The sequence below is a fragment of the Gymnoscopelus braueri genome (assembly GCF_963280865.1).
Source record: "Gymnoscopelus braueri genome assembly, chromosome: 18".
Classification (NCBI taxonomy): domain Eukaryota; kingdom Metazoa; phylum Chordata; class Actinopteri; order Myctophiformes; family Myctophidae; genus Gymnoscopelus; species Gymnoscopelus braueri.
Genome location: NC_137618.1, coordinates 31607028 through 31751206, shown reverse-complemented (window position 1 = coordinate 31751206; position 144179 = coordinate 31607028). Strand labels below are relative to the sequence as shown.

General features: G+C 40.9%; 5 protein-coding genes across 10 annotated transcripts in view; 1 reads left to right on the top strand and 4 right to left on the bottom strand.

The window, feature by feature from the left end:
* Window positions 1–4404: 4404 nt before the first annotated feature.
* LOC308073322 (endothelin receptor type B-like) lies at window positions 4405–8724 on the bottom strand (the record flags this gene model as incomplete). The annotated part of the gene is made up of 8 exons (XM_080412197.1): window positions 4405–4563; window positions 5745–5853; window positions 5954–6087; window positions 6279–6419; window positions 6719–6923; window positions 7168–7280; window positions 7485–7871; window positions 8707–8724. The coding sequence occupies 8 exons, from the start codon at window positions 8722–8724 to the stop codon at window positions 4405–4407; spliced, it is 1266 nt and encodes a 421-aa protein (XP_080268323.1).
* A 20596-nt stretch (window positions 8725–29320) lies between these two features.
* On the bottom strand, window positions 29321–43172 carry cog3 (component of oligomeric golgi complex 3). The gene is made up of 23 exons (XM_080457051.1): window positions 42992–43172; window positions 41660–41806; window positions 41374–41435; window positions 41088–41253; window positions 39937–40011; window positions 39477–39569; window positions 37929–38054; window positions 37679–37759; window positions 37500–37543; window positions 37289–37415; window positions 36477–36568; window positions 35983–36122; window positions 34545–34705; window positions 33858–33966; window positions 33613–33731; window positions 33362–33451; window positions 32553–32673; window positions 32132–32220; window positions 31864–31998; window positions 31394–31469; window positions 31151–31278; window positions 30730–30828; window positions 29321–30562 (listed from the first exon to the last, which is right to left on the bottom strand). The coding sequence occupies exons 1-23, from the start codon at window positions 43148–43150 to the stop codon at window positions 30533–30535; spliced, it is 2469 nt and encodes an 822-aa protein (XP_080313177.1). The 5' UTR covers window positions 43151–43172; the 3' UTR covers window positions 29321–30532.
* A 12003-nt stretch (window positions 43173–55175) lies between these two features.
* Window positions 55176–96438, bottom strand: mid1 (midline 1). Of its 4 annotated transcripts, XM_080412523.1 has the most exons (12): window positions 96416–96438; window positions 90316–90409; window positions 69471–70195; window positions 66919–66978; window positions 63718–63813; window positions 62777–62884; window positions 60833–60981; window positions 60614–60741; window positions 59584–59727; window positions 57749–57910; window positions 57437–57647; window positions 55176–56999 (listed from the first exon to the last, which is right to left on the bottom strand). In XM_080412523.1, exons 3-12 carry the CDS (start codon window positions 70137–70139, stop codon window positions 56651–56653), a joined length of 2076 nt encoding a protein of 691 aa, XP_080268649.1. In that variant the 5' UTR covers window positions 70140–70195; window positions 90316–90409; window positions 96416–96438; the 3' UTR covers window positions 55176–56650. The 4 variants fall into 4 exon arrangements, with proteins under 4 accessions (XP_080268649.1, XP_080268650.1, XP_080268648.1 ...); XM_080412524.1 differs by lacking the exons at window positions 90316–90409; window positions 96416–96438 and adding an exon at window positions 78042–78302; XM_080412522.1 differs by lacking the exons at window positions 90316–90409; window positions 96416–96438 and adding an exon at window positions 72409–73078.
* A 1403-nt stretch (window positions 96439–97841) lies between these two features.
* On the bottom strand, window positions 97842–132520 carry LOC308105630 (rho GTPase-activating protein 6). 3 transcript variants are annotated; one of them, XM_080456478.1, is made up of 13 exons: window positions 132203–132520; window positions 109466–109625; window positions 107391–107462; window positions 106213–106475; window positions 105718–105913; window positions 105264–105319; window positions 104575–104725; window positions 104155–104303; window positions 102826–103005; window positions 101994–102091; window positions 100517–100785; window positions 100332–100403; window positions 97842–100252 (listed from the first exon to the last, which is right to left on the bottom strand). In XM_080456478.1, exons 1-13 carry the CDS (start codon window positions 132359–132361, stop codon window positions 99672–99674), a joined length of 2406 nt encoding a protein of 801 aa, XP_080312604.1. In that variant the 5' UTR covers window positions 132362–132520; the 3' UTR covers window positions 97842–99671. The 3 variants fall into 3 exon arrangements, with proteins under 3 accessions (XP_080312604.1, XP_080312605.1, XP_080312606.1); XM_080456479.1 differs by having other exon boundaries at window positions 97843–100252; window positions 100523–100785; window positions 132203–132518; XM_080456480.1 differs by lacking the exon at window positions 132203–132520 and adding an exon at window positions 118915–119108 and having other exon boundaries at window positions 97844–100252.
* Window positions 132521–140377: 7857 nt separating this feature from the next.
* The window catches only part of LOC308105714 (FERM and PDZ domain-containing protein 4-like), a 41510-nt gene continuing 37708 nt past the window's right edge, over window positions 140378–144179 (top strand). Inside the window, exon 1 of the mRNA XM_080456636.1 lies at window positions 140378–140459. Coding sequence (XP_080312762.1) covers window positions 140386–140459 — 74 coding nt within the window. The 5' untranslated portion in view covers window positions 140378–140385. The remainder of the gene's footprint in view (window positions 140460–144179) is intronic.

Genomic DNA, 144179 nt, shown 5'->3' with positions numbered 1-144179 from the left:
ATTTGCAACACATTATTATACAGAACTGAAGTTTTTAATTAATTGATAGAACACATCAAACACAGGTCCATACTTTGATTTTCAGGGAGCTGTTATTTTGATAATTTAGCGGACTTCTTTTTTTCCCACGCCGAGCCTTTTAATCACATAGAATCTCTGCATCTCTATATTTTTTATTATAATCACAGGATATAATAAAACATACCGAAAATTAATAACTGTCGGCACACATGAAATGCTTGTCTTGGTTGTGTGAGCAGTTCCAGTGAGGAGTCCCTTTACCTGCCACCCAACTGATTAATTAATTTCACACTGTTTAATTAAATCCACAGTCTGGGGAGTCTAGGCAGCACCGTGGGGAGTCCTAGCCTCGTGTGTACTGAGATTACTAGAGGAAGGTCTCAGACACCCACTCTGTCACTTATGTTGACACTGACGTCATTCTGTCTGGGGACCAAAGAGCAGGATTGTCTCAATGTCATCTGCCAGTTATGAACACACTGCAGGGGACATGATAACTCCATGCCTTTTGCTGGCTATGTGATGGCATTTACAGGGACGAAACAGAGTCTAGCACTTGACAACATTCAGCACAAAACAGTTTGCTGTCTGACAGTAACACATGACAGCAGGAGAAAGGCACTATTGTATAAGACAGGGTCTAATAATGGTGTGGATTCCCTGTGCAGTAAGTACTTGGAGGCCAGTCTGGAGCCTTGTGGAACTCCATTTTGGGCAAAAAACTCATATTTCATATTTCTGCTAAATGTAGGGGAACATACAGTATGGGAGATACAGACAAATGGTGTTTTATATGGCTGGCCCTTCAGTGCCACACTATAAAACAAAGAAATTGTGAGGAGATATTCTGCACGATGTAAACACCACATGTAAAGCACCACATTAAAGTCAGTTGAAATATGAATGGCCTAAAAGATGGAGATACCGATTTTTTCCCATTCAACAACATTAAAGGTAGGGTAGGTAGTGATTTTATTTGGTTAAAATAGCTCTATATTCTGGTAGTACTCATTGCTATAGTGTTTGTTCAGTAACAGGAGCTCCAGCTCTTTATTAAACAGAAAATGCATTTTCAGCTCAGGATACCAGTTTTATCCAATCAGGATAGAAAACTCAGACAGGATACAGATTAAACAAGTGAAATTGGAAGTGATGGCACAAAGAAATGAGCAGACAGAATTGGAACTGGAACACTATAAAAATGAAGCTGATAAATTGAGTACTCTCTCCTGATTAGCTGAAATTTTGTCACCTACTTGAAAATGCATTTTCTGTTTATCAAAGAGCTGGAGAGACAGGTAGATTCCTGTTAAATATTAGGCAATACATCCACACACAAACAGACTCAAATCAAAATGCATCCGAGGAGAAAATCCAATAAGATCCGTTCCAAAATATGATGCAATGTTTGACTGGAGGAGGTCATATTATGTATGATAGGCTACAAATAAGCATTTTGCATTTTAAGCAGGGCTACGTTTACCACAGCCCTGTTTGCATAAGATGTGCTTATCCACGGACCATGTTATGCTAGATCAAAAGAGGCACAAATTGGCTGTGTTGCAAATGAGTATTAGCCGACCCCAGTATCTGGTCCAACCTTGTTGTATCCAACTGTCAGAGTCTTGGAGACACAGCAAAGTGGGAACAGAGAGGTGCAGGAGTCTGCAAGCACAGCAGGCAGTAAAGCTGTGTGGGCTGGAATTGATTCAGTTCACTAGTTCTGTTCCCTTTATACATATTTTAGGTGACTGACTGTAATCACAAACACATCTTTTAAGTTAGATGTTCAAATGTGCTTGGGCGAGTTATAATTAAAAGGATTGCAAATTTGGGTGGTACATTTAAATGAGATTCACAAGATTTAGATGACTAATTACACAATTTGGAGGATTACAATGTGTGTACGGATGTCTTAAAAAGCATTAAATCAATTCATGGTCCATACTCTGTCATAACGAGATTGCTTAACAAGAACTGTTTAACTTGGCATTTAATTGGTACTATTTTTAAATAGGCTAAAAGATAATTGATTAGAAGCATAACATGACAGCCTGCTGAACTGATGAGCGGCATATAGTGATCCAATCCCATGGTGAAAAGTGTGCACTCTGAATGACCAGGAAACATTTTTTTTGGCAGCTGCTTCATGGTATCAGTATGAAAAATAATAGTATAAACAATGATATCAACAAACTATGTGTATCCTCATGTGAGTGTGGAGCAAATCAAAGTTATGTGAAAGGGACATACTAATGATAATAATAGGGATGATTAGGAAGAAAGACAGACAGGCAGACCCCATTGCACCCCAAAAACATAAAGTATGATACAACTGACTATAGCAACAAACAACTGAGTCTTCATAAAGGGTTGAGAGAACTGTTCTTCCTTTAGACCAGGGGTCTTCAACAGGGGGTCCGGGACCCCTAGGGGGTCCTGAGAGTTACAACAGGGGGTCCTCCAAATCTTTGTGTGATAGGATTCTGAGGGGAGCTCACAACGCTAGATATGCTATTTTTTAAGAGGTTTAGTGTAGAGGGAAAAAAGTAACAACAGCAAAAAAGCAAACCAAGTACAGAGCCAATGGTCAAGTTTAGTATTGAGGCTTTAAGTGGTTACATATCTGAAAATACACATTAACATGAACAAATAGAGAAGCTAAAATAAACAAAAACATGACTTTATACAACAGAGTGCTGTCAAACAAGTCTATGAAGCCATCTATGAAATCCATGAAAGATTTTAATCTGCAACACAATATTATACAATATGTAGTGGGGGGTCCCTGCTTCATCTCTCTCTCAGCTAAGGGGTCCTTGGGCTGAAAAACATTGAAGACCCCCGTGCTTTAGACAAAAGGTTTTGGTTTTAGCAACCAGTCCAACATGGAGCGCTAACACAGTTTTGCCGACTGATACAGCATGGGAGAACAGCTCCCCATTTGTGCTTGAATTGTCCTGTGACAGGAAGACCTATCAGGTACTCATCTCCCTCCCTCCCCTCCCTCTCCTCCCCCTGACCCCATTCTGTCATTTTCGTTTTCCTTCTCTTCCACTCTCAGGTCTTTTATAAAGTGTCTCCATGCATTACACATTTAACAATGCATTAAAAATAGGCCAACATCAATCAGTCATTCAGCGGTGAAGTCAGAATCTACCAGTGGCACCAATCTAATGCTTTTCTCAAAGTCTGAATACTAAACAGAACGCTATAAACACTCACCACGTTATGTGGGAAACATCAAATATGGAGAAACGTAGGCGCTAATAATACGCTATGACCTATGCAAATGCCATAAAAGTGTCAAATTCTGATTTGCTCGATTTTCCTGGGGCACCGGGGCTTTTTAGACTAACCAGAAACGTAACAGAAGTGTTGTCTTTGCAGGCAGACAGCGGAAACATGACTGGATTTGTGCTGATGTGAGACAGTTTTAACCTTATGCCCAAACGGTGATTTAAGAACTGTGCTACATGATACACAGCAGTAGGTATAAACCTGACATAATGGCTGGGGAGTGAGTCAAACCCTTGGGGCTACGAGTCAGAGGAGGCTCACTCCCTTGGTGTCTCATGCCAAAGCAGATGTTCAACTGACTGACTGCGATCCTACGACAGACAGCACAGCGTGTGTTTCTATAGTATTACGGAAGCCTGGTGACGTCAATCAAATCTAGTTGTGTGTCTGGGGATCACGTTTTCCACAATGTTTAAGGATGCTTGTCTGATACCATGGGCAACAGTGTGAGAGAGATATCTTGGTTATTTTATGACAACACAAATTCACCAACTTGTATCCTGTTCAATGAAACATTGTTTTGGAAAAGTGGTATCCATTGATTGAATGACTGAATGCAAACAGCACGAGTACAGTCATACACTTGGTCTAGATTCAAGATTGCTTTATTTGTCATTTGTCTTCCATCAGCAAGCAGTGTTAGAAAAACAAAACTAAATTATGTTTCTCCCAGTAAAAGACAGCAGACTTCATAAAAGAATAAAAACAAACAGTGCAGAAACATACCCTATCGACCTGAATAAAAAGTCCTAAAAAATAAGAATTCATATTATAAAAATAAGCATACCCAGATAAAAACAATGTATTAAAACTGAATGAATTTCATCCATAGTTCATCTCATCTATTTTGATGCATAAGAATGCATACACCTCCCAACGCTCATCTACTAGGGAGATTTGAGTTCAAGAATCTGATTGAACTCAATTATAAAAGTCTAAAAGGATAACCCCAAAAAGTCCTGAGGACTTGTTTCCATTGAGGTCCTACGTATTCAATTAATCAACATAGCATTAAAAACAACACCAAATAAAGATATTATTATTATTATTATTCAGTCTACATGATCTTTTATGCCAACACAATCAGGTGTTCTCGTGCGCGGGTAGGGGTGTGGAAGAGAGCTTAGGGGGTTTGACGTGGCTGTTTTCCGAGGCTTGTTCCTGTACTTTGGACTTCAACACCGGCTGTTTGTCCTCGTGAATCAGCGCCTGGTGAGGTAGGCACCAACCGCAGAAACATGCCTGAAGGGCACACAAAGGCAATTGGTCATAGGACAGAAACACTAATCATCGTCCTCAAAAAAAAAAAAAAAACTGGAAAAAAAAAAAAAACTGTGAGAAGGAAGACTTAATTAGCTTACCACAGTCTAATAATCCCAGCAGATACTCTGTCCTGCCTGCAGAGATTTATGAGTATATTCCTTTAATACTGACCTACAGTGTAAGCCTTTATACTGAATCATTGCCTGTGGGCTCTCTCTCAGTCTAACCTCTTGGTTAGACTGTCTGGTGTCTAGTGTTTCACTTTTACTAATCACCTAAGGTCACCGCCTGCTGTAGTCTGGCCATCTTAACGCTGATTACTCTGGTTTGACCTTGAAGACACACAGGACACTACACCCAGAGAGGATTACTTGGTTTCCCCGTCGCCTGTATCCACCCGCCCCTTAGCCACTTTCAACCTGCTGTCCCTATTTTGGGCATATCATTACAGGAGAGCATTTTCAAAGAATTTCAAAAAACCTTTCAAAAATAGCATATCTACAAGATCACAACGCAACACGTCAGATCGCAACGTATTTTCACTATTCGCCGTACGACAAGTGGTTAAAAAATAGGTATCACAATGTACAGTAATATCAGGCACGCAGTGAAGGTGTACAGTAGCTTTACTTAAGTACAATTTGAGGTACTTTTATTCTACTTGATTATTTCCATTTTCTTTCCATTCCTAACCCTAACCCTTTATACTTGTACTCCAATATATCTCAGATCAAATATGGTACTTTTTACTTCACTAAAATTATTTGACAACTTTAGATACTTTGCCGATTTAGATTATTAATACAAAACATCCATTAGCTGATAGATTATAATCATTATACATCTTTATATGTTAAACTACCCCAAATCGCATAAAATAATTATAATCAGCCCAACCTTTACCGGCTGCATTATTATTTACAATCCAATAATATTTATGGTGAAATGGGCCATTCTGCATAATGAGTACTTTTATGTTTGGTATCGTAAGTATATTCTAATGCTAGTACTCTTTTCTTTTACTCAAGCACAATTTTGAATGCAGGACTTTAACTTGTATTTCCAAATTATGGTATTGCTAAAAAAAAATCGGAGTACTTCTTCCACCATTGCAGGCAAGTAAATGGACAACAGGATTACAGAACAGGATGAAATCTTACCTTGAAACATCTTTTGAATTTTTTGCTGACGAGGTACAAAGCGATGGGGTTGATGCAGGAGTTGAGAGAGGCCATATTAATGCCAACATAGTCCAAAACAAGAAAGATGCTATGAGAGAAATGAGGTAAAGGGATGGATGATTGAGTTCTACATAACGACACTGGAACAGATACCGATCAAACACAGGTAACGTTTTTCTCAAGCTTACCTGAGTAGCCGACACCTTTTTGGATCTTTCTCATCATATATGGTCGACTTCAACATTCTGCTCAGGTAAAGAGGCAGCCAGCAGACAGCAAACACAAGCACTAAGCTGAAGACGGTTCTTGCAACCTCTCGTCTCTAGGTAAAAAAGAAAAGGATGTGATGAATATCTAAGTCATAATATAATGAGAAATACACACAGTGAAAGCCTGTGTAAATTTGTTTCTGTTTGCAACTCTGAGTGTATACAAATGAATCCAAATGGACCCTTGCCTATTTGGTTACATTTGTATACTCTCAGAGTTAAATGAACACTCATCACTCCTAACCTGTTTGGTGTGGTCGCTTAATGTATTCTCAGTATTCCTCAGCATCTTCCTGGTCATCAGCGTATAGAAGACGGCTGTGATAGCCAGCGGCATACAAAAGTAGAAGCCAAAAAGCCACCAGTCTTTCGCCGCCTTATAAAACTGTCAATTAAACATTATAATCATCACTCTGTGACATTATGTCTGACACTTGCATTTAGTATTCTGTACATAAACTGTGTTGATAGCAGTAAAAATGCATATTGAAGTGTTCAATGACATAATTGACAAGCTCAAGCAGCATGACTGATGATGTAGGAGCTGACAGAGTGGACAATCAATTGGATTTATATGTCGTATTCTTTTTTTAAGCTTTTAAATGTCACATCAAAAGAGAACCAATTCAAACACTTGTGGATCTGTTTGTTCTATCCCGTTGTGTGAGGGCTGCATTACATTACCTGCATGAACTGGGTTGTTTGCATCGGGTGAAGCAGGCAAATTCTCAGATGTTTGCCTTTATAGTCCATTGTTATCATATCAAAGCCTACCACTTCAGGCACGGCAAGCATGGTGGAAATAACCCATATCAAAGTTATTTCTATTGTGGTCCACGTGGAAACTCCAAAGCCTTTGATTCGGTTCCAGGATACAACAGCTCGATATCTGGAAAATCAATGGGGAAATTATATAGCTAAGGGGACTTTTGTCCATAACAATGAAACATTTCTCGATTAAAGAACATTTCAAGGACTGATACTAAATAAATCTTTCCATCTGATGAAATACAGATAGCACTGTTACTTTTGGAGCACAGGATGGTATTGCTTATCAGTCCAAGAAAGAAAGAAAGAAAGGAGATATGCTCAGTGTTCAGGGAAATAAGATGTTCCCTTGACATTCCCCTTACCTGTCAACGCTCAGGGCACATAAACTCAGCACTGTAATTCCCACTGAGGCTTTCTGTATGAAGGGGACCAGCTTGCACAATGCCAACCCGAAGGGCCAGTCCTCTGCCATGAGCTGCATAGAAGGCAGGGAGGGGTACATTTGTAACTAACAACATTTTAAAACACAAACTCACACAATTGATTCAATAATTGCAAGATTGTTCTAAAATGAACAGAAAGAGGCAGCAGAAACAGGCAACGGAGAAAATGGATAAGGTGACGTGACACATCATTTTCTCATTGTAATTAATTGCACACCTTGCAGCAAATCACTCACCCTGTATGTGTTGATTGGAATGTCTATCACGATGTGTATCAGATCCCCCAAAGCAAGGCTTGCAATGAGTATGTTTGGGCCACTTCTCATGCATTTGTTTACATATATGATTTTCAGCAGGGCTGAATTCCCCGCTATTCCTATGATTAACACTAACACGGATACAGTGGTGTTGATGTATTTGAACGTGTCTCTGATTTTAGTTGGCTCAAAGCACATAGGAGGGAGCTGTGTTTTTGGCCTTGGCACTTGGGATGGATGATTGGAGCCATTGGATTTGTCCTCCACCAGTATAGAAGGGCCCGAAGACGCTGTTCCAAAGAGCTCAATTACAGGGGATGGTTCTGAATGCTGATCTGTGCTGTCTGCACTGGCTGGAATATTTCCCTGCAATTGCAGACAAAGGGCGAGAGCTACAATCCACATTGTTGATGGTTTCCCTCAAAAGGCCCCGAAACGTTTCTGCCGGCAGCTGGCTGAAAATGAGAATGAAAAATCATTACCACACAAAACCCAGCATCGGGATTTACTACAAACTAATCAGGGTAGCGCTTAAGTTATTGATCACAACAAGAGGCAACAATGTCTATCTGTAACAATGTTGATATAAAACACTGAATTATGCCCAACTTACCTTCAGATGTATGCAGTAAAAGAGTCTCTGTAATCTCTACAGAGGATGTTTAACACACAGAGCAAGTATGCGGCTGCTGTTATAACACAGCCGAGGGAAATGAGGATTTTATAGACTAAGGTGTCATTGTCAAGGTTAGTCATCAATCTGTCACTGCAATTACTCTCAATGATGCATCACCTTGAATGAGTGGATGTTGTTGAAGCTTTAGGGGGATTTATACATAGTTGCAAATCAGTGTCGCACACCGAAATGAGCTGATCTACAAGCTCAAAACATGCTGCACTGTGATGCGTTTTGACTTGTACATTGACTATTTTCACTGTGCAACACGGTGCGCAACCAAGTATAACTCAGGCTTATGTCTGTTAGCTGAGGATTAGATCATTGTATAGACTACTGTACGTTGCAGCAATACTCTTGCAATAAAAAAGTAAGCCATTTGCCCACTCCATATAAAAGTGAAATTAGTATTAGTTTTTTTGTAACCCAATACAATAAAACCAACCTTTCTACACCGTGATACAAACCAATATCACCAATCTTAGTTTTACATCTTGTTTGTATGTGGCATTGTGTGAGGATTACCTTACACAGTTCATTCATCTATTGACTACAAGATCACAGTAATGAGAATTTCCCTCCCTCTTGTCTGACAATAACAATGGACATTGGGCATTGTGGTTTTCAAGGGCATATGTCTTTCCTGTCCTGATGCAAAACTGCTGCCTTGTAATTTGCTAGTGACATAGATGGAGAGCCCTGCAGAAACAATAAAACAAACATAAATGTGCACTGTTCATTGTTCTCCTGTGTAAGCTAGCCTAGCACACAGTCAGCATGTTCTCCCAGAGGGCTATGCTTTAGTTGTCATATCAAATTTCCAAAATGAGCCAGTTTCAGTCAAACACAAAGGAATCTGCCTCTGCATTTTCAGAGAGCCCTCAAGAAGGTGACGTGTCCACTCATCGAATACCTAAGAACCCGCAGAGCCTGGAGGAACAGAAGACGTGTATGTGACAACCAAAAAGATCCGACTGCAAATATTCAGCCTGACATGGATTCCAGACAGTTTGTCTTTAGTTTGAATACTGACGTTTACATACCGCTGGCAAAAAAATCACCGTGGTAAAGAATGAGCTGGCAGCCATTCAACAGAACCGATTAAGAAAAGTGAGTTAGCTGTGCTGGATCATAAAAATAATTGACAGATGTATTTTTTTTCTCTGGCCAAAAAGGATAAGCGAGGCCTTTCAGGACTTCATATACATGAATGAATTTAAGTTGACGATCTGAGATTACATCAGGTGGCATATGTAATGTAGAACCATTTTTGGGCACAATACTGTATATTGGCACGATAGCGTCTGTCCTCTTTAGTGCGTTTGCAGGGGGCAGTGTGGTCTTACCTGTGCTCAGAAGTTCCTGCTTTGGACAGATGAGTCATTACTTCAGTGAGTGCTCTATCCAAACAGACTGGGAGTGGGTGGAGCACAACGTCTCGTCGGCTGTCAAGGTACCGTATGTCAGACGGTGTGGGCATAAAGAGGTCACTTTTTCTTGCCGTCTCTCTCCTCTTGTGACTCAAACATCTGTCAAACTCGTAATTATTTTCCTCGCACACAGTTCAAAAGGAAATTGAAGGCTCTGAGCCTGTGCAGACAGACGTGATGGCATGGTCACTGTGTGTGATTCTGCAGAGGTAACCTATGGGAAAATTGTGTGGTATCAGTAGCTATACAAGGATGGGGACACAGATGGTGAGAGGACACAAAAAAGGAATGAGGCTTATCTTGCGTGGGTCCAGCTCCCCTCTTCTTGGTGTACGAGCCAGAGTCAAAACGACGTTCCACTCTTGTTGAAAGGGACCTTTGACACGAACCAATTTCTCTATACTACCCATGGTGGCTGAAAATGACATTGATGGCCTTTTTCATCTTCTCACAATAATAGCAGCATGTGGCAGCTATAATAGCAGAGATGGGGAGGTGATTGTGAATCTGTTTTTGTTGAATTGCATGTTCCAGAGGTTGAGTCCAAATGGGATACACATCTTGTTTGTGCGATTACTGCTAGCAGCTTAGTAAGCCATTCATACGGCATGAAGTATTGGAAAATAAATCCAACCTTCAGTCGGTGAGAATGGATTGTTTGTTTTCTGGCAACAATAGACTAAGAAACAACATTTATTATGGAACAATGGGCTGCTCAGAGACCTAGTCAAAAGGGGTCATCTTCATTCACGCAAAGATGCTGAAGCATAAAGAGTACATTGGGGGAGGTTCTCTCTAGAAAGGTTTTAAAAGACTGTTGAGATTTCCTCTTTAACTGAGCTCTTCTGCTGTCAGCGAGCTCAAATTGATATAGAGTTTGTGCTGGGAGAGGAACAAAAATTGGCACAGAATGAGCTGAACAGAGGAAACGATGGGAATCCTCACCCGAACCTGAAGTACAAAGAGACGGCAGTTGTAAAAGAGCAAGCCGAGCAGAGGAGAGTGGGTCTAGGCCTAATTGATGTGCCCTGTTTTAGCTCCAACTTTTGCAAACTTCTCCTGAAAGTCAGTCCTATACTTTGAAAGGGTAGTGTGTCTCAGTATGCCTCAGACTTGGCTATATGGAACTACTTGTGCATTTTGCGTGTCACATAGGACCCGTCTTCAGTCAGAATTTAATATAGCGATATGGAATGTTGGCACATGGACTTGATTTTCCATCGATTTACATTTCACCAATTTACAAATTAGCTTGGGAGAATTAAAGCTGTAGAGAGTGCAGAAAATTCCAACTTCAGGCTTTCTCTGAAGCCTTCAATAGCATATACAAAACACCATAAAAGATGAACGAGATATCGAAAAACCTAGCCTTTCATGCGTTCCTCTGTCAAAATATCAATAAAAGGATATTTTCCTCCATCTGTACAGGCAGATCAAGGCAGTCTCCTACAGCCGGACAAGGGAGAGTTACTTTATCAAAGATGAGCCTCACTTCCCACACATGGATATCAAAATATCACTGTCATGTTTCTATTTGAACAGACAAATGGACAATATAAGGTGTTATAACATTCATGTTTAAATCTCCAATGTCCTTCTCACCTTTCTCAAACCGCTCCTTAAAAATAGGGCTGTGTAGCAGAAGGTGGTAGAAATGGATGGATGCTGAGTCACCCTTTCCCTGGGCCAACACATCAGTGTGTATCCCAAGTTCAGAAACACATGTACCTTGTGTGTCCACACACCATCAAAACAGCATGTGCTTTGATGTTGGGGTCAAAGCTCAAGACGAGTAGAAGAGGAACCTCTGTAATTTGTGTATCCAGTGATAATAGGTTTTTATTCGAAGCATGTGTAGAAAATTTGAGAGCCTTTGTTACACTGCCAATGCTGTCTATTAATGTTTTTGTGATACTGTACAGTAGTGATTTGCGGGTCAGGTTTTTTCATGACCCGCCCCGCCCCGCGACGGAACCCAACCAGCCTCAACCCACCCCGCGAACCCATATATAAAGCTATGGCTCAACCCGCCCCGCGACCCGCAAATCATGAAGGTTAGAAAATAATCTTCAAGTATACACCCCAAGTGTATTCAAACTGTTTTATTGTTATTATTCTTATTCTTATTAGGAATAAAGACAAAACAAGAGCATGTGATTATTTTTATTTTTTTGCGTGTGAGAGCGGCTGACCCGCCCGCATAATTGCCTCTGAAATCCTGACTCCTCCACCCGTGCCGCGGGTTGACCCACGGGTTACGGGTCGGCCCGCTCATCACTGTACAGCTTTTTCACACAAGATTGGGACGGATGCCTACAGTAACATTACCTTGTCAATTGCAAGGAATGTGTGCCACAAACGGATTTAGTGCCATTTCTGGATCTCTAATTGTGACCTTGTGAAGTTTACTCAAACGAATAATACATTTAGCAAACAGAAAACAAGTTGACATACTCAGATTATCAAACTCTTTATTGAAAATGTTTGCACTATGGAAATCAAACTTCCTCACAACTTGCTGTTAACCACTTAAACCCTATGAACTTAGTTGACCCGGGATCCATCAGGTCTCTATACTACAAGTAAGACGCGCGAACGCTTTCAACTTGCCATCCGGCCTGCAATATGCACAAATGACATGGAATTCTTAGATATCCCAATAGCTGAACTCGTCTAGATGCTTTTAGATGTGTTCTTTTTTACTGTAGCTGCTATATTTCTCTCAGAGGAGTGTAATTAGTCACCCAGGGGCAGGCGGATTTCAGCCACACTGTAGTGCACTCTGGCGCACTCTGGCGGCTGCACACAGGCAGTGCAGGGAGTGCACACAATACTGCACACAGACAGACGGACAGACACACAGACACACACACAAGCCGAGCACGGTTTCATAGTAAGCTCCACTTGCGCGGAGGCGCGCCTCCTTCCGCTGCGTTCGCAATTAATCTTTTTTTGCCGATGGGCTCCTAGATTGCTATACTATAGGTCCCCTTCTATTTCCCTCTATACCAAATGTATTCACCTAAAATAGCCAATCTACATTGGCTATTGTTATTTTCACCAAATGTTTGAAAGCTGAAGGTCCCAGGTTCGATTACAGGCCTCAGCAATGTGCCGAAGTGTCCCTGAGCAAGACACCCCCTAGCTCCCCGAGCCAAGCGACATACTAATTGGCTGCTCACTGCTCCTTGTTGTTATAGGATGGGTAAATGCAGAGGACAAATTTCATGTATGTGCAAATATACAGTGACAAAAAACACCCCATGGAGTTGGGACCAAATTATCAGTATTCTTATTATGCTAGAGTTTATTCATATAGTTAAACCTTGTCTGACTTCTGTGCCGATGAAGAAATGAATGAATGAAACGAGGGCACTTTTATTTTGTTGTAGTTTATTTGAACCCCAAATTTATGATGAGATAATAATATACTGTATCAAGTCACACAACCATTTGGTATTTGGCCTACTCGGGAACAATGCAAGTTGAGAACAATGCAAGTTGGAAATGCATGCCCCACTCGGTTGCGTAATGCCCAGTATCCGTTCTCAGAGCACCCATTGAACCTGTCTGTCTGTCTGTCTGCTGTCTGTCTCCCTTTTATATGTAGATTTCTGTATCTGTCTGTCTGTGTCCCTTTTATGCCCATATATGGAGTTCCGTCTCAGGCATGTCCAAATATAGAGTCTAGGCCAGTCTATGACGTCATATTGATAACATCAGCATACTCCTCCATATATGGAGATTTGCAGTTCTACAGTATCTATATTTTTTGAGATCCGCTGAGCCAACCGACATCCCACTTGGGTCATCACGCCCTCGCCGATACGCCCACCGAGTTTGAAGTCGGTCTGTCCCATATATGGGCATGCCCATATGGGCATAGCGGTCGGATCGGCAGTTCTGGACAACTGGATCTCATTATGCCTATATATGGGCGTATCGGTCAGATTGGCGGTTCTGGACAACCGCCTACCCGACCGACTCAACGCCGGGCACAACACTCCCTCGGGTCAGTTGTAACACGCACACCGATTTTGAAATCGGTCAGACGGACAGTTCTCGAGATACATGAACTACAGACACACACACACACAGACAGAAATGTTGCTCATTTATACTAGGATAATGCAGACAGACGTTCATTAAAAATGAGAGGGCCAGGGCCAGACAGACATACAGTAACTGCCATCCTATGGGTCTGGTTTGTGATTTAGACAGAATTTTGCCAAACCAAATTGTGCATGAGTTACGATGTCTGTACATTTTATCTTCTGGAGGATGGTGTGGCATGGTATCCAGAGATATAAAGTTTCATGGTTTTGACTTATTCATGAAGCACATTCAGAGAATTTAATAAATTATGAACTTTCTTTGTTTTCTCTCCTCAGAGCTCTCCTAAAAACATGAAATCTGAGATGGAGAGATCCCTAGATAATGATGTGTTGGATTCACTCAGTAAGAATCCCCACGCCCCCACAGTTTGCCAAGGAGTAACTAAATCTGGACGTGGTAAAGAGGAAACGGCCACTGTGAAACAAAATTCTCTCCTCTTAAAGTATACAATAGTTAAGCATTAAATTAGGAGTCACCAAAAGAGTCTACCTTTCAAACTTGATTCCATGACTTGATTCTTCTTTGATCTGCAGTCACACATACTGTCTTGATGATTGAAGACATTACTTTCACTTTTAAAGGCATGCATGCAAATGCATTGTAGAAGTATGCCTAAATAAATAAATGAGGTTATCACATCACGCAATGACAATGCTTTTAGACCACAAAGTCATCAGGCTTGGTCTCTAATATAATAGGTGTTAATGCAGAGTATAGTTGTGATTTGCTGTGACCACTGCCAGCTGTCAAAAAAAGGTGACAAGAGAGGAGTTAAGTCAGAGTGTGTTAACACATAGGAGGTGCGAGCCACTTACCACTTAGCACAATGAGAAGCTTGTGTTAAAGTAAACACAAGCGGGGGGGGGGGGGGGTTGAGGGTGGCAATAATTATATGTCCATCCACCTGTTTGTCCACCGCTTTGGTTTCAAACAAGTTTGAGGTCAGACGACAGTCACGACACCCAAGTTGCTTTTACTTGTAACAGTATTTCTACACTGTGGTAGTACAACTTTTACTTGGGTAAAAGATCTGAGTACTTCTTCCACCGCTGCCTGCTGAACATGCTAGAGAACAAAACAAAATACTAGAGCTGTATCCACTAAGCCCAAGGCACGCTAAGAACAGAGGAGGGAAGGAACTTATAATTAATAATAGGAACTTAAAAAGCCTTAATTGGCATTGTCATTATAGGCCAGCATAGTTAGAACCATCTAATTGGTGGAACCAAAAGGTTCCCTTTGAAGTAATCCCTGGAGTCCATTGCTATCGCATACCAATGGTTTAACCACTTAATATACACTTCATTGAATGGAGTCCCCCACGGGGTCTATACAAGGCCCCCTCTTTTTTCTCTCTACACTAAATAGCTTCACTGAAAATAACACGTTACAACCAACCAACGTGTCACATTGCGAAGCGAAGTGAGCTTTTAGATCTGCTATTTTCACCGAATGTTCACCCCCAGAACAGCGTCGACACTAAGGGTTCATGTGGTTAATATATTCAATGTCCTAAATAGAAGGGAAGGATTGCTCTGCTGTGACAATCAGTAAAATGGTGATCGATGGCATATTACATTTGTTTGTTTATACGAAATACGAATCATACTGATTTAATATCAATCACATTTCTATGTTCATCTAACCAGTCACGTAGATATCTCTGAGTACGACCAACATCAACATTGTTACACAGGCAATTAAGAGGACAATAATATAATGCCTCTGCCTGGTATAGTATACCAGAAAGGAAGTGTTACAATTAATGATACATCTTTGTTCTTATCTGGTGCTAGTTTTAAGATCATGAATGTTTTACTTTGTACAGTACAGTCACAATTCAATCATTTAAAAGAGCAGGTGGGATTTGTGAGCCAAACGTCTTACTTATCACCTGGTAGAGGAGCTAATGTAGAGGAGTCCGTTCCTCAGTGGAGGGGGCCATCTTGCCACCTTGTGTGTCACAGCAGCAATCCTTCCCTGCCATTCATAGAGGGCATTGAACACATTAAATCTGTGGTACTGTACATGATAGCAATAGACTCCAGAGGTTACTTCAAAGGGAAACCTTTTGGATCCATTAATATGGTGCCTTTAACTACCCTGGCCTTAATGAGGAAATAGATTTTAAAAAGGTAGGGTAAGTGATATGTTTTTGTTAAAATAAGTGTTAAATTGCTTTATATTCTACTACTCATTGGTATAGTGTTTGTTCAGTAACAGGGGTCTCTCCGTCCCTCCAGCTCTTGATTAAACAGAAAATGCATTTTCAGGTCGGGATACCAATTTTATCCAATCAGGAGAGAGAACTCACACAGGATAAACAAGTGAATGGAAGTGATGACACAAAGAAATGAGCAGGAACTGGAACACTAAACAATTGAAGCTGATAAATGGGTACTTTCTCCTGATTGGCTGAAGATTGGCCATTTGACCACCCACCTGAAAATGTATTTTCTGTTTATTAAAGATCTGGAGAGAAGCAGAGACCCCTGCTACTGAACAAACACTCTATAGCAATGATTACTATCACAATATAGTGCTTTAACCTTTTAACAAAAAAACTTTTGTTTTAACCAAAAAATATCACTTATCCTACCTTTAACAGGGATTTCATCCCAGTCTTGTTTTCTTGTCTTTTATTTTACTATGGCTATGCCCTACTTTCACAGTTGACCTGATTACTAGCCTTTGATTGGCTGTAGCACTTTATGTGGACAATTCAATGTCTGTTCTCTGTGATTTGCTGTTGATTTCTTTATAAAATTGTATGTATTCTTTGTTCTTTTGCCCTGAGGAAGACCACTGCCTGGTCAAAACGTGACAAGCCATGACAACAAAGTCTGGATACAGATTCAGTCATTTTTGGTTCTCTCCAGTGTTCAGCAGGTATGCTACGGTTATTCATAGCTTTCTTTACTGTTTTCTAGTGAACACCTAGAACACTGTGGGCCCTACTGTTCCCCCCCTTTTTTTTTTTCTACCATGAAAACTCCCATTGCCACATCTGCCAGACAGCTTGTTAGACTTCACTATAAAGCAACACTGAACATGGTTTCATCCTTCTGCTCCACAGACAAGCAAAATATCACAACATTTTTCAGCCCCTGTCATGTTGCTCAATGTTTCGTCCGTCAGCTGTCTTGCTGTCACAGTCATCCTCATATTTGTTAGCGAAGGGCGGGTTAGTTAACGGTGCAAAAACCTTGACTGAGAAAGACCCAGCAGCCAGCAACCCAGACAGATCAAAGTTGTGGATCAGTCTGTGTATCAGGCCTGTCCGCCATTAGTCTAAATCAGTGGTACTCATTAATTTTCTTAGAGGGGCCACTTATGAGAAAAAACACTCAACCAGCCACAGAGACTGCAGATATTGGATTCCATTTTTAATGGTCACTGTCAAGATATTTACAGACAGTGGTTGTGTTGCTAATAAAACATAGCAGTAGCACAGTTTTTATCGTTAGGCCTACATCTCTTTTTATTATGAACTTCATACTAGTGCTAATAAAGTCATCAATTTTACACTCGCTTCGCTGTCATTTTTAATGTCTCCCAATTTCTTATTTTCCACATTACCATCATTTCCATTCCTATACTCCTATACTTAATGGTTATGCTCATAGAATTCTCCATACAAACCTGAACTCAATTAAGGTTGAACATAGTATTAACATTTTATCTTTCACAACTGCATTACATTTATTAAATTCATATTTGATACTCAAATTCTACACTTCTTCTATCAGTCCCATTATTTTCACACTGCCATCTATTTCTACCTATACTGTGCCAAATCAAATCAAATGTGATTGCCAAATCCAAAATGCGGACCATAAAACAGATTTCAAATCCGACCCCTGGCGTCTTGCCTCGCATGTCTCTCCTCTCTCTGGCGTTGGTTTCCTCTCACTCTACGCCCTCTAATGTAAAAACAATAAAGCACAATATGTGTGTGTGTGTGTGTGTGTGTGTGTGTGTGTGTGTGTGTGTGTGTGTGTGTGTGTGTGTGTGTGTGTGTGTGTGTGTGTGTGTTATTATATATTTATTATATATATTTATTCAAGCAATCTACATGCTCGTCTTCTTTTGAGAATGTTCATTGTGGAAAATGTCTATTTTGGGCATGTCATTCTAGGTGAAAATCGTAAAACATAAAACAAATAGCCAATCTACAAGCTCACGTGATGCTTTACATTGTAAAGCATCACAGTGAGCTTGTAGATTGGCTATTCTTGCACTACACTGTCATACAATGAAGTATAAAATAGTGCTTAAAGGACGACTTCACCCATTTTCAACCTGTCTTCATATAAATGGCCCTCACTAATGCTTATGATAAAATGGTGTAAAAATAAAATGGCTGTGTCTCCTCCTCTGAGACTCAGCGAGTAGATAAAAATGGTGCCATATTATAATGAGCATTAGTGAGGACCAATTATATGAAGACGGGTCGTCCTTTAAGTGGTTACTGGCCATACATTTGTTTTGCAGCATTTTTTATTATAAGAGTCGTTTGGTTTATCAACTCAAATCGCTGTAGGAACTGTAATTATAATTGTCTTCCCTTTCACAAAAAAACCTAACAAAAAAAACACCAGTTCACATGACAAAAGTAATTTCTTTCTGTCTTTCTTATGCTCAAGGGGGGTGTCAAGGTCCTGACAGCCAGCCTGGATACCAGCATGACCCAAGACCTTGGCGAAGGTGAGGAACCTCCATGGACTGTCCGACCCAAGAATAGACAAGCTGGTTGAGCTCTTATGACAAGCAGCATGTTCCATCCCGAGCAACACTAGTAGCAGATAACCACATGGGATGACGGTTCAAGTCCTCCAAGAGGACGCACGCAGTCGTGCCTGGAAAGGAAAGTGTTGCCAGGTGTGTAAAGTTCCTTGTATTGTCTCGTCTTATATTGTATTGTACTTTGTATTTCTTTTCTGCCATGCCATGTTCTATTGTATGTCACTTAGGAACATGGCCGCTATACGGTCTAGTCCTTCCAGCTAGTCTGTGCCAGCTGGTGGAGGTCATCCGAGGCCAGCTCTGCAAGATCCCACCCGTCCCACACAGAAGGCTGGCGTGAAGAGGAGTTGCTGGTCACTCATCTTTTAACTCATCTAGTTATACTTCTCTAAACCCTATCTACAAGCTCACAATGCATTACAACACTGTTTTTGAAGCACAACACTCACACGCAACCACAATTAACTAAAACTTTAGTCAACTACGCGCTAGAAGCCTGAGTCATGGCTGAGATCAACCTCCAGCTATTCAGCTAAACATGAGCATCCTGTAATAGTGAGACATTACCTTACCACAATATTTTCTGTTATATACTCGTATTGATGGTGGTATTTGACGTGAACATGATGTGACACTAGTCTTCTCCTGACACAGCTGCTCCATGTCAGGAGAAGAGAGAGGTAGCTGTTCTGGAACAGGATGTTGTGTCTGAACCTACACTCTGAGGGATTACAGCACTCACTGAAATGTCATTCAGGCATTCTTGTTTCGGCACAAAGCCCTCTTCAGCGTTATTCAGTATAACCCTCCCGACCCCCCCCAGGTCTAGACCATCCTCTTTAATTAAAGACACATAGGGCCCTATCTTGCACGGCGCCTTATACCTTTTTTTATTATTTTGAAAAACATTTTAACCAATTTAGATCTGAGGCCGATTCTAAAAATGCCTTCTAAATCCTGACGTTTTCTGAAAAATGTCAAATATTTATTCCAAAAATTACAACAAATGTATGTTGTAGTGATGCGCGGGTTGACCCGTAACCCGCGGGTCAACCCGCGGCGCGGGTGGGTCGAGTCAGAATTTCAGAGGCAATTATGCAGGCTGCGGGTGAGCGGGTCAGCCGCTCTCACACGCAAAAAATAAATAAATAAATCACATGCTCTTGTTTTGTCTTTATTCCTAATAAGAATAAGAATAATAACAATAAAACAGTTTGAATACACTTGGGGATTATTTTCTAACCATGATTTGACAGAATTATAGGTACGACCCGCGGCCATAGATTTATATATAGATTTATATATGGGTTCGCGGGGCGGGTTGAGGCGGGTTGGGTTCCGTGGCGGGGCGGGGCGGGTCATGAAAAAACCCGACCCGTGCATCACTAGTATGTTGCTATATACTGTACATAGCAACAAGAACCCCAAAAGGGGTTCCCGTCCTGAAAGGTATAGTTACAAATAGGGGCTCCCACCCAAAAAAAATGCCGATCTACAAGCTCAAGATCGGCTTTTTTCACTATTTTAAAATATTTTTCTAAATAAAATAAAAAATGCCTGATTAGATGAGGCATAAGGGATAAGGCAAGATAGGGCCGATAATGTTTAGATTATTTATCTATTTATGTGTCATTTCAGTCTCTGCTGCGTTGCTGTCATTTACAGACGTGTCTCCTGAGAGGAGATGACAACTAAGAATTGTCACATTAAATGCATGTGGAGGAGCGCATCGCTGACATCTCACAGTGGATGTCTTCTCACCACCTCAAGCTGAACCCGGACAAGACCGAGTTTCTCTTCTTCCCAGGTAAGTCCTGCCCCATGCAGGATCTAACTATTTCCATAGTAATCTCGTGAGTCGTGATTTTGATTCCAACGGCCAAGAACCTTGGTGTTGTCCTGGACAGTCAACTCTCCTTCAAGGCACACATTGCAGCGGTCACTCGATCCTGTAGGTTTACACTCTATAACATTCGAAGGATCAGACCCTTGCTCACCCAGAGTCAGCCCAGCTCCTTATCCGGACCTCAGTCATATCAAAACTTGACTACTGTCACTCGCTCCTTACTGGCCTCCCAGCATGTGCACTTAAGCCCCTCCAAATGATCCAGAATGCAATTTTCACATGTTTCCACCCTTCTCGGCTCCCTCCATTGGCTCCCAGTTACTGCCCACACAGAGTACAAAACACTGACGTTGGCCTACAAAGCAACCAAAGGCACCCCCATATCTCCAAAGCGTGATCCAACCCTACAACCCCTTCCACTCACTCAGATCATATAACACAGGGAAGCTGTCAGAACCTTCCCTAAAACATCCGGGATTACGCTCCACGCATTCCAGACTCTTCTCCCTTCTGGCTCCCAAACTGTGGAACAAACTCCCCATTGCAGTCAGAACTGCAGACCCAATTTTCCGTCGTAATCTGAAGGCTCACCTCTTCAGACTCCACCTTAGCCCGTAGCACTTGACCTAGCCTTGACGACCATGCAGTCTTCTGCAAAGGTTTAAATGTAATTTAGATAGCATGTTATTTAGACAGATGGCAGGTTCCTTTATTGACCTGGTATCCTATAGAGTTTATTCTTTTCATTTTTTATATTATACTGTTTAAACTTTAGACTGTTGCTAGGTTAGTGGTTTACCTACACTGCCTCTATGCATTTGATGCAATGCGTTTACATTGCTTACTGTTAAATTGTAAATTGCAATACAAGTCCAATAAAAGCCAATGGTACAGCAGACATTGATCCCAAACATCTCAAAATCAGGAAAAAATATCCGGTTTTTTTTATTGGTTTTTTTTATGCATTCAACCTGAATCTGGTGCCTGTGGCAAAGATGCAAACGTTACTAGTACTAACATACCTGTACTTGTCCTGATCTCAGAGCACTAGCAACTCTCCTGTTGATATTGCACCCCCCAAAGCACAGGACTCACCACAGCTTTGATCCAGCTTAGCTGTCAGAGAGGAATTCCTGACTCTATAAGACCGATATTGGTAACCAGTGGAAATAAAAAATAAATAAAAATAAGAGCCAAACAAAACATTTTATAGATGAATATTAATTACAGGGACAGTGTTGCCTGAAATGAAACACGTCATTAGCATCAAGGGGCCACGTTATTGATCAAATTATAATTTAAATAAAATGTAGCATTTGTACCCACTGTCAAACTTGACTGACGCTGACAGGTTTAGCAAGTTTGTCCTTTCTGTAGGACTGGCAGGATGAGGTGAGGAGGTCTGACGAGGTCTGTGTTGCTTACAATCAGGCAGAACATTTCTAAAACCAAAAAATATTTGCCTTTCATTATATGCCATCAATCGATTAACTCATCTTACTATGATTTAGCAGACGGTAATAAAATAAACAATGCTGTTTAAACAGATTCCCCCCGAGAACAAACTAATTTGATCCTCAATACAGTACACCATCAGTAACTGTAAAAGAACACTGTCTAGTATGTGATATTAAGAAAATTACTGCATGCAAATAAATACTTTCATCAACAGAGAATGATGATGATGACGAAAGATACGGAAGCAAGAAGTGGGAGGGGGATTTGGGGGTGTATGTGTGTTGGGGGGAAGGGTATATATCAGCCATTCTGATTGATCTCGACAGACAGACAGAAAACAGAAAGGGGATTTTGAAAGGAAGCCAGAACTGCTAGAGTCACCCTGCCAGTCCTACAGAAAGGACAAACTTGATATACATATGGCGTCTGAGCATCACAAAACAGCCTGTCAGTGTCAGTCAAGTTTGACAGTGGGTAAAAATTATACATTTGACTTAAATTACAATTTGATCAATAACGTGTTATGGCCCCTTAATACTGATCATGACTTTCATTTCAGGCAACACTGTCCCTGTAATTAATTGGATTATACTAATTAGACAGCAGAGTTGCACAGCACCTAATAAAGCAGAGTGATGGGGTCTGAGTGCGGTTATCGGGAGATATTGGCCCTCATTAGCCTCCCAGCCTCTCAGCCAATCAAAATGTGAGGTCAGAGCTGACTGTGGTATAATATAAGTTATACAAAAACAACAAGCAGCTGGCATTGATATTTATCTCTGCCAGGCCGAAGGCTATGATATCATCCCTATTCGTGGGCCTGTCTGTCCGCAGCTAATCTCGCGAACTACTACACCGATCAGCGTCATATTTCTTGTGCACACACTAGCAGGCCAAGGAACACAAATCGGTCAACGACAAACATGTACTTTTTGTGAATTCATAATCTCAGATCCACCGTCCCAGGCTGTGGGATAAACTAGCCAGTTGGGAACAAGCTGTCCATCCAGCATAATGAGATCTACTACTAGGCAATTACAATGCTCCTGTCCTTCCGGCAAGCCACACTGAAATGCCAACATATTATACATAAACTTGCATAATATGATCCATGCATGTAAAAATATATATTTACTTACTGTCCACCAACATTGTTATTATGGTAGAGTAGTGTTGGTCTCATGTGTGAAGTTTATAAAGATCATTATGTCTGTCTCTTCCACATAGCGCCTATAAATACCAACTACAAGAAAGTCTATCATATCACTCCAGTTCTCAGAACGTTACACTGGCTCTCAAATGTCTGTCAAAATACCATAATTCATTTCAAAATACTAATTATTACTATTAATACAACATGTTTAGTTTTTATAAAGCACTCATGGTCAATCACTATATCACATGCATGCAATATAGGGAAGAAACTCTGATTGGGAGAGACGCAGTTTGACTTTACTTCAGTATTAAGTATTATTATTGGGACATGCCTCCTGGTGGAGATTTGTGCTCCACTGATCGCACCTTTCTAGTTTCAGTAATGTATTTTTTTTTCCATTGCCACTTTCAATTTGTATGATAATTCACTTTTGATGTTGTTTTTGTAGTGCCTGCAGGCTGAGATCAATCAAGCTCAGAAGGCCAAGGCCCAAGATAAGGATTGTGCAGTCCTAAAGTTCTCTTGCCTCCCGTGTGACACCTTGACCCACCCTATCACTCAGACTGCAGAAGTTGTCAACGATGGCTTAGGCTCAAAAAACTGTCTGTCCTCCACCCAATCACACAAAAATGTAAGGGAGACTGTACATTCTAAGTTGTATTTGGTATTAGGTGTGTGCGCGCGTGCGTGTGTGCGCGCGTGCGTTTTCCATTTGTGTTGTTCACTGACACTGTATATAATTGAGTCACAAACAGCCTATACAATTTCCTTTTCTTTACTCCAATCAGCCATAGCCCTAGGCCTAAGCTGCAGTCAGTGCAGGAAACAGACTATGAAGGGATCCACCGGAAGCCCGCTAATGCTGATCAGCTCGACAGGGCCAAGAAAAACAGCTTATTGCCTCTCTGTGGCAGCACATCACTGGCCAACTTGGGGATGTATACAGTGGTTTCCTGGAAGGCCATGCGACTGACTAGTTTCCAGTGCTGGCCAGATACAAACATGAGTCCAGCTTAGCAATGCCTTTTGAAATGCAATCAACCCTTCCTTAGCCCATTCCACATTTTAGACACTTTAGATTGAAATGTATTGCTTTTAGATTATGACAATGCTGAAGTGGAGGAGCTCGTCTGTAACTTCCAAGTGCCAACATCTTCTGCTATCCCTGATAAGTGGACAATTCTCAAGTCTTGACTATAAATGGGGACCAGCATGAGTGTCCTCCATCTTTTTTCTTTTCTTACATCATCCTCCTCTACAGCAGACTGCGGTGAGGGTTCCGTGTAATGTAGTAAACTCTACAAGCCTGAAGAGTCAGAGACTGTGAGCTGTGAATGCTATTGAGATTTGGCATGCTGTTCATGTGCAAAGACCAAGCAGCAGGTAGTGAGCATATCCAAAGTGACACAGAATTCTGAAGATTAAAGCTCTGAAGACATGGTGTCTGATGTCAATTCAATGAATGAACAGTCAACAATTCTTGTGGGTGTTCAATGTTATTTTTCTTTTGTTCACCCATAATAAGGTAAAATGTTTTTATGTATTTTATTTTTTATATCAAATATGCTGACTCTCATAATCTGGTTTATTTCAAAACACTTTTGGCTAGTGGAAATTGAGGCTGGTACATTTTAAATCTACTAGCCATATTGGCTGGTGATACAAAAAGTTAATTTCAAGCCCTGTCAGGTTTGTGTTGTGCTATTATAACTCTTTGGAATGAGTCGGAAAACAAAGCTTGGAGAGTATATGAGGATCTATGGGAACATTTGAAAAGGGATAACATATTGTAATGTCACAGGAATTCAAACTTAAGGCAAGGTCACCCAGCCCATCACATAACAGCCACCCTTTCACAGCTCAAACTTCAACATCACCCACACAATGCATACAATTACATCATTCTTCAATCCCTTTGCCAAAAACAGAGGCATACAACCTACTGTATATTAATCATTACTACCCAGCCTTTGGGCCCCAGTACAACAGCAATATCTCAATTTCCTTAATCAAATTAGCAGGATATACGCATGACAAAGACAAAGCTCACAGAAATAAACAGTGGTGGAAAAAGTACTCAAATGTTTTATCTAAGTAAAAGTATTAATACTGCAATGCAGAAATACTCTATTACAAGTAAAAGTCCGGTATTCAAACTTTACTTGAGTAAAAGTACAAAAGCATTGGCATCAAAATGTACTTAAAGTAACAAAAGTAGCCTATTATGCAGAATGTCCCATTTCACAAGTGTTCAAAATGTATAAAAATCTTGTGAAAATAGCAGATCTACCAGCTCACAAGTTGTGAGCTTGTAGATCGGCTATTTTCAAATAGGCCTAGCCTATATAGTAGGGATAAAGTGGTTAATGAATGTTTTGTAATAATACAAATCTACAAAGTAAGTTGCCTCTGAGATGTAGTGGAGTAGAACTATAAGTACTGAAATTCTTAAATACTTGAGTACATGTACTTAGTTACTTTCCACCACTGGAAATAAATGGGTGCCTACCTTTTTGTAGACATGCGATATCTCGACTTCTGGGCATTTCTCAGGTGGACATCAAGGTGAAATGATATGACAATATCCACATTTGGGGTAATGAATGTGGATGATTGGAAGCCGTCATGCTAGCTGGGTGTGCGTGCGTGCATGTGTGTGTGTGTGTTTGTTTGTTTGTTTCACCAGTGATTGTAGTAACAGCCTCAGGACTGACTTAATAGTAGGCCTAGATGTAATCTGCACTGCGAAATCTTGGAAATGAACTAGCCCTGAAACATGACTGTCATACAAGCGTCATGTGAACCATGGCTAGAAATGAACCATCATCTCCTCCCCAATAATCAACCTCGAGTTTCGCGTGGGCTTCTTCTTGTGCATAATACGCAATATGCCACATTATTCAGGAAACAAAATTCGTGGTTTAGTCTATGCCATATGAGTTAGAGGTAGCGTATTTCAATGTCAGTATTCAATCACAAATAGCAACCATGAAACGCCAGTCGAGAATTTTTCGCAGTCGGACATTTGACACATATCATCGCCAGGCTGGATTGCAACGCCACTGATGCCAGTTCTGACTCAAGTCACTCAGACTCTGTAAATTGTGGGTTGCAGTTGCAGCCCAGGCCGTCAGGTGTGGACACGAGAAAGCTGAGATACAGGATAGGTGGGCCACTTAGGGACATCTGGGCACCTCAATGTAAAATTGGCTATTTTGTCCAAAATGTAAAAAAAATTAAAATAAAATGGGCTTAAGTAATGTAAAGAATACATGATGTGAACATGCACGGTACATCATTATCAGACTTAATTTTATCCTTCAACTTCTTCCCAAAATGACTGGATGGTTTTGTAGCAATTATAGACATATTAGACCAATTTCGAATGTTTAAGCATCTTCTAATCATGTATACTTACCTAACCCTTTAAAAACATTTTCCAAATAATTACTTTTTTTTAACATTTTGGAAATAATAGCCAATTTAACACCGAGGTGCCCACTCCTCCTTGGTGCCCACCTATCCTGTTACCGAAAGCTGGGATGAAATAGAATTTATACCAGGCAGCAAGCAAGCTCAGCTGGTTTTGAGGCTAAGTAGGAAGTCATATCAGCATGCAGTTCCCATTAATGGCCAGTACTCTCAATACAAGTCAACGAGGTTTTGGCCGGACTTTACACTTGATTTTATTACCTTAGTAGACATTTGCATAAACACTTTATATTTTCAATCGCTAATTTAAATTATTTTTTGGGCGGTGAAACCGCCCCTATAAGTGAGGTTTGGAAATTTGTACAATTATCCTGCGCTGTGATTGGCCAAAAAGTACCCCGCCTAACCCTGCACCGTGATTGGCCAATCACAGTCTATTCAGGACTGTGATTGGCCAGTGTCACATGACACATGTGCATAGCCCTATATAAGAAACCATAACTTGAAAAAAAACATAAATTTGTTTTTTTCAAGTTATGGTTTCGTCCATCATAAAGAGTGTTTCAATAAATGTATTTATTTTTGGGCGGTGAAACCGCCCCTATAAGTGAGGTTTGGAAATATGTACAATTATCCTGCACCGTGATTGGCCAATCACAATCTATTCAGGACTGTGATTGGCCAGTGTCACATGACACATGTGCATAGCCCTATATAAGAAACCATAACTTGAAAAAAAACATAAATTGGTTTTTTTCAAGTTATGGTTTCGTCCATCATAAAGAGTGTTTCAATAAATGTATTTATCTTTTGTACATGATTGGTTGACTCCATTCAGTATTGTGATTAGCTAGCAAGACACCGCCCACTTCACACAGGGTGTGATTTTTTGTACATGATTGGTTGACTCCATTCAGTATTGTGATTAGCTAGCAAGACACCGCCCACTTCACACAGGGTGTGATTTTTTGTATTTTATCATGATATGCGATTAGTAAATTATTGTCCCATACATTTTTTAATTAATGTTAAAGTAGTGTATGTTTCTACGGCTTCCATCTGTTCTACCGAGTGAAGACCTGCCCTCGCTGGATTGACAAAAGCAGTTGTTCAAAGATAGATGGCGGATTTGAATTCGCCGAAAAAGTGGCTTCAAAACGGGTCTGTCGTTTCCACAGACCAATGGGTCATGTGACGGTTCCCTTTGTCCATATTCTTTTACAGTCTATGATGTCTACACATACAGTGAAACTTTTCACATTTGTGGCACCCCCTAAGTGCTTTTGGAGGTGCGCTAGAGGTCCCTCAATATGCGATTCCAATTTGGGGTTGATTGTATTGGATGTTGCATTCATAAAGAACAATAGCAACAGGGTGCAAAACATAGTCTCGGCTATGCCTTTCGGCCTGGCGGAGACAATAAAACACATATAGAAACAGTCCCTCATGTGACGTTCAGGTGAGCCATCAAACAGTTTAATGCACACCCCATGATTGACTCGTATAGGGGCCCCACCTGGGTTTATTTGGAAAAAAAACTCTATATATTTTATGCCCCTATATTTTATGCCCCATCCCTGAAGTGGTTGAGAGGCCCATGGTTATAGTCCAAGAAAACTGCTTCAGGGTTTGTTGCTGCCAAGGCCGGCCACGGTCCAGAGGTATCTCCATCTGAAGTGCAAAGATCAATGCCCTATCCAAGAACATCCGGTCCCTCATCACATATCAAAAGACTGAGTCCATGGAAGGGCAAGCCCCAGCACAGCCTCCTCACAGATGGGCAGACAGAGAACGCCAATGAAAAAGCTACAGCCTGCCAAGTAGACCCCCCAAAGAGTCTGTGTCCATTTAACTCAACACATTATGCTCTTGAATTCCAGTTTTACTACATAAAATGCCTAGTATATTCACTCGTTGAATTTGTTTAATGATGAATCAAAATGTTATTATATTATGCTTTTTTTAGCCCTTGTTAGTGGTGGGGCTCTACGGATGACAATGCCGGTTGGTCGGTCAGTCATTCATTCGGTCTGTCCAACTCTTTGGTAGCCTACATATCTTGAAACCGATGTGGCTTGATTGCCATAGAATTAGCTAAAGGCTAGATCTTCATATGAGGATGAATCCTATCGATTATGATGACCCAATGAATTTCCGTCTAGCACCAACCTTAGGCCAAAATTTCTATTTGCCCACAAGATATCGTAGATTTGCATTTAGCTTTGGAGCATATTCATGCTCCCCAGAATGAACCCCTAACCATGTCAGCGATCCAATGACCTACTCCTGCCGTATGAACCCTGCCCGTTTTGGTGACCCACGACTTTTCCTCAAGCACCAACTTTACACGAAAATTATATATATATATATAGAGAGAGAGAGATCACCTGTGGAAGCATAAGCGAAACATGTTGTGCAATAAAGTAAGTCATCCTGCATTTGGGTGTGCGGCCCCTTCTTTGTATCATTTTGTCATTCTTTCTTGCTTTGACCCGCACCTCCGCTGGGATCTAAAGACGTGCACAAGCGTTCTTTTTTTTTGTATACATACAGCACAGTATGTGTGTGTACACTATTGGATGGATGATTCACTCTTAGATAGAAAAGCATGTTACATGTTAATAATCCAGTGAGTGTAGACCTGATCAGGATGTTTGTAAACAAACAGGTATTTCCAGGTAGAATGATTGTCTATGGACGTTTTCACAATAGAAAATAAAGTTTGCAGGACATTAACTATGTCTAGTTTGTCAACCTGTGGATATTGATAACAAAATAATATTTCTAGATATTATATAGCCCATTCTGGCACTATAATGATTTAAACATTTTCTGCAGGGCTCTACCGATGGCAATAATTGGCTGGTTCATGTCACTTGTCTAGTTGGGTTTAAGGAGCATGATCGCTAAACACTTTAGTCTTGTTGGAAAAAGTCAGACCATGATAACTGGCACTAGAATTTTCAAACCACTTTTTTTTAATCAGAATGTTCATAAATAGTTTAATTGTACACATCATTTTATACAATGCCAAAGCAAGTGTTGTACTTGACAATTTCAGCTACTTTGTTGCTCTCTAGACATGGCAAACACCCATGGCTCATGTCTCTGTTTAGATACAGTGCAAAACTGCTGAAGTGTATCCGTTTGCCAGGTTAAAAGTATATTAGTTTTAAGCATCCAAGATACAAAAGAAAGGGTATAAAACACAAGATTTTACATATATGCAACAAATTGCAAAAAAAAACATTCATGAGGACCATGTGGAAGAATTTTTATGTGAACATTTGACAGGTGAAGAGCAACAATTTGGACTGCCATAAAAAGGGAAAATCTGTTAAACCTGAGAGCCCTGTACAGGCCATTAAAGATATCTACTGTACATTACAGAGAAAAGGCTTTAAACAGAGGAATTACATATTGTGCAGCATGTTGTCTTTTTTATCCTTCCATTTCCATTAAGGGAATCTAAACATCCGAGTGTTAGCCCCCTATTGCCCATTAGCTACCTGGCTGATGAACAACCCTCAGTGCCTCTATTAGCCTGGCTCGAGTGTCCTTGTCTGAGCACTCCACATGATTCACCCTGGTAGCTCTCCCGCCCTCGCTTAGTGTAAAAACTCTTTATACTCAGAACATTGCTATGTTACGAGAAAGGCATTTGTAATCTAAAACCATCCCTCATCCCAAGTGGATGTCTCCTACATAAAAGCAATCCCCTGCTAATACGCATTAAAATTTAACTCAAACAAGCTGATCAAAATCAGAAACAAAAGAAGAAACCTAGATTTCCGGGTTTGTTAAGGACTACAAGATGTATAACTGAACCTCAACGTGCTTGTAGCTATTCACCATATTCACACAACCGCCATTTTGCTGTAACGTCAGACCCGTGGAGGTGCGCCGCCCGCCACCCCAACCCCCAAGTATAATGTACAAGCAAAATGGCTGCAGTGTGAATATGGCATTTCTGCCGGGGAGTCTTTGGCCTTATGTTGGACTTTGCTGCATCATAGAGCCCAGTCCAGATAGTGGGACAAGCACAGTCCTCTGGTCATCCCCCCACACGCACTCGGCTCTTGGCGTCATGGGCAAGGCTGGAGTCACAGCACCACTACTCTGTGATCCAGGGGGAGTCCTCCACAGTCACAACACCACTCCTGGAGGCTACTTATTCACAGATAGCAGCAGGTTAATCTGAAAAGGAGCAGGAAAGCATAATGATGCTCACTATGTTTAGCAACCATGTCTGATGTTCCTGTGCGGAAACCAGTCACAGGACTTTGCAATCCGACAACCAATTTTTGTGTATTTTTAAACCTGCTACAGACACCTATTGGGTATGTGCTGACAGTACAGCTCACCTGTTCCATAGAGGGACATGCAATGATTTGAAGGTCTTCTCCGCTGTATTCCTCCTGAAGCAAGGCATGCAGTCTCTGGAATACCTGCTGGATGTTATTCTGTGGAAAAAAGGCATCTTATTACTGAATGCTGGAAGGAAAAGAATACCATATTTCTGGCCTAGGTCCCTTCACTATCTTGTTTCCATGTCAACCGCTGTATTTTATTTTCCCTCGCTTTCAGCTTCACTTAGCCAGGCACATGATGAACGGTGCACAGAGAGCACAAAGATTCCACTATTAGTGAAGAATCAACTGAAAATGTGTAGTTAATTACAAACAAGTGGTGTTCTCGCCGTGGAGGTATGCAAAGATATTCTTAGCCTTAACAATGCCTTGTGAGACACCGACACAGGCAGCTCCTTGTCTTTCTGCCACCCACCCGGACAGGCTTGAAAAGGATGAACTCTGTGTCTCTGTTCGCCAGGTACAAGGACATGCTCTGTAAAGTGGCTGGCAGCTTGCTCTTCATCACCCGGTAGGTAGCCATCACTATATCGTTGATCTTTGCTAAAAGGAGAATAGAAAACACAGGGGGGAGAACTATTAGTGGCATGCCTTATAGCACACGCTATAGAGTTTGATAAATGATGATGCCATTGGCATTTCCTCAGACAAATCTCACCTGGCTGTGCCCAAGGTTGCTGGGAGAGATTGTATGAGGGACCTCCTTGGATCGCCATGGTTTTGAGAGCTGCCACCTGACAGCAGACATAAAGCCATAGTAAAACTGACAGATCCGAAGTGGACTAATTAAGTGGAAGTGACTAATTATGCTAGTTGGCTTAAAAAAAGCCACTTATGCCACTTACAGTAAAGAAGTACATTTAAATAAAAAGCACAGTAGTAGTTAGTTACACTGTTAGACAGAGATGAAGACTCATCATGAGTCGCTGAATTGCATAATCACTGAATAGTAAAACAAAACAGATTGGTTTAATTATTTTAGCTTTTTCTTTTGACACAAAAAACTAAAGAAGGTGACCTTCTGTGAGGTGTGAAGTTTTTTCTTCTTTCTTTTTTTTTAAGAAATGAAGGTCAGGATGTGCAGTCTATGCCTGTGGCAAAGTCTGCCTTTCTCCATCTAACAGCTACCTTGGTAAGAAACTCCTCAAGGTTCCCCACGAAGATCTGAGTCTGCTGCTGGATGAACTGCTCACAGCTGAACTTGAGGTGGCGGTCCACATCCTTCTTAGAGTCAATGTAGTGCTCCTTTATCTCCGGTGTTCCCTGGAGGCCACAGAGAATAAATGCTTTAGTACTATCACTTGCCATTTCCCAAGGCAGAGTTCTATTAAAGTATATGAAGTGTATGATATGCTTCACACACACACACAAACAAAAAAAAAAAAAGACATTCTACCTCTAACAGGAATTCAAGTATGGCATTGTGACTGTTAAGTCGGAAGAATTTGGGAACAGCCTTCGGGTTCAGGATTTTGAAGGCGGCATCTGAACAGAGAGCACAAAGATTAGATCTGACTGGATGCAGAATACCACTGCCCTCTAGTGTTGGAAAGTAAACATGACCTTGACTGAGATGAGATCACATTGGATGGTGAGGTGTGGGGTGGGGGGGAGGCAACAGGAGGAGCATGTCTGCCCTCCAAGCCACACGTTAATGTACATTACGGCGTTAGATTACACTGTAATTTCCACTTTGGTTGTTGCCATTGGTGCATGTGATGGGCACAAGTACCTTAATGAGCACTGAGGACATAATGTAATGACTGGCTTTATGGAGCTGAGCAACAAGCCCCCCCCTCCCCTTTTAATTATCTCACCTCGTGTTTTCTTCAGGTCCAGTGAGATTTCTTTGATGGCAAAATCGGTGTGGAAGGGGGCAATCTGTTCGCGCATTATCAGCAGGTGTTTGATCAGGAACAGTTGCCCGTCTATTTGTGTCTACAGAAGATGAAACCACACCGTTAGATCCACCGCAGGCAGCAGCTACCCCAGAAGGGAATGTGCTGGCTGACTGAGGCACAGCGAGTAGATAAAGAGCACAAGCCTTGAGAGAACGACGATAGGCCTAATAATTGTTGATTAACAAAAGGGGAATGTTACAATGAGAACAGGCATTTGGCAACATTTATTGCTCAGATAGAGACACAAATGTTAGAAAAACAACTGCATTAGCATGGGGCGGAGTCCCCCTCCAATCAGATTGATGCTACTGAGCTGGAATGAACGGTGAGGCTGAAATGGGCCAGTTACCACTCATAATGACAGCAAATGTGAAGGTGAGAAGCAAATACAAATAAAGTATGGTCTGCTCTGCTGATCAGCTTGACAGAGCACCATTAAGCCTGATTTATACTTAGTTAGATGCTGGTATCACGCAATGCAATCTACAATGTTGTCACATCTGCTATTAGCGTGCGACAAAGTATAAATTGAGCATCAAGAATTTCATCATTGACACCTCAGCTGTTTTAATTATGGACCACTAGTCTTAAAGATTGTAAGCAAAATGAAAGTATGCTTTCTGAAACAGAATGGATATTGTTTAATACATCAACAGAATGGGGCACTTGAAATGTTTTTCAAAAGAAATAATATTTTTAATATTAAAAAGTTCAGAGATAAAAACCTTGTTTTTAAGGATGATATCAGAGGCTTTAAGCAGGGACTGGATGCAGGCAGATAAGGCTTCTTGAGATAAACCCTGAAAGACTGCCCTCTGGAAGGAAAAAAAATAAACACAGCTCACACTAAACAGCAAAGACCATAAGAAATTCAGAGACGAGAATGACATTATACTGCACCCTACCACATAATGCAATTGTGAATAATGTATTCCATACCAACAGACATTATGCAAAGTGGCAAGCAATGACTCACATCTATACACCTGTAGAGCTTGGACAGACAAACCAGTGTTCTTCTGACTGTAGGGTACCACATGCCATGCAGGTCAGCAGGAGAAACAGATGTCTGCAGGCGTGATGCCTCTACTATTCCTGTGTTCACAGTACAGAAAGGGAGAGCCACGAAGCACATGTCAAGAATGCATCCGACAATTTAGGGAGAAACACGACCATACCATGGCAGCAATAATACAATTCCAGCTAGTGGAGAACACTGACCGGCATTACTGTTTCTCCTGGTGACTGAATCTTCAAGCTGTACGTCAGAAAAGAAAGACTCTTGTGACACTAGCTTCATCTGCTCTTCCTTCAAGCTCTGAGCGATTCTCTGTTCCAACATGGGGAGGAGAAAAAAAGTGTGTGGGGGGGGGGGGGGGCAGGGGAGGTGTTAAAAGTGTGCTACCTCCATTTTGTTTTAAGCAATTAACCAATTTTACACCGTTTTTAGCTGCTTGATTAAATCGATGCGCTTTTTTAGTTTATTTATTTATTTTTATAATTACCAAATTAATTAGTTGCAAGGAAATTTTCTCACTCAATTTGAAAACTACATTTTCGTAACAGGTAGTGCCTCCGTGTGAGAACAGCTTTGGCAAATAACCAGCCCTCCTGCTCAAGCTCAATTAATTAAATTACGTTACGCAATGCTGGTTTATTAGAAGCCAGATGTGCTTACATCACCACGACTTAATTTAATTAATTCCCCCCCATACAAAGCCTGGTGACTTGGCTTTTAGTCTTACAGTCTTTCCAACAAAATAAACGCAAAAGATTTAAAGTTATCCATTTCACAACTTGTCCAACAGTGAACAAACAAACTGTATTTAGCATAATATAAACATTCCGTCTCCGGTGACTTTAGGTCCAGGTAAACATATACACCATTATAGAGAATATGTGACTCACCTCCATCATTTCCAGTTTCTCTGGGTAGGCCAGGTCCCCTAGAGCAGGGTTGTAGCCAGTGATATCGGTCTGAATGTAAATGTGAGTCCTGTAGACGAGTCTCTCCTGGACATCCTCCAGCATCTGCTTCACCATTGCCTCAAAGGCCCCCAACTGACCCGCTACAAACACACACACACACACACACACACACACACACACTTAAGTGGATAGATCAACCACTTGCCCAAGCGGGTGCCATTACAAAGGCTGCAGATTGTCTGATTTCTAACTCCATTACATTTTCGAATGACTGCTGGAATTCTGGTGCCGGTTCACCCAAAATGTACAAATAGACTGTCTGTACTTTTAGTTTTCATACAACAGATATTTTTTCCAGTTTAAGCTCTTGTTTAAACTCTACATAGAGGTCACTTTGCCACTTTTGCATGATTTACACTGCGCATGGATGCACCAGAACTTGTAAATCTGCTAGTCTGCTATAAATCAGGCATTAATTGCTGATGTTGTTACACATTTTGTGCGAGCCAGAGATAAAACAAACCACAGTAATTGAGAACTATCTGCTTAACCTGCAAGACCCATGGCAGAGGTTGATGCCTGTGGATCAATATCTGTTGTTTAGAAGCATTTTGGATTCAGGTCAAAGGGATGTGAATCAGGTATACGTACTATGCAAATTGTGCTTAAGCATCGTGTCAGTGCCACAAAGCAACACAATAAAAGCAGTAGCAATACATTTCTGTCATAACCCCACAAAATATCTGTTCTTCCCCAACACAGACATCCATAACTGGGACATTATATGCTATGACACTTCTCTGTGTCCGTCCAGTAATCAAAGACATGTTCCATTTGCCGAAAGAAGTGTCTAGCAAACATTGTAAGTAGTGAGGGTTGTCAGAAGATGATAAACACTGTAGACAAAAGATATAAGATCCCTTCATGCAACGGTTTCTCTCTCTGGTATTGCCTGCTGTGTTGTATGCACAATGGAGAGGGGAATACAGAGGGATCTCTCAGCTTTCGAGACCACAACTGACCCGTGTCAAGAAAAATGCCAGCCTATATCAACTTGAAAAAGACACATTGATTTAATGTGAAGAAAGTCTTCATTCTGATTCAAAGGTTTTGTACAAGTACAATGTGGAAGTGAAGGCAGCTCTCCGTCTGTAATATGCAAGAGCAATAAGATGGTTTTGTTCCCCAAAATGGCCCAAAGATCATGATAAATATTCATGAACTCAATGTTGAGTGATATAATCTTGACTATCATGGGGGGCAGGCATAATTATGAGCATAAGTATCCATTAAGCCCCAACAACTCGCTTCCTCCATCCATAAATATGGATGTGTTCTTGGCGAGTGCGACAGGTTCAACTAGCTTTAAGAATGACAAAAATAATGGAAATGAGGAAAAAATAAGCAAACACCCCACCATTGTTGTGTACGTGGTCTTCCAGCATCTCGTTCTTGAGGATGCCACAGAGCTCAGAGAGCGTCTCCAGGTGGATGACATGGATGATTAGTGGCCGGAGGACATCATACAGGGACAAACACAACTTTTCTAGCAGCTCACTGTCAGGGACAAAGACATTACTTTGATGAAACGCCTTTCCTTTACAAGGCAAAGAAGCCTGTATTCAACGCTTGCGATCATATAAAAAACTATGCATAAATGTGTAGCTTTAAATAATGGTGTATATGGGGGTACGCTTGTCATCTTTAACAAATTATTAAAAACTGATGAGACTCTTATTTGTACATTGTCATATAAAATAATCAGTAATACATTCATAGTTCAAAGTGCACACGGAAATGCAAGTGAGCCCAGCCTCCTAAATAAACATGTAGTTCTAGTGTACGACGTATGCATGCAGCCAGACAGACAATGATTCACTGTGCATTTCGATCAAGCACGGTTTTACTCACTCTAGCTTGGTTGTAGGTTTAGAGAAGAACTCATTGTACAGCTGGTGCTCATCCTGGCAGACGTGAACCATGAAGGCACAGCCACTGCGCACCTGTTGGAACACACAGAATCACAGCCTGCAGCACTGCAAACTATACTATGGATGGGTCCATGAAAAGTAAAACTGAACAGACGGATAGAGGGACTGGGGCTACCATGTAAGCCTTTCTCTTGACTGTTTATGGTGACTAAAATGGGAATGAAGGAGAATTTTGGACTAAGTTTTTCTTACGTTTTCTATGACGTTATGATATCTTAGGATGAATGGTACAGTAGAAACATTTCATAACTCGATCCCGGGTCCGCCACAGCTTAAAACGTGCGCGGATAGGCCTTGCGTTAGATCGCATATTTTAATAGCTTTTTTTTTGTGAGATCTGACGTTCATAGTGACAGAACACTATTTCAATCTCGTCTAGCGAGACTTCTGTTTTTTTTGACAGTGTTCTGTCACTATGAACGTCAGATCTAAAAAATAAAAATAAAAATAAAAGCTATATCAGGTTACACTCGTCAGTGATCTACAGAATAATTACATTTTAAAAATCCATAATTGGTTAAATAAGTGGTTAAGACAAATCAATGTAGTCGATTATAAAAATTGATTTGAATTATTTTGTGTCGATTCGGTGACATACCGGTATGAGAAAAAAAGGGGGAAGAATATACAAAAACGTGCTTCTCCATAATTCAGTTTTAAGTCGGTAATCGTTTCTAAATATCGGTTTCAATATATTTTCGGTGAATTGCCCAGCCCTAGCTAGTTTCTCACCAGTGCACAGTGGTCTTTGCTGTTTTGGCCAGTCAGTTCAGTAATGGTGGACGTGATGCTGGGGCTGAGGAGCTGTTCTCTCTGGTCCAGGTAGCACTGATGTATCTCATCTAGAAGCTGACAGTACCTGGTCATACGAGAGTATGGAGGGATTCATTCAGTCAATCAATCCAGCAAAGGCATTTTAGAAATCACAGCTCGCAATACTTACTCTGGGATCTTCTCAGCCCGCTGCTCTATCTGTTCAATGAGTGACTGCAAGAAATTATAAATTTGTTGTTACATTATAAATGCATGTTGTTTTAATTCATAATTTTATGATTGAAAGGCATTTACAGTATGCCATATATGTTATGACAATAATGTTATATTATAACATTATATACTCACTCTAACTTTGGGTGCAGCAGCTCTAAACTTGACATAGTATAACGTGAAGGCATTGTCTGCATTGGCCAAGCCCAATGGATCCTGAAAAATATCAAGAGACGTGTAAGTGATAATGCATGATGAGGTGTCCCAATATGAGGATTTTTCCTATATCGGAACAACTTGTCATGCGTTTTGGATTAAACATATGACAGGGTTTTTATGGTGTATGATCATGTTGATTTAAAAAGGCTAAACCACATTTTCTTACCCTTTTAGTTAACTGGCTGGTGAGATTCTGCATAGTGTTCACAATGTGGCTCTTTATGAAATGCATAGCTTTGGAAAGACATTGTTTAAACTTGACCATATAAACTGGGTAGTCCTTGAAGTTTGGCTGCAATTAATAGTAATAAACAACAAAATATTAGTTATTACAATACATAACACAATTATAGTCCATGTTACAGTATAATCCTAGTAATTATAGGACATTTTTGTTTTAAATGTATAATTGAAAACCTAACTAGTAAGAGCATGTGTAACAGTTTAATTAAAGAGTAATGAAACACTAAATCATGTATTTGAGCTGTAACCATGGCTATGCCTTATTTGATCAAATGTGTCAATCCTATTAATTTCCAATAATATTCACATAAAAACTAAAATACACGTAATGTATTGTCGGTGCTGCCATCTACAGGTTGAAAGTCACCCTGCTGCATAACCCTTGACCCGCCTAAAAATAAATTAGGTCAGAGTTTACTTTTGGAGAAAGTGTCATTGACAGTGATAGTGACAGTGGGTGCGTTCATTTAAGGACTGCCAGTAACCTCCTGGTCACAATTCAGACAGAGAACAGCAACAACGGAATGTGTTGCAATAATCAAGTGCATGTAATTAACAGGGTAGGTCACCATGTATACAGTTAGCACAAGTGTAGGAGTCAGGATTAAACTTTCTCGCCTTCAAACAGTCAGGGCAATAGCAGTTGTAATCTGATAATAGATGAAGAAGCGCTGCGTGGGTCCTTAATTATGGCAAACTGCAAACAGGTGCTCTTTGGAAAGGGTTATAGTTTCAGGACAAACGTTCTAAGTCAATTTCCTTTGTAGGCATCACAGTGGAAAACATAAGGCAGTGAACTTAAAAGGTCCAAGGCAGCTCTGATCAGATCAAGTAGAACATCTTTTATTCCATAAAGCAAGGAAGTTTAAAAAACGCAGGTGACCAACGCGTTTCGGCCGGAGGCCTTCATCGGGGTCCACTGATGATCCACTACAAAGACGCCTACAAAGGAAATGAACTTAGAACTCTTGTCCTGAAGCAGTTGTAATCTGTTTAAGTTTCCTAGTGTTTGATGCGCTGCGATTTATAACAGATTTAGTTCAACTAGGTGCAATGTCGGCCAGCTGGTACATGTACATCCACCCTGGAGCAAGTGTGCCTGTGTCACGAAAGCACTACAGTGTCAGTCACTACATACTGTATGCCCCGATACCTCCCACTCCATCCACCCAACTTTGGTTGATTTTCACATATGTGTAGTAGGCGAGAGCATTCATTACTCTTTAAAAGGAGAAACCTTTCTAAACAGTGTCATCAACATGCTTTACAATTAGCTATTCAAATATGCAAGGATATACAGTGATCATATTTATTCATTTAAAATGTGGGATTAGATTTACATTTCAATAAAGCAGTATATTCTCCTGTTTTACTGCAGCTACTGGTTCTTAGAATCTTGATAAAATAAATAAATGATTTTGCAGACTATAAAACATATTTTTTTTCTGATTTCTATCTTACAAATACTTACATTGGAAGAAACATATTCAATGCAGTCATCCAACTTCGACAGCATTGGTATAAAACCTTCACTATTTACAGATAAGGTGGGTGAATTCAATTTCTGCAAAGAGAAAAAGCAGGGCTTGAAAATAAATTATTCTTGATTTCTGTTCTGATCTGAAACAGAATTATTATTATTAAAAATGTAATGGCCACTACACCCCTATTATATTTGTATAGATTATCAATTATGTTTTGTGACCATTTATTTATCTACAATTGATTCTCAAGCACCCAAGCATCAAATCAATACACAATCACATGCTTACAATTGTGTTTTCATTGTACAGTATTTATACATTTTAAGACTGGGGAAGAAGCGCCATTTGAGGAACCCAAAATTAACTCAATTAAAGTACTGTGTGTGGTTATCTGCTAAGATACAGACACAAAAGGGAATTAATGGGAGAAAAAAAAAATCAGCATACCGTGTTTATGGTTTCCAACTCATTAAAGTATGAAAGTTTCTGCTGTATACTCTCTGCCAGATCGACAAGCTCGGACTGTAAAAAGAGAAAATAGAAAGCCATGCTTAAAGCTACAATCCTGGACTGATTTGAACAAATAATGTTATTTTACATTGTTATTGTTAATATAATATAACTAGCACATCTGCAGGGTTGGAGGTGGTCTTGAGACAATGTCAATAAAGTTATTTGAAGCAGAGGGCGCCACAGATTGGACACCAGATGCGCCACCATCTTTACTGTAGTTCGGACATTGTTGCCTCTCTCCGTCAGAAGAGAAAGAGAACGGACCTAACTTAAAGGACGACTTCGCCCATTTTCAATATAATTGGTCCTCACCAATGGTCATGATAATATGGTAAAACATTTTTCTAGTTGGTCTGTGTCTCAGTGGAGGGCTTTGGGGGTTCAGAAACCTGCCTACCAGTGACATCATTGTTAGGCAGGGTTTTTTTTTTCAAACAAGATTTCCCATTTAGATCTTTATTAACGCAAGAACAATGGCTTCCATTATAGCATGCTAACTGGTAGGTGGGATTCTGAACTGTCCACAGCCCTCCTCTGAGACACAGACCAAGTAGACAAAAATATTAATGCTCATATAATAATGAGCATTAGTGAGGACCAATTATATGAAGATAGGTTAAAAATGGGAGAAGTCATCCTTTAAGGACTGTATAGCTTAACTTTTGCCTTGATTACGATTAATGAACGTTAAAAAAAAAGAGAAAATTGTGAAAATAGCCGATCTACAAGCTCACAATGCGCTGCGACATGTTGTGACTGTGAGCTCGTAGATCGGCTATTTTCACTATTTTGTATGCCACCATTATGCAATGAAGTATAATAGAGGGTTAAGTGGTAAATCAGACTAATTGATTCAGTCGATTATAAACAATCTATACAAATGTTTTCTTGTTGATAAAAAAAAAAAAAAAAAACCTGCTTCTTGATTAATCGATTAACGTACACGAGCAACATTAAGTCGGTTATTAGTTCTAAATATCGGTTTCGATAGATATTTTTCGATGAATTTCCCAGCCCTAATTATATCTATAGAGTATTTATATTGACAAAATATGTATTTGCCGACAGGGCAAAATGCTACTTACCTGCTCTTTAAGCAGTTGCTCACAGGCCTCATGTAGGGTGCCTGTCTTATTAGATACAAACAGGTACTGCTTCTGAAGGGAGTCCAGATGCTCCAGGGCTGCAGTGACATCTTTCAAAATGGCATCACATTGTACCTGGTAGCAATTTAGGCTCTCTCTGGTTTCCCTGAAGGAGATGCACACATTTAAGCTCATTAGCTTACCAATTGGTGCGGGTTATTCGTTGGTTTTAGCCTGATTTACAATGTTTAAATTAGACCTAGAAAGGCCATGTAACAAAGGGCACCTGTATTTCGCTCCTTCATCCTGGTCCATTTTGGACTGTAGCTTGGCAAACCAAGAGAAAAACTGCAAAACAAATAGGTTTTAAATGATGCGCATATGGCTATAATGTATCTATATGTTGCCGTAGCCTTGGATCAAGACTATCATAGATGTATTTTATCGATTTTGCATATCTATGATACGAAAGTAAAAGTCAGACTCGATAAAATACATCTATGATAGTCTCGATCCAGGGCTAATGTTGCTGGCAACGTCCCTATAAAAAGTAGGTAATATAATATAATCACCTGTTGTGCAGTTTCTATCCTGTCATTCTCCATATCGAGTATTTGGAAGCCCTTGAGCAGGACATCTTCTGTTGAGGCTGGCACAGTTGTTGTGAATGGGGAGTGTAAAGAACGTGACGAAAGGCTACACAAGTCCTCGATGGGCAACTGAAAAACAAAGCGATGTGGAGTATGATATTATTATTACTTTCCTAGCTTCCATTTACAGCTGTGTGTGGATGGCTTGAAGTGGCTGGGTGTTGAGCTGTCTGTCTCAAAAGCTAAGGTAGGTTAAGACTTAGACAGGGGCCATTTTCGAATTGCAGGTGTATCTTTAGGGCAGTTTTGAAAGTGAGTAGGGTTTTACACTCCTTTTGGTAGGGCATTCCACATTTTTGATGAATAGCATGAGAACGAGTTAATTCCCTTTGTTGAGCCAAATCTGGGTTGAACATGATTAGTGGAGCTGCCTCTGGTGTTCATTAACTTCATTAACATTTAGGAAGTATTTAGACAAATACAGGGGGATCCCAATGTTGTGGTGTATCTTGAAGACCAGGCCCATAGCAAGTTGCTGTACTCTGTCCTCAACCCTAAGCCATCCAATCCTAGCAAAATGAGCAGGGGTTAGATGGGTTTTGTGATTGAGGCCAAGAAGTAGCCTTACTAGTTTGTTTTGGGATGTTTGGAGCCTTGTTTTTAAGGCCTTGGAGGTGTTGTGATACCATGAAGTGCATGCATAATCATAATAACCTTGTATAAAGGGCCCCTGCGAGAATCTTCAGAGTATTCTTACTGACTAGACCTCCAATAAATATAAACAATATTTTGAAAATAGCAGATCTACAAGCTCTGTAGATCTGCGATTTTCAAATGGCCGAAATGTATGTAGGGCTGAAGTGGGTAATGTATGTGTTGTAATAATAATCAAAATCTACAAAGTAACTAGTAAGTTTTCTAATACTTTGATTAAAAAGTACAATATTTGACTCTGAGATGTAGTGGAGTAAAAGTAAAACTATAAACAATTGGAAATACTCCATTAAAGTAAAAGTACTTCAAAATTGTACTTAAGTACAGTACTTGAGTAAATGTACTTTACTCAACTACTGTCCACCACTGGATTTAGACAGATCACAATATATGTCAGTATCAAGGCTAAGACAGTACTTACTTTACGAGAGTATTACAGTGTTGGGTTGAAATGTCAAATTAAGAGCAGGGTACAGTCAGTGCATAACTATAAATGATAGCCATGCACCATACAGTTAATAATAATGTAATAATTCCTTAGCAGGTAACATTGGAAACCTTGTTAGCTTTGCTAGCTGGTTTCGATGGCATCTCACTCACCTCTGAAGGAATGGACAGTGTCTCGGCGGCAGATCGAATCTCCAGGATGGAGTCCGCCTGTCTCTCTGTGAGGGGGGCCGTGCCGTCAACACGTCGGTCCCATAAGGAAACTTTTTCACGCGTTTCATCCGAAATGGACTGATCTACAGACGCCATCATCACTTTGAACCAACACCATCCAACGTCAAGCAGTGTTCAGTCAGCAAATATAACGGAGCAAATATAAGACTTCCGGTGGACGATCTCTTCAGAATAAGAGTACCCTCTAGAGTAAAAAGAAACCATTGAAAACCATTGAAAAACGGTTCATTTGCACATTAAAACTATAAATTAAGCATTTAAACGAAGCTATATATCACATATTATGTTTCTGTGTAACAAAAACGGCTTTAAAACATTAATTATTTATCTAAATTGATAGATGCTGTTCAAAGGAGTGCATAGCCTATACAAATTGGACACTGGACAGGAGACGGTGCTTAGTGCCGGAACTTCTGAGGTACGCACGCGTTCGGGGAGACCCCCTCTACACAGCCACACTCTCCGCTAAGCGGCACTAAGGTGTAAAAAAAAGTGGCGGGCCGTCCAGTGAGGTCAAGGGTCAGAAAAGGGCCCTTTTCAGTGCATAGCCTATACAAATTGGACACTGGACAGGAGACGGTGCTTAGTGCCGGAACTTCTGAGGTACGCACGCGTTCGGGGAGACCCCCTCTACACAGCCACACTCTCCGCTAAGCGGCACTAAGGTGTAAAAAAAAGTGGCGGGCCGTCCAGTGAGGTCAAGGGTCAGAAAAGGGCCCTTTTCAGTGCATAGCCTATACAAATTGGACACTGGACAGGAGACGGTGCTTAGTGCCGGAACTTCTGAGGTACGCACGCGTTCGGGGAGACCCCCTCTACACAGCCACACTCTCCGCTAAGCGGCACTAAGGTGTAGAAAAAAGTGGCGGGCCGTCCAGTGAGGTCAAGGGTCAGAAAAGGGCCCTTTTCAGTGCATAGCCTATACAAATTGGACACTGGACAGGAGACGGTGCTTAGTGCCGGAACTTCTGAGGTACGCACGCGTTCGGGGAGACCCCCTCTACACAGCCACACTCTCCGCTAAGCGGGAGAGGTGTATTTGGAAAAGTGGCGGGCCGTCCAGTGAGGTCAGGGGTCAGAAAAGGGCCCTTTTCAGTGCATAGCCTATACAAATTGGACACTGGACAGGAGACGGTGCTTAGTGCCGGAACTTCTGAGGTACGCACGCGTTCGGGGAGACCCCCTCTACACAGCCACACTCTCCGCTAAGCGGGAGAGGTGTATTTGGAAAAGTGGCGGGCCGTCCAGTGAGGTCAGGGGTCAGAAAAGGGCCCTTTTCAGTGCATAGCCTATACAAATTGGACACTGGACAGGAGACGGTGCTTAGTGCCGGAACTTCTGAGGTACGCACGCGTTCGGGGAGACCCCCTCTACACAGCCACACTCTCCGCTAAGCGGCACTAAGGTGTAGAAAAAAGTGGCGGGCCGTCCAGTGAGGTCAAGGGTCAGAAAAGGGCCCTTTTCAGTGCATAGCCTATACAAATTGGACACTGGACAGGAGACGGTGCTTAGTGCCGGAACTTCTGAGGTACGCACGCGTTCGGGGAGACCCCCTCTACACAGCCACACTCTCCGCTAAGCGGCACTAAGGTGTAAAAAAAAGTGGCGGGCCGTCCAGTGAGGTCAAGGGTCAGAAAAGGGCCCTTTTCAGTGCATAGCCTATACAAATTGGACACTGGACAGGAGACGGTGCTTAGTGCCGGAACTTCTGAGGTACGCACGCGTTCGGGGAGACCCCCTCTACACAGCCACACTCTCCGCTAAGCGGCACTAAGGTGTAAAAAAAAGTGGCGGGCCGTCCAGTGAGGTCAAGGGTCAGAAAAGGGCCCTTTTCAGTGCATAGCCTATACAAATTGGACACTGGACAGGAGACGGTGCTTAGTGCCGGAACTTCTGAGGTACGCACGCGTTCGGGGAGACCCCCTCTACACAGCCACACTCTCCGCTAAGCGGCACTAAGGTGTAAAAAAAAGTGGCGGGCCGTCCAGTGAGGTCAAGGGTCAGAAAAGGGCCCTTTTCAGTGCATAGCCTATACAAATTGGACACTGGACAGGAGACGGTGCTTAGTGCCGGAACTTCTGAGGTACGCACGCGTTCGGGGAGACCCCCTCTACACAGCCACACTCTCCGCTAAGCGGCACTAAGGTGTAGAAAAAAGTGGCGGGCCGTCCAGTGAGGTCAAGGGTCAGAAAAGGGCCCTTTTCAGTGCATAGCCTATACAAATTGGACACTGGACAGGAGACGGTGCTTAGTGCCGGAACTTCTGAGGTACGCACGCGTTCGGGGAGACCCCCTCTACACAGCCACACTCTCCGCTAAGCGGCACTAAGGTGTAAAAAAAAGTGGCGGGCCGTCCAGTGAGGTCAAGGGTCAGAAAAGGGCCCTTTTCAGTGCATAGCCTATACAAATTGGACACTGGACAGGAGACGGTGCTTAGTGCCGGAACTTCTGAGGTACGCACGCGTTCGGGGAGACCCCCTCTACACAGCCACACTCTCCGCTAAGCGGCACTAAGGTGTAAAAACAAGTGGCGGGCCGTCCAGTGAGGTCAGGGGTCAGAAAAGGGCCCTTTTCAGACAATAGTGTATACAAGTGGCCATACCCTAACCCAATAGTGTATACAAGTGGCCACACAACCCCACACCATAAAAGAATACAGACAGGCTTTGAAAGTTTAAAAAAATACCTTTTAATTACTCTTTACTAATAAAACAGTGTACAATTTATCAAAAACAGAATATATATAAATACATTTTCCAATATTTGTTTTTAAACATTGCCAATTGTCTTAAGGTGGACTGAGAGGCTACTTTAGTAGTTTAGTAGTCACAGATTTGATCAATTTACTATATGTGTGTGTGTTAATAACAGCAAACATTATTCAAACACAATCATCATGCAAAACTGTAAAAATGTGGAAGTTCTAGGAAGTGCAAATCACACTCAAAAGTATAAAATGGTACTGCGTGCAACGTACCTAAGTGCAAAGATCACTCAAATGTATAATAAACGGGTACAACATGCAATGTACCAACGTGCAAACATCACTCAAATGTATAAAAAAGTATAACATGCAATATACTGAAGTGCAAACATCACTCAAAAGTGCAACACAGCAAACTTAAAGTGCAAACATTGTACACACACACACACACACACACACAAATTGATCAATAGATAGATGTACGTATATAAAGCAGAACCAGCTCAGTCCAAACATTGCATAGTCCTGTGCTCTAATGTTTGTTTTTAGATGATCACAGTAAGCACAAAGACAAAAGAAAAAAAGAAGAAAACATTTGATTAAATCAAAACCTAAAGGAAAAAAAGGAAGACCAAAATGAAGACCAAAATGACGTTCCCTCCTGGTGTCTTAGGAACATGTCAGTTCTGGTCCCTCGCATCCTCCATTTGTGACGTTCTCCTACAACAGACACAACAGAGCCTTTTAGGTAGTTTGTCCAAGATACAGTAAATCACAGTACATGCTTTAACTTTGTACTCAGATAAATATCTTTTTGCCTGACAACTCATGCATAACACAATCTCGCTTTTCACGGTGGCTTTTGAAAGTGTTGAGGCTCACATCAAACAGAACAGCTTTGGAAAACAAACAAGTGAAAATACCACAGCTGCTGCCGTCAGTTTGTTCTATGAAATTGGGACAACTGTGATAACACTCATATCTAAATGTAATACCCATACCTCTACCATACAATGCAAAGTACTGTAATGCTAAGTACCTTTGCAGTGGAAAAAATGCCTTAACCAGGTCTTGCTCATGCACACGTAGTGAATCCATTATCACAACATCTAATACTATAACATCACCATTCACTGTCTTTTTGGTGAAATCTACCGCGATGGCTCCCCAATGGGACTTATTTGCGTTGACGGGCAATATCACCAACTCGTAGTTCCACCAATTGCGTGATGCTCGTGGTACATCTGGGAGGACACTGATGTCATCACACCAAAAACTCTGTAACTGTTGGCTTACAAAAGTGCTGGGACAAATAACTGCATTTTTTTTTCTTTCAACACTCGAAAGCAAGAGCTTATGGTACTCATCGATCATCTTATCACTCAGCCACTCGTTATTCTCCACAGCTGCCGTTGGAATGGATCTCCCTTTTCTAGCCCTTGTCTGCTTGTGTTGTTTGCATCTGTCTGTGCATTTATGTTTTTGTTCGACCTGCTGAAAGTTGATTAGTTTCACACTATTAGTTTTCTCGTATGACACGACAAAGCAACTAGCTGTGGTCAGTATTTTTAGCATCAGCTCAAAGGTATAGCCTGCTGTGTCATTGGATGCTTTTGTCATGATATGCCATTGCTGGTCTTTACACGTGTACAATGACACATATGGTGACTTGTCAAAAAATGCACAAATGCTGGACACAGCATAATCATTTTGGTGGTACAGACAGGAGAGAGTGAACGTTTTGGGAATTTCTGCACCAGATCTTAGCAGGAGAAGTAAAGTCTGTGGGCTGTGAATTACTTGATAGGTTGATAAGCTTAAGTCCTGCTTACATGTTTCACATTGGTCAAGTTGAGCAGAACATATTTTGGCAACTGTGTCCAAGATGCCTTTTTGTGACACTTCAAGTGGCTGCACTATGAGTTCTGATATGTTCTTTCTAGATGGTACGGCCTGGTCACCACATTGAGTACAAATATAGCGACCAAGACTTTTAAGGCAAAGCAGGTCATTTCCAAGGAAAGGAGCCCCAAGTGTGTCATTCACAAAGCTGTTTAATATGTGGTACACGTCTGTCATAGAAAATTGCCGAGACACTAATGACACCACCTGAGTGTTGGCAAGTTTCTCAAGCGCTCTTTTAAACAATGCTGGGGACTGCGCTGCTGCTGCTGCTGCTGCAAGCCGTGTGTGACATTTTTGGAAAGCAGATGTCTGTTTTAGAAATGTTAGTATTGGTAATGGTATGGCTTCACACATATTGTGATTTGGTCTTTCATTGCAAAAAAACACATCCACACCATGGCCAATATCTTCCAAATTGTCCTCTATTGTGATAACAGCATTAAGTGATGCATCATTACATTTCACATAGAAATAAATGTACCCATGTGGTTTTGCCAATTGCAATGCATTTGCTGGTTGAAGGATGTTTATATTTGTATCATCTGCTCTAATTACAACATTGTCATAAAGCAAATGTGCCCAGAAGTGTCCGGCTTTGGCCACTGAGCCTACATGACAAATGATTGAGCCCAACTTATACTTAATTTTACTGCTGTCACGAATGGGAATTTCGATTATATCAGATGGGACTACAGGCGTGTGGAGCACCGTCCCACCATTATCAACACGGGACACAGAAAGAGTAATGACATCAGGAGCATCAATCCAACATATTTGTCTCTTCATTTCTGAACCACATGCTGTACATCTCTGTTGACCTTCACCTTCCATGATTGTGTGTTCGAAAAGAGAATTGAGGGACTCACATTTCTGTGTCAGCGGTAATGCAAAAACAGTAGGCGCGCATGAAATGCTTTCAACTTTCGATGCACATTTTTTACAGATGTCTGTATGTTTTGCCATAGCAGTTGTTTGGACACTACAATCATGCAACCAGATTAATAATTTGTGTATCAAATCTAGTGGGTCATTGTGCATTGACAAGGACAACGCTGGGATGCTCTTGACTAATTCTTGAGTGACACCATGGATTGTTTTAGCATCAAATGTGTGCCCTGGATTTTGAAAAAACGCTTGGATGAGAGCTGCTAAATTCCCTGGCATTGATGACATCGCAACCATATAAGTAGGTGTCAACTGTTTCAATTTATCTTGTACTACTTGCAGATGCAGTATCGATTGTAGGGTTGCATTTAGCCAACAATTACTCTCATTATTTGCAAACCTGCATATACTATTGCATATTTCCTCATTTGTGCCTCTGTTTTGTGCCTTTGTTTTGTCTGGCACACTTGCTGAGCTGTCATTTTGTAAGAAAATCTTTGAATTTGCTTGTGGCTTATTTTGATAAGAGCGTCTCAGCTGTGGCGGCAGAGTTCTCTTTTTGTTCCACTCTTCTACAGGTGGTGGGTGTGGACGCTGTGATGCCTGTGATATCCTGTAGCCTACTTTGGCAATGAAATCTATGGCTGACTGCTTGTATAGTGAGCGTATGCGCTGTATACATTCGTCAATTCTGTGTTTCTCATTTCGTAAAAGCAACACTTTTGTGTTTTTGAACATGGCCTCACTAATAGCTGTGCTTTTCTTACCATGGTTTATTTGTGCAGCATAGGCTCCAGAGAATCGCTGCAAATCACCTGAGAGTAGATCTGACCATATTGGAATAGTTGGGAGGAAGTTTGAGAACAGTTTGTTTAAAATAGTTTCTCCATGGTATTGATTTTCACCTGTGTCATTGCTGGTTTTAATTGTATTATTGGCTGTAGCCCTTAGTTGTTCAAAATAGTCTTTGAAGGGAGATGTACCTTCACAAACATCAGCAGTCAAGTCAAATATATCATCAACCGCAGTGTCATATGAATTGTCTTGTCGATCATGCTCTTTATCAATAATTCCTGCAATTCCTGGCAGCTTCTGTGTTTCATCCTCAATGCGGCCAAGACTAGCTGCCACCTCGCTGGAGTTCCTTTTGCTACCAAGTACAATACAAGCAGCAGATACTATATTACCTGCTTGTTTCAGTGTTTTGGCATTAACTAAAGCGCTGAAGATGAACATAGCCAACTTAAACCTACAATCTCTAGTATTGTACTGTTGTTTGCAAATGTGACTTGCCTGTTTCATCAGATGACTCTTACATGCTCTTATGGTACAAAAATTCAAATCTTTGCTATCTGCCTTTCCATTCACTATTCTCCAGCAGCGTAACAAGTACATTTTCATGCTATCTCCATTGAAGATATGCATACTGGCTTTCAAAAGCACTATGGACCTATCACTATTAATCTGCATGGGTGTTGTGTTGGCACCAAATATCTCCTTCTCTTTGCACCTCAATTCCGTGAGGAGCTCCTCTACAGCAGTCTGGGTGTGTTGTTCACTGATCATAAATGCTACAGGAGTTGAAGCGGACGAAGTGGATGAACTTACTACAATCTCATAATACAAAATCCTTTTCTTTGTTAGTTTACTCTTAATGATTCCCCCAGTGGCATCCCATGATGCAGCGCTGTCCTTAAACACATCGTGCCACAGTCTCACTCCTGCTTCACTAAAACATATAACCTTAAGGGGACTAACTTTAATAAGTTGAATGAATCCTTTTACAACTACACTTTCTGTGTCTTCATCTTCCCAGTCAGCTTTCAGTAGGCGCAGAGCTGTAATCTCATCATCATTCATCCAGCTTAGTTTGCGATGTTCATGTTTGACCTTTAGTCCTGAATTCTAAATGTAATTAAGTAAAAGTACTGGTATCAAAATGTAATTAAATATACAAATATTTGCTTGTAGATCGGCTATTTTCAAATTGCCAAAGTTTAAATAGGGCTGAAGTGGTCTTGTATAAATATAAAAATCTTTTGCTTGTAGATCGGCTATTTTCAAATTTCCAAAGTTTAAATAGGGCTGAAGTGGTCTTGTAATTATAATCAAAAATATACAAAGTAACAAGTAACTAGTATAATATCTGCCTCTGAAATGTAGTGGAGTAGTACTTAGTTACTTTCCACCACTGTATACGTGTATTTTTCAAAATGCATAGTACAGTAATTGATTACATGTACTTAGTTACTTTCCACCACTGTATAAATGTCTTTTTCGAAATGCATGTATGTCTTTCATAAAACATTAAATGCGATGCTCTTACTTTGAAGGCAACCGGAAACCTTATATTTGCTAGCTCAGAAACCGGATGTGTTATATTTGCTACCGGAACGGAGCTCCAACGTCAGCAACAAACAGGATACTTCCTGCTCGGGGAAAGTGGGCGGAGTTCGGCGTTGCCAGATTGTGCGAGAGAAATAAGCAGTCAGGTTTATGGAAACAAAGCCCAAAAGAAGTGACCAGGCGGCAGGCGACGGCTATTTGAACATAGCAGCCGACCTACAAGCTCACAGAGAGAAAGAAAGAGAGGTTACTTTTGAAAAATTTTGAAACATTTTAACAACTCAAATCTTGTAGGGGGGGGGTCCCTGGCACAAAATATGTTCAGATAGGGTGGTATGTGGACAAATACATATTCATTTGGGGGTCATTGACATGAAAATGTTTAAGAAACAAGCCCCAAAAAACACAACCCGCAAGTAGCGACTTTACAGAAAAATAAGCACAGAATCGCATATAATAAGCGGACATGGCAACACTGGCGGATACGGAGTTGGATTTAATAAGCTTATGATATGTCTGGTCTGATGTTGACGGTAGACTGCTGATCCGGTCTGCATCCTGAACCGGATACGGAAACAAAGCGTGCGTTAACGTGCGTGCACAATTTTGCCGGATACAGTAGGCGGGCTTTAGAGCGGATCGGACTGCTTGTTTTAGAATAGAAACCAGGATTTCCACAGGTTCTGCGGAAATCCTGGTGACTCGAGGTCTAGTCTGCGTCACATGGAAATCTCTCAAAACTGATTATTCCATTCAAAAAAACGAATTCGGTAAAAATGCATTTTACCGAATGGGTTGGATTGGTCTAGTGGTGGACTTTTTTTATGCCATAAAAATTGATAGACTATAAATTCATGTAGAAGAAACGACTGTAAAACTGACATTGCAGGCTATTTGATGTAGCCTATCCTCTGTAGGTGTCCAGTGCTAACTCTATGGTCCAGTGTCCTAGGTATCCACACAGTCCATGGCATGAACTGTCTCGTCCCCTCTTAATAATTATTAGACGTTTTTCACAAAAAATAGACATTTTTGGTGTAAAGTAACTACATGTACTCAAGTACTTACACTGTACCTGTACTTAAGTGCAATTTTGTCTTCAGTGTTTACAATTTTCAATACTTTTATTTCTACTCAGCTGACCTTGTATTGAACTGTACACTTTCATGTGCTTTGTTCCTGCAAACTTCTAATAAAGTGTTCAATCAATCAATCAAACTCCACTACATCTCAGAGGAAAATATTGTGCTTTTACTCCACTACTATAGGCATATTAGAAAACTCTAGTTAGTAGTTACTTTGTAGATTTTATTAATTATTACAAAACAGTAACACACTAACAACTTCAGCCCTATGTATATTTCAGCCATTTGAAAATGGCAGATCTACAAGTTCACAATGCGTTGTCATGCAAAGCATTGTGAGCTTATAGATCTGCTATTTTCGAAAGATTTCTTATACATTTTGAACTTGTGAAATGGGACATTCTGCACATTGAGTACTTTTACTTCTGGTACTTTAAGTATATTTTGATGCAGATACTTTTGTACTTTTACTCAAGTACATTTTGAATTTGGGACTTGTACAGAGTATATCTACATTGCAGTATTGATACTTTTACTTAAGTAAAACGTGAGTAGCCTACTTCTTCCAGACCATCACAGCATGTTGAACTTTGGTTGTACCGTGGTTGTACCTGGCCATGTGACAAAAGTCACTGATGCCATCACTCATTGTGTGCTGAAATAGGTCTCAACATGCACAAGCTTGATTTTGCCAATCCTATATTAAAATTCCCTAGAGGGTGGGTGGACCGATGGTGGATGTTGGACATCACAAACATAATATCCGGACTTGTGAGGCGCACTGTTTCTCCAATCCACACCAAACTTGGCACAAACACTGTTAAGGGGTCTGCCATTACAATTGTCACACCAGCTGTGGCCAGGTACAACCACGGTTCTACCAAAGTTCAGTTTAAAATGTCTACTTTAGTGAAAAACATGCAGTGGCACCCTATTGCTCCAATCCGCACCAAACTTGGCACAAACACTGTTCAGGCCAAGGCTCTGCCATGACAATGAAGTCACACCAGGGGCCAGATGTGGCCCCATGAGGGGCCCCAAGGGACCACAGGCTACGGTTTTCCAATCCGCACCAAACTTGGCACAAACACTGTTCAGGCCAGGGGCTCTGCCATGCCCATGACAATAAAGTCACACCAGGGGCCACATGTGGCCCCATGAGGGGCCCCAAGCGACCACAGGCTACGTTTTTCCAATCCGCTCCAAACATGCCACAAACACTGTTCAGGGGTCTTCCAATTAGAATAGTCACACCAAAAATATCTAAATTGCACACATATGGCCGGGGCACTAATGCAGTGTCACAGCAGTGTTTGCATTTAAAATGAAGGCTGCATGGCCACATTAATCATCACTGCTATGCTATTATAACCACTTGAAGTTGTTCAGACTCATTGGATTCCAACTAGAACCTGTCCAAGGTTTTCTGGATAAAAGTAGGCTATATAGATAATAATAATAGATTATGTAATTAAAGGTAAAACATTAAAAAATAATAATTAAAAAAATAGCACCACCAGGTGGAGCTCATGTGGAAAATTACATTTACATAATATTAAAATGTCAAACTTTTATTTATGAACACATAACTTTTCTGTAGCCTACTCTGCAAGTGCAGGTGGTGATAAAGATGCGTTCCTGAAATTAAAGGTAGTGGACTTTAGGAGTAGAAGCAAATGGATCATGTGTTCATCATAGTTGCATAGGTTGCGTTGAGGTATACTAGCAACCCACTTTTAACTACACAGGATATATATTAACTCTATAGTCGGCCTTGGTACACAAAATCCCAAATGTAATGGTAGAGCATTTAGGGACTGGAGCAGTCTTTGAAATAATGCCTCAATCATTCCTTTCTCCACAGGACATAAGTGCTATGTAGAGTTTTTACTTTGGTCACATGTTTATCATTATAAGATACACCAGTGAAACCATAATTGAGTTGAATATTCTGTTGATAAGATGTCTGACCTTTTGGAACATTCCTTCTATGTTGTGGTTAATTTGCACAATGTTTAGATGTTGTGATGAACCCCTACCATTTTCTTCATAAGGGTACAGAGTGGAATGCACATCAAATTTACTCCCTTACCCTTACTACACTTCATTCAGACTGGTATGTCTTACATCTGTCATTTTTAACATTATGTGAATGATTCACATAATGATTATATCATATTTACTGAGACATTCATTATTATTATTTGCATCTGTGCCACATTATATCCTCAAGGCATATTAATGTCATACATTTATTATGATTTAATAATCAGTTTCATATAAAACATAATACAATTTGTAGAATGACGGTCAACCTACATCAATATAAACCAAATGTATATAAATGCATGTTCATCTATATATGTCATTATTAATCTAATTAAATGATCAGTTGAATGCAATCCTTACTGTTCTCCATATTTCCTCAAAGTGTGATTATTTTGAATGAATGAATGAAATCTACGTAAAATTGGAAAAAAGGAAGGAGAAAAAAATACGAATTATGATGATATAAAACCTGTATTTGGACCTTTGAAAAAAGAAAGGGGAAAAAAAGGTTAGGTTACGCTACATGTTTTCATTAGCAGAAGCACAGCAGTGTGAAGTCAAGGCCAGAAATGTGTTTACAGGTCAGTGTCACCAAAGTACATAAATGGCCTCCAGTGTTTGTTTATACACAAGCATGTACACATCTCCTAAACCAACAGATCTAGGTGGCATCAAAATCCTCAGTGTTAATTTAACTCTGAGGGTGGACAAATGGATACATCAACACTGATGATTTTGCAGTGTATGGCGTAGGAAATGTTCATGTACTAAAGCTCTGTCAAGATCCATTTCCCAAGGGTGTCTGAAGGGAGGTCACAGTAAGTTCAAACTACTGTTTTCCCCCAGATCTTTTTTTTAAAAGGAAGCCCTGTGACATTCAAGCCATGTTATTTGAGGATCAAAAGAGACGTCAGAGAAATTCATGTCAGAATTTTGCCAATTTTAAGTAAAGTGCGAAAAAGATCTTTTAAAGAAATACAAATGCTTTTCTTACACTGTAGTTTCATGTAGGTGATGGTCTATGTTGATTAGTGATGAAACACCTTTATGCCTAAAATATACAATTTGTACTATTTGTCTGAACAGTATTTTATTATGTAAAACCATAGGGACATAGTGACACTCATAATAAAATGAAGTAATTTTATTACAACTTGCACAGAGAAAATTAAAAGTGAAAATTGTGGTGCAAGGAAGATTTGACAAGTCAAGTACATTTGTATTTATATAGCACCAAATCACAATAAAAGTGACCTCATGACACTTTACATAGTAGTATAGAGCAGGTCAAGACCATACTCTTTAATTAACAGTGACCCAAGTTCTCTATTGTCATTCTTGTAATCCAACATCAAGAAATTGACAACGTTGTTAATTTTAAATTTGTCTGTTTAATTATATTTACAAAAGAAACTTGACTATTGCCTTTACAATTAATAAATAATTCAAATTACGTTTAAAATTAATTAAAAAAATTATTAAAAAATGTATCTGACCTTCTTTACAATTTTATTTTCTTTAAAAACATTTGCAACAGTAAAGAAACTGTAAAGATAATGTGAGTTATTAGTGATGGCAGGCTTTGTGTGCTGAAAGTGCTAAGACATTGAAAAGATGCATTGAAAATGTATTCTTTCAAAGATCAATAGGGTGCTGTTGACTAGGTCCATCTGTAGAAATGACATGTTGTTATGACTTTTCAAGATTAACATTTGTACTCAAAGGTTTAAAATGATGCTGTTAACACATGCATTAAAAGAGGCACAAACGTAAAATGACCCTGGGCCTGCATGAAAATAGCATTGCAATGCAATTCAAAATACCCATTCCTATAACCAAACCCTCAAAACCAGTGGTGGACAAAGTATTCAACCACAGTACTTGAGTCAAAGAATAGATACTCAAATATTACTCAACTACAAGTGAAAGTTGCTCAGTCAAATTTGGCCTTGCGTTAAAGTACTTGAGTAATTGCTTGTAAAAAAATATTTAAGTATTCAAAAGTACATGCTTTTAAAAATACTTCAATATTCAAAAGTACAACTTACAAATTATAAAGTACATTTTCTTTTGAATATCAATGCATTGCTGTACATTTTTTAATATAAAACAACGTCAAAAAAATTGTGAACATTTCCATCTTGGAGATCAGCTATTTTTAATAGCGGGCTTCAGTGGTTAATTCACATGTGTATTTTTGTAAGTTTGGTCCCGGTGGTCCCTTCCTAGAAATGTAGTGGAGTCAAAATATGTCTGAAATGTAGTGGAGTGACAGTCATAAGATTCCCCCAAAAAAACATTTGTACAGTACTCAAGTAAATGTACTTTGTTACTGCCCACCACTGCTCAACACAAACCAGTAGTAGAGCAATGTGCATAAAAGTGCAAAGCATGAAAAGAATCTAGACATGTTTCTAAGACATGTTTGTAAATCATATTTTAAATTATTATTTAAAGCATCAATTAATATCTATGAAGCCTGCAAAGCCGTTCTTTGTTATCCTTTTAGCTACTGTTTTGATCTTGCCCACCGCACATAGAGGACTGCAGGGGCACAGCTGTGGTCACTCTTGCCTGGATAGATCCATAGATAGACAGGTTTTCTTAATTGTGGCAGTCTGTCCCCTCTAGGTGATCTGGGATGGGCAGTCCAGTGAGGATTGTTAAACATTTGTTCCACACATTGAACACAGGGCAGACCGGTTGAGCAAAGGCAATGTCAAAGGTGTGCAGGTGCTGAGTGCCAACGGCGTCATAGAATGACAGAGACCCAGAGTCATAGTCCAGCAACACCCCAATACGTCGCAGGTTGGGGGAAGGCTCGATGGGCATCTCCTTGCTGTTGTGACGCACCACCCAAGAGTTGTTACAGCGAGACAGCACCCAGGAGGCTGAGTTCTTGCCTACCCACTCATGCCTTGGTGCCGACTTGTAAGTAATGCCCACTGCAAACCTAGTAGGAAAGTACAGAATAAAAGTTTTGCAAAGTTCGGTTAAAAAGCCAAAATGTCCTGGCATAGAAAATCTCATGAAATGCATAATTTAAAGGAAGCTTAGCTATACGCACATCGACTGTGGGTAATGGGCTAAAGAGGCTTCAGTTAAAAAAGGTAGAGCCCGCACACCAAAGCAAGTAAAATATTTACTTCTTTATTAAAAAAATGACAACATTTCGATCCGCTGTGGATCTTCTTCAGGTCATATGAACATACACACCTGTTGACTTCCTTATAAAGATGTACCCCATTGTCTGTCACCCCCACTGTGCGCCACTCCCACATAATCACAGCAGGTGCGACTCATGATCATCACCCCTAAAGTGACCTCGATACATAATTTAAAAACATAGTTCTCCATAATAATTTAGAAGACACATTTCAATATTGTTACCATGTGCTTCCTCCTATCAGCGCCTCCCAGTAATGGCGGCCACTGTCAATGTAGACGTTCCCTGTGACCCCATAGCTGCTCTGGCTGGTGAAGCGATCTTGGGCATGGTGGCTCTTCTTCGACAACACCTCGTCCCTCTCCACTGTCAGGTTGTCATGGGACACCTTCAGCTTCTTGTGAGCAGACTTTGGGTCCAGTTTGAATGGTTGACCTACAAAAATGCATTTAAAGTGTTTTAGTTTTCTTGGTCGTTTTGTAGAATATATCAAATACTTTCCAAGGGTAATAAACCACATATTGAACATGACATACTGTTGGTCTTTAGCTTCCCAGGATCACTGCTGCGGTTGCCAGCCTGGTTTATGGCCTTGACTAGGAAGACGTACTTGGTGCCACACTGGAGCCCATGCACTGTGTAGTGGTTCTGCTTGATGTTCGGCACTATCATCCAGCTGTCAGCTGAGTTACACAAACCTACAGCCGCGGCAGAAACAGATGATAGATGAGAGGGGATCAGAAGCAACGTCAATCTGTATACGTTTTTTTGTTTGTTTTGTTTTTAAGATTTTTTTGGGCGCTTTTATGCCTTCATGGGGAACTGGGGAGAGAGATTGATTGATGTAGTTTATTTAGTAAGACATGAGAATAGTACATGACAGTACATAACAGTACATGGAAGTACAAATTCACAATACAAGGTCTACTAAACTGGAACTCTCATTAAGCACTAAGCTTGTTTAAGATGAGAACCCCATGCACACAAATCATGATGATATATACAGTAAGAGGCAGATAGATATACACACTACTATACAGAATGTCATACAATCAGCTTTCAGGTTACTGGTATGAAGAGAGAAAAAAATAATATATATATATATACAAAAGAGGAAAATGAAGGGGGGAGTGACATGCAGCAAAGGCCGTCGGGATCGGGACTCGAACCCGCTGTCAAGCTACATTGAGCCAGCGGTCCAGGCCAATCTGTATACGTTTGTTGACTCAGGGGCCCCTTGAACGAATTTGTGTGACATACAGTGTAACTACTGTGCAGTTGTTTTTAACCTCCTATAGCTAACACTACTCTGGGAATGCATGAGCCTTCAAGTACAATAGCATTCCAACTCGACCAAAGTATGCTTGGGCACTGGGGCAGAAGAGGGCAGATTCCTTAATTGAACACGCTGTGACCTTGTTAGTATGATCTGTTCAAACAATCCCACTTCAGTGAAGGGCCAATATTGGACCTGCAATCTACATCTGGACTGGAATCCACTCTGTCTGAAGTTTCATACAAGTGGCTTACTGTAGTCTGATCCAGATGAATCTGTGCCAAAGATTTTTCTATCATCTTATTATTCACACAGAAGTAGGAGACAAGAGTTCCGCCCCCTGCTGCCAGGATAAATGCTTTATTTCATCTGGATAATGTAATGAATCCCTCAAACCATTTAGAGGACTCCACAGAAAAATCCCTTTCATTATTGATGTTTTCCACGACAAACATTAATGCCCTCTCCATGAGAGAAGCCACACATTTAACCACTTAAAGGACAACTTTGTTTTTTTACAACCAAGGTTTATATTTTAGCTTATAATTAAAGTAAATAAAAGATAAGTGTTATTTTCTTTTCATTTACTGCTTTCTATAGTTTTAGCAATTTTTGCGATATTTTTTACAGTGGGCGGGGGCATTCTGTCCGGTGGCTAAATATGCCTTTTTTACACAATAAAAAAGGTCCTGTGGTCTTTGATGGCCAGATGTGAGTTATTGGGGGCTAGAAGAGCTACTGTAAATAATAATAAAGAAATGCGGGGTTATTGTGTAAAAAAAGACATATTTAGCCACCGGACAGAATGCCCCCGCCCACTGTAAAAAATATCGCACAAATTGCTAAAACTATAGAAAGTAGTAAATAAAAATAAAAATAACACTCATCTTTTATTTACTTTAACTACAATCTAAAACATAAACCTTGGTTGTAAAAAAACAAAGTTGTCCTTTAAACCCTATATACTTCTCTCTAGAAGAGATCTACAAGTTCACAAGTAGTAGATCTGCTATTTCCGCTGAATGTTTTTCCTCTTTTTGCCAAATGTTCACCTGCCCAGAATAGGGATGCTAGGTTAACATGTGGTTAACTTACTGATGACATTGGCTTGGCTGGTGAAGATGGCATACTGGAGTTCATATGATACGACACAGAACTCGTCATCGGACGTCCAGTGAACAGTGATGGTGTCATATGAAGCTGTACATAACTCCCCGCGGATCACTGGTGGATTTGGTGCTGCAAAGGGGAAAACAAAGTCAAAAGTCATTTTAGGACAACTGTCACAGAGTTGTGGAGAGTGGATTGCATTCTGGAGGGAGAAAACAAGTAAAAGAAAAATCCTGTAATCAGTTGCAGAGATCAGTTGTAGCAGGTTTTGGTGAATGGTGCTTTGCAAATCGTTTTTGTTGGAACAGCAATATGCCCTGTAATTGAGTTACAGTAGTTTACAGTTCCCTTGAGGTATCAGGCATCCATAGCCCTCATACGGAGTTCAATGCATGTTACACAATATGCCCTAAGCCTGTACAATAAAAAATAATATTGAATTAATTTAAAAATGAAACTTAAACTGTAGACTATGTTTTTCGAGCATCAGTTTTTGCCTCCTGAAAAGTACAAGGCCTGCAACTACATTAGATGCGCATGTAAGCACACAGGAAGCCACCTTTACTCAAAATAATTAAGGAAAGTTGCTTTGGAAACAATAAGAGATTAAAAGACAGAAAATAGCAGATAAATCTGACATTAGCAGTTATACTGAATGGCTCAGGAGTATAGAGTCTGGGAACCACAAGGTCCCCGGTTCAATCCCTGGCTTTGTATCAAGGTGTCCATGAAAAAAATACCCCAACTGCTCCCGAGCAGCTTGGTACCTGGCAGGCAGCGTATATACATTCCACACCAGGGTTACGAGAAGACCCGCCCTTGCCTGCCTCTGATTCGCCTACCGAACCTGGCAGCGTTGCAAGGTACTCCCCAACGTCCACATGGGTGAGTGAATGTGTGAGTGAATGGTGGAATGTGCATAGTAAAACACTTTGGATAAAGGTGCTAACAGAAATGCAGACCACATGGTAATTCACAGATTTAGTGCTAAGAAAAACAAAAAATCTCCACAAACCTGTGAGGTAGTCCAAGCTTTCCAGCATTTTCTTCTCCCTCGTGAAGTCCAAAGCAAAAGTATCAAACGTGTCATTCAGGTTTATTTCTGGTATCAGGATTTGAGAGGAGGCAGTCGCCATGGACACTCTGCAAACACACAAGCCCATTGTGACATGTCAAACTTGCATATCAAGCTATGGGAAGATATCGTAGCCATTTATTGTACCTTTTCTCTCACCTCTCACAAGTGCTTTTGGCTGTTTGCAGGAAGCGGGCAGGGTCCGTCTCTTTGAGGGTTTGGTCAGCCGTAGTGATGAGGGAGGAGGACCTCTCTATGCATTGCTTGCAGCCAGCTATCTGTTGGGCCAGTTTCCTCAACCGCACAGACTTGAAAAGAAATAAACTGAATAAGCTTAGCTGCTAAAGCCTGAGTTATACTTCGTATAAGGTGTGTGCCAATAAAAAAAATTTGGAATGGAAATGGAAATGGAAATGTGAGTACTTTGTCCTCCATCGATTTGAAATTTGGGATGTACTACCTTTTTGGGATTTTTTCAATTCCTATTTTTGATATGTAGACTTGCGCACGATGCGCTGTCAGCAGTCTATGTCAGTCGTCTATGATGTCAGTCATCATTATGACTCAAAATTTTGTCAAGGTTTCAGCCCAATCTGACCCTCATTGACTTCCATTATAAAATTTCAGTTAAATATTTCAAAAAATATAAAAACACGTGTGGCAGTTTGTGAGATTAGTCCTGGACAAACAAACAGACAGACGCCTTGCCTCTTACCCAGTCAACACCAATGACACCACACCAACAAGTTGCAACCACTTCAACAGAATCCCAAAACTGCACCAACCTGCAACGGGGTCAGTTCATACCACTGCAAACGGTTGCAAGTTGCAACTCGTCGCGTTGCGAATCATTGGTGTGTACTGGGCCTTACAGAACCATGCCGTGAAATCTCGATTACATTCAGAAATCCAGCTTCAGCTCCACGTGTCACTTTTGTCAGACAGTTCTTTAAGGTTCACAAGCTTCCCATTATTCCTACAGACATTAACACGCGTTTGTTTGCCAGCAACGTTGGATTAAAATGGATCAACATGGCATCCCCACCATTCTCCAACGCCAACCTAAGCCTAAAGAAAGTGAGAGCTTATTTATATACCGTATGTCTCCTGAATAACATTACCATGGTAACACACCCCCCCCCCCCCCCAACCTGGCCCAATTGGCCCTGAGGCAGAACGCAGCCTCTAACCTGACAAGAGGCACGGGGTGAGGAAGGAAGCAGTCCTCCTCCTCAGAGGGGGATCACAGGAAGCAGGGCTGATCTTACTCTGACATTGGACGTGGCACAGCATGCCACAGGCTCTCTAATGGCAACTAATGGGGGGGAAAGGGAAGGGAAATGATTCAAGAGGCAAAGTGCATTTGTGTCAAAATGCGTGAGCAGTGCACTGTGCCAAAACCACTCCATTACAGCGAACGTGCGTAGTGATACTGAACACAGGAGAAAACAAACCAATTAGCTCCCGCAGTACAGTGACTTTTTCAAAACAATGAGCTGACAACACTGATATCATTTTACAGCAACACACAGGGGGGGCGGGGGGGGGGGGACAAAATCATGTATCAAAAGATGTATACTCGTGTACATGTTTGTTCCTGGAGGTATAGATTAACCTTGTCACTGAAAACAATATGTCTCAGGCGGCTCTAATGCTATGGCTCAGACTGCAGTGTGCAACATAGCCAGCTTTCTGAACCTTGAGGTTAGAGAGAGATGATGAGCTCATCTGCGTGGGCTGACTCTGACAGATCAGACTGCCTGCCCTCTTCACTAATCATCAAAACCAATTAATGCAATCCACATAATTCTTGGACAACTTAAGCTACCATGAGCAGCAAAGCTCTTTTATAAGCACAAACCAGTGGAATTCCCATCTTTCACAAACCTAATCAGGGCATTTATCTCTTAAGTACAGCAGTGGAAAGTTTCATCCTTTGCATTAAAGATAGATTATAGTATAGCCACAGAAAGTGTATTTACAATAAACTACAATGGACAATAGGATCTGTCATGCACAGAATAATATTTTCCTTGTACGAGTTATCAGCAAACTAGAACAGTTGAAGGGCAGTGAAGCAAGCAAGATGCCATCAAGAAATACCTTTCCTTCCTTTATCTTGGTAGCTATGATTTGTCTCCTCTGTTGTATGATGTCGATCAGCAGGTCACATTCTTCAAGCAGTTTGTTTTCTTGTCTCGATGCATTCACCTAAGGGGACATAGAGTAAGGACAGTTGAGAGATAGTCAATAATGACTGACTGTTGGTCTGATTATCTAAACAGATGCATTTGCATATTGTATTGATTCTATAATTCGACAATTCACACAAGCCCCAGGTGACAGAGCAAAATCGAATTTCTAAAGTAAAATAAATGTTCAATTATACATACATTGTTATGGCAAGTCTGAGGAGGTAATCAGCTTGAGCTGACTGATAGCGTTTTGTCTCTCTTTTAACCAAAATATTTATTTTTGTAATGACACTTGACAAAATGTGTGTACTGTATGTTGGATAGCTTTGTTTGTTAGTATAGTAGTAAATCAAATAGTGGCAGCTATTGTACAGTTGTTACAAAGTAGTTACCTAGCAACTCCCAAAGCTAACTGCTTGCACCTTGCTACAAATAAATAGCTGTCAAATGTGTATTTATGCTTAGTTTTGCATTTCCTCCACATGACAAGAGCTTGGAAAAGTAAATTAAAAAAAAACTAAAATTAATGTCAGTCTTTCTTTGATTTAACAATGGGATAGGTCTCTAAGAAAGTGACATTATGACACCTACTGTACTTTATATGTAAATGTAATATATCCACTGGGTACACAGACATTAGGCCTGTCATTTCCTTTGTGTTTCATTGTAAGCTAGATATCATATCTACCTGTTTAAATGAGAGCTAAATTGAAACTCCGGATTTTACTGTGTACATTCCATTTGGTGCCGTTTGAACACTCTCTCAGTTAAATTAACACAGAGGATTTTACTGTGTTGCAAACTGGGAGAGGAGCCATCGCCTGAGCAGATCTGAGTGAACATTCGTACCTCCACATGTTGGCAGGTCTGAATAAGTTTGCCCATCAGCGTTTCCAGCTCATTGGTCCTCTTGATCAAACTGCTCAGGTTGGAATCGAGCGCTTGCTGTGGAAAAGAGAAATTGACAAGCATCATTTCACTGCACGACACGTTATGCACTATTAACCCATTCAATCCGGGAACACATCGGTGTAATAGTTTGATTTCTTTGGCTATTCAATAGCAGATATACAAGCTCATAGCTATGGACTATGAGCTTGTAGATCTGCTATTTTTGAGCAGCACAGATCGGAGTTAAAAATGTTCGCTTTAAAACATATATTATATATATTCAAAGATTTGCACAAATCTTCCACGATTTTTCAAAAAATTGCAGATCTACAAGCTCATAGCGCGGCACCGTGCCGCGCTATGAGCTTGCAGATCCTCTATTTTTGAATAGCCAAAGAAATCTTAAAATGACACAGATGCGTTCGCGGTCTTAATGGACAGCTGAATGAATGGAGGAAAGTGGAGTGAAGGGGATGACCGGAACCATATTGTGTCCAATAATATGGGGAGGAGAAGAAGCGGAGCTACCACAGACTGCGTTGTCACTGTGGATACGAGGCTCGTCTAGATTTGGTCTGTGATCAGTCAGTAAAACCCCCCTTGATCCGCTCTACGTGCCAAAACTTCCATCATGCTGTCTGAGGAACTCACAAAGCTTAGAGTGGGAATAGCGGAGCATCTGCCAGAGATTTGGGCAACTCAAACCCTAGCTGCGTTAATCACCCACCAATGACTCAGATGAAAAGCTCATGTTTGGAATTGCATATTTTAATTCTAATTGGGTGGCCAGATGTCTCTCTGTGTAGCAGAACAACAATGCGTCAAGTCTGAAACAAAGCATTATTCTATTAAGATTAGATTGTGTTCTGTGAATTATTTAGTCAAACTAACATTCACTATGAAGGCTACATCCAAGAGTCTTAAATTAGTCTTACAGGTCAATTTTGACCCCCAAAAAAAAGGATTTTGCTGTGTATAAACACAACTTTTCTACTGCAGACGTATGTAACTCTCCAGACAATTCTGTGCTAAGCCGCCCCCAAATCCATGCAAGTTTTCAACAGCACGGCTTCAATTTCCCTCAATCAAAACGAATAGTACAAAAAAAGTTTACATCTGACCAGAGAAGTGAACTGAGAAAGAGAATTCTTTAAAGGTTCTAAAGTTACAGTATCTCTCAAATTTAGCAAATAGTGGTGAAAGCTCTTTCACGTCAGACATTCCACATTGTGATTTCATGAGGCATGTGCATCAGGGTGCACTAAAATAGCTTCTTTTTTTTTAACTGCTCTTAGAAAAATGTTTTATTTATATGACAGAGGAGGTGAAGAAAGCCATCAGCCTGGCTCTGTAAAAGTTGCAGGGCAATAACATCCCTAAAGTAAGAGTTAAGACTTCCTGAGAGGAACAACAAACTGCAGAAATGTAAGAAAAAATGAAATGCATCAGTGTGGCTCCTGAGCCGTATAGCACACTCTAAATCAAATTGACAAAATAATTAAATTAATTGCATACATGAGCCTGATACTCCCCAAGAATATTGTTGAGTTTAATGTTCTGGGAAAAGCAAAAAATCTAAGAGAATCTAATGAATATGAATAGGCAAGTGGCCTGAATAGTATTGTGTAATGCCTACAAGGCGTACAGATAATCTGACCGTTACTTTTGTCCTACATGCCTTGAATGCCACATTACATTTTAGGGCCTCATTTAATTATTATTGATCATGCTACAGTACCTGCTCTGTACCCTCTACTTAAGACGCAACTTTACAGACAGTCAAGACAGCAGCATTTGACAGACTTGACTCTGTTAACTGCTAGCTTCTCCATAATTCACGTGATATCTTTCCAGCTTCACTGTATCTGTCAAGCAGTGATTCCCGTTAACTGAATAGAACTAAATCTTACCTAATATATTTCATGAAGTACTGAAAAGAAAATATGCCAGACATATGATGAATTATTTAGTAAGCTCTCCTGGGAAAATAACTACTTTCTGATGATTAGAAAGCTAAAACGTATCCATTGAATCCATGTGGTGAAGCAATGGAAGTGGTGTGACACAGGCAGACCAATAACAGTCAACTATGGAGTGCAGTCAGTGCACTTGATAAAAATGGGTACAACTGCAAATGTTGACACAGAATAAAATTCCAAACATTGACACGGGAGCGAGGAAGGAAGAGAGAATGGCCAAGCCAAAAGGTGTGAGACCAAAAGCTTTTCCCATTCAAGAGGAAGCTGCTATCCTTTCCTCTCATCACGTTTTAAATGGCTTTAGGAAAAGAGATGTCTATCACAGAGAGAACTATCTAAACATAAGAGCTCTGCTATCACAGTGGAAAGCATTCTTTAGATGCAATGAGAAATCTAATAATGTAACATAAAATGTCTCTCTCACTCTCACACACAATTTTGATTTTGCAGTTTGTAATATTAACGGATGCAGTAGCAGATTGTAGTAACACAATACAAAATACACACACACACACACACACACACACACACACACACACACACACACACACACACACACACACACACACACACACACACACACACACACACACACACACACACACACACACACACACACACACACACACACACACACACACACACACACACACACACACACACACACACTTACATCGAGTGATCACAAACAAAGGACATTGGATTTCAATGAAAGAAGACCATGGTGAGTTTTGTTTCCCCCACATGTGAGAAATAGGGTGGACAGTCTGGACACTGACATTTAATCAACTGGAAGTTGAACTCAAAGAGAACAGCCCAAGGGAAGATGGCAGTGTCCACAATAACATCATGTTGCCAATGAAAGATGAAAACACAGTAAAACTCCAACAGCAGACTGTAGCACAACACTGAACACACAAGAAGCTATGACGACTGCATCCGCTTCTCTGTGGCTCATATTGACTGACCGTTAAAATCAGTGCAAATATCTGCTCCTGTTATTTTCAGAGGGAAATAAAATGAGAACTAAAAAGCAAAAAGTGAAGATGGAAGGGAGAAAGAAAGAAGGAAAGAAATATCATCTAAAAGGTCCCTCTTGAAAAATAACATTCCGATTTACTCAGTAAAGTAAATCTGTCCCTGAACGTTGATTCGGTAAAAGAAGATGCTGTAAGGTCACCTGGTCTCTCTCCTGGTCTGCCTGATCACTCCACTCACTGAGATAGCGGCCTGGAGATCTCTGCACAATGACAGCATGATCAAACAAAGAGGGACAGGTTAAAGACTCATGCTCTGACCTGAATCACAGAAAGAGCTGCAAGCTAAGATTACGGCATCTCGGTTTCACTGTGACCAAGCATGTGCCATCGGCCCTTCTCATTGTGAGAGTAAGGGACAGCTCAGTACAGAAACCCACCTTTTGTGTATCATGCATGAACAGCAGTGGTATTTTGGGCGAACAAGAACTGAAAAGCAACTGGTATTAGGATTCCATGCAATGGACACCATGTAGAATATGTTGCGAAATGCACTGGAGTTGAAAGAACCCTCCCTTGCTTGTGTTGGATTAAATGATTACATCTGATTGGCAATTTCCATGAGAAAGGCTGGATATTAAACACAGGCAGCATGGTTCACTTGTAATAGACCATTAAATGATCCCATGAGGTTTCTGGATTCCTGCTAAGTGTCCCATGGTGCGTGTTGGCAAAATACTGACCCGCAAAACCCAAAACCTTGCTCTTCTGACGAGCTCATTCAAGTCTAAAATGGAAGGAATGCGTAGCCACCTTTTTTGTATGTTCCAGCTAACAGCATCTTCCCTTGATGCCTTATTAATGTGCACCCATGTGGTGAGAGTGAGCAGTTCTACTTAACCTGGAGCCCTGGAAGCAATCTTTTTCATTGGCTGTAATTACATTTTAAACCCTCAAAGAAGTAGAGTCTCTAACTGTTTCCAAGAGCTTTGGCTCCTACTGCACACTGTATTACTCACAGATATCACTAGTTTAACCACTTAATACCCGTTTTATACTTCACCATACGACGGTGTTGCATGAAAATAGCAGATCTACAAGCTCATAAGCGTGTTGCAATGCGACACATTGTGAACTTGTAGATCAGCTAGTTTTGCTTTATATATATATATATATATAAAGAAAATCTCCGCCTATGATGACCGCCCAAAATAGAGATGACAGGTTTAAAGTTACTGTAAATTCTAACTGAATGAAAAAGTCGTTTCTTCTCATGTAAAATGAATAGCTTCATATAATGGGTATAGTACTGTAAGTCTAAATGCATCATTTACAATTACAGATGATCTGTGCTACATCTTTTTTCAGTCTGTTACAATAATAAAATGCATTTGAACTCAAATTCATCACATGTTCGTAGAAATACTTCATTACTCACTTTACAAGCAACCATTTGAACAGAAATTCTTAGAAATGCATTCTTTGTCATTCTTAACCCAAAGGAGTATAGTACAATAGAAATTATATTTCTGTTTCCTGCTATATTTATATATTCCTACTAAAAAAAAAACAATTTTGAAAAACATTTTAGCCTAATATAACATTTTGTCTTGAAAAACGTCGAAAGTAAATGCTGGTGGTTAAGTGTGTCTGTGGGTTTTATAAATATTGAACCACTGAAAAGTATTAACAAAAGCTTGTGAGTTGTGACTAAATTGGATCCATTGGAACACAGGTACTCCTTTCCCCCATTTGCTGAAGCGGTTTTGGACGTTTTCCACCCGACAGCAACGATATATTACATTTTGTGATCATTTTGTACAAACTGTAATCTCTGTCAAATCTGTATTATTACTGTTACTTTTCAATTGACCTGGTCCACATACTGTAAGTAGTGGAAATCAACGAAACTACCAGTTGCTTACACGGTAATATAGAAGCTTAAATAACCATATACCGCCATCAACACATGTCCTATTCACAGCTTTGGCCATGTAAACATTTTCCCTTTACAAGGTTATATTTTTTTATTTAACATTTGTTTACATTTTCTCCAAATTAAATGACCTTACATACTTATTACATTACATTACCATACTTACATAAACAATTGAGTCAAGGTTGACTTAACATCATTGCATTAATAAATCATGGAAAACTGCCATAAAAAGACTCTCGCTGCATCAACTATTAAGGAAGACTCCTTAGATAGAGACTAAGAAAATAGTATTTATTTTATTTTTACATGCTCATGAAGTGCTCTGTGCTCAAATTGAGGGGTGCAAAAGATTAGCAAAGATTTCGGTGCTGGGACCTTCGTCAGTGCTATATTAATAAATCATGTACATGAAACACATGGATGGGACTATTTTTGTCTAGACTTTTGAATGCATTTGTTAACTTTTGAATGCACTTTGAAATAACCACACAATACTAATTAGTTTTTTTAATTACCCATCTCAATCACGTGTCAGTTTAAATGAACAGTGGCTTCCTCGGAAATCAAACACACCACAATACGCTTTGGAAAATGGTCAGCAGTGATGTCGAGTATACTGTGACTCGTAGTCAATGGGCTGAACATGGTAGACCAGTGACCACCAGTATGGTCCTTTAATAGAGGTTTCACATGAAAGTAAAAATCAGCTTTGATCTGTAAGGGCTGAGCTCCTCAGGATCATCAGTGTATGATAGTGAATCATCAACCTCAAGCTCCCCAAAGCATGCTTGTAATCATGAGCAGACCATTTCTTACCTTGAGTTTCTCGTAGCGGTCGCTGAGAGCTGCGACCTGGTGATCTCGGTGCCGACCGACCAATTTACACAGGGCACAGATCAACTGTTCGTCTGTGACACAGTACATGTTGACCTTCTCCTCCTCGTGCTCCAGACACATAAGCCCTCTCAGGCGGGAGGAGTCCGGCAGGGGCTCGGTTAGACGGTGGCCCGTGAATGGCTTCTTATTGGGATGAGTGGCCTTGAGACACTCGTCACAGTAGGACACCTCGCAGGTAACGCAGGTCTTCACTGCGTCCTGCGGAGGGTCCTGCTCACAGAACTGGCACTGGACCCTGTCGCTGGGACGGGTCATGGCTTTGCTTTCGGGGTTGGCCCGCTCGCGGCGAGTCTCGCTGGGAGAGTTGGGTCCACTTAGGGAAGCCTTCTGGAAGCGGTCAATGATGTTCTGCAGGGTAACGTTGCGTTTGAGTCCCTCTAAGCCCCTGTGGTTGAGGGTGATGACATAGCGACAGGTCGGGCACTGGAAGGCGGTGATTGACTGTATTGTTTCGTTGGGGGTGCAGTGGGAGACCAGGATGCGGTGGGCACAGTTGAAACACAGGCTGTGAGCGCAGGGCAAGAGCAGTGGGTCCTCGAAGAGCTCCAGGCAGATTGGGCAGGTCAGCTCCGACTCCAGTGTTTCCATCTTCAGGCAAAACAAAGCAGTGTTGTCAGCGAAATCCAGGGAAGCTGATCAGCTATCTGCGAAGATGACACAGAATTGAATTAGAAGGGGGAGGAGGGGTTGCGGGCCTGAAAAGGTTTAAGCCGCGGGGGGCTGTCATCTTTCCCTCAATAGAAATTAATGAGCGGCCGTGCACAATTTACAGAAAGTGAAGGCTGCTTGGCCAACTTTAGAAAGAAGCCTCATTCATAATCATATCCCAACTTTATTATCATGTTTGATGGTAAAACACAACAATGGTCATTTGGAAATGTAAAGACATAGTTGGCATTAATAGAAGGAAACTGGGCAATTAGACACCACAGAAAATATATTGAAATATGTTGTACTTGTGGCCACAATAAGCCAAGAAAGAAAGTAAACATAGCCAGAAGATCATGTCCCTAAATATTTGATCTGAGAGGTCTGTCGGGGTTATTTTGATGATGTAACAGCAGTGACTCATTTCAGTGGGTACACGAATAGCCTAGCTTGTCTCCATGTGTTTCTCACTGTAGAGCTGTGCATAGGCCAGCAGGCCACCGAGTGTTGACAGCTCAGTCAAGCAGAAGCCTATTGGCCCTGCCTGCCCAATGGCTGGGACTCCGCACTATCCTGGACACTAAAGCCTTTGTTTCCAGGCCAGTCAGACACCCCAGCTGCGAGTGGACGCGCCGAGCCCAAAGCGTCTCCCTGTGTGAACTCTCTACCTCCACTCATTATGTGTGAAAGAAGGCAAAAGCTCATTATCTGGCCAGCCGGGCACAAGTAGCCCTTTGAAGTTGTGTCGATAAAGCAATTACCCCAGGGCCGAGGACCTGGGGTTTGTCCCCGCTATTCTATTCAAATCTGCAGAGGCATTAGACTATCCCCACTGTACCGCACAAGAGACAATTGTTGCACTTGTCCCCAGTGTATGTGGAGCATCTGTGGACCTTTGTTACAACGCTATTGTGGTTTCTTTGCGGACATTGAGCCAAATGCAGGTGTCTGCAGGTCATAAATGGGGATCAAAAGCGTTCGCTCTACTATTCAGGTCATCTAGGCTGAAGTTGGGAAGAAAAACACAGTGGAAAACATGAGGCCTTCTGACACTACTGCGCTTTTGAATTCTTTCATTATCTCCAGTTCACCCATTTAGAGTTTAGAGTTGTCTAAGCATCCACTTGAAAACCTGATTTGTGCTCTAATTTTAAAATCTCCACGCTCCACTTTACACTTGTGAATAATACACAACTCATTGGCGCATACATAAGTAGCCTTAATTGGAACTCCTTCCTGTAACTGGTTTTGAGATGAAGAGGCTTTACCCTGAAACGATTAAATCACTTCCTTTCAGTTCTTTATATTCTTTTTTTAATTACAGATAAGAAAGTTGCTAACAGGAAACAAAGACGTATCTAGCACAAAGGGGATTCCCCCCCCCTCCCTTAAATTAAAAAAGACAAAAATAGAGAAAAAGCTAAAGTGCTACTGTATCGTAAAGGGGTCAGTCACTGTGTAGAGCTGTGCTTCTCAAACGGCACACCGGTGTGCTGTGAGACAAGTCCAGCTGTGCCTTGGGATTTTGTGACAACTATACAAACAGTTCAGAATTATCTTTTAATTTAGTATATCAGTACATTGTGCCCATTTCCAAATACATAGGGAAATTCTAAACCCTAAAAAGTAAAAACATAACATAAATAATAATGATAATGATAATAATCATAATCATAATCATACATTTACAACTTTCAAGTTGGGATCCCTATATTGTAATTTGCAACGTGTTTGTGAAAGTATGAAATATAGGGCTTAAGTGGTTAAACCTTTTACTTGCCATTAGTAAATGTATGTTTACATGTATTATAGAGGCTATTTTCCACCGATATTAATACAGGTGTGCCTTGAGATTTTGACTTTCCCTTTGGTGTGTGCCTTGGGCACAATAAAGTTTTAGAACCGCTGCTGAACATTACTTGCACAGGTCTAGTCACATGAGAAACAGGTCAGGTGAGTCATGAAGACTCCATTCAGATAGGCTGAGCAGTTCCAAAAAGAAAAAAAAGAAGAATAAAAGCGCTTTGTATAAAGCGTACAATGCAAAAGGTACAGTACAATAGAGACTAATCCCAGGTTTTGATGACATCATCTTGTTACAAAAAAGCTTGTAAAGTAACACTGTGGAAAGACGCCAGCGCAAACAGCAGCAACACCATACGCACTCTGGAAAAGCTGTCCCATTCATATTATCGTTTACTTTACCCACCGATGGATTTCGCCCCGCTTTGCACAGCTGAGACATTTCGGCTATATGGTTGAACTTCAGACCCGGATCATGAAAGTATACTTAAGACAACGAGAGCGGAAAAAGGCATGAGCATCGGTGCGGACGGTGGGATCCAGATGGTGCAGGTCCTCATAGTCCAGTAATCCTACATCAGAGCTGTCATTAACCAGGATACTCGGAGAGAGAGAAAGCAAGAGAGAGCGAGAGAGAGAGAGCGAGAGAGAGAGAGAGAGAGAGAGAGAGAGAGCAAGGTACTGTAGCGGAGCACAACAGGAAAAGCTGCCCGACAATTCCAGGAAAGCCAGCTCCACCTACGGTAGGAGAGCGGGCCAGCACTGGAAGTCAAGGGAGTGCAGGGAGAGTTGGAAAAAAGAGAGAGACAGTAAGGGACAGAGAGAGAGAGACAGTAAAAGAGAGCGAGGGCACAAGCGGAGGCAAAGTTGTCCTGAATCCCGGCCCGATGCTCTTCATGCCCCCCCTGAGTCAGGCTAGTGTCCTCACGGCCCTGCCGATTCAGCCAGAGGAGAGAGTCAAAGCATCAGGATCATTTTCCCTCTCTGACTGACTGTCCCCACTGCCTCTCTCTCTCTCTCTCTCTCTTTGTCTCTCTCTCTCTCTCTCCAGCGGCACAATGCTGCCCTGTGTGGCGAAACTTTTCTTGAGTCTGTCACCAGGGATTAAAACAGAAAGGCTGAAGACACACACACACACACACACACACACACACACACACACACACACACACACACACACACACACACACACACACACACACACACACACACACACACACACACACACACACACACACACACACACACACACACACACACACACACACACACACACACACACACAGAGAGAGCTGAGATAGGACACAGACAGAGCCCAGCTCTCAATAGGATTCATCTGCAACATGAAACAGGGATCTCCGATTCCCTCGGCTCTCAAACAACAGGCTGACCTGGAATGCAAAGATTACATCACAGGCTGTTGTCGCTCCCTCCACCAACAGACTGTACAGGTTCACCAGGATTTCATGAAAAATCCAACCCGGCGTGAAGCTGTTCAATTCGAGCGGAATCATTTCGACTTCAGTCAGACTCTTCAAATCTCCACTCCAGTTTCCATCAAGCAAATATTGCTATTACGCCAAGTGCCCACACTGACATCACAGAATGGTGATGTGGATGAACTTTATATTCAAGACTGTTACAGTTTTTCCCCCGCTCATGTGGGAACCACTTAGGTGCCATCTGCCTACCATGTGCCTCTAGTACCTCTACTCCCAACCACACCCCCACTGGGATCCATTTGATTTCTCCTGTCTTTCAGGGGACGCTGCAGAACGAATATCCTCTCTGACAGACAGAAACATACTGTAGATATTAAAACCCTGGCCCGGGTGCAGACAAAGCGGTGTGTATAAGATGTATGGATGGTAGAGAGGCACAGGAATGTGAATGGCATTCTCCAGGCTTCCTCAAAAGGCTCCTGTAGGGTAGGAATGCCCTCTGTGGTGTCAGAGCGAGAAGGGGGCTCATCTGTAAGATGTATAGTTTTGAGGAGAACCTCTACAGGAACCTTAACGGTAAAAACCTATTGATCCTATTCTATTCTGACGTTTCACATGCATGGCTTCACTTCTGGCAGCCCTTGTTAGAACAAACTCTTCCAAGTACAACAGATTCCCAGATTCCAACTTGTCAGTTTAGTTTGTCTGTTCACGCTCAATGGTTGTGTGAAAGTACGCGATTTGGCACATGTTCATGCACACATGGGAGCTAACGGACATTTTCACATATAAAACCTGATCTTATTGTGCTGATCTTGTTGAATTAGCTTTTTCCTCACTGAGGAAACTTTCATTTACAATGCATGAATTTGACATAATGATCAATTTCCTTAGCAAGCACCACCTCCTGTCTCGCCACAGTGGGTACATGAGGGGAATGAAATATTTATTCACAACCAGATTTGGCCCAACTATTGAGTCAGACACGGCTGGAAAAGTAGCCACAATCAATAGTCCAAGAACATTCAACGTTAAAGTACAAGTCCGTTTACACATCAAACAGCTATAGCCTATTGTGAGAGCAAAGCTATCAGCATGAATAATCAATATGCCTCCACTGAGAATGTGTCGTACATAAATTTCTTACCGACTATGTTGTGTGTCTAACACATGATTGCTGAGGCACAGGAGAACAATAAACAAAGCCTAGGTGTTTAATCATGAACAATGGCAGGTAGCAGCTGGGTGTAGAAACTATAGGCTCGAGCCATGTACATTCATCAATGTCTTCTGAAAGAAACATTGAACTTGGACATCAGGTTAAAAACTAAATACATTCATAAGCAAGTAATTAGCCATTTAGAGATGGAAAACGTTATGCAATGCAAAAGATAAGGAGACAATTTCCTGTTGAAGCATTCTCTAATCCTTTTGGTCGCAGTCTTTTATCACCCCTAACGATGGCCTTGATCCATTCAGTATTTGACAGAGATAGTTTGCCCTTTTTCTTTTTTCTTTTTTCTACCCGAGGCGGACACCTAACATGTTTATCTGTAATCCTGTCTTCACGGCATAGCTGTGACCAATGAGTGGCCTGTTGTTGTTCCCTACAGCAGACGGCTCAATGCATCGGCTCACTTGGGCCTTAATGTGATTTACAGCTGTGGCAAGACAAGACAGATGATTAGACAGGCTCTAATCTGACTGATCTACAGTGGCACACATTATTGTGATTATCAGCAAGGCCCCAGTGCTGACCCACATTCATTTAGATGGGATTCCACTTTACAGAGGACGAAATACAAATTGGGTCAAGTTGATCAGGGAACTCAGTACGTATTTCGGCTTTTAATTCAGATCTCACCATGTCAAAAAAAAGATTAAATTAAAAAAGTAAAACAGCGTAATAATTATTTGGTAGTACCCTATGCTTGGCAACCTTGTGCAGCCACAGTGTTTTCATAGAGTTGAATCGAGGATAATCTGCTCAAATGTTGGCGTTGTTTCCTTCCTGAGAGCACAGGGTGTTTCATAATGAAGTCCCAGATCAGGGTAATGAGGCAATCTGAAGAAATGTTACCGTAATCTATGAGACTAAAATGTGTTTTCCTCAAACCAACCGAAGATTAGAAACTTGAGACTTGAGGCCAGCGACTTAACAGGGAATAAGTTGTGTCAATACATCTACAGCCAACCATAAAAAAAAGTGGTGTTTGCAAAAGTTGATTCTTTTGAATAGAGTCCTTTGGGTCTCCTGGCAGCACCGCTGTCTGTGTGCTCTGCTCTGCAGGTTATCCTGGTCAGTAATCAGAAACACCAAACTCTCTCATTTCCTCTCTGTGGCTTGGCAGGTGGCATCGGCAGGAAAATGTGCTGTATCCATTCCAAAACCACATGGACTTTCACAGATTGTGACTTTCATAGCACGAGGCTACATGCCTTTAGACCAGTGGTTCCCAAACACTGGGTCGGGACCCATTTGTGGGCCGCGGACACATTTGTATGGGTCACGAGTAAACATTATTTTATTTGTTGTTACGTTTTGTTTTTAATTATCATATAAAAAAACATTAAAAAAGCATTTTTCATTCAACAAATTAAAAGATTTTTCAAAAGAATTTCACGAATAAATCGAATTTAGAAAACAAATGTTTAAGCATCGTGAGCTTGTAGATCTGCTATTTTCACTAGCTTGGGTCATGGGGAGACATCAAATTTCTCTTTCTGGTCTCGAGCTAAAAAGTTTGGGAACCAGTGCCTTAGACGTCATATAAAGAAATGTCATCAATCACTGTCCCCAAGTACTGTGCTGCATTCACAGCTATTTCTTAAACGTTGAATATAAAAATTTCAGAGAACATGTCCCAATAAGCATCCTCAATGTCCCAAGGAATTGGCACTTTTATTCCGTAGATTCATAATGTGCAAATTAGCCAATTAGCTCACTTTCAAAATGCCATAACTGATCTTTCTACATGCCAATTAAAAACATTACAAAGTCATTGTTGTGCAATACAGCCAAAGAGTGACATCTTGTGGTTATTATATGAAATAAACATTACCTCAACCTACAGTAAGTCCACTGTTGAAAGGATTGTGACTGCACTCCTTACATTCAACATTGTTTTAAGTACAAGATGATTAGCATACTTTATGATAATTAAGAATACTTTGTATGCTTAATATATTACACACACACACACACACACACACACACACACACACACACACACACACACACACACACACACACACACACACACACACACACACACACACACACACACACACACACACACACACACACACACACACACACACACGTAAATTATTACACATCTGTAACCTCCTCTTCATAATTTACACTGAACTGCAGTCATCATTGATATATGCACTGTTAGTTTACAAAAGCTCTAAACATAATTCAGTCACACTATGTGTTTATTTAATTTTTTAATTCTCAAACTTGACATCACAAGTTTGCACAAATGCGTATTATCTGTATTACTATCTATAGAATATCTCCATTGTATACAGTTAATCAACTAGTTAGTGTCACAACCAATGGAATGTTGCATCTACAAGTGTTTCCATGGTGACGACAGTATGTGTTGTATTTACCAGGCTAGTGATCAAAGGTGCTCTGGTCTGATGGAGAGATGTTTAACATTCCTCCAACAAGGAAAAGTTACTAATTAATAAAGGAATGCCAGAAATCCAAATGCTACAGTATGTCTCTCAATTAACTACATACAGTATAGAGTGTTGAGCACATTTTTCTCAATGCCTGTGTACTACTGTCTGTTACACATTCTGTGCATACTCATTTGCATAGCATAAGGCAATGTAGCATACAATAAAAGTCTTTACTGGGTCATATTGTCTAACCAGAGGTGTGAATGTTATTTTGTGGGTCAACCAGAGGTGTAAATGTTATTTTGTGGGTCATGAGGTTATCAGATTATGGGGAAGAAAGGGTGCTTTCATTTTCCTCACAGTATGCAATGAACTTGATCAGTTTGAGTTACAGTCACAAAACCCTGTAATATACCACTTAGACTGAGAAAAGGAAAAGTGTAACCTAACTAAACCTGTTTCAGACATTCGGTACAGTATTGCCACAACAGAGATTATTTATAAACCAAAAGTCAGACATTTAAATGAATGCAGACATTTCAGCAGCATTCTGCAAATAATGTAGCCTACCCAATTAAGGAAGGGGATTTTAGCTTTACTCCTATTTCCGGGGATAGAGGCCACAAAAAGTTGAATGTGTTCTTTCTTTCAGTTTGATCACTAATAAACAATGAACTGACACAGTAATAGAAGCGGTACCCCTTGCCTCTTTGGTGAGGTCATCTTATCCCTGTACTTTTAGCATTACATAGATCAGAACATAATAGAGTCTCTGAAGGCAACAAGGGAACACGTCACATCAGCTTTCAAACTGAGCCCTGCCTGCAGGCATAGAAACTTGGGATGAGTCAATGTTTTGTTGGCTAAACAAGAAGACAGCGAGACAGCAGGGGACAAAAATACTCACTACCAAGCACACATTTTTCACTTTCACAAAGTTAGAAGTAAGCTTCAGTCTTACCTGCCACATGATTACATCCATACACAGGCAGGGGAGTAGAGAGCAATCTTAAAGTTGGTCAGTGTTGATACAAGTTCTGTACAAAGCAGATCCACTGCAATGGTCTGGACTTTGAACACTGGCACTCCTTATGTGGTTGTCTTCAGAGTTGTAGTCAATTGCTGTAAGTTCTACAGTAGGTTCTCTGACCCCCTAACCCCCTTCTCTCAGCCCATTCAAACAACAGCAGCAGCGGTGATGAAACTGCCCACCCTTTCTGTCCTTGACTGAGAATTGTTTGAAGCTCATCTAGCCACAGTGGGCTGCAAATCTTTTTTTGCAGGAGCCAATCACACGTAGGGGGCAGGACCTCTGCCGGGTAGGTGTGTCAGTCAGTGGACTGTCAGAGCATGCATGGAGCACTGCTTCAAGTTCAACATTCCATAAAGTGAATGTTAAATACATTAACCAAACATTCCCCAAATTAACTGAGTGAATATGTACCACTGTCTCATAAGCTACAGTACAACACATAACACTATATCCTCAACAAACTGGATTATTGCAATTGGTTGCCTGTGCCATGCCAAATGTAAAACTCAATACAGTCAAAGGAAATAGTGCATAACCAAACTAGTGATCAATGATGTCATTATGCTGTCCGGAATGAGAGGAGCGTGACCTCCGGTCCATGAAGTCCACACGACCGTGCATACATGCCAACATGGATGAACAACCCCCATCAAAAGGCTGACAAAATCATTAGCTAGAAAAGAGACTGACATTGCATTTCAAATAACAATTTCCTCTAACCAAGCAATCCACAATGGGTCACTTATCTCCATTTTCATGCAAGCTTGCCCAAAAATAAACTAATAATCTTGTTTCTCAGATGTGATCAAAGGCTTTTTTTTTTACCATGTGAATGCTTTCATTGGTGCGGAAACAGACACACAGGAATAGTGTTGAAAGTTATCTCAGATAGTTGGCATCGGCTCACCACTCTGTGACCGAGTGGAAAAACTTTGCGTACACAAACATGTGCAGGCTGACAAGTTTGGCAGCAGTACAATGATGCCATCACATCATCTACTGGATTAGAGCCAGTTCTTAATTATGAGGTAGGAGAACTGTATATGTCATTACCTGAGAAGACCTTTGTCAGTGCTACTGGTATCACACCATAAGGCATATGTTTGTCCCGTGTGGTAACACCACATCAAAGTATATCGGCACTGGGATCCCAGTATGGCCAGATTGGACCGGTAATAACCCAGAGAGAGCCTCTGCCAGAAGTGCTTGTGTTTCAGTTTAGACTGCATGGGGCCGAGAAAGTATAAAAAAAAATGAGAGGCCAAGGGAAATAACTTAATAAGTTAATCAAATAACTTAACTCAAATTTTGAGAGCTGTCTCAGGCTTGAAATACATTCAAGAGAGGTCAATTATAGTCCATGGTGTTTCCACACAAATCCACCCGCAAACAAAAGAGACCTTCTCATTACACACACAGGCATACTACATATATTAAAAGATCACTTGGTCGAAAATGTCAGACACACGCGCGCGTGCGCATGTGTGTGTGTGTGTGTGTGTGTGTGTGTGTGTGTGTGTGTGTGTGTGTGTGTGTGTGTGTGTGTGTGTGTGTGTGTGTGTGTGTGTGTGTGTGTAATTTTGAAGTCTGTGCTTTACCCTGAACTCAACTTAGAGAGGATTTCTTTGCAGAGGAGAAAAATGCATTTTATATACAGTGTGTATATATATATATATATATACATATATATATATATATATATACATACAGTATACATACAGTATACATACATACATACATACATACACACTGTATATAACATGCATTTTTCTCCTCTGCAAAGAAATGACCTCTCTAAGTTGAGTTCAGGGTAAAGCACAGACTTCAAAATTAGACAGCTGTGCTGAATGTCACCTATTGGAAGACAGATCCGTGGGATTATCCCTTACCTCCCCAGTCTGGGTGATAGATGAAGACAGAGCTGACGGCTTGAATCGGGGGTTTCGCAGACAACACCAAGCTTGCTCCAGGAAGCCTCTCTATTTCCCTGACTTCTCCTCCTCGTCTCTGCTACTCCTCTGCTATCTCTGAAATTCTCCTGACAAAGCCACTTCTTCTCTAATCCCCCTCTAAAGGAAGCCGAATCTGCCCCAAATGACTCAAGCAGGCACCGATTTCTCAGGCTTTTTCCTCTTTGTGCTGTTTGGTTGGCTGGGATCATTAACTTAGTCCCATGAGAACATGGGAAGTAAATAACCCCCCCCAACACACCCCTCCTTCCTCCTGTGGGAGGCTGTCAATCAAGACCTGATGATGAGGTAGAGAGAGGGTGCTTTTGGCTGCCTGATTGGCCATTAGGGAACAGAGGTGGCCTACATGATGAATTGGGGGATGCTTGGGGGGTGGGCTCAGCTGACCTTACGTGCAATGTTGATTTATGAATTTGTTCATTTGCCTGACATTCACCAGGAAATAAAGCCAGGAAATAAAGCCAGAATGGTTGAGTATTCAACGGGCGACACAGCAAACATCTACAGAACTTAGTAATTCATTAAAATGTATTGCATAAGGTAAAGGAAACAAAATGAGTGATTGTTTTGCACTGACTGCCTTCCTTACATCAGTGGGTCTGTTTCTCATGGCAGCTCTGTACAGTTCGGGCCCTCGGTAGGGGACGGAGAGGCAAGTCTAAAGCTTCCGTTGCCATGGTAGAGTGCAACAGCCGCATGGTGCATCTTGGCACTTGAGCCAAATGCCACTCTCATCTTTTCACGGCCAAGCCTTGGCCCCCCACCCCCCTGCACCATCTTCAAAGGCTACTTGTTTCTCACTCAGGCCTACTGCTGGCTGTCACTCACCGGTTCCCTCAATATTCCCCGGGTGCTTCTCTAAAGGACTGGTTTGTTGCCTTTTTGACAAAAGGCAAAGCAATTTGTCAACAAAAGACTCTGTGAACAGACCTGCGAGGGGTCATTCTGCTCCCAGTGACCTTGACAAAACCCTGACAAAACTTAGCCTAATTTATACTTGCTGAAAACACTGTAACTGATTTTCAACATTTTTGTTGAAATTCGGTTATTTTTGTTGAGTGGCATGGTCATACGAAGTATAAATAGTATGGCCAAATTAGGCTCTGTCGTACCGCAGTGTCCCACGGCAAAAATAGCCGACCTACGATCTCACAACGTGCCACATCTATGACACGTTGTGAGCTTGTAGATCAGCTATTTTCGGTGTGCGACACCACCGCACAACAGTATAGTATAGCTTCAGGCTGCCATCCTATAGCCAGACATACAGTACAGTAGGCAGAGACAACAGACATGCTAAGTGTGTCATCTAAGGCTTATTCCATTGCCTGGCACTTTCTACAGTAGTAGGAGCTGCCATAGAACACCTATATATATTACATGTAGCATTCTGGATGTATGTATCATATAGCATGCATAAATTGCCCTCATTTTGAAAATATGTAGGACACACTCACTCATGCACACACACTCTCTCTCTCTCTCTCTCTCTCTCTCTCTCTTTCCCTCTCACACACACACGTTCATTCTATATTATTTTCGCTCCACTGCTATACTCACAAGTATTCCCCTCCACACTGTATTCCCCTCTGTCTCACTCTATATACCTATCTATGTATGTATGTATGTATGTATGTATGTATGTATGTATGTATGTATGTATGTATGTATGTACATGTATGTATGTATGTATGTATGTATGTATGTATGTATGTATGTATGTCTGTATGTATGTATGTATGTATGTATGTATGTATGTATGTATGTATGTATGTATGTATGTATGTATGTATGTATGTATGTATGTATGTATGTATGTTGTATGTATGTATGTATGTATGTGTATATATATAGAGATATAGAGATATAGAGATATAGAGATATAGATAGAGAGAGAGAGAGAGAGAGAGAGAGAGAGAGAGAGAGAGAGAGAGAGATGTATATACACACACACACACGCACCAGGTCCAGTATAGTATTATTACCCATTTCCATTTGATTTCTCTCTCAATTGAATTTTCAAAGCTATCGACAGGAACACTGGAAGGGGTGGAGGTGGGCGGGAGTGGGGGGTGCTTTTCTGTCAGGGGGAGATTGATTTCCAGTCAGGGAAGTCATATATACACACATTCCACTTGCAGTCTAATGCTGAATAGTTCGGGGTTATTTGAGGGCAGTGCCTATTATTTTTGGTGAATATTGCTCACTGCACCAAGGTCACGCCCCTGCGGAGCTGAAATAAGCATTAAGTGGGAACTGGTTTTGTTGTGTTTTGTTTGAACCACTCCAAAAGAATATGTCTGGGCTGTGGTTTTAGAGAGTGTCTCCACCTAACCCACTGGAAACCCAACCTGCCCCATGACCCAGTGAGTCTAACACACAACGCTGCTACACAGTACAATCCTGAGCTTTAATGTAACTCTGTACAAATGTAACCAAATGGACCCTTTCAGGTCTATTTGGTTACAACAACAACAAAATAGACAACATAATAATATTTCTTTCTTCAAATGTATCTTCCATCTGATTGAAATGCAAGAAATATGATCTATGGATTGGAATAACTAACATCTACTGTACTATGTGAGATATAACTCATGGCATTACAGCCAACTTAAGGCTGGAATAAAGGCTGGATACATGATGGTACAAAAGTAAAAGTTTATATTTGGGAGCTTATTGTGACAACAATAAGTTGCAATCAAGAAGTTAATGCTGCTCCATGTAATCCCAGGAAAATCCTTCTATAAAATAAGCTGTATTATGCATACATTCACTTATCAATCACTCACAGCACACAGTATGCTGTGGAAAACAATTATTGCAAACACACAAATATTAATCCATACTAAATACAGCTGTTTGTAGCCAGAAGCAGCCCCGTTGATGGTGCTTGGCACATCAAGCTGCATTAATTGGAAATAGGAACTGAAAAGGCTCAGCAAGGCCCTCCTGAAAAAAGAGATAAGGAGTTGGAACTAAATATGCCCTGGAATCTTATGTTACAGACTTTTAACCATGTGGGTAAGAGAGAAAAAGGATTTGTCAAAGGGAGTGCACTAGCACACTCAGCCATTAGCAAGTGTAAACTCTTCTTTTTCAAAGATTTTCAAAAATTGTCAAGTTTTCAAAAATTCTTAATAGGATTTAAGCAGTAAACACACCTTGAAGTTCTGATATATTGTGTACAATTTCCCATCCGAATTGGTACATCACTTTACTCAATAGTTATCCAGAAATCCATTTCCCTCTCATTCAGTGCATCAAGATGAGGTGAAAAGAGTCCAAATCTACATCATGCAGCATAAAAACTATTCTGCACATTTTGCAAGCTGGACATTACCATGTGTCACTTTTGAATCGCATGAGGAAAAATGGGATACATTCAGAATAACCCTTGAAGAAATGCCCGGAAAGACAGATCATTACCACGTTTGCAATTGATTCAGCAGGCAAAGAATAACTCACATGGTGTGGTGGTCCAGGGTGGTCCGCTCACACACAGTAGGAAGACGCAACGTTGACGGCTCAGCACTTTTTGTCACTGGAACATGGAGGGAGGTCCAAACAAAACATTGCAACCTTGCTAGCCTGTCTCTGCCCTCCCTCTCTCCCTCATTTCTAGGGCTCCCCGCCCTGCCCATGCCCCAGACGTATGCTCAAGCGAGCGTAAAACATGGCCCGGGAAGCGCCACTTCCACTGGGTTATTTCATGGATGCTGCATCCATTAATGCTGGGGCTGCGCTCTTGGGCCTGGCGCCCCCCTCTCTGAGGTTGCGCTCTTGCCCCTGGCTCCCCCCCTCTCTCCAACCATAAGACAAAGACATTGCGAATGGGGAAGACAAAAGGGGTGGAGTAGCAACCTCTTCGGGGACCACACTGTGATGAGGCTCAGACACACGTAATAACCAGGCCGCGAACAGATGGGGTCAGTCTCCAGGGCTCTGCAGCATCGCTGACTCCAATACAGCGACCCATACATCTTCACAATAGATGCTGTGTGCAATTAAGCACTCAGCAAAATGTTGCTCACCAGAATATAAACCATACAACTGCATAGGGCAGAGGACAAAAGACACGTTGGCACGATGATGGCTTTATCTTGGGCCTATTTGTCCGTAAGCTGTCAGAAACTAAATCAGAACAAGAACAAGCATGAGCTTGCATGTCACACAGCGTTTCGTATGCTCGCAGGCCTGGGCTGAATATTCATTATATTCAGCCACCTAGGATTTGCTGTGACAAGAGCATCATGTTGAGTGCATACACAGATTTAAACATTGCGCAAACACTGCCCCCCCCCCCCAAAGCTTAAAAAAATGCTCCTCATTTTGGCAGCTCACATTAGCTTATGAACAGGTGTGGAGCTGAACCATGGCCAAGGTTCAATATTTTAATGACTATGCCACCCTATCAGCATGATACAGAGTAAACAAAAAAGGTGATAAATCGCACTAAATGTTGTTCTTTGGCTCATAATCATAGGGAACCTCTTTATTGGTGCTGTATAGCACCTATCATAAAGGTGCTACAGTGTACACAGCACCTTTGTCAAATGGTGATATGTACTGTAGAACCATTAGAGCCTAAATTAGGCTAAAGAACCAGTAGAGAACCTCTAAAGAACCATACAGGTTCTTTGTATATAGCTATTAGCAGCATTGCTATAGCACCTCGACCACTGAAGAACCACAGTGTGTAGTCTTCCCCAAGGCAAACGTTATTTAAAAAACAGAAAAAAGAAATAAAAAAAACCCTCATCAGCCAGAAAAACAACAATAAGAACCAAGTAGGTTCTTCCTTCTACTAAAACTTATTTTCTGATCAGTCAACAAAACTCAAATAAGAACCACACAGGTTCTTCCTCCTCCTAAAAAATATTTTAACTTTAAACAGTATAAGGGTACGGTCACGCCTAACTTTGATTCTGCCTATGTGGCCATCTTTTTGCAATGTTTTCAATGGGAACTGAGCGTTTTGTTGCCATTGCACGGCTTTCCGTGTGAAAACGCTCTGTTCCCATAGAAAACCATTGCAAAAAGACTGCCACATAGGCAGACACAAAGTTGTGACCACTTTTATTTTACCTCTGGGGCGGAATCTGCCAATGCTTTGTCAATGCAAATGTATGTGGATTCTTGGAAAAAAAATTGCAAGGCCATGAATGCACGCATTTGCATTGACAAAGCATTGGCAGATTCCGCCCCAGAGTTAAAATAAAAGTGTGGTGGGACCGCACCCTAACACTGTTTAAGGGCAACCTCAATCAATTTTTGATTGAGAGTTTTAATTGCTCATCAGAAGTTTTCCTAAAGTATGTTTCATTATGGTCCTGCTCTCTGGAATTCTCTACATTTGAAGTAGGGTCCGCTGCAACAGTGCTTACTGTATATGTTTTGTCATGTTTGACCTTTGCCTATTTAGTTTTTTATTTTGAATGTCTACTAATGTGCTATATAAATTAATTTGACTTGACTTAAAAAAGTTGCGTAGAACACAGCAGCACATGATGAAATATCCACATTCATTATAACTATCTTACCAATCTTTATGTTTAGCTGGCATAGCATATAGGACCGTAGAAGGCAATGACCTGGAAATCATTATTTTTCCTCTGCGTATATCAGAGATTTATTGGCTCCGTGGTCATGACTTTCCCAGCAAAACAGCATTGGTTGCCAACGTGCCAGCCCAACACTCCTCTCCAGCAAACAAGCAAAGGCCATGACCTAAACTGGTAGAGATAAATTCATGGATATATTTTGTATACACAGTTTTTGAATATATATATTTAACATCAAATTCATTTACAGAGTTAATTCAAAATGTGCTGTTTGAGTTAAACTAACCCTGAGTATTTTGTAGTTTTACTGTGCAGTTAAATGTTTCGAAAGTTTTAGGCGGGGATTTCCATACTGCAGTAAAGGTGGATTCCCCAGGTGAGATAATTCCAAATGTTAACCTGAACTGTACTTAAATAAGACACATGAACAATGCATTTTGTATATTACATATTGTTACTATGGTGACATATTATACTGTATGTACCCTGTCCCCAACACCTGTTTTTTAGATTGACTGAATACTTTATTAACAGTACAGTAAAAAACAAAAGCTATGCTAAAAGGATAATACAAAAAGCTCCAGGGGTGTGTGTGTGTGTGTGTGTGGGGGGGGGCGGGGGCACTCATAGTATAAGGGCTCGGACTGTGTTGTTTGACTCTCTGGGGGAAAGCTAGTAGGGGATCTAAATGATATAAATCCAATTATAATTTGAGGACAGCCATGTTTTTAGGTGAGTTTTACATTTTGATGGGGAATCAAGACGTTTCATTGTGGTTGGTAGGCCATTCCCATATTTTGGTGGAAGTATGGTAGAATGCATTTTTCCCCATGTTTGTTCCGAATCTAGGGGAAACAAGAAGCTCCTTCTAGTGGTGTTGTGCCCATGGGCTCACTCTAGAGAAGTAGTTTGACAGGTACAGTATTTTAAAGACCAGACCCATGTTTACTGATTGCAGTTAATTTATTCATTTGCAACTCTGAGAGTGTACAAATGTAACCAAATGGATCCTTAGGGGTCCTTTCGATTACATTTGCACTCTCAGAGTTTCAATAAAAGAACACTGAGGGGCCTGGGCCGCATGCAGCGTGGCGGTCCAGGCACCCTGGGCTGCAATGCCAGCCTGACAGCGTGTCGCGGGTTCAAATCCCGTTCCCGAGGACCTTTGCTGCGTGTCACTCCCCATCTCTCTCCCCATTTCCTGTCAGTCTACTGTTCTATCTATAAAGGCATAAAAGCTCCCCAAAAAGAACGTCCAAAAAAAAAAAGAACACTGAGGGTTTGTGGACATGTGGGGAGAGCAAGGAGATTGCTTGGGGCGTCGTTCTGAATCACAACAGGTTTATGACCTGACAGGTGTTAAATAAAGATGAAGCCACCAACTTCATCTGCGGTCTGACTGCTAACTATGACTCAAAGTCTAAAACGGAAGATGTGAAGGCTTCAAATAAAAATTAAAATACCAGGCTACGTCGATGTCAAACAGCCATAAATCATCTAGCGGGAGGAACACGTTCCCCCTTGTGGTTGACAGGCAACACAATGACATACTGTATTGTCAGAAAGGTTCTCATTCAAACAAGGGAAAACAGTGAAGGAGTTTTCGGGAAAGTAAGGTCATGTGTTATGTTTAGTCCCCACCACAGCACATAGTCAGAAAGTCTTGGCTTTTATTTTTTCCTGAAAAAAAAGAAGGAGAAAAAAAAAATTATCCCTCTTTTGAAAGACTGTGGCAGAGCCTGCCACATTCTTTACTGCTTGGAGAAGTCTGTAATTGTTTCCAGCCTCTGGGATTCTCTTGGCCCCTTAGAACGCTAGCTTTATGTCTTCATTGAGAATCTCCTCTCATTAAACCTGGACTCTTTTAATCAGATGACATTAGTAAAACAGTTACCCAACAGCCCCGTTGCTGTCTCCCGTGTCCCAAATACTTTTTTCTTTGTATTTCGCAAGTAGTAGCAGTATTTAAAGACTTCCACTTCCACACAGCGAAGAGAGTGTGAAAGGTTTATTATCCGGCACACCGACAGTGCCGGGCCATTATGGTGTGACTGCACACACAGGCCTACACCGTTTCTCACTCCTGCGGTCTGAAACACAAAGACTGCTGCATAAACCAAGACTTGCTGGGGGGTGTGAGCACATCTGCTGCGGTGTGACTCGTTCTTATGTCCAGGGAGGCAGTCAGCGCCCACGGCAGGAGGACAGCTGTTAGAATCCCGCCGCTGTGTATTCAGGCATATAAAAACCCAGGTCAAGTCCTTCCCTTTAGACACTGTTTTTAATTAGCAGAAGTCAGAAGCTTAACCACATGCACCCTAGTGTTCCTATTCCGGGAATGTCATTATACGTGAACAATCGGCAAAAACAGGCAAACATTCGGCGACTTGTAGATCAGCTACTGTATGTTCAGTGAAGAGATTTGGTGTAGAGAGAAAAAATGAGAAGAATAAGAAGAATAGAACCCTGGGGTACCCTGGTCAACGAAGTGTGTAGATAGGGTTTATTCTCTTTTTACATTTGAAAATAGCCGATCTACAACCTCACAACATGTCGCGGTGCGACGCGTTGTGAGCTTGTAGATCACAGATCATGTAGATCAGCAAGATTTTTGAAGAATCTTTGAAAACACTGTCACAGATAGGACTCTGGTCAGTGCACAAAATACATCCACCCTGCAGGTCTTCCTCATCCGCAGTACAGACACCAAGAGGGGTTGAAGGACAGTCAATGCGATCAGCTTTCCGACCGTATTCTGAGCTTCACTGCTCTGGTTCAACTTAGCCCGGCTCAATATCTTCACTTTCACTTCATCTCCAAGTCAACCAAACATTCCATCAAGGCAGTGTGGGACACTTTCACCCAAACTTGGCTTCTAACAGGGATTCTCTAGAGTTCGAAATAGATTATACAGTTACTTTTGCACAGACCGTTTGTCTCCAAGGAGCTGGATACTGCAGAGTTATCTCCAACAAAAGAAAAATATTCAGCAACACAACTCCTCTCCTCTCCATTTCTCTCATACATAAGCTTGCAGAAAAACACAAATCCATGGATAGACAGCGACACATGCAGAAGTGCGCACGACACACACACACACACACACACACACACACACACACACACACACACACACACACACACACACACACACACACACACACACACACACACACACACACACACACACACACACCAGTTTTTCTGCTTTTACACTAGCATTTCAACCAGCTCAGTCTCTTGCCCTGTCACAACAACAACAGTCACAGACAACTAACAGCTGCTATTGGTGATGGCATCACTGACCTGGGAAGGAGACCGGGCTGTTTATAAACAGGAAGAGAGCAAAGAACAAACGCCATGGTGGAGGTGAGAGAAAGAGAGAGAGCAAGAGAGACTAAAATCGACAATTCACACTCTTTAATGTGAAGTCAAAAATACAATATAAATCACATCCGCAGCCTCTCAGAAAAGTAATAACATATTCATAAGACATGATTTCTCTGGCCAGTTTGTTCTATGCAAAAGAATGTCGAACAACATTCAATACCAGGGCCGCAAAAGATTAATGCTGAGCGAAAGAAGACGAGAAAAAAAAGAAAGAACGAAGGATTCTGTCTCCTGAAGCTGAAGCGAGGAAGGCGTTTCAGAGCAGTACCAGATGCTTGCTGAGCATGAGGGAAAACACTGCGAAACCAAAATGAATTCACCAGAGTTCCACTTCCACAACTATTTGGCACAATTACACATTCTGTCCTTTCTTAGAATAACATGGCACCATTTCAGCTCCCACCAAAACAAGGCTAAGAGGAAAGCAACGGTGCTCTATTGAAAATCATACGTTTTCTTGTGAAAAGACATGAAACAGAAAACCCTCTCTGGTTCACTGTATTGAAGGAGGAGTATTCCCCATACAAAAATGTGGGTAACCGATTCCCCCCCCCTCACAATGTAATGTTTCTAATGTAATGTTTGGGGACCAGTTTCAGTGTTTTATTAGTACTGATGTTTCTGAATAGTATCTCATTGGACCTGACTGCAGATATGATGCATGTGAAAACAAGGCTCGACTTGTTTTTCATTTTTTTACAGGACTATGCTGCTCCTCATCTCAACGGGAAAAAAACTACTCTCACCTCTCACATACAAACACAAAAACTTATATCGTACATAATCATCCTTTCACTGCACGTAGTATATTTTGTTGTGTACTGTAGGTGTATCTGTATGCACACCTGTAACTGTGAGTGTGCATGCATACCATACCATATTATAGTATAGCGTATATATACTGTAGGCGCACATTCATTATCTGTGTATACAGTACGTGGGAGAAAAGCAAATCCAAGTGCTATGTTACAACGGTTGAATAGAAAGAAAAAAAATCAAGAAGACTAATATTTTATTTGGGATGGCAGAGGCCCCTGAATTTTATGCAGAAGATTTATGTAATCCCCAATCACATTATCTGACTTGACACAACAGAGCTGGCACCCTCAAGACCGTAAAGTGAGAGTTTGCCGCAGAGTGTGGGATGATCAGACACTTGGCCACTGAGCAGTCTAGAGATTAAAGGTCTTAAGATTTGCTACTGATTAAATGGAATCATTCAGTTCAGTGCAACAAACAAGTTCCAGAGTCAGAGTTTTTTTTTTCCCTTGATCTTACCTGCTCCCCCATGGCTGTTGTGGTGAGTGTCTCTCCCAGGTAAAATGGTTTGGCTAGAGTGTCTTGCTGGGGCAGCGGATGGTTTCGTTTCCCCCTTGGGAAAAGAGAAATGAGAATCAGACGGGAGACAGGAGGTTGACGGTGTTCTGTCTGCTTGCACACTCCCCCTGCATCAGGGTGTGTACACACACACATACCTCCTTGACACACACTGCCCTGCAGGTTCACACAGGAGCACGGTGGGCTGACAGGGAATATTCAACTCTGTGGGAGTGGGGGGGGGGGGGGGTGAGGGGGGGGTTTGCTCCCTCTGTACCGTGGAGGAGAGCATAGGGAGAGGGCACCCTTTATTCCCACACATTACTTACAGCTTAACTGAGTGGGGACTGATGAACTGAGTAACCTGATGAATAAAAAGGTGGGAGAAAATAAACGGTTTACGCATGTGTCTGTTGCAGGATCTTGAGGCAACATACTGAAAGTCAGCTTCTGATAGATAATAAGGATGAATTGTCTCCCCTCCTGTCAGTTTTTCCCACATGGCCCAGGGCAGTTCGATTGGGTTATCAGAGCAGAGACCGAGCAGTGATAAATAAGGCCGACGGATCCACAGCAGACAGTGGGCCAAAACAGAGAGAGAGAACAGAATAAAAAGACATAGCTATCAAACAAGGGAGAATTGGATTTCTCCACACTAATGACACATCGCCCTGCGGAATACAACAGTGTTTGAAAACACAAGATTCCATTGTAACAACGGTGAGATCATATCATTTTGAGGGTCTGGAGGGCACGTCCCAGATGTGGAATGAAGGCAGGGTTTCTGCATTTTCTTTCACATCCATTCTATCCTTGAGGACCCTCCCAGTTTCAGTCTTCCAATAAAATAAAATGACTGCTTATTACCTGAGCACATCTTCGGCTTAATTATTGCCTGCTCACACTTTGAGGTCTTTGATGCATAAAACGCATGATTATATGTTTGGAGCAGGATCTAGTGCTACAGTATACGTGTCCTACTTCGTCTGAGCATGGGTTCCTTTTCCGATCAATGTAGTCTTCAAATGAGGGAATGAAGTCAAATGTAAAGTAACTTTGCCTACAGCACGTTCTATGGTGAGAGCTGCCCCTTACCCTCCACGAATGCTAACTGGAAAAACTTTAAAGTTCTGTAACATTGCACTAGGATTTGCTTTTCTCCCACGTACTGTTGTATACACAGATAATGTATGTGCGCCTACAGTATATACGCTATACTATAATATGGAATGGTATGCAATGCATGCACACTCACAGTTACAGGTGTGCATACAGACCCACCTACAGTACACAACAAAATATACTACGTGCAGTGAAAGATATGTACAATATAAGGTTTCGTATTTGTATGACCAGTCGGATCAATGAAGTCTTCAAATGAGGGAATGAAGTAAAATGTTAAGAAACTTTGCCTACAGCATGTTCTATGGTGAGAGCTGCCAGTTACCCTCCACGAATGCTAACTGGAAAAACTTTAAAGGTCTCTTGTCATGGTAGTTTTTGCTCTTTTACAAAATGTTGCATGTGCAATTTTTATCTAAATACCATGTTACAGGTGTGCAAGTACAACTGGTCACCTAATCCAATAATATAGCATTATGTGAGACATGTAAACACTCTACAGTCTTAAGCAATACCAGCTGCAAAAAAGGGCATGCTTAAACATGACGGTCTTCCTCAACACCACTGACGATACATATTTCATTGATGGCTCAAAACCATTACAAAACGATTGCATGGAACTATGAATAAACATTAGGCTTGCAGATTGGATGACTTCCACCACGCTCGTGAAATCATTTTAACGTAGATACTAACATACATTTTAATTAGAGTTATAGTGACAAGCAGGGTCTGTTCAAAGCTGTCACTTAGAAACAACTTTGTTAGCAAGTGGCTCCGGGGGAAAACATCTGTGTGCTGCACAAAATCAGATGGTGTGAAGAGGGCGGAATTTGTTGCAGTAATTCCCTGATTGTTTGAGAAGTTGGAAGGCTGAACAAAACAGTCTGTCGAGAACTGCCTTTTGGTGACTCATGAATTACACTGCGAATACATTCTACTAAACAACTAATCTTTCACAGGCCAGCCCCGGCTGTCAAAACATGGACATATTGAGGTTGACCCAAATTGATCTCCTGTCCCACCCACTCCAAAGCCTCTGCCTCCCAATTGAGCGATAGTGCTTTATCACACAGACTCAAGGACGGATGATTTAAACAAGGGATCATGAAAAGCTACAGCAAAGAAAAGTCCAAATTCACAATAAATACTGTATGCTATAGCATGGGCAGTTTTGATGCACAATCTTTTTTGCATGCAAACAAGTACAGTACACTAACTCACGCACGCACGCACGCACGCACGCACACAAAGCTTAAATTAGATGTGTTAACTGAATGTTGTTTTTCTGGGGATGATATGGCCCACATTTGGAAATGGCTAATCAATCATATCTGGGCCAAGGCGGAGCATGAGGCACAACAGATGGGCTAAATGAAATGAGACTGTGTGGGCTGATGCACCCATGGTGCTAGTGTTGCCTCATTGTGATCCTGGCACACACAAGGACGACATGTCTGTCAGCGCTGGCGACCAGACATGTGTTCTGCCAATCGCAAAGAAGACTTCAAAGGATAAGATTTGGAAAGTGCACAGGTGGGATTATCTAAGCCAAGGGTTCCACAAACCTTTCAGGCCGCGACCCCCCAAAAGAATCATATTTGAACTGGGGACCCCGACCCCCCCACCCTGACTGTGCACTTAGAATTGTAGGTATTATATTTAGTTTGACTCAGTTCCACAGATAAACATTGTGAAAATAGCCAAACTACAAGCTCACAACGCCTCGCACTGCGAGGCGTTGTGAGCTTGTAGATCGGCTATTTTCACGATGTTTGCCTCTTTCTTATGTAATATTTGACAATTTGGTATTAAATAGGTCTTAAAAGTAATTCAATTGTCACTTTAGAAATGTGCAGATACCCTGTATATACACTTATACTGTATGTTGGTTTGTTTACTGTTGAGTGAGAAAACAATGTTGCACATTAAGCTAATCAACTGGGGACCCCCCCAAAATAATTTGTGGACCCCCCTGGGGGTCCCGACGCCTAGTTTGGGAACCACTGGTCTGAGCAGTGGAAAGTAACTTTCGATATATCTGAGGAATTTTGATTTATGATCCAAAGACCTTAAGATTTTATCTCAAAAATTAGGTCTTGAAATTAATAAATAAGTAAGTAAGTAAGTTACATAAGTAACAAGAAATATAAAGAAAAATGAAGCAACTTCCATGGCAAAGAGAAATGTCCTCTCCTTCCACGGTGTAAGGTTTTGTTCAGATTCAACAATGTGTAACCAATACTTGAACGTTTCTTATCTCTGAGATACTTGTCCTTGTCTTGTCTTATCTTGTACTGCATGTTATTCCACAATAAAAAAATACCATAGCCCTAACTTCCATGGGCTTTGAATAGATTCTAAAATGAAAATGCAGGCCTCAATTTTATTCACTTGCTTGTAATTGCAACATCTTGATATCATATAGGGAAAGCTGAACGTATTAGAATTTTCTACCAATCTGCAGTGTGATCTCATGGTTTGAATACAAGGGCTGGTGTGTTTCATTTAATAAAATATACCGTACATGTATATAGAAAAAGTAAACTGGGGAGAAGCTTGCTTCTTTACACAGGTGGAGAGAAAAGGAACAAACTCCCAAATGACCAATATGCCAATATCTTTCTTTTACAGGAAAACATTTGGAATTGGATCTTGAGTAAAATAGCATAGTAAGATTATTATTTTAGGATAGTTAATAAAAAAAATGTAATGGGTTTATAATTTGGCCTACAAAGTATCTTTGTAGTCTAATGGAATTTGATTACATTTGGTATTTATGTAATAATGTATACTGTAGTATAGATATTATCACCGAGGCATTTTGTCCTTGCTCAAGCTTACCCAACTGAGGGTAGGCTTTACATTTTTTAGATAGAGAAAGAGAGAGGGAGTGACACGCAGCAAAGGCCATCGGGCTGTGGAATAAAACTCAGGTTACATTAGAGCCTATACTGTATATATATGTGGTACGTGCCTTAACCACAAGGCCATCGGTGCCCGGAGGGTAGGCTTATCATGATGCTGCATCCTATATGATGCTGCCTGCCCTCTAAAAAGCAAGGTTGCAGGTTAACCCATTGGGAGGATACGCTGATTGGTCAGCTGACGAATAACCCCTAAAGTAGATACAGCTTTAGCTTATGCTGATTGGTTGGCTGCCATATACTGTAACCCCTACGAAAGTCACAGAGGTGACCAATCAATCACGCTCTCAGTCCTTTCATCACTCCCGTCACCCTGGACATAATAGTCCATATTCACACGGCGGCCATTTTGGAATTTAACATTGCGTTGCTGTGGCAACTGGGGTGGCAACTGGGGTGGCATTTCATTGACTTAATGGCAATATGGCCGCCGTGTGAATATGGTCTATAATATACTGTAGGTATTATCACCATTAGTTGCCTAACCTAGCTGCCTTTTCCTATCTGCCTTCAACTAGCCAAGACTCCAGGACTGCTGAGGAAACAAGTGGTAAGACTTTAATCCTGATGGATTAAGTATGAATATACAGAATTGTATTATAATTTGTTAAATGAATGCCACCATATTCATGTTTTGAGCAGATGTCAGATATGAAATAAATATCCTTTATGAGTTCTATAGTGCTCCCTAGTTCCACACAGAATGAATAGGATCAGTCTGAAGTGAACCTTGAGCTCCAATCAAGTTCATAGTAGGAAAGCTAGGGCATGGGCTGGACATCCAATCTAATTTTCACTTTTGACCTTCTAGTGCCCTCCTCATGCTACAGAGCAGTGGTTCTAAAACATTTTCATGTCTGGGACTGCCAAATTGATATATATTTGGCCGCGGACCCCATTTGAAAAGATTGTGTTCAACATTGAAACCTTTTGTTTAAACATTTTTAAAAAATAGCTAGAAAATAGGTAGACTTAAGCGTTAGGAGCCCCTAACCCCCGAAGGAGAACTGCTAAAGATAACTGCCAAGGGATCATCTTACATCTGTCAGCTCTGTGCAGATAAGATGGGAAATCAAATATTTGAGGCTGAACGTTTACTGTCAAGAGGCTGTGGTCTAGAGTCGAGAATAGAGTGACTGGGCTCTGTCTTCCTACAGTATAACCACTTAAACCCTATTTATACTTAAAAAAGCCAAAAATAGCCAATCTACAAGCTCACACTGCATCGCATAGCTTTGTGAGCTTGTAGATCTTCTATTTTTGCTTTTGTTTTGTTTTTCTTCTGAACATTTTTGGATTGATTTTTCTCCTATAATGACATGCCCAAAATAGGGATGCTGCATGCACGGTTGAAAGTGGATACTGAATACGCCTGGCCCACAATAGCAGTTAGAAAGCTGAAGGGGAGTGTGTGTAGGCACTAGGCAGTCTGCTCCATTCTGTGGTGCAGATGGAGAAGGGGAGGTAAACAGCTCTGTGGCTGTTCTCTTCTCTATAAAACACATCCAGACATCCTGTTCTGTCTCCCTGGTCTAGTCACAGTCGAACTGTATGGTGGCCTAAGACAAGCTACACAGCCCACACAGCTGTGGAGCCAGATATGGCCCACAAAGTTTAACCACATTTCTCTCAGTGTTGAGGAAATCCCCTGGCTTTGTCTAACATGAGGAGGGTTTCATTAACACGATGGGAGACGTTACTTTCAAAATTTAATGTAGATGATTTCTGTTATTGATAACAATAATAAAAAATAACAATAATAATCATTATCATCATCTCTTAATAAAACATTGGGTAACAATGAACAGAATTGCCAGTTCTGTAAATCTGATGCAACAGGAGTTATTTTAGTTTTTGTTTCAAATGATTTTAGAATATCTTTCACCTAGGATCAATCCAGCACTTTTCACTGACTTATTGCCTGAAAATTATGAATAAGACACCTGGCTACTATTATTACAAATATGTAGATACTATGAGCAAGATATTGGCATAATGTGCAGTGTTCTTACCATTCCAGCCACAATTCCTTAGCTCATGCTGCCCTCTTATGGTCAGTGCTGGCAATCGTCTTAATGTTAGTCTTTTATAGACCATCACTAGAAATGAATATGCACAGTAGCAATCCTGCAAACAGGCAAAACATATATCATAACATACATATTTAAACTGATATGAATAATACCTACCCACCCCCCACCCCCCCAAACACACACACACACACACACACACACACAACTTTAACCACTTAAACCATATACTTTGTTAATCGGGGTCTCCTGCGAGTCTGTACTTGGTCGCCTCCTTTTCCCCGTCTACAACAAATCTCTTTGCAAAAATAGTCGTTCTACAACCTTGTGACACAGCTTGTAGATCTGCTATTTTCACCAAACGTTTACCTATTTATGCAGAATGTTTGCTGATTAAGAAATGCACCCTAGGGACGCTAGGTTCATGTGCTTAAAACATCAGTATATTGATTAAACCTTACTGATCTGGCATTTATTGGAACATTTGGCAGTGATCTGAGATGTGGTTAACTTCCAGGAGGTAGAACGAGGTCTGCTAGGAAGTCAGACAGATACACATCCTGCATCTCATTACTGTTTGAAACCACACAGAAAGTCTAAAGCTTAACCATGTATAACCCCTTTAGACTTTAGTACATTGGACCTGAGTTGGGTCTGTACTTGGACTGCTTTTTCCCTCTACACCAAATCATTTTGCCAAATTAGCTGATCTATAAGCTTACAACATGTCGCAATGCGGCGTGTTGAGCTTGTAGATCGGCCAAAAATGGATGCTGCATATACTTCGCCTTATGACAGTGTCGAACACTGAAAACAACAGATCTACAAGCTCACAATATGTCACATCATTGCTCTCAACACCATCATGTGCATCCAAAACTGATATTTTTGGATGCCAAAATTGATATTGAGGACTTTTTTAAATTGGAGATTTAAAAAAGGAGATTATGAAACATATCAAACAATTACTTGATTGCTTCCTCTCTTTGTTTTAAAAGAAAACGCCAAAGCTTAACAAATAAATGCTGGTGTCACTGAGCTAAAGGAAATAAGATATCACAGACAGAGTAATGCAATGATTAAATTAAACATTCAAACAGTCCGTCTCTGTGGAGGCCATCAAAGGCCCATATCATTGTTTTTGAAAAGATTAAAAGCCACATTGTCTGCCTTTGGAAGAAAATATGGCAGGAAATTATTACTTTCTTTGAAAAAACGTAACCATTCCTGCATGGTAAGCATACAAAGGACATTAGGGGGATTCAAGCGCAAAATGGGTGCAAAGGTCAAACGTAATAGTTGAGCCAATTTTGTCCCAATAATCATTACATCTGGCCGTATTACACTGAATATTATGTAATTAATAATACTCAAGATGTATCTTCCAGTTTGCCCTCTGAAAATATTAACCAGCTACATACTTCGTCATACGTACATAACTGTATATAGCACCGTGTCGCTTCACGACACGTGAGCTTGTAGATCTGTTATTTTCTGTTGAAAGTGTTTAAAATGGCACAATGGAAATGTTGAACCACCTACGTACTGGGACCAGCTGCTTCAAATCGTCTGTGAAGAAGTGGGCCTTGGCAGACAGCGGACCATGCGAGTGTGGTGATCCTGAGAAGAACACCTGTCCCCTGTACAGACCACCTTCGGAGGCCGGCCTCTTCCAAGTGGGACCAGAGACGAGGGCGTGGCTGCGCGACACTGAGTTGGACATTTGAGGATGATGCACGAAAGAAGAAGGTGGAAACATGGAGTGCAGCATTTTTGAGCAGTGAGAAGGCAGAGGTCTCATCATGAAGTCTGCTAAATGTCAAGGTAAGATAAGCCGCTACACCAAAATGCAACCGAGATTTACTCTTTTGGCAATAGCTCAATCATGGCTTCAAGTTACACCATACAATCATTAATATCAAAGTCTGTTTATAATGTTTTATGTCTTTTGAGTGACTACTCACTTGTAAGGACATCATCCAACATTACTTTCGGATACAGTATACAGTATATACAGTAAAGAAGGAACAACATATGGTTTTGTACCAATAACCTCTGTATACATTCAATTGTTCTACAAACCATAGACGTTCAGTATAAAGGTATAAAATTACATATATTCTAAAGAAGGCTTATTTTTCCATCTTCTTTTGGGTACACAGTACATACATTTAAATATATTTAGAGGACACATTCAATGCAACATCATACTTTTTGTTATATACCTGTTGTTATGCAAGGTTGTTGTTATTTTAGGAGACAGTAGGAGTAAAGTCCCATGGATAAACTGCTGTACACATGAACGAGATATAAAGTTTAAACATTACCTACTGCAGCATGAATACAGACAAAAAGGTAGAATTATGAATGGTACTGTAACTTGACAAGAGACATTCCCTTCTGTTTACATATCTCAGGTGCAGTTAAAATACCTGATGGACTGGTATATTTAGCCCATTGAGTACAACCCATGGTATACTTGCCATTTTTCAAAGCATAAGATAGTTATTTTGATTTCCGAGGAAGCCAATGGATTCCATTCATTTCAATACGGTATCAAAAGTGAACCTGCAGAGACTTGCAGAGACCCTATACACTCAATTGACTTGAGCCCCCCCCCCCCTCCATTTTTCCCTCTACACTAAATCTCTTCACCGAAAACAGAAGATCTACAAGCTCGCAACACGTCAAATGGCAACCCGTGAAAATGAGTTGAAAGAGTGAATTGATTTGAAAAAAATTATAACTGAAAAGATTTGGTTTTCGAAACCAAATTCAAACAACATTATCATCAAGCAGATCATTTCATGCTTAGTTTAAAACAAGATGGGGTCTAATAACGGCGTGGCTTTCCTGTGGATCACTGATGTCATATTCATGACGTTAGTCATCGCCCCTCCAAAATATGGAGGGGCGGCAGGACGGTAAATCTTAGATTTATATGAATTCAGAAAATGTGAAACATATTCACACAAAAAGAAATAAATTCACAATATGTGAAAAATATTCAGGGACTTAATTCCTTGGCCTACTAGCAGCATGCACAATAAATTTGGACGAACACACAAACACAAAGCCCTTCTACGCTGTAAAAACTGTGAAATCAGGTAATTATTCCAAAATTCAACAAACTGCAGTATACTTTGGAAAATGGTTGGCAGCAATGTCAGGCATACTGTCAGTTCTAGTCGACAAGACAGACTGCCAGTGTGGTGCTTTAAATAGAGTCACGGGTACATTACACCAGAGTTTCTATCAGATCTGCCTGATCTGCTGATCTCAGTTGCCATATATGCCATCTCTCACTCTGGCACTGATCGGTGTCAAGGCCATTCCTTTCTCCTGCTCCAGACACAGCCGCAGGGTCCACGGCGTGGGAAGCGGAACTGCTCCTCTGAAGTGGCTGTCTAGGGGCTTGTGGGGTCAGAGCTCCGGGCTGGTGTGTGGTGTGTGGGTGCACGACAAGGGATGGGGTAGAGTTAGAAAGACGTCTCTCTCTGAGAGGGTCGGTGTGCTGAGGGTCTGTCCCGCCCTTGAGGGGAGCACTGCCCTGGTGTCTCTCCCTCCCAGCTATGTCCTCCGAGCTGAAGGCTCCCCATAGGCTGTGTAGTCGCTGAAGTAACGAGGAATCTGGCTTACGCTGTCCTCGCCGTTCTTGAGGGGTACTGCTGCTGCGTGTCACCGGGAGGTGAGTCCGGTGCTCTGGCACTGCCGGCGACGTCCGGGTTCGCCTGAGAGACAGCTTGCTGTGACTTTGGTGACTGTTGAGGCCCTCTGACCGTCCATAGCACTGACTTTCCGACACATTGCCATGGGAACCTGAGCAAGACCATTTTCGTTTACTATTCTACATCTCTACATCACCATCTACAACAACATGAAAGGAGGATTCTATTACCGGTGAAGCTGTGGTGGTCCACAAAGTCTTGGCTGACATTCCAGGACCCCCAGAAACCATCATTTTGGTCCTCTAACAGAAACAAGAGGGAAGAAGAGACAGAACAAGTGATGCGTCAACATATTTAGCAATAGACATATTTCAAAACATATCTTCTGTTTAATGCAAAATCATTCTGCGCTCACCCTTACCAATGGACGGCGAAGGGCATGTGTCTCCAGGTCTGTCTTTGGAATGGCCGCTGTGTTTGTACTGCGCACGCAGTTTGAAGAGCCTGTCTGAGCTACTGTCAGGGCTACTGTCTCCTTGACACTTGTACAGCAGGCGGTCTGACAGGACAGGAGAGTTGTTGTCATAGGGAGATACCTCTCCGCTGGAGACCTTGTTGGAGTCACTTGATAAGCGTCTGTCACTGAGAGAAAAGGACTCTTCTGTTTTCAGAGAGCCTGGGCTTCTGTAAAGACAGACACACACGAAGGGTTGCCACTCACTGTCACCTTCCATGATGGTGTGTACTATGCAGTGGTGTAAAGTAACTAAGTACATTTACTCAAGTACTGTACTTAAGTACAATTTTGACATATTTTTTACTTTACTTGAGTATTTCCCATTTTCAATACTTTTACTTCTACACCACTTCATTTCAGAGGCAAATATTGTACTTTTACTCCACTACAATTATTTGAAAACTAGTTACTAGTTACTTTGTAGATTTTGATTATTATTACAAAATATACATTAACCACTTCAGCCCTAAAGTATATACATTTCGGCCATAGCCAATCTACAAGCTCACAATGCGTCGCAATGCGACGCATTGTGAGCTTTTAGATCTGCTATTTTCAAAGGACTTTTATGAATTTTATACATTTGAAAACTTGTACTTGTACTTTTACTTTTGATACCAATACTTTTACTCAAGTACATTTTTATTTCAAACTTTTACTTTTACCAGAGTATTACATTGCAGTATTGGTACTTTTACTTAAGTAAAACATTTGAGAACTTTTTCCACCACTATGTACTGTAGGTACTCCTATGGTTAGGGGTTTGGAGCTGGCATTCTGTCTTACAAAAGCATACCACAAGGGGGCAGTCACAAGTTATAACCACTGACTTCTTTTAGACCCGTGGTTCTCAAAGTGGGGTCCACTGACCTCAGGGGTCCTTGAGGGGGTTCAAGGGGGTTGCCAGCAAAATTAGTTAATATAGCATGAGAATCGCTTTAAGCACTTTAACCTTATTAACAGTGGCTATTTGAAAATAGTAGATCTACAAGCTCACAACAAGTCACAATGAAAGGCGTTGTGATCTTCTATCTACTATTTTTTATTATTGTCTTGAAATATATAATAACATTTTTGAAACATTTTAACAACACAAATCTTGTATGGGGGCCCCTGCCACAAAATCATTTCAGAGGGGGGTCCATCTGAAAAGAATACATAATTATTCTTTTTCATTTGGGGTTTCCTTGACATGACAACGTTTGAGAACCACTGTGTAAGACTGCATGCAGCACAGACAGACAGACAGACAGACAGACAGACAGACAGACAGACAGACAGACAGACAGACAGACAGACAGACAGACAGACAGACAGACAGACAGACAGACAGACAGACAGACAGACAGACAGACAGACAGAGGGCAAAACTCACGAGTACTGAGAATCTTTCCTCCTCAGTAAGTAATCCACCACATCAGGATCAGTCTCCAGCAAACTCATCAGAACCTCATTCTGCAGGTCAGCAGGCACCTGGGGAGGCCAGAAGAGAAACACATCCTTTCACTGAACCTCGTAACAAGGGCAGACAGCAGTAAAGTTTTATTCCATGCCTTAATTGAGAATCAGACATCAAAACAATTACAGGATGTCAAATACACTCATACGTTTCAGCTAATGTCTTGTACAAGTACAGTTCTGTGTGCAACAGAGGCAAAAATAATACATTTTTACTCTGTGCCAGTGCTGAATGGTGCAAAGCACATCATGATCTCTAAGACATTTTTGGCAACACCAATTTCTTCCTCAGCATCTGCTCTGGATTTTCTGGTGAATAGCAGAAAACACATATACAGCCCTAGCTATGGTCATAGACAAAAATGTCATAGACAAAAATGAAAATGACTCACTATTTATCTGCCATGGCCTGGAAGGAAGCAAGGCCCATTCACTGAGCTCAACCTTACACGGCTCAGTAGTGAAATACAAATTGTGGGGATTTATTAGCTTTACTGTAATGGAGCTTTGTATTATGGGAGACTATCTGAATGCGCTTAGTCCTTCTCGAAACTTATAAAGCCAATGTTGACATTTCATTAGGTGGCTCCACTCCATTAAGCTTGTGAATTCCCCATAAACGCTTTGTGAGATTTTATGCAGGGAGAGGAGGAATGGCTATTGAATGCCCTTGTTCCCTCTGTGTTCTGTGATTTAAATTCAAATGCAATTCATTTCGCACACCACAGCGCTCATTAAATATAGCTTACCATAAAGAGAGTCTCGTGGGTGGAGATCATCCTTTGGACAACGCTGATAATGGCTGTGCTTTCCTCCGCACGGGCAAAACTCTGGACCACAAACTCTTTGTCTGAGTTCTTTTGCTTGCGTAAAAGGTTAGGCCCAAAGATGGTGGCCAAGTTGAGAGATGTCATCTTGTTTCCGGAGTTCTAAATACAACAGGGGGCAGAATTTGACATGTTTGCTACGCACATGTTCACACAAACACTCACAAACGGAAGCACAACAAATTTCCTGGATGTTTTGATATGGGAGAACCATGGGACTGATGTTAGCATAAGAGAAGTCCTTCAGCATGGCAGCATTTGTTTTATATTGTTTGTCACCAAATACTACCAGGCTTAGGCTCATGCACAGCACCTAGAAACTAAGCAAAAAGCCATTTCATGGTAATTATTACGCTTGAATTTAGCTGACTTTGATGTTAGAGGAAACATTTCTGTGGTTACCCTCAAACTATGTTGCAGGACAATAATTAGGAAACTTACTAAAGGTGGCTTTTGACAACAAATAATAAAGGATGCTCTATTCCTCCATCATTTTGAACAAATAGTATAAACACCCAAAAAAAGTTAAATATTATATCCTTAAATGTACATCACGTTCTGAAAATAGCAGATCTACAAGCTCACAACAAATATCAACACACTGTTGTGAGCTTGTAGATCTGCTATTTTCAACTAATGTTCCCCTGATTTTGTTGAATGTTCGCATATTGTTGCTGATTTGTTCACCTATTATGACTTGCCCAGAATAGGGACACTAGGGTTGACGTGGTTAAGAGTCTTTCAGAATGCCGCAGACCGCCTTCTCCCAAACAACCAGAAAATGGTGGGAATGTGCACCCGTCATGCCCCTGTCCCCATGTCCCTTCAGGGACCCCAGGATAAAACTTTCATTCACTGCTGCAGTAATCCTACACTCCTGGCAAAGACAAAACTTTGTTTTTCATCCCCGTGGGAAATAATTACTCTCTACTTTGCTAAGAGTTTGCAAGCGATTAAGAGCGATTAAGAGCGATTAAGAGCAAAGAGTAATTGACGATAGGGCTCCAACTATCGATTATCATCTTAGCGAATATTCTATTGATTACTTTTTCAATTAATAATAATAATAATAATAATCGAGAAGTACGTTTATTTGGATCAACTAATCAACACAAACAAAATAAAATGTATCTGATTAACCACTTAAGCCCTATTTTATACTTCGTCTTACAACGGTGTGTTTTTGAAAATGATTGATTATTTTATTAAAATCGTTTTCTTAATCGATTAGTTTGATTAATTGTTGCACACCTCTTGTCCGTCGCTGTCGAAGCTGTCCTCGGCATGTGCGGCCACGGTGGACAGGAAGTGCAGGAGACGCTGCAGCGTGTCGCTGTTGCACGGGGGAAGCAGGTACATCAGCAGCTGGAGCGCCGTTTCCTGATCGGACCAATCTAACACTGCAGAGGAAGAAGCCAATCAATACCGAGCCAGACACAAACAATGTCAATCCATATTATGTGTGTTTCGTTGTTTGTTTGTTTGTTTGAGAGTGTGTGTATGTGCATGTAAAGAAAAAGATCTAAACAAATAAAAAATAAGATTTCTTTATTATCACCACAAAACCGGTCTACATCACCCAGCCTTGTGTGTGTGTGTGTGTGTGTGTGTGTGTGTGTGTGTGCGCGCTCGCATGCGACGTGCGTGCGTGTGTGTTCACGAGCTGCTCACACATGGTGTTGATGAAGGCTGTATAGAGCTCTCTAGTCAGCAGAGGGTCTGGCATGTCCCTGAGGAATTCTTTGAGTGACGCGGCCACATCGTGGACACTGTGCTCCTCGTCCAGATGGACGTCCAATCCCTGGTCAAACTCCTCACGAAGCTGTGATGAACACAATAACAAATGGTTAAATACACAACTGGTATGATCCCTTTAAATACTGTATACAGTTTACATACTGAATGCAACACAGGGGTGGACAACCTTATAATAAGTAATGTATTTAAAGTGAATAAAATGTAATGCAAAAAGAATTGATGGGATTTTAAAATGCTGATGACAGCACTTGATCCAGTTGCATGAAGGGTAAACATAAACATAAACATAGTAACTGCTGTCTTGTCTCATCTTGTTAACTGTGGTTGAAAAGTAGTAGTAGCCTAGTACTATACAGGTAATGCACCTGGATCATTGATATGCTGCCAGGGTCATTCCTGTTAATTCACGCTGCTCCGCTCCCCTGATATGATTCATTAGGGTTCACATTCAAGCCAGCAAACCCGAGCAGACGGCAGACAGTATGACAGGATGTTTTTGTCTATGTTTTCAAATTGCTATGCGATCAACCAAAAAGACCCTCACTATCGACCGATTGATCTTAAACACGTGGTTGCCCACCCCTGAGGTACGGGTAACCTACCTGTCGCACTCTCTTCTTGGAACTCCCAACGCGGAAAATGCCAACCGTCTGCAGGCCTAAGGACAGTGTACAGCATACTATTTAGATGGTGATGCAGTTTCAAGACGCTTATGAACAACACCACACCCATTAACCACATTAATCCTGGCATCCCCATTTGGGCATGTCATTATAGGCTAAATTCAAGAATAATCAGTTTTAAGCAAAATAGCACATTTATAAGCTCGTGGGAGCATTTTAAATGTGAGTTTGTAGATTGTAGCAATTTTGTCTGTGCAACACCATCGTACGACGAGGTCCTAAATCAGGCTTAAGTGGTTAATGTTGAACATACAAACTACACATTTGTTATTGAATTATATGTTGTCTTGCTAGCGCCAGCAGCAATGGTCGTAAACAGGGCATCTAGTGTTCTTACAGACTGTTAGTCATTTTAAACTTTGATGATGTGTACCGTATCTCTCCAGGTGCTGACAGCAGTTCTCCACCACGCGGGGCACCTGTCTATAAATGGGGTTGAGGCTCAGCTTCTTGTCGCTGCGCTTGCTCCTGTTGCTGGGCGTCTCGACGGGCAGCGACAGCTGGAGGGCTTCCAGGAGTCGAGACTGGTTATCATCGAGGTCGGTGATGCAATCCACAGACACTCCACCCTGCCAGAAACAGACGGGTGAAGACGGTACAGTCACGCAGACCTGGTAAACAGTCATGCGGCTGATCACAGGCTGCAAGTGATAACACATGCTGCAACGGTGGGTGACGGCTGAGTGAGCTTCCAGTAACAAGCTGAATACAGTATGTGCCAACGTCACAAATAATCACAGGGAACCAGTAGCCTCTTCCGCCTGGATCCCTGGAGCTGCTTTGCAGCTTAAGGCTAATTTATGCTTCACCGAAGCATAAATCAGTCTTCGACGGGGGGACAGGGGCAGCAAAGCCTACGGTGTCTTACCCTTCTGCGGGTCCTTGGCGCTGCCTCCGGTGTGCTGGGCAGAGGTGACCCGTTGGGGGTCTCAGAGGTGGAGCTGAGGGAGGAGTTGCTGCTGGAGAGATCCTTGTTGGCCCTCTTGGAGGCAGAAGTGAGGTGGAGGAAGGACAGCATCAGGTCACTGGGGTCCCTGTGGCCCTCCCGCTGTGGGTCATGGCGCTGCTTGTGTGCTCGGTCATTGGATATGACCTGTGAGAGCGGTATTCCAAACGCCTGAGGCAGAGTCTCTGTGGGGGAGTGCAGGGAGACAGAGTTCATATCACTGCATCTATTGACCATGTTCACACTGTGAATATGGTCAATGCCAACTTAGATAAATAAGAGGTAGCATGTGCTATTATATGTGTTATTTCTGTGTTCCAATGCTGTGCTGTGGTTTGTGAGAACCCTAAAGTGAGAATGCACAATATGGCCCTGAACATCACCGGCAACAACTGCACAGCCGAACAAAAACAATATGCTCCAACCGCACAGATCCAATTTCCAGCGTCAGGGAACACACATACTTTCTGATGTGTCTCTGTAAACACAGAGAGAAGAGGAAGGGGGCTGACCATGCCTTGAGGACAGGACTATGACGACGGGGCCACCTCTCAAGATTGTTTTTGTTATTCCCTTGACCGCCCCCGCTGACAGAGAAGCCCACATTCCTGCCAGCATTGCATTGTTGCAGGGGGGCCGAGCAGCGCGGTAGCTCCGGCAGGCTAGCAGCCTCTTTTCTGGAGGATACTTGACTGTATATTTTCACACTGTGGGTATAAACAGCGGAGTGCGTCTGCTCCAGTGAGCGCCACACACAGTTCCGGCCGGCCGGATCAAAGAGCGCCTTTTCCACTGTCAACGGCTGACCAGGCGGAGTGTGTGAGAAAACAAGACCCAGCTGGACGTGGGGAACAAGGGTCCATGTAGCTATCCCACAATCCTAAAAGCGGCTGTGTTTATCTTCACTGGGTTGGAAAGACTAACAATAATATTATCACGGACTGCGTGTAGGCCAGTCTTATCGGTTTGTGAGGAAAAGAGCACAAAAGATTTCTCATCACTGCCATTACGTCATGGTGTAAACATGACGATGATGAATGTCATATTGAGATGGACTGTGGGCATTACTGTAAAGGAGTCACACGTAGATTTCCCAGTACCTTTGTCTTTGCTCTTCTCTTTGGATAATGAATCCAGCTTTCTCCGAAGTGACTTCTTACGCTTGTGGCAATCTGAAAAGAGGCGAACAGCTTTAATAAAACATACACCGCTGTAAATAACTACACTGTATTCTTGTCCTACCTTCCCAAACTATGACACAATTCAAGAAAGCAGGCAAAACTAGGCAACCCGAATGTAATTTATGTCAAGAGATGAAAACCTGGAATGTGAATCCTAATTTATAGTCTATACAATGTTAGTACCTGAATAAAGGCATGCCTGTGCATACCTTGACCTAGATCCTTATTGAATAGGAATCCACATGTATTCAATGGTTAAGTTATGAAACCTACAACTGCTGTTTCAAAAGACACAAGAGAAACTACACCCACAGCCTCCCCCCGCACCCCCAACCCAGACCACACACACACACACACACACACACACACACACACACACACACACACACACACACACACACACACACACACACACACACACACACACACACACACACACACACACACACACACACACACACACACACACACACACACACACACACAGTGGCTTGCTTGAAAATCACGTAAATAAAGTAAATAAAAAAATGAAGATCTACAAGCTCACAACTTGTAGATTGGCTAGTTTGGGCATGTAACTCCATCGTACGACGAATTATGGATCAGGCCTAAATGAGGTTTCATGCATCATGTGAGCAGCAGAAAGCGAAGCTCTCGACCAGATGAGGAAACGTGATGTATGACTGAGGAAAAGGCTGACATGAAACAGATCTGAGGGGGTGAAGAAAGACAGCCTCACTCCATGAAAAATAGGTCTGAGAAACAAGGGTTCACCACTGCCATCTATCGTCTATCGCCCTGCATATCAAAAGCAAACGTTGTGTCTTTCAAGCTGGGAGAAAAAGAAAAAAAAATCCTTTTTCCAAATTTCACAATAAAACCAGCAGGACTGGAAGAGTTTCACTCAGGGTTTGTCAAGGCGTGCTGCGACAAGCTCCTGAAACACTGACATGCACTGAATGGAAAAAATGGTTGGATAGGGATAGGGGACAAGTGACAGGGGTGTGCTGTGTTTGTATGTGTCTGTGCACACAGTAGAATCTTGGGTTAAGCAAGCCCTGTGAGCGTAAGAATGGATCCAAATGGGTCTATCGGCTATCTCTCAGGGTAAAAGCTGCAATCCGTAAAAGCTGCGTCCCGTCGCTACTACTTTTGCCTGCGCACTTCACCGGGTATGGTCTAGTTAATATAATCTACCATACAGATTGGTTAATTTAAAATAAATTGGTATTCATTAATATAAGCTCTTAACTCATAGGCCGCCATTATCGCATTAATGCGATCTAATAAATAGCGTGCCTGGCCGCCAAGATCGCATTAATGCGATCTATGGTCTTTATTGATCTTTATGCTCTGATCACGCTATTCTGTAATTAATCAGTCTAAGTTTCAGGTTCCACTTACTTCACCCACCACTGCATCCGGTTTCATGACTTGGGTTCCGTTTCCGGTTTTAATTTTTTTCCCCCCAGTCATTTTCGACCATAATAGGGAAACAAACGTTTTTTCACACGCTATAAAAAACGATCGGAGACCTCCCCTCCTATAATCTATGGTCTGGGTGACGAACAGTCATCCCCGTCGTGTATCGCATCGTAATTTTCGCAGATCAGAGAATCTAAGACCATTTCACATCCGGTTCATGTGTTTGACTGTGTGAGTGGGGGGGGGCGAGTGTGTCAGCGAGGTGATCAAGCTGGTATGTGCTGCTCTCTAGTGGTGGAACGATCAAAACGATTCATATGTCCAGCTAGACTTTCTATATGTGAATTAAATAACGAAACAAAAAAACACGAAAATCGCTGGCAAGGGCAGCTATGAACGAGGTTTTAACTCTGACACACACACACACACACACACACACACACACACACACACACACACACACACACACACACACACACACACACACACACACACACACACACACACACACACACACACACACACACACACACACACACACACACACACACACACACACACACACACACCTTTAGGAAAGGTGATCTGGCAGCCCAGGTCACAATCCTGGAGCAACCGGCTGAAGGCAACATCCTGGAGACGAACTCGCTCCAGCTCTGAAAGGCTCTGCAGGGGGACTGGCTTCAGGCCCACAGTACGTCCTGACACGCTGTTCCACGTGAAATCACCCTGAGGACAACACACAGACACACACACACACACACACACACACACACACACACACACACACACACACACACACACACGTTACTTTTGCATTTAAGGGGCATTGTAATGGCTGCAATCTCCCTAACCTTCACCATAACCAGTCTAGCTCTAACCCTTACCCTATCTTAATCCTAGCAGGTATACATACTTCTTAACCCTATTAAACTGGAATAAAATCAAATTGCGATCACCGATTTTGTCCCCACCCAAAAATATGGCACACATTATGTCAGGAGGAACACACACATGTGCACGGCGCACACACGCACCCCTGCACACGCACACAAACATTGCTCTTTGAAGACATACAGTAAGCACTGACAAAGCAGGGCGAACATTAACAACAGATTTCCCATGACAAATACTATGAAAGGACAAGGTAGTTATTTTCAGGCTGTTTGCTGTCTATAAGGAAAGGCTCTTGGGGCCTATCTTTTCCGCCCGGCGTGACATTGCGCAAATGGGCAGCGCAGTTATCATTGCCATCTTCCGACCGACGCAGTTGTCATTTCTAGACACATCGCCCACGCTGTCTAAATACCAAATAATCTTGCACCTATTTAGCACCAATGGGTGTCTTAAAATGGTCTTAAAATTAGGTGTGGTCTGGGGCTATTAGGGCACACTGCTATCTTAAGCCCAGATTTAGTGCTTAAACCGTGTAAACCAGCTTTTAGTTCGTCTTAACTCAGACAGCGCATTATTGGGATTACGATGCGCCGCCTACGTGGTTCACAATGCGCGCACATATGGGTTTAATTAATATAACGCCCAAAACACACCAAAGATTCATTCAGAGGCTTTAATACCAGTGCGTTAGTGCGGTGATAACATGCCGACTAACTGCCGTGGACACACCCCCGACGCATCTTGCGCCTTGCTTCTGCTCCGTGCACCATAGATCGTCTAAATAGAGCCCCTTGATGTTAGCCTGCCACCTTTATACAACATCTTGTTTTATGTCATCTAACAAATGTTTTGTGTTTCTGAAATAGTAAAACTTGTATTACTGATGTGAATGATTTTCTCTGGCATTATTTTTTGTGTGTGGAAGTTATTCAGTAAAACAAAAGCAAAAGCAGAATCTGGCCAGATGTTTTGTGGGAGAACTGATCTCCTATTGCCCATCTTCCAATGTAGCAAACAGATGGATGCAATATAATGTACACAAATGGAATACACCATTGTTAAGACAGCAACAACAAAATAACCAAAAAACAAAGCAGAATGAGAAATGTATTAGCTGAAGTTCATCATCTAAAAAAAATCTTTTAGCAAATGTTTTTTGGCAGAACAGTTCACATTGTGCTGCCATCTTCAGTAATCACATCTGTTTCCACCACTGTCCCTGTTTCAGTCAACAAAAACACCAACAATAAAAACTCTGTGACTCTGGAGGAACTTCTACTTGTTTTGTTGCTCCTTATTTTCCTTAGTTTAAAGTAAAACCTAATAAAATATTGATCACAAAAATAAAATGCAACATCTCAGTTCTATCCATGCTGCCCCAAAATACAATGCAAGGTATTTAATACAAAAAAAAGGTTCATTCCCTGTTTGAACTCTATTGTTTCTTGAATGATTGATCACTCTGCTAATTGGAGAACTTAAGACAAACAAGCTTTCGAGGTAGACTAGAGCGCAAACATCTTAGGAACAAGTTCTGCAGCATTACTAAGGATGAGCCAATCAGGGGGGGGGGGGGGTCAGACCTCTGGACTTCACCCAGTGTAGGCCAGAGGTCCAAATACATAATAATTGGTGGTCCTTGACATGAAAAAGTTTGAGAACCACTGTCTAGAGGCACAGAATCTGATCTGAAATCTTTGAACTATGAGCATCTCCCTTTAAAATGCATGCAAAAGATTAAAGTGCCTTTGATCCAGCATAGTCAAGCCAATCATTTGAGCCATGCAAAGAGGCTTACCGGATCAGTAACTGGATACGTCTTACGGTAAGGTCACTTTAGCCATTGTGAAAGTATTAGGCCTGTTGCACTTGCTACTGTAGCAAACTGCTGTATAGAACGAATATGTGCACATATTTTACAGGACTATTTTGACTTGTATGTATTCTTCACTTTTTAACTGGTGAAGACATCAGGCAACAGCCACTCACACGTGTGAACATTTTTATTCTGAATCGCCCCTCAACAGCACCACAAAGTGAACTGCCCTTGAGCAAGGCAATAATCTGTTATCTGCTCAGTGGTACAAAAAAAGATGTGAGTACTCTATCTGCCAATACAGTAATCTTCTTTCACACGCAATTACTGTACGCTCTTGGCTGATTTTCCAGATTAAAGAAATAATATCTTCATTAATTAGTATCCAAAAGCACCATCAAGATAATCCAGCTCAGGGGCTGCATAGGTCCAGTAATGACCTAGTACACAGAGTAAAATCCTCAGTGTTAGTTTAACTCTGGCCAGCAAATGGAACCTTTCTTCAAAAGCAGAAAAGCAACCATGAGAGTGGAAGCAAATGGAACCTTATACAGTAGTTCCATTATTTGGTTCCATTTGTACACTCCCAGAGTTAAATTAACACAGCGGAATTCACAGTGAAGGAGGATTAGTAGTATTGATGATCTAATAGTATTACCGTAGTTGTACTGAAGTACATGGTAGATACACAGAGTTAAAGGGATACTTCACTTTAGGGCCGGGGAAACATTTAAAAAATATATTAAAAATAAATGAAAAAAGTAATGGAAAATTCATGGCCCCCTCACGCATTAGAGTGTCCTACTAATGTGTGAGGGGGCCTTTATTTTGCCATAACTTCTTTCATTTTTTTTTAATATATATTTTTAATGTTTATTTTATGTGAAAGTGAAGTATCCCTTTAAATGAACACTGATGATTTTACTGCATAGGTTCCACAGTCACAGACTGAGCCAACACACCAATTCACATATTTGCAAAAAGAATACATATTAAAAGCTGCAATCCAGAACTTATTTTAATCATTATTTTAACCAATCTGCATTGTAGAGCAGTGATTCACAACCCTTTCAATTTCAAGGACCCCTAATTTGATATTGGCCATTGACCCAAATTTGCCATGATTCTACTCTGTGTTAATCTAACTCTGAGAGTATACAAATGGAATCAAATGCACCCGCATGGGCCCATTTGGTTCCATTTGTAGTACTCTCAGACTTACAGATCAATAAGGGTCCATTTAGTTCCTAAAAATCAATCATTTAGGTGAGGACCCCCTGGAACTCCTTGAAGGACCCCTCGGGGCCCCCGGACCCCATGTTGCAAATCGGTGTGGTAGAGTATATTAACGCAATATAACTAGCACATCTGCAGTGGTTGATGGTTGACAAGTAGTACTGCCTCAAGCTCATAAAAGCAATATCTCCCATGGCCAAGCGAGCAGGGATACCGTCTTGGATGATGTTTGGTTTCCCAATGTGGGAGACCTGGGTTTGTATCTTTGGGTAAGACATAAAACGTTCAGATTTCAGCTTTAAAAGATTATATACACGATCATACAACATACAGTATAACCAATGCGGAAAAGGGAAAGGAGTGAGCAGTGAGCAATGGGCTGAATTTATGGATGAGTCTGGTGAGCTTCATTTACATCCCGTTCTCATCAACCATAACGCATCAACATCCAATGTGCTAGGTTTTCTTCCAATTCACTACATCACGTTCACATGAGCCATAACGCATTAACATCCAATATGCTACTGGTTCTCTTCCAATTCCCTTCACTGCCTTTCCAGTGGAGCCCAGTCCTCCTCTGCAGCTGAAAAATGTACGACCAGGAAAAGCATCTGTCATTTTAGATTTTAACCATTTTAACCATTATTTTATACTTTGGCTATTCAAAAATAGCAGATATACAACAGTTTTTTGAAAAAGCTTGTTTCTATATGAGTGGTTTAATTTTAGTTCAAAATGTTCACTTTAAAAATATATATATTCAAATATTTGCACAGATTTTTCAAAAACATTGCAGATCTACAAGCTCATGAGCTATGAGCTTGTATATCTGCTATTTTTGAATAGCCAAAGAAATCCTAAAATGACACAGAAGCGTTCCCAGATTGAATGGGTTAATCTCCTTGCATGCCAGCCAATCAACGCCAAATAACACCAGCGTGTTGTCCACACAGCTGTGAGCCATCAACACTGGACAACCTCAAGGGGCTTTATAAAAAACACAGAAATTATGGAAACTATCAAAAATATGTAATACGGCAGCATACAGTGCAGATCAATCAGCACTGCATCATCTCATGTGTGTGCCCAGGTGAAGCAGCTTAAAACTATGGCTACACACAGTAGAACACCAAGTTAATGCAATCAAGCCACAATGTGCAAAAGCATTTGAGTAATAAAAAAAAGATGAAGGGAAGGATCAGGGGGAAAAAGTGTGGCCACTGGCCAACCACTAACAGTCCCAAGAGACACATAATGGATGTTTTCAGGCCAAATGTGTACACAGAAGTGCAGCATTTATCATATCAGCTCATCAACATGAAGAAAAAAAAGAGTCACACTGAAATAACCAATGGAAGCAGTCTGTCATACTGGCTAGTTTTTCATATGCTGAGACAAGCAAGTGGAGGAAAGCAAGTGAAAGTTTTCAGCTTTCCCTTCTATTTATTTCTGCTTAAGAGCCAGTGGAAAGGTTTCAGGGAAGATGCCGAATCTTTAAATTAACGTAATGCTACCTTGCAGTATATACTGTCACTAGCATGATGTAATATAGATAAACAATACAATTTAACTGCTTTTGAGCTGCATTGATTGACATATTGGCTGATCTGTAACTTAAGACACACACAGCCACAGTTCATTCCAGATGGGTGCTGATTGGGGATCTGCTTTCAATTAAGCCAATAGGAAGCTAATTTATACTCAATACTTTTTGACATACAGCGAGCGATGATATCCAAGTTTATCGGACTCCTGCCTCTCATCTCAAAGGGACTTAAAGGTACAATTGTTAATTCAGTCAAAATTACGATTTCAAACAACAGCAGAGTTGCCAATTGTAGCCATATGTGACATGTTCAAAAGGTATCTATTATCCAGTGAATGAAGACAATTTGCCAAAAATGTGATTTCCCTTGTACACAGTTATGTGAAATGGAAAATGGCTGTTATAATAACATATTTACTAAATCTGTCCAGACATTCCTCTAGTGTGAGTACATATGGGAGTGGAGAGTTTCATCATATCAGATATGAGAGTACTGTATGCTATATTCCCACCAGGGTCTCCTTCAGTTGATGGAGTGGGATCCACCGAATAGACCTTACCTTAAAGTAAATACAGTATAGTACAATGTAAGTGATGTTTTGTTTTGTATTCCATTTTAGTAGTGGCACAGTTCAGGCCACTAGCTATTAGTTGTTAATAAATAGCTTCAATTAAAAAAAAGAAAAAAGGTTGTGTTTCATTTGGATGACATTGTTGCTTCTGTTGAATATTCATTGATCTATAAGCTCATGTTGTGAGCTTGTAGATCGATGTGGCTATTTTCAGTAAAGAGATTTGGTGTGGATCGGGGGGAAAAAGAGCACAGTGCACCTCAGGCCCATTTTACTAAGAATTTACTAACCATTACAAGTCATAATCACGATGTGCGTCTACTCAGGTTGGTAATGGTGACCTCATGTATGAAGTAATGATGAACAGTCATGTGTCATATCACACAGTTTCCAGTTTATTGGGTAGGCCTATGGCACTTCTGTTGAGCCTAAACAAGTCTGATCATTCTCTAACTCAGTGGTTCCCAGGCTTTTCTGGATCAGGCCCATTTGACAATCTTGAAAGCAAAATCTTAATGATCAATCAATTGTTGGGTAGCTATCAACAGACAGAAGATTTGGCCACCATATTATTTTCTTGATTTTGTTTAATATGGCTTCTACATCAAATAATTGTCACATTAATTCACAAACTTGCAAATAATGTCAAATTTTAGACCCAAACATGCCACAAGATACATTGAGAACCACTGTAGAAATGTTTGACATTAGATGTAAGAAGATCATCATGAGGATGTATATGAAAGATTGACCCACTTTTATTCTGCTGTTGTAAGTGCAATTTCAGTTGCACTTATTTAAGCTGTTGCAGCACAGCTTTAGCAGAAGACAATGGTACCACTGGCATAAATGATGTGTCATTTAAAGACACAACTGGAATGCAATACAATATACTGTACATGGTGAGTACAACTTATATACCAGTTGTTACTTACACTTTCTTCCTTTACTAATTGGATCGAATCTTCAAGGGGAGCTTGATGACCCAATCTATTTAGAGTTACTTCATGTGATGTGCCTTTCTATGAAACTATGTCATGTGACCAGCCTGTGACATCAGTGATCTATCACATCAAATGTCTACTCTATGACATATCTATGACGTAACTTATGACTCCTAATGTTGGGCAATGTTTCAGCATGATCACAGCCTCATTGACTTAAATATCTCAAAACGTATAATGCAGGGAAAAAGAGTTGTGGAGGCACGGCGGAGGCACAGCGGTTTGAGATTAGCTCCAGTCTCCAGACAGATAGACCCTCTCATAGATATAGCCTCCTGCAGAGTCACACAGAAGAAAAATTAATCTACACTGATTATCTATTAATAACTGCCCTAAACAAACACTGTAGTATTCCACCATGCACTATTCAGTACACCCACTGGAACTGCAAATCCACACTTTCAAGTGGTAGTAGCCTACCTTCCTTTGATTCATCATGGTCTGAAATGCAACACTCTGGCTGTCATTCAGTAAAACACAATGAGCGGAAAGGTGAAAGGTACTTTATACAATATAGTGAGGTAGACAGCCCAGATTACAGTAATCAACCACACTTGAGCAACATCCATTGTGGTGATGAATATGTCTCTCTGCGAAGGAAGCTATTGAGTAGAACGTTGTTTTGGGGAGAGTTTTCCAATGGAGAACGATGTCATCAACAACACTTCTAGTTTGACTGCATATGTAACGATTTTGTCATTCCTTGTACCGTACTTTTTGTGTTGAAGTACACAAAATGGTATCAAGGCGATATTAGGGTTATGCATTATGGGAAATAAAATAAAATATCACAATATGTTTTACCAAATACCTATATAATATGTCAATAATATTGTACTGTGGAGATTACAGTTTATTAAAAACAGCACAAATACATATTGTGAGCTTGTCGATCGACTATTGCTATTGGTGAACATTTCTGAAAGAAAAAATCATAGGGCTTACAGTAAGTGGTTACAACCAGGAAAAGACAACACTTCATTATGCCATATCACAATATTAAACATCCAAAATCCCAGACAATATCTAGTCTAATCACAATATCAATATAGTATCGATATACAGTATAGCCCAGCCCTACAGTAGATGATATAATGCTCTCCCCTTCTGTTCTGCAACATGTTAAATTCCAGACATAAGAATACCATAATGAATACCAAGGACCCCAATGGAAACAAGACCGCAAGGACTTTTTTGGACAGACCTTTTAGACAAAGTATTATAAATGTAATTGTGCTGTTTACATGTTTTGCCTAATAAAATATTCAATCAATCAATCAAAGGACTTCACATATTAAGGAGGTCACCTGGAAGGTTATGTAAACATTGCATCTTGACAATGTCCTGATTAACCCCATTGTTTTCTTGAAGTCAAGGAATACGTCACCACAGGTGGATAATTTGTTAACAGGTTTAGCTCAGTTAATCTATTCAATCCGGAAACGCATCTGTGTCATTTTAGATTTTAGTTATATAACCATTATGTTATACTCTGGCTATTCAAAAATAGCAGATCTACAAGCTCGTCCCGCTACAAGCTTGTAGATCTGCTATTTTAGAAAAATCTTGAACATTTGTGCAAATCTTTGAATATATATATTTTTAAAGCGAACATCTGTAACTCAAATCTTTGCTTCTGGGGAGGTCCCCGGAGCAACATATTTTGATGGCGGTCAGCGGCCAAATACATATCATTCTGAATGTCCTTGACATGAAAACGCCTGAGCACCACTGATATTATAGCAACAAAACTGTTACGATTTAGAAGACATTTTGTATAATCTGCAATCTTGTCTTAATGCGTTAAGTCAATCTCAAACATTCAAGAAAAAGACGAAAGTGACATTGCTGCTGTGCATATCATGGTAACATCACATTTTGCAATCCAAGAAATGATGCCAGCACAGGAAAAAAGTTGGCCTTCAATGACTCACATCCTTTACCCTGCTACAGTATATACAAATGCATTTGTCTAAACTTCAATACATTTCACTTCCTGACAAGGCCTGGCAGCAAAGTGTTTACCATTGTTTTATTTGCCTTCAAGGTGCTTCTGGGGGCACTGGGTAGGAAGTCACAAACACAAGCAATAACAAAGCCAGGGTCTCAAGAAAACTTGTAATGTGGCTGTGAGTGGTCAAACAGGTCTAAGTGAGGGAGGAGGTGCTAATAGGTGAGAGGTAGCCTAATTACAGTGGTGTCCAGAAGAAAATATACTAATTGCAGATAGCTCAGGGCAGGGCAGGCTATATATCTGACTAACATTATTGAAAATAATCCCTGTAATTGAAACAAAGATTTCCCCATTCATTATCATTCCCCCAGGTACATAATGGGCCCAGCAGTGGATAGATAGACTTAAGTTCTGTGAATGCGTTGACTACCGCCATACAAAGCTACAAGAAGCAAGTTTAATATGTCTTAAAATCACTGTTTCCCCAAACAGTGGGTCCATTTTTATGACTTGCGAGTAAATATCCCCTTTATCTATTTTTTACCATTTCCTACATTTTGTTTATAATTATTTCAAAAGATTATAATTTTTTCCCTCCAAAAATCTAAATCTTTCACAAATTCAGATATTTAAAAAATAAATACCAAAAATCAGAGAAATTCCATAAACTCGAAAAGGAATGTAGGGAAAATAGCCGATCAAGTGTTGTGAGCTTGTAGATCTGCTATTTTCATTAGCTTGGGTCCCGGCGGGCAAACGTCTCATTTCTCTTTTGGGTCTCTAAAAAGTTTGGGAACCACCGTCTTAAATCCATATCCTCACACACTCCCACAACGAAGTCCGATGGCCCGCGACACCGTCGTACGACGGGGTATAAAATAGGCTCCATAGAATGAGAAGGGGAAAAAAATCCCCTGGTAACTGAAGTTTACACAAGTTACACTTAAACTCATGACACCGGCAGAAGAGACACATAAATTGGTTCCTACTCACAAGATAAGCGAAGCGCCTGTCCAGATGGGGGTCCGAGACCCCCCCGGGTCCCCCATGACCAAATGACATCGATATAGATTCACCACGGACCACCACTTTAATGAAGACTCTCTGCAAAGTGCAAAGACCACGAAGGTTTCTGAAGAGATGTCAAAGCCTAAACGTTACATGCTTACAAGTGTTGTCTGTGTGTCATCAACATCCTAATGTGCTCAGGAGGACCGAGGACACGCGTTCCTTCGCCACAGATCAGCGTTGCCAGATTTCAGATTGTGTGAGAGAAATAAGCAAACAGCCTGGTCTAGGAAAACAAGCCCAAATAAGCAACTTAATTAGGCCACATGAGTACTTTTAAACCTATAATCAGTGGTGGAAAGTAACTAAGTACATTTACTTAAGTACAATTTTGAGGTATTTGTGCTTTACTTGAGTATTTCCAATTTCCAATACTTTTACTTCTACTCCACTACATCTAAGAGGCAAATATTGTACTTTTACTCCACTACAATTATTTGAAAACTTTAGTTACTAGTTACTTTTCAGATTTTGAAATTATGATATTATGAAACATACATTAACCACTTTAGCGCTATTTTATACCGAGGCTATTTGAAAATAGCCGATCTACAAGCTCACAACGCGTCGCGCTGCGACGCGTTGTGAGCTTGTAGATCTGCTATTTTCAAATATTTTTGTACTTTTACTTTTGGTACTTTAAGTACATTTTGATACCAATACTTTTGTACTTTTACTCAAGTAAATTTTTAATTCCGGACTTTTACTTGTAACAGAGTACTTCTAAATTGCAGTATTGATACTTTTACTTAAGTAAAACATTTGAGTACTTTTTCCACCACTGCCTATAATGTGCATCAACAAGCTCACAACGATGTGACGCATTGTGAGCTTTTAGATCTGCTATTTTCAATAACTCTTGAAATAAAATGTGGAATATTTGGAATATTTGTTTTTGAAACATTCTAACAACACAAATGCTTCTTGGCACAAAACAATTTCAAGATTTTAAACCACTGGTTTAAATCGTTTTTTGTTTTTTTTGGCTTAAATAAGCAAGTACACGGTTAGAAACAGCCCGCAACTACCATTTTTTACAAGCAACTTAACAGAAAAAGTAGTCCAAAGTCGCTTATAATAAGCCGACATGGCATCACTGCTGCTAAGAGTAGTATACGAAATGCAATCCATGGGCTGGGCGGGGGCGGGCTCATGGGAGAAGAGTAGCTATGATTCAGAAACCATTCCAGTCTGTTTAGTCACATCGCCGATCAAAATCTAAATAAAACAGACCAAAAGTCTGTAAAACTGTTAATACAACTTTTCGATTAATTGAGTACAAAGGACCCCAATGGAAACAAGCCTAGGCTTTCTTGGGTTTAAAATCCTCTTAGCAGACCTTGTATTGAACTGTACTTTCCTGTGCTTTTTTATTACTGCTAATAAAGTATTCAATCAATCAACCAGTATTACAATACTGCCATACACCATTAATTGCTGTCAGGTAGACCTATAGAAGTTTCCCCTTTATTTAAAACCCAATCATTGACATAAATGTAAACAAATGGGTAGCCATAAATAAATACAAATTCCATGTCTTTATCCTCTAGGTTATTGACTCTTTAGTGTGTCTTGAGACTAGTTGTGAAGTGGCACTATAAAATTTAACTGAATTGAATTGAATTGAATTGACTGGGCTCTTGTTAAAAGGACAGACAACAGGTAGATGATTTGTAAACTATATTGGCTATATGATGAAAGTTCCAGATTACATGTTTTCTATTAGCAAATCAAAATCTTTAACCTAATGTGTTCAAAACAGTTCTCAAACTTGACTTTAAATAGCCTACAATAATTGTGTTAATTAACTAAAATATCCTGTTGCTTCCAACTGAAGCAGGGTCCAGCTCAGGAATGAACGAGCTGCAAGTAGGCCTACATTTCATGTAGTTTTATTATGTTTGTTTGATTGATTGATTGATTGATTGAATATTTTATTAGGCAGAAATGTAAAACAGCATAAGTAGCCTACAGTTAAAACATTTTGTCTAAAAGATCTGTCCAAAAAAGTCCTTGCGGTCTTGTTTCCATTGAGGTCCTTGGTATTCAATTCATAAACATTATGACATTGCTATATGCTATAAAACATGTTGAGTATAATGTTCACCCAAGTAAAAATCAATAGCTCTACTAGGAGTAGTGTGTGGGATGCATTTTGCCTCCTGGAGTGCTGGAATGAGCTAGTTTGTTATCACAGTGCAGCGTGCTGATATATTCAGCAAGCCTTTGCCTTATAAACAGGAAGCAATCTGTTAGACAATAACAAACCAACTGGAGGGCGATGTCAGGTAGAGGAATCCTGACCCATTTTGGAACAGCAAAATCCTCACTGTTAATTTAACCACTTGAACCCCGGCATCCCTATTCTGGGGGGAACGTTCACTCAAAATCAGTATAGGGGGTTTAAGCGGTTAACTCTGAGAGAAAGTAAAAATTGACCCCAATTGGTTCCACTCTGTCATCCAGAGTTAAATTAACACTGAGGATATTACTGTGTGCAACATCACCCTCGGTCATCTCAGCAATGCACGGTCAAGATTACTTGAGCAATAGTTTAAACTCTGGTCTAAACTAATAGTTTAATAAATTCAAATACATTAATTGACAAGCAAAAGCCTTCTGGATTATGATTCACCCTGGCATCCCTATTTTGGGCACGTCATTATAGGCTAAATTATTTAAAGAAAATGCAGATCTACAAGCTCCCAACGTGTCGTGATGTGACACATTGTGAGCTTGTAGATCGGCGATCTGTATACATTTTGAAAGCAAGAAATGTGCACACTCCAATCTGTCTGGAAAGCTGCTAAGTAAAGTAAAATAACATGAAGCATACTGTAACTGCACAAATAAATCCAAACCCAAAGAGATTATGAACATCCGTGAATTTTTATTGACCACTGCTGGTAAATTCCATGAACACCAGAGAAAGCCGGGTGTTGCATAGCGGTCAGGGCAGGTGTTGCCCTGATTCCTCTGCACAGCCTAGCTAATCCAAGTAGTTTAACAACAGCTGGAGTTGAACAACAGCTGCAGCAGCCAGGAAAGCACATCAGCGCTACAACAACATTTCATTCATCACTCTAGTTTCACAGTGTTTGACCACTAACACCGGTTCTGGCAACATCCAGGTCTAAATTATTACCTTAAACCAAGATGATGCATTAGCATGTAATTAGTTTGAAACACAATTTCTGTTATGCTCTGTGTGTGTTGTGTGCTAATGGCATTTTGCCTTTGTAAGAGCTGAGCAGCCGTGTACAGAGAGCAGCTTGCAGTTTCTGCAAGCTAATCCTCCTCCAGGCCGTCTCTCTATCTCTCTCTCTCTCTCTCTCTCTCCCTCGCTCACTCTCACTCTCCTCCTAGAGCTCTGAGGAATGCAGATGACATTCCATCCTAACACTCCAGGAGCTACACACAGTCCTAAAAAGAAACCTCCTCTATCTCTATATCATCAAAAGGTGCCTATGTGCTGCCTGAAAGGCAGGACACTCTGATCTGCATTACCATAGAGAAGGGTCTAGCTCTTATGTGTAATAATAACTGCAAGATGCATGTATACTGTAGCAATTGCAAAGTTTTCAGCCAAATTTGGAGTGTCTAGCCTCGCTTAGTGCCTCTAATACATCTTATGACCTACATTTCATGAATGATGTAGAACCAGCAGAATGAGACAGAACGATATTCAGTGGGTTAAGCGAGTTTCTGAGCCCCAGAGATATGAGCTAAAGGTCAGAAAGAAACTGTAGTTAACCAGAATTGTAATTCATTTCAGCTGCCATGGGGATAGAGATTCACCTTCCATCAATATAACAAAAAAGGTGAAAAGATACAGTTTAATACGACATTTGGTATACAGTACATTTATCAAGGTTTTCCCAAATCCAGAATGAGTTTTTCAGCAGATGACCAGACTGTACAAAGTGTATATAACATAACAGGTATTTGGCTGAGAAAACATCAGTATTCATAGACAGATATATTAGCAATTGGATAAATGCATAGCAACATTTTACAAATTGTCCAAATCACATTTTGCTGTGACACTAAGATCTATTGCAGTTTAGCTAATTAACATGACCTCTAATGTAAATTGTAAAGTCTCAGAACATAGAATAATATGACAAATGGCTCCCTCTAAAGGTTGTATAATAACTTGCAGACACTGCTTGAATAGTCTGCGCAAATTGTGTTCAAGACAAAAAGTCCACATTTGTGGTATTTAAGGAAGGGAATCAAAGCATTAAATAACATTGAACTGATTAAGCTAAATCGACATTAGATCATAATGATCATCTAACGTTAGTTAGATCATAAGGATCATGTTCAAAGGCAAAAACATCAAACCAAAACACACCATGGCAGATGATAACTGGGATTTGAAGAACAAAGCAGTGATTGCCAATCCATTAAATGCTATATTTTGCTAAATATCTCACAGTCATTCATGTTTTATACCAACAGGCCAATAATAACAACTCAAAAGAAAGAAATAAAAAAGATTAAATCAGCTTAAATGATTACAAATAATCATAATTAACAGATGCCAGAAAGGCGTGTGGATCAGAACAAAATGCACCACAGCCATATGACACAGTACCTCACTTTATAGTAACCATAACATTATACAGTAGTTGAGGGTATTCAAAATATTGCTAAATCAGCTCCAGTATAAGATTGAAGAAATATGGATTGAAAAAAACCTCACACATACTGTAAGCAATGCTTCAACACAGGTTTCCCTTCGATTCTGCACAGCTATACTGTAGTTTAATTGCCCCATGTATGCTTATTCTTATTCTATTGTTCACAGGGATGCTTGTTTGTCAAGGGAGTGGAATAATCTGGAGAGGAGTGATCATTATCCCCACAGCAAGTCACAGCAGCACACCCTATCCTGTAGTGATGAGCTCCTGAGCACAGTTGCTTCCCAAACAACATGAATCCTTAGTGAAAATGTATACTTTGTTGCATGTGACAGACACATTTTCAGATGAAAATCATTATTTCCTTTGAGCGACCTGGCTGTATCCAGACGAGTGAGCTATGACTGATGATGCTCTCTCTCTCTCTCTCTCTCTCTCTCTCTCTCTCTCTCTCTCTCTCTCTCTCTCTCTCTCCCTTCTACCACATTCAGTGCATCCAGGAAGCCTCTGTGGAATATATATTTAGTCTTTTATGACCAAAACCAACATTAATGCTGAGCTGTGAACAATCATGCAGTACTCCTCCACTACATCTTGTGGCAATAAGGGTGAACGTGGAAGATCAATGTCAGTCATTCCATTTTTTAGGATGAAAATACCACTGGATGTACTCAGGGATGCATCTGTTTTGAAGCCTACATATGTAATGTAACACAATGAGATTTGGCAAGCCTTTTGGGTCAGGCTGGCACTGTGCAAACACAGTAATTCTATCACAGTGAATGAACCAACAAATCTGATCACATCAATCCTTTTGAAACCCAAGTCTCGTTGTCCACCCCACTGTGTTGTTTTTCTCTTATCGGAGGCAGAGGGAAATGAATGTCATGGTACTTATAGTATTGTGTGTGCAAGCAAGCAGGTTTAGTTCCATGCCATACAAACGGAGAGTCTCCTGTGGGAAGAAATATGTGCCTGGGGGAACGTAGCCAAGCTGATCCTTGGCTACGTTCATTCTGCTCTGCTGTGAGAAATAAGAGTTGAGGCTTACTTCATGTAAACCAGATGTCTCTTTGCTTTACATTTCAGCTTAGTCCACTCAGACCCTGAGTGAGTAGACCCCTTACAGGGCACAATGATACGCACCTTATACTCACCTTAAAGTAATACTAGGTAACGTTTTCAACAAAACTAAAGTTAAATTGTATATCTTTTGCGAGTGGCAAAAGTTTCACAACACCCACTCCGTGAATTTCACCCCCGGAAGCCTTTTATTTATATATTTTCTATTGAAAGTGGACTGGGGGGACTTTCCCGGGGAAATGACGTTCCTGGCCAACGTCATGACGTCGTGGCCGACGTCCCCAGGAACTACCGCAACGGTTTCCTGTTTGGCCAGGAACTACCGCGCTATAACAAAAAGGAACCTCACGCTGATGTTAAGATAATGTAGAATTGGAAGATCGAAAAAGAACAGAAAAAGAAAGCACAGCTCATGGTAACTAATGCTCCACTGGCTAAGAGAAACGATCCGTAGATAGTATAAAACAATTAAAAGATCGCTTTTTGAAACGCTTCCGGCTTCCGGTGAAAACGAATGGAATTCTGGGTAATCGAGGATTACGGAAATTGTATGCAGTGACGGTAGTGACCAGCAGAGGTTGCTAAAAATCGTTATTTGGGATTCTGCATTGTATAACTTTAAGGACATAATGTAAGAATAGAATACAGTACATGATCACATTGCCTTTGTAGTGTGGGAAACCACTCTGACTCTCTACTGTTCTCTTTGAGCAAAGGAAAAGGAAACAATAATGGATAATTTGAAAAACTATGCAAGCCTACTGTAGTTCAGCCGGACTCTGGATACAGCTGACTGACTTTCCTTTTATTTGTGATCTAATCTCTGTTCTATTCTGGTGTCAGGACTGGTAAACTGGATATTGAGCCATTCTTTCCTAAATGAATGGTAAATGGTCTTGCATTTATATAGTGCTTTTATATAGTCTTCCGACTACTGAAAGCACTTTACAATGTGGGCTATGCCTCACATTCACACTCTAGTGGCGAAGACTGACAACCATGCATGGCACCAACCTGCTCGTCTGGAGCAGTGAGGAGTTGCTCAAGGACACTTCGATATGATGGCAGGAGAAGCTTGGGAATAAACCAGGAACCTTCCAGTTCCAGATGACCGCTCTATCTCCTGAGTCATGCTGCCTCAAATGAATCAATGAATGAAATGTAGTTTTGAATTATCTTGTTTATTTTGCCAAAGCCAACTATAAATTAATAAAGGCCATGTGCAGTTATGAAGCTGAATTTACACTCCTTCTAAATGAGAAAAGAGAGCTAGAGTGATGCTCTCTAAAGTCCAATACATGCGGCTTCTGACATTATTTATTGACGTGCTACATTTTGACGTCATTCAGAACTTCTGATAGCTTTTTAAAGGACACTCCTGCACCCCCAGATGTCAGACTGTCTAAGTTTGGAAAGCCTGTCGGAAAAGTTTTTGGGTTTTTTTCCAGACGTCGGAAGGAGTATTGGGCTTCAGGTTAATACTATAATATGGATGCAACACTGCAGGAAAATCTTTTACATTTTAAGGATACTATTGGGGAAACAGGACCAAATGACCATATTCCAGTTTCAGAGACACCCCCCCACATCTGTGATTGTAGTAAAAGCTAGCTTTTGAATAGAAAAGAGCTTGCCCATTAAAAAATAAAAAGCTTGCACATTGCTGACCGTGGGTAATGGAAATGCATGCAACCTATGATAAAAAGAAGCGGATATGTCACGGCTTACACATATATTGACACATATGAAGCTGAGAGAGGTCTACCGTTCAGCTAGATGACTGGTATGCATTCTTGTTAAATTTTTGTATTAACCACCCGCAGCAAAGCACGGTATTGTAATCTCCTCTATATTTATTTCTATGAACAAAATAACTAGGTGGATTTGATTTCATTAAAGTTGTCGGGAATGATCAGTAGGCAGCCCCGAAGAGATGATTACTTTTTGGTAAGAAAATCATCACAGAAATACATATCTCAGTAATGGACAGATGCAGAACAAGATACTATGCTGGTGTAGGCAGGGTTTTCACCCCAGGTATGTTGCCCATGTTTCAGAACCCCAAGTCAGGTTTCAGTGACACTTCTAGATATGCCTTGATCACAGTGAGGAAATGGCGTGTACCTCCTGCACATCACAGGCTGTTTCCACCAGGTTTGTTCTCTGCACGATGGAGTGATTGTCATGCAGGTGTCTTTCAACCATGGAGAACCAGTCAGTCAGGTGGTTATTGACATTGACTATTCTAGGCCAGCCCCTCCGGCCATAAGTCACAATTTGCTGACATGTAAAACAAACACACACACACACACACACACACACACACACACACACACACACACACACACACACACACACACACACACACACACACACACACACACACACACACACACACACACACACACACACACACACACACACACACACACACGCACACACACAGTAGATTACGTAAAATATCTTAATTAGGATGCATTGACTCTGGCAATACATACTACTGCTGAATTGAATTAGTAATGGAGAAATCATCAGTAAGCTAATCTTGGCTTAAGGGGCATCCAGTACTCTTTATACAAAACCTGCCAGAGAATTACATTTCCATTGAGTGAAAAAACACAGGTATGCCAAGTGGTCCCTGCCATGCCATAAACAATACATACAGACAATTCTGTTCTCATGAGTCCTGGCTGGGCAGCCTGAGACCCAGGACATACTGACGTCTCATAAAAGGAGAGTTAGAGAGAGCAGGAGCTCTTAGTGGGGGTGGAGCTGCAGTGTTTCATGCAAAGGGCAAAACAATGTCAACCTGACTTCACTATTGTTATTGCAACGGTCTCTTAGATACAGTCGCCCCTGACCAGATGACTGGGTTGGGATATTTACACACCCAACACATGTGACTTTAATTACTGAACTGAAGTAAGGTGTGCATCTGGTTCGCCACTCTTGTCAGTGCAAGTAGGCATCGTGGTCATGTGAGTAGTGGGAGGAAGAAGCTCACACCCTTCGCCCTCAACTGTCCGCTGAGGGGATGGCCTTCATGATGTAAGAGCAATGGCCGCTTTGTGAATATGGTGGATGGAATAAAAATAGAATTGATTAGTACCTGTGCAATGGGATGCGTATTATGTAGCAATGCACAAGAATGTGGACATTGAGCTAAGGCGGTTGCTTCTCTAAGCGTCATAAGAAGCATCCAAGCTGCCCGGGCATAAGTCATATTAAATATCATTGCCGTCAGACTGCTCTCTCCACTATTCATCAGCTTCAATCAGATTTATAGTGATTACATTTCTAAGGGTTCTGGCAGAAAGATCTTGTAGACAACTGTAGGAGAGACCAGATACCTGGCATTCATTACAAGCCTATTATAATGTCACTTCCATAATACGTCTCCATTACACTAAACAAATACTGTAACCATGAAGACCATCTTGGGCACAAGAGTAGATACTAGGGACTGTGCCAACATGTATGCACATACAAAACTGCTACTGTCCATAAATGTATATCTATTTTTTTTTAATGAACAATAAACAGGAAGAATTGCCATTATAATGGATTTTGAATGAAGTCATAGATTTGTACTTAGCTCTCTAGCTCACATGAACATCGTTGGTACAGTACTTTCATGGACTGACACCTCCATTATTATTATTATTATTATTATGATGTTGTTGTTATTTATTTATTTATGAATCTTTCCTAAAAGTTCCTTAAAATCCACCGCAAACAAATGCTAGAGAATATAATATAATAATATAATGTCAGCATATAATGCTACTTACTGTATGCAATCTATACTCGTACTCTCTCTCTGTTTATGATTCTGTGTTTAACGTAAGTATGGCTACAGCTTCCCTACATGGTCTGGTCTTGGTTATAGGATCACTACAACTTACAGTGAAAGCAGGTTCAAGACCTACAGTAGAGTAGTAGACCCCCTGACATTCTGGAGAAAGAAAACTTCAAACTTTGGCTGTCTCAGTCAGTTACTGTGAAGAGTGCCTTTACATCTTGTTTAAAAAGAAGGCAATTAAAAGCCTGACCTGAAGTGGAATCTCTGTCTGAAGGAAACAATGCTTTGCCGCTGAGGCATAGTGTTTCACGAGGACTTGGCTTTTCTGGCTCATCAGCAAGAAGTTATTTTAACCTTTTATGTGCTCAGAATCTGCCCAGTTTTAGAAGACTATATACGTGCAAATTCATACTCCATTTAGTGCTAAGACAATATGAATAATGTAATCAAACCCACATAATCACAATAATCAGAATCATTTTATTTGGCCACGTATATATTTGCACAGATAAGGAATTTGACTGGGTGGGTTATAATGTACAGGAACATAGTGTTGAAGTCACTGATGTCACTGTTTAGTATCTTGCCATGACTGTTGTGTTGATGTCCAGTATGGCACATTTGAAGCCTGGTACAGCATCATTATGATACCCATCTCTAACTCAAAGTTAGACTGTTTCCTAAATTATTCCATAACACAAATGGTAAATCTTGTTGTTAAACACCTGGCTTATTTCAAATAGGCACAATGAATACAAAAACTCGTACATTAGTTCACTGTGCATTTGAGTTGAGCTCAACATTTTGAAGAACAGCTACACAGTGAGCTAGTTTCAACTTGTAATATTTTTTAAAGAGGCTATGAAAAAAACATAAAGGCCCCTGTATAGCAACCCAGCGTTACATCATGCTTGAGGGAATTCCAAACATTTAGAGCTTTCAGAGAGCTATGGAGTTATTAAGCAAAGAGGCTGCAGAGAAAGTTCTCTTCCCATGATAATTGCTTGTGTGTAAATGAAAACAACCATTTTACAACATGCATTACAATAAAAAATAACATACAGTTGATCCCTTCAGTGAGATACTATTGTCACTGTCGGGCAGAAACCTTGTATCTCCATATATATATCTCTTAATGATTCTTCATAAATAAATGACCCATCATATATTTTGTTGTACAGTATGACAGCATCGCAACAAAAGTAGAGAAAATAGAGGATCTTCAAGCTCATAACATGTTGCGATGCGACATGTTGTGAGCTTGTAGATCTGTTATTTTTGCTATTTTTGAAAGATTACATGATAATAAAATAATATAAGTTAAGTCTATGATGACATGCTAAAATTGGGATGGCAGGTTTAAAGTGGTCTGTCTAAAGTCTGTCTGTGGGTTTTATAAATATTTATACATTACCAATTAAAAGTACTGTATTAACAAGAGCTTGTGACTAAATAATAACTACATCCATTGGAACACAGGTTATTTTTTCGGTTTGGGACATACAGTACAAGGTTTGCTCCAGGCAGACAGTGGCGTTATGCATTGCAGTGGGATAGTCTCACGTAATCCATCTTTTTGCTTTTGGTTATGTATGATGTGATAGATTAAAATGTCACTGTTGGCCTACATTAAATGCAAATTGTTTTCTACTCTGTTTATCAAATAGTACAATATATTGTACACAAGCACAGGATGTTCTCCTTTTAAAATCACCACAGCACAGCAATCAGTGATATCTGGTCCAAGTCCAAATGAAATACAATCTTGTTTGTGATCACAAACAATTGTTTACAAACACACATCCTCTCTCTCTCTCTTTCTCTCACTCACTCATATTCGCAGGCATGCACGGACACAGGCGTGCGCGCGCGCACACACACACACACACACACACACACACACACACACACACACACACACACACACACACACAATAACGTTTTTATTCCTGTTATTTTTAAAAGCTCTAATTATGTCTTTGAAAAATTACAGTAAATGTTTCAACTCATTGATGCCTCTATACAGCACTGCATTCCCACCAAAATACTTAGTGCAGTAGTGATTTCTGGCTGCTGGCTGTTCTAAAACTATTCTGGTACTCTGTACTACACATTATTTGTTACTGACAGGATACTTCATGGTTGCATAATACCAAAAGTTTAAAAAATATACAAATCCTAAATAATTGAAGTAGGCCAATTCTGCATCCCCCCACTACCACATAAGGCTATGTCACTTTTCCCTCCACTTGCACAGCTTCATCATCATCATCGACATCATATGCTCCTGCGTCAGGTGAGCCAGAGATGTCATGGATACAGGATAGGTGGGACATCTGGGCACTTCAATGTAAAATTGGCTATTTTGTCCAAAAAAATAATAATAATAATTGAAAAATGGTCTTAAGCAGCCTAATGTAAAGTATGCATGATGTGAACATGCATGGTACTGGTACATCATTATCAGACTTAATGTTATCCTTCAACTTCATTGCTTTTGCCCCAACATGACTGGATATACAGGTTTTGTAGCAATTTGTAGCGATTGTAGAAATATTAGACCTTAATAATTAAGGTCTAATATTTCTACAATCGCTACAAATTGCTACAAAACCTGTATATCCAGTCATGTTGGGGCATATAAACAAGAAGTTGAATGATGTGATAGATTCAAATGTCACTGTTGGCCTACATTAAAAGCAAATTGAACATTCTTAAACATTCGACAATTAAGGCTTAATTGTCGAATGTTAAAGAATGTTCTAATCGTGTATATGTTACTTTACTTAAGACCATTTTTCAAATATTAATTTCTTTTAACATTTTGGACAAAATAGCCAATTTTACATCGAGGTGACCAGATGTCCCTATAGTTCCCATCTATCCTGTTACCTTCGGGTTACCTATGATTTATGATTGGTTACATGACTTTTCATACCGGTATTCGTATTCCACTGGCAAGAAACAATAGGCTATCTATAAATAAGAGTCAGGGACGGTGTCCTCAGATATCACCACTGGTGGTGAGCGACTCCTCTTAATGGTTGTGAGGTGCGCATCCATTTGTTACTTGCCTTTGCAAACAAAGTTTGACATAATGAGTCAGCATCACCATCAGGTGGGTTTCGAATTGTAATCTCAGGTCACTGACAGTGGTGGAAAGTAAGTACATTTACTCAATACTGTACTTAAGTAGCCTACAAGTAAAAGTCTGGTGTTCAAAATTTAACTTGAGTAAAAGTACAAAAGTATTGGTATCAAAATGTAGCCTATAAAGTACCAAAAGTAGAAGTACTGAAATGTTTGAAAATAGCAGATCTACAAGCTCACAGCATCACGATGCAATATGAGTTGTGAGCTTGCAGATCGGCTATTTTGAAATAGCCTTGTAGATCGGCTATTTTGAAATAGCCTTGCAGATCGGCTATTTTCAAATAGGACTAAAGTGGTTAATGTATGTTTTATAATGTAATAATTTATATCTGCAAAATAACGAGTAACTTAAGTTTTCAAATAATTGTGTTGGAGTAAGAGCACAATATTAGTGGAGTAGAAGTAAAAGTATTGAAAATTGGAATTACTCAAGTAAAGTAAAAAAAAATCCTCAAAGGTGTACATTGCAGTATTGATACTTTTACTTAAGTAAAACATTTGAGTACTTTTTCCATCACAGGTCACTGACCTTATTATCCGACGCCTCTTCGGTGACTTCGGTGCCATAGTGTCGCATCAGTGCCGGGTCCAAACTTCTGGTCTGCCTCAGTCTCTGTTTGGAGACCGTTCTGGAGCTGCTTGGAGAGCACGGGAAAACACTGCTGAACAAACCAAGTTGCGCATACATTATTCCTTGATCGCTTATTGCATTTGAAATAAAACGCGAATTGAGATATGTAGATCTGTGGGAGAGATCATCAGGCCCCAAAGGAAACCTCTGAAGAAAGGGACCGTTTCAGTCACGAATGGTCCTTGGCGCGTCAGCATGCTGCGCCCTCTCAGCAGTAGGCTGAGTTTCTGCTCTCAGTCCCCATAGGAAACGCACCCCCACGCAGTGGTGGAAAAAGTACTCACATATTATTATTATTTTTACTTAAGTAAAAGTATCAATACTGCAATGTAGAAGTACTCTGTTTAAAAAAAAATACTCGAGTAAAAGTGCAAAAGTATTGGTATCAAAATGTACTTAAAGTACCAAAAGTAGAAAGCATAATGTCCCATTTCACAAGTTTTCAAATGTATACAAATATTTTGAAAATAGCAGATCTACAAGGTCACACCGTCACAATGTGTTGCTTTGCTATGCATTGTGAGATTGTAGATCGGCTATTTTCAAACGGCCAATTGTTTACCAACATTGAGACTGAACACACAGGTGATTGTTTCATGCAATCAATTCCCAACATATGGTGCGTTCGGAAATACAGCAATGAGCGCACTGGCCAATAATAGGCGAGTGCGCTCCAGTGCGCAATTTCCAAACGCAGTGCCGGACCTGCGCGCGCAATACTGGTTCTTATCGCTTGCAACCAGTGTGACGTCGTCTAAGTGGGTAACAAAGTAAAACAAGTTTTCAAATCATTGTACTGTGGAGTAAAAGTACAATATTTGCCTCTGAGAGGTATTGGAGTAGAAGTAAAAGGACTGAAAATGGAAATACTCCAATAAAGTAAAAATACCTCAAAATTGTACTTAAGTACAGTACTTGAGTGAATGTACTTAGTTACTTTACACCACTGCTCCCCCCCACGCCCCTCCAACAGCAGTAGACCTTTTTCAAAACTTTTAGCAGCTTCAATCAAAAAATCTAACTAGGGTGTACAAGGGCCAGCTGATGCAAATGCATTTCATATTCACTGTGTAAAATGACAATAATTTAAAACAACAACAACAACAACAAAACCTAGCCCTTCTTCCAGCTTGGCAAAGGGACAAAGATAAGCATTTAGCCTACATTTATGGGTTAATGATTTTGGTCCATTTGAATTTTCTAATTAAAAGTTAAATACTATGCACATTTGCACAAACATATTTTTAGAAATTCCCTGTGATTATGAGAAATTCATAATACAATGTTGTGTCCATAAAAACTGTATAATTATACGTAATAAACTGTCACCCACAGAAAACTGCACAGATAGACAAAGATTGTGTCTCAATTTAAAATGTGCAAATTACACTTAGAACAACTTACAAGCCGAGATCAGAGTAAATGGTATTCATCTAATAGTCAGCAAAAAAACATTAAAATACAGTACCTACCTACTCAACTTTCCTATACCACGCGACTGTGAGGGTTGAGTTGCGCTGTTTCATTTTGAAATATGCAGTAAAATGTGGATTGTTCATTTAATTCTAAAAGTGTGGGGTGTTTATTGTCACTGTATATATATGAAATTCATCCTCTGCATTTACCCATCCTACAATCACTAGGAGCAGTGAGCAGCCATTTGCTCGGGGAGCCGGTGCTCGGGGAGCAATTAGGGGTTAAGAGTCTTGCTCAGGGACACACATCGACACATTGCTGGCCTGGCCTGGAATGAAACCTGCAACAACCAGGGCCTCTGACTTCCCAGGTGGGCTCACTAACCACTCAACTATGGCCGCAGGTTGTGAACGCAAACCCTTTTTGTAGAGATATGAATCCCTGTGGGAGAAACAATGAATGTAGTGGTTGAAATGATTGTTGAAATGATCTTGCCAGAGTCTTAATTATCGCCTTATGAGAAAGTCTAATGAGAAATATTTGTCTGAGAAAGGTGGAACGATGCCTATTGGTCACCACAGCTTCAGAGATGTGTGTTCTTCACTGTGTAAGTGAGATACTCAGCATGTAGAGTGCCATGGGATCATGGCTCTTCCTGTGGGAGCTCCGGGGAAGGGACCTGTCTGATAACATGACATGTGAACCAGCAGTGCATGGTCACGATAAGCCTTCATCAGATACCAGAGTCCACCAAACAGACAGGGGAAGTGGTGATAAGAGAGCAGCTTTGCAGCTTTGATCCACTTATTTGGTGGCGAGGTTTGGAGTAAGACTCCTCGCAGATTCTCATCAGACTTCCGCTCATGTCATTTCTCTGCAGGATAACTACTTCCTCAGGAGTGGACATCCATTGAACATGCAAAGCATGCAACAGGAAGACAGACGGGTCCATGGAAGCTACAAGTATGTGTTAAGATATACCTACTTAGCAAAGGTTCATAGGTCATTTAGGTTTTGGATTTAGATATGCATAATAACCTTTTTTTCAGAAGGGGACAGTCGTTTCTCTACAGCATCACTGAATCACTGATCAATCCTCTTTATGAAACTGTATAATTCTACACCAATAAACAGCAGTAAATGTAATGCATCATAAGAATAGACTGATGCCTTGTCAGATCCTGTAATTCATGCTCATGAACGTGCATTACCAACAATGAGCAGTCTACACAGAGATGCTTGTTATTGTCTCCCTGAAACCTAATATGCTTCTACAGATGTATGTGGGTGGTATTGTTCTCCATGATTTATTAGGCTGTCTATGCAACAGTGCCCGCTGATTTCTAGTGGACCACAGGATGAAAACAGAGGAAGAGATTTTGTTTATACCATCCAAAATGTTCTAGACCAGCTCAGCATGTCGATAGTCAACATTTCAATTTTAAGATGGAATGTGTGACTTTCCAGGTGACTCAACTGCTCTGAGATTATGATGACCATTGCCTTAATTCTTTGATGGGGCACTGATATTGTTACTAAAACAAGTGTATAAAAACAAGAGTCAGAATAAACGTTATTGTCACATCACTGGTTGACATGTGTAAAGAAGTGGGTGAAATTTGTTTTTGTGTAAGCTCCATAAATTAGGTTTTCCAGAAAGGGAGATGAAGAAAAGAGGGGGGGGGGGATCAAACATTAAACTAGACGCGTCGCAATTCAGGGCAATTGCAAAGTGTGGTTGCGCCGACGCAAGTCGCGGGTCGCTGCCGCCGGGACTATCACTTTTATTTCATTTTGAGAGGATTGATCCCCCCAAAAATCATATTTTTGCATCAAACGGTTACGTTTTGTGCATTTGTGGCGCCCCCTATGGGTCAAAGTGGAAATACTTTTGGGGATTCGTTGAGTAAACCACCCTCAACATGTGACTCAAATTTGGGATTGACTGGACGTTTCGTTAGTGATTTGTGGCCTTTTTTGTAAAACGGGCCCCTTCCGCTAACTTTGGAAGCCATTTACGGACGAACGGTATGGACTATCAAAATTCTGTTTCGCTCCAGATTATCGCATGGGTCCAGAGATAATGTGTACTGATTTTTGTGAAATTTGGAGAAAATATGTGGGAGGAGGAGCTAAAAGTGTGTTTTGAAGATAATTCAAAATGGCGGAAAATCTATCCTGACGCAAATGGGCGTGGCCTATATGGGGAGTTGCGTCATGACCCAAGGAATCTAGGGGAAAAGATTTTTATTCTAGGACCTACGGTTCAAGAGTTATAGGCCAAAACGTAAAGTGGGCTATTATAGCGCCACCATGAGGCCGACTGGTGTAATGTTTAAAAAAAAAAAATAATCGGACTAAATCATGAACCTCCCCACCAAATCTGGTAACTATAGCTCTTACGGTTTCAGAGCAAAAAATACTTGAATTTGAGTTTTTTTACTTTTCCATTAAAGTGGATGGGGACATTTAATGCACTAATAAATCAATATCAATTAAAGTATGTAACCAATCTCTTAGCAAAGTACATGCACAGGATTCCCGGTGAAGCCGGTCATTTTGACATATGGCACAAAATTGGGAAAAGTAAACTGTGGGAGGAGTAGTGGTCTGAAATATTGTTTATCTAGAAACATCGAAAGAATAAAGTTTCTGTAAAACAATAGTCTGGTTGCCCATTCGGGCAACCACACTAATAAGCATATCACAGATAACATCAAGATATCCACATACTGTATACACATAGCATAACACCAGCATATACAGTATGTACATGAGGTTAAGCATTAAGGTGTGAAAGTGGTACACATTGGTAGGTGTAGCGACAGGTTTTGACAAGGTGCAAAAAAAGAAGTAAACACACATAGGGCATAAACTTTTCAAGTAAAAAGGACCCACATGGCAGGTCCACAGGGAAAGTAGTAAAGTCTGCACAGAGGGGACCACCAGATTTCTGAACAGTTTCCACTATCAGACTGCTGAACAAGGCCTGATAACCGCCTTTCACCAGGCTGGCCTGTCAACTGGAAATTTTTACTTGAAATGGACAATGTTTTGTATTTTCTCCCCTCCCTTCATGTGGATATGTTCCTCAGTGCGGGTCCGCGTCACCTTGTTCAGCAGTCTGATAGTAGCCGGGTGGAAACTGTTCAGAAATCTGGTGGTCTTACCCTTGACACTACGGTAGGCCTCCTTGCCTGGCTGCAGTCGTAGTAGGGGTGTGAACAGTTTGTGGCTGGGGTGGTGCATGTCCTTGATGGTACGGTGAGCTTTGACTACACACCGCTATACTCGTACAGCTCCTGGAGGGAGGGAATAAGCTCCCCTCCCATTATGCGCTCTGCCGATTGCACTACTGTAGGTTCTTCTGTTCACAGGCTGGCAGCGCAGTTTCCGAATTGTGACAGCCAGGACGCTTTCAATGGAGCTGTTGGTCATGACAATATTTAAATCATGTGTTTTTGTGTGTGTTATTTTCTACGCTATTTTCACATTTGACACCCTTGCCCTTAGATTACTGTAATATATGCTGACTTTCATTGGAAATATTCCTATCACAGTTTGCACTTTAACAATAATTAAGGGGCATAGGCCTACTGTAATTATTCCATAAAGGGTCCAAGTGCAAGAATTGTTCTGGACCCCTAATCATAGCATTTATGAAAGGGGGTGGGGTGTTATATTCCACTGTGTGTATTACTGCCCCTGCACACTTTGCATGAATTACCTATTATTCCCATTCCACCAATAGGCCAGAATGACTTTCTACTGGCTTTTTAGGAGTAAGCTAGTTTTGACCTTTTATCTTAATTTGGGCTGCTACGCGGCCCTCACACCTACCGCACTGCCGATCCGACCAATATGTCATAGGGGGCTTTGTCAGAGCATATTGGTTGGATTGGCGGTTCTGGACAACTGCATATCCGAACGATTTGGCGGTGGGACAGTGCAGAGGAACACAGTTCTTATTTGATGCGATATTAAACAAGTCTACGGGAATTCTGAATGGGGGGAAAAAAACGTGATCCAGGTAGGATGCGTTAATTATGTCAGACTTCGGTGCTCTATATGGGCAAAGCAGTCCGATCTGTGGCTCTGGACAACCGGATCTCTGTATCTGTCCTTAACCCTTTAATGCTCATATATGGAGGTCGCTGATGTCATCAGTATATGCCCATACATGGGCATGCGCGGTTTGTGCCCATATATGGAGCTGACTGATTTGTTTGCACCTGATGCCATGACGACACATTGAGGTTAGACAACACACATCTCAGAGTGACGTGGCCATGGCAGCCAATTTTAATATAGGATTCCATGAGAAGATAGGATAGACTTAGAGTGAGAGCAAAGGGAAGAAATAAAACAAAAAAAGATATATACTATACAGATAGCGTATGTGAAAGCAGAGATACATGATACCAAACAATAATAATGTATGTTAATAAAATTGGACACTGTGATTGGTGGGCTCTACAGGTGCGGCCGCACCCTCCTAGATTTATGCCACTGCAGTGATTAAAATGCATGCAGAAATCGGAGAACCTCTGCATACTTGGGATAGATACTGTGAAAGTTGCCACATGTCAATAAGGCATCAACGGTGGTGAAAGCCTCTTTCTCATCTGACTTTTTCAGCCTTTATTTTCACAAACGATTCTAGACAGAGGAAAATTACTTATCTATACAATTTTGTATGTACAGTATATTTACTGCTCACATTGCCTAAATTAAAAAATGATAAAAATGCTGTCCGGATGACTTGAGTATGAGAATGGAAGTTGAACTTTGCGGCACATTCATCAAACATAGTTGTCCTGCTTTCAGTCTATTAAATCTATTTTTAGTAGCAGTTACAACTGTTACATTGCACCAGTTCCGTAGAAGAAGGGCAAAACTAACTTTTCTTTTCATCTGTTTTTGAAATATTGGCACTACATGGAAGAAAGTAAAATATTATAGAACTATTAGATTTGCTGTGGGGGATCATGGGTGGGCAATCCAAGCCTCTGCTTTTGATTGTCATTCATTTTTAATGACGGTGTGGATAGGTTTTATCCCTGCTTCTGGTCAGCTCAGTGGCCTTGTGGTTAGAGTGTCTCGAAAATGGGACCAAATGCCTCCCTGCTTGGCACTCAGCATCAAGGGGGTAAGTCCCTATGACATACTGGCGTCATGTCCGGGGAGTGCACTTCAAGTTGCCTCACATTTCCTTTTGGGAATAGATATTCATGTTTGATAATATCACAATTTAACAATTGAATACAAAACGTATGTTGTTAACCACAATAACCCTGGTGTCCCCAAAGTTTCAGAATCATTCAAAAACTAAATTTTTCACAAATGTTTTCATCTTAAAAAAAATTGCAATTAAAATAATTATGGAAATAGCAGATCTAGAAGCTCACATGCATCACATTGGGAGGCATTGTGAGCTTGTAGAAATGCTATTTTCGTATACAGGGCTTAAGTGGTTAAGAAAATGTCCCCCTTTTTTCTTTTTCTTTCTTTCTTTTTTTTTTTTTAAACCAAACAGACCCTGGAACTATTAACCTCATATAGCTTAGAATACAGCAAATGCAGTTCTCCACTTTGATCACTTGTGTGTGCTGGTGTATTCTTTCATAGAATTCTTGGGTAGGAAGCACATGGCACCATACTGGCTGTGCAGCTGCTGAGAAATAGCCCAAGCTGAATGTAATTGTAGATTTTTAAAACCACACAGTGATGCAGACATGAGATGGAATTTGATTGCATCTTTGTGCCTATTATGTCTGTCTCCTGTTTCATTTTTGTTACTGTAAATGACGTAAATCTGTTGGGGGTTGGGGCTTTGTCTAATCCATCAAAACCAATGTACACTATTGCGACTGCAAGTTCAGTGCATGTTTAATACAACTTGAGCCATGCATGAGTCAGGCGGCAAGCCATTTCAAGGTGATTCTGAAAGATGACCTGTAAATACTGTTAAAAATTCGACGGATCTCGGATTAGATTTTTAAAGTTGCATTTTCTCGTTGAGCTTCTCAGCAGAATGTAAATTTTATATTAGCATACTGTACCCCAAAAGTATGCTTAAACAATCAGTATATTGAATTACATAAGCCCGTGTGCAGTCTGTGCCACACTGCGTAGTAAGGGAACTTGCGCAGATAGAGTACGAAATACAATGCATTTGTCTTTGAGAAGCTGAGATGCTAAGACAAAACAATATTTCAGTCCATTTAGCAGGGCGTGAGAGTGCAGAAGTGATCCGATTGTTGAGTGCTGTGATTACACCGATTACCGGACCTCACACTCAATAGCACATCTGTCCTATAATGAGGGGGAAAATGGGAGTAATGGTGAGAACAAAATGCAATCTAGATGTCAGACAAGATCTTGATTAACCACTTACAGAAGCAGCCCCTGAGCCAGTGCAAGGCCACGTCATCTCACATTTCCACTCAGTCTGATCCTTGAAACATAACTGGCCACTATCTATTGATTTTTCACTCTTCTCAATATCCCCTTACCGTTGATAGAATTTACGTCAGACTATCAATGTTTCGAGGAGTCCTCCCCTCCTATTGCAAAGATCTTTTCACGAGAATGAAGGGCACACTCTGAGCTTGCCCTCCATTAGCTCCGGTGGTGTGTGCGCCTGCCTGCCTTGGAGAGAAGACATGGAGATTGACAATACAGGTGAAACTGCAAACTGTGATAACAGTACCACGGACAAGCACCAAGAGCAGGAGAGGTAAGTTTGCTGTTGCTGCCCCCCCTCACTTACTACTTATAATGCAAATTATGGCTGGGTGTGTTCGTGTGCGTGTGCCTGTGCCTGTGCCTGTGCGTGTGCGTGCGTGCGCGTGCGTGCGTGTGTGTGTGTGTGTGTGTGTGTGTGTGTGTGTGTGTATATGTGTGCGCCGTGCGTGCATGCGTTTGTGTGTACACAAGTGTATAATCTATTTTGGGTTGGAACAATCCAGTTTGCATCCTGTACAATGTCCTAGTTTGGACTTTCTGATCACTGTAATGGCATAAAATTGATCAGGACATTATTCAGTCAGGAAGATTGTTGCTGTTAAAGCCTTAATTCCAAAAGCCTTAGATGCTGGAACCTGTAATGATTCTCAGAAAATGGTCTACTTTATAATGATTTCACTCAATCAAACATGATTCATGGCATTACAAGTGTAAAATGTTCTGAATCAGAACATGTTATCGCAATCAGAACTATGGACTCGTAGTCCAGCCTGCAGCCCCCGCAGTGCTCCGGCTTCATTCTAAGTGACAGCTTCTGTTTGTGACCTTACAGCTTTCCATGGACACATTGATTTTTCTCCCACGTTACAGATAATTGCTGGATGCTGTGAATCCTATCCTCCCAGGGCAGCAGGGAGGAGCTTTTGTAGTGTGTTGACACGAGAGCTGCTATCTGATTTGAGGAATATGATATCCTGGAATCTCATTGACTGTGATTGACTTCTGTGTACTTCCTGTCTATGGTATGAGTAAAGTCTAAACAGTTTTTGGAAGTGTTTTGCCTTTTCGGAGTTGTGGCAAGTCTGTTTAGCTTGGAGCCACTTTTAAGAAATGATCATGATGAATTTGATTCTGGAAAAACTGTGTTTTCTCTGAGCACGGCAATTAATGTTTATGTTCAGTTTAAACAGCGAGAACAACTTTCAGATGACCATAAACCGAATGCTATTCGTTTTTCATCTTGTTTAATTAATTATGATTAATAACATACTCTCAAACGTTATCCTGTCATGAGAAAAAGTGATAATCACTATTATTCTGACTCAGTGAAATAAATCACATCATTAGAGTAAATGAAGTCGACGGATTTTACAAATACATTAGTAACCTTTATTGGAGCTGAGCTTTTCTCTAGCAGCTGTTGTTATGTTAATACCAGTTTTCCTGTTCTGCATGGAGCTACTCTCATCATTTTATGCAAATGACTGCATCCACTGTTTGTTCTGCTCCATAAACTCTGTCATCTTCTGATGAGAAAGTCACTTCCTCCTCTCTTAACCACTTGAACCCCAGCATCTAAATTATATTCCGGGGGGGAACATTAGCCAAAATAAAAATGGGCGAAGAGATTAGATGTAGACGAAACAAATCGGTCTAAGAACAGCGTCAACTCAGGTCCGGTTAACTAAGTCTAGACTAGAGGGTTTAAAGTGGTTAACATGTTCTGCACACAACTACGATAAACTGTAAATCACCTACTGTGTACTCTGCCCTTGATTTGTGTTCCCAAGTCTTTTGGATACGGAACATATGAAATATGCATGCAGTTTTTACTCATGCCTATATCCTCAAGTGGCAAGCATGTTTACTTATTTTGTGTTTGAGAGAGATAGAGATCAATATTTTGCTCAAAATGTGTATGTTCATTTTGCCATCAAGCTCCAAATCTTCCGAGGAAAATTGATTGTACGCAGAGTCTTTAACCACTTAAACCTTATATACGGTACTTCATCGACCTGCATCCACCAGGGGTCTATACTTGGCCCCCTCCTTTTTTCCCTCTTCACCAAATCTCTGCCAAAAACAGCCAGTCTACAAGCTCACAAGGCAATGGATTGTGAGCTTGTAGATCTGCTATTTTTGGTGCACGACGCTGCATGCAACTAAATACGTACCCAGGCATGAACCATTCTTGCATACACACAGCACAGCAGTGCACAAAACAGCACAGCACATTTAATTCAACTAAATCCAGGGCTTCATTGTGGTGGTCCTGACAAAACATCCTAGAGATGTGACGGTACAGTATACGTGGGGTTATTGCACTTTGAACATCCTCCCATCCCCGTGCTAAGTGGCGTGGCCTATGTGTCATGGAAAAAACAGGCCACTGATGCAGTGCACTGTGGCCCAGGGCGAGAGTCAGGCCACATGACTGGCTGGGTGGGTTCGTGTTAAGTATTTATGTCACAGAGGGATCTACTTTTGTTTGTGTTTAACCCCACTGAGCGCCATTCAGTCCATATGGTCCATTTGCAGAGCCATAAGCCATAAAAGAGCAAAAACATCAAGAAACATTATGGGCTGCAGTGTATACAATAGATGAGTTGCAGAATATACAGAAGTAACATACACAGTAAGGATATGTTGTTATAGAAATCACACAGCTCCTTTAGAGCCACGGGCGGTTCCCATACCTGTGCATTTCTCAGGACAGCAAACTCCCAGTTGCTCTAGTCTAGACGACCATAGACCACCGGCGTCCATGCATAGCATGGGGTGTGTTATGCAATCAGTTCCCTTTGCTTGTAGAGGCAAACACATGTGCCTCAATTCATAACGAATGAAGGACTGCATACACCATTCATGCATGAAATCAACTACACAGCATAATCCAAAGTGAAATATCATGATGCAGTAATGCCCTGGTTTCATGGCAGAATACTCACGACAGTCAGTAATCTAGACATTACTGTAGATATTACTTGCATAGTTTATTCATTACCTATATGTGAACCGAACCGTGCCGACTGCACTAAAGATGATAATAGATACGGATATTATACAAAATATGAGGAAGGGGCAATGGAAATAGAGTGCTATTGTGTGGCATTTAGGTTAAGATCTAACAAATCCATTGACTATAGGATTTAGACATGGCTCTATACAGGGTGACAGGTGGCAGGCACATAGTGATAGAATTTGGATTATGGTTCAAGCTTAATTTTTAAGCTTCCGATAATCATAGAACACATGCCATTTTTCAAATGTCTTGCTCAGGGATTGCGATCAACAGTTCCGATGCAGCACTTTGACTTTTTGCAGAGCTGTTTTGAACAATACTTACAATACATTACCATCAGCAGGCAAAACTATGCTGAAACACGAAGGTCAATACATGTAAATTCCCACCCAATAGACCAAATGTGTGGCCTTTTCTCCTCATTGGGGAATCCTTAACTCCAACCCAGCCACCCATTGGAGTCCAGCTGTTCAACATTGATCCCCCATGCTTTCTGATGCACTGGCCCGGAATGTGATGTTATTTCATTACTGAGGCAGAAGAGACAAGCTCGGTCTCCTCCCCGGGGGTACTGGCCCCCTCACTTGGAGCACGGTATGTGATGATAACTGAATGGCTTAGTCAGGCTAGCTCAGTCGCCTATGGAAACTCCAAATCAAGCGTGGTGCAGAGAGAAATTCTGAACCCAGGGAAAGAGGACAGGAGTCCACATCAGTGAGAGAGACTTGATAGAGCAGGCCACGGGGAAAACAACAACTAAAAGATCGAAACAAGGGCTGCTTCAAAAGCTTGTCAACTGAGATGGACCAAGACGATGACAACGGACTTGGAGTCTTCACTGTTATTCAGTGAGTAGGCTATACTGTAGATAAAGTGTGTTCTTTACCCTGGTTTGCAAATTAATCAGTCGTTCATTGCTCGCAATTGTTGTGTATACCCAATGGCAAAGGTTATTGTACTAATTGCTTG

Excerpts from the sequence above, each read along its gene's own strand:
- cog3 (XM_080457051.1), bottom strand. The coding sequence starts at position 43,150 with ATGATGGCGTCTGTAGATCAGTCCATTTCGGATGAAACGCGTGAAAAA. Across the intron at positions 37,544-37,678 it reads CTGCTGCACCCAAAGTTAGA|TCACTCATTGAACAGATAGA; the intron begins GTGAGTATATAA and ends AATTTCTTGCAG. Across the intron at positions 33,967-34,544 it reads AGAAACTGGAAATGATGGAG|AGAATCGCTCAGAGCTTGAA; the intron begins GTGAGTCACATA and ends ATGTTGGAACAG.
- mid1 (XM_080412523.1), bottom strand. The coding sequence starts at position 70,139 with ATGGAAACACTGGAGTCGGAGCTGACCTGCCCAATCTGCCTGGAGCTC. Across the intron at positions 66,979-69,470 it reads ACCGCTACGAGAAACTCAAG|AGATCTCCAGGCCGCTATCT; the intron begins GTAAGAAATGGT and ends GTCATTGTGCAG. Across the intron at positions 57,648-57,748 it reads TGGGAAGCTAAAGACCAACA|GTCAACCATTCAAACTGGAC; the intron begins GTATGTCATGTT and ends GCATTTTTGTAG.
- LOC308105630 (XM_080456478.1), bottom strand. The coding sequence starts at position 132,361 with ATGTATGCGCAACTTGGTTTGTTCAGCAGTGTTTTCCCGTGCTCTCCA. Across the intron at positions 109,626-132,202 it reads AAGAGGCGTCGGATAATAAG|GGTGATTTCACGTGGAACAG; the intron begins GTCAGTGACCTG and ends TGTTGTCCTCAG. Across the intron at positions 104,304-104,574 it reads AGCCTTCATCAACACCATGT|TGTTAGATTGGTCCGATCAG; the intron begins GTGAGCAGCTCG and ends CTTCCTCTGCAG.